This window comes from Bos indicus x Bos taurus, chromosome 17, assembly GCF_003369695.1.
Source record: "Bos indicus x Bos taurus breed Angus x Brahman F1 hybrid chromosome 17, Bos_hybrid_MaternalHap_v2.0, whole genome shotgun sequence".
Taxonomy (NCBI): Eukaryota; Metazoa; Chordata; class Mammalia; order Artiodactyla; family Bovidae; genus Bos; species Bos indicus x Bos taurus.
Genome location: NC_040092.1, coordinates 1585197 through 1718186, shown reverse-complemented (window position 1 = coordinate 1718186; position 132990 = coordinate 1585197). Strand labels below are relative to the sequence as shown.

The following is a 132990-nucleotide window of genomic DNA, read 5'->3' as shown; positions in this document are numbered from 1 at the left end:
AGAAGGCGTGAGGAGTGGAATCACAGTTTATTAAGGGAAAAGGAAGGATGTCTGACCTAAGAGGTGATTGTTTTTGAATGGGCAAATTAAGTGATGTCTGCAGAAAAGTTTTGGAAAGTGGACTCCAAGAGAAGAATTTTGTGCATGGTACAAGTTTTCTTAACATGTTGAACTGCCTTTGATAACAGACTGTAATTTCTTTACTTTTAGGTAATCTGCTCCGTATTTACCTTTGAAATCTTTTATTGTTACTTTGCTTAAGTGAATAACTTGTTTCACAATGGCCTGTGATTATCTCTGAGTGTTTTAAACCCTTTTGATATTCTTTGCAAAGTTTCCTAAGTCTTTTTGACCTCTCGCTGACTTTGAGTGCTTCAAAGAGCCTTCCTGAAATATCCCAAAAGTGAAAGTGAAACATCCCAAAGAGAGATACAGACTGGCTTCATCTGATGCGTGGCATTGCATGGGAAGCATTGTCAAATCCTAAAATCTCATACGTGGCATTGCATGGGAAGCATTGTCAAATCCTAAAATCTCATACGTGGCATTGCATGGGAAGCATTGTCAAATCCTAAAATCTCATACGTGGCATTGCATGGGAAGCATTGTCAAATGAGCAATAGTCTTCTCGGGCTATAGTGTATGGCAAATGTACTAATATACATATTTTAAAATGTATATGGAGTTCCTAAAATTCTGACAGGTGCTGGTCAAATGTCAGTCATAATTCTAGTTATTACCTGCAAGTGAGGTATGTCACAGCAGTAACCCTGTTACTTTATCAACTGTAATCAGAACTTACTGGGTTGAATCTGTTTTACAGGAGTAAGGAAAACATTCCTTTCAAACTAATTATGACTTATAGTAATTTGGTAAATTATACTTTTGCAAGCAGAATTGAAATATTTAGCTTTTTTTTCTCTATTGGCTCCCTCCAGAGTTTGTAAACTCTCAGGTTTCCAGCAGCTTTAACAGACAAATTAGGTAAGCTACTTCACCATCAGGTATAAAAATCTCAAGGTATTTTGGCAACCTTGTAAAGGGAGGAATTCACCTCGATATGTAGGTGAGACATGTGATAAGCTCTTGGCCTGACCTTCCTGGCCCTGAGAGGTCTTTGTTTTTTTAAGAAGTTCAGTCTGACACTCCTTATAAAAAATTTCGGTAAAGCAAAACCCTATGACCAATTATAGTTGTATAAATTTTCAGGCCAAGGTTTTTTTTTTTTAAGATCAGACTTATTTTTGCAAACAAATTAGTTTTAATTTGAATATATTTGGTAGAAATTAGAATAATTTTAGAGAGAAACAGATTACGTTTCAATGAATGTTAAATCCCAGTTTTGTTAACAGAGGTCTGTATTTACTGACTCACTTCCCAGATAAGTTCCTTGCTGTTATGCTATGTTAATGGAAAGTTAATTGAATGATTAAAAGGACATTCTAAATTTTATTTCTGAAGCTTATCTCAGTAATCTCAATTTCCACAACCTCCAAACAGGGGATTGTGTATACCAGAAAGGACTGTCTCCAGCCTGGGTGGAAGGGCTTTCTATCAGTGACTCTTAACTAGCTCATGTGCAGTGAAAGTGAAGGGAAATTGACCCTTGCAGTGATTCCCTCTTCTATTGGCCCTGCACCAGCCTGGTCTACAGACAGCGCTGCCGATGTCAGACTCACCTTAAAAGGATGCTCAGAGGCAATTACACTTAGACCAGGACGAGAGGAAGATGACCTCAGAAGCAGCTCACCCAGGACGCTGCACCTGACGTGTATGATCGTTTATGATGTTGTCTTGACTTCACAGACCTTTGCGTATAAATCAAATGTTTTTCTGTCTTGAACATGATCCTATGCTAGTTTTAAAAAACCGATCCAAGTCCTGGGTTGTGGCCAGTCACCTGTGTCTAGAACGTCTAGGTTCCCTGGTGGGTTTCTCCACCCCAAGGCTCTAACGGGATGACCCTTAGAAATGTTTTCTAGAAGAAAGTCCAGTCCCCTGTGGGCTACTCTTGATATCACTAGGTGGGACCCTCTCAGCTGGCCAATTAAGAATGCCTGCTCTGACCCCAGCCGTAATATGGATCTCCCTCCAAGTCACTCAAGCTCAGTCAGAGTAACAAGCAAATTCAGTCAAGGAATAAAACAACCAGGCTGTGGTCATTTAAGATTTAAGGCCTCCTTTATCTTGGAGGCAGTTAAGTTATACTAAGGATAGACAGCCTAGTAACACTAGGAAACACTAGGCTGGGAGCCTGATGCTAATATCCCTGAAAGATAGAGCTGTACTATGTCAGACGGCCTGAGGATATACTGGGCTACACCTAATGGAAATTCCTGGCTTAATTCTTACTTGTGACTTTAAAATACTGCTAGCTGTGTTAGTTGTACTTTGAATGTTTTATGAGATTATTGTCTCTTGTGTTAGTATTACCAAATGCGCGACTGAACCTCCGACAAAAATGATGACTAGGGGACGTGAAGCAGTTGATCCGCATGCGATCAACGATTGTGATAGTGCAACTCTAGATATGGCAAGACAGAACAGGCGGGGGTTTTCCCGGACCTTCCCACACGGGGTAAGACAGCTGGTCCAGAGTCCTCGGTTACTGTTGACAGACTTAGTCCAGTAACAGCCCACCAAGTGGCCTGTCTGCAAAGTCTTTGCAGACCCAGGAATGAGCCCTTCTAGCAAAGTGGCACAAAATGGTCGCAAACGGCCTGCGAAATGCCTCCCAAAGTACGGTCAAGTTTATCACCGTGAGGGAGTGGCCCCCGCCAAGGGTGCTCGCATCTGCCTCCACAAGGATTAAGTCATGTGCCCCTGCAGCAGTGACCTCCAACCCCCGCTGAAGGAGTTCAGGGTGGAGAGCAGGAACCGGGCCCTCTGTGCTCCAGGACAGAGGTCTTCTGGCAGGACAGGTCTTCTCAGGAGCTGACTTGATAAGCCCAGTTCTTATACCTCCTCATATCTAGAAAAGCTCTAAAATCCTTCATGGTGACAACTCTTCTTGTGACCAGCGAAGGCTTCACAAGACTCTGTAAAAATACGTCCTTGATTGCACGCGCCTCCCCTGCAGCAAAGTCACACGTACAGCGGGCTCCCCGCTGCTGCTTTGGGGCGGTCTCTCGCAGCCGTGTGAGGAGCTGTCTCCTGGCTGCAGGCCTCGGTTGTCGTTCGGTGGCTCCGTCATGTCCGAGTCTTTGCGACCCCGTGGACTGCAGCCCGCCAGGCCTCCCTGCCCCTCAGCATCTCCCAGTGTTGTGCCACGCGTTCCGGGAAACAAGCTCACTCAGAACAAGAACAACGCAGATAGCGGACTGCAGTTTACCGCACCGGCGGGCCCGAGGCAGTCTCCTCTTGGCCGAGGACCCGACCAGCATTTGTGAAATCTTTTACGCCCATGTGTACGTGTCTGAACCCACCACCCCAAAGTCTCCTTGAGACTCACATAAACCAAGGAAAATGCAACCCCAGTCACCCTCAGAGCAGTCACGGGCTCTGAGCTCCTGTGTCAGTCAAACAGTTAGCCGATAATCAATAAGCCTGAGGCTACACTCCGATAGATACAGAAAAATTTATGGCCTGTCTGGAGGAAAGGGTGATCAGTGTATGTTTTCTCTTGGGCTATGAGTCACCTAGAAACGATCTTCAAGGTTCCCCTGTCTGGAGGGGGTCTTATCCTTCTATTGTTGTTTTCATAGGCACTAAACACAGAGGAATATTCTGAAAGAGATGGGAATACCAGACCACCTGATCTGCCTCTTGAGAAATCTGTATGCAGGTCAGGAAGCAACAGTTAGAACTGGACATGGAACAACAGACTGGTTCCAAATAGGAAAAGGAGTACGTCAAGGCTGTATATTGTCACCCTGCTTATTTAACTTCTATGCAGAGTACATCATGAGAAACGCTGGGCTGGAAGAAGCATAAACTGGAATTAAGATTGCCAGGAGAAATATCAATAACCTCAGATATGCAGATGACACCACCCTTATGGCAGAAAGTGAAGAGGAACTCAAAAGCCTCTTGATGAAAGTGAAAGTGGAGAGTGAAAAAGTTGGCTTAAAGTTCAACATTCAGAAAACGAAGATCATGGCATCTGGTCCCATCACTTCATGGCAAATAGATGGGGAAACAGTGGAAACAGTGTCAGACTTTATTTTTCTGGGCTCCAAAATCACTGCATATGGTGAGTGCAGCCATGAAATTAAAAGACGCTTACTCCTTGGAAGGAAAGTTATGACCAACCTAGATAGCATATTCAAAAGCAGAGACATTACTTTGCCAACAAAGGTTCGTCTAGTCGAGGCTATGGTTTTTCCTGTGGTCATGTATGGATGTGAGAGTTGGACTCTGAAGAAGGCTGAGCGCCAAAGAATTGAGGCTTTTGAACTGTGGTGTTGGAGAAGACTCTTGAGAGTCCCTTGGACTGCAAGGAGATCCAACCAGTCCATTCTGAAGGAGATCAGCCCTGGAATTCCTTTGGAAGGACTGATGCTGAAGCTGAAACTCCAGTACTTTGGCCACCTCATGCGAAGAGCTGACTCATTGGAAAAGACTCTGATGCTGGGAGGGATTGGGGGCAGGAGGAGAAGGGGACGACAGAGGATGAGATGGCTGGATGGCATCACTGACTCGATGGATGTGAGTCTGAGTGAACTCCGGGAGTTGGTGATGGACAGGGAGGCCTGGCATGCTGTGATTCATAGGGTCGCAAAGAGTCGGACACGACTGAGCGACTCATCTGATCTGATCTGATCTGAAACACAGAGTTCAGAGTCCATTGGAAAGGTGGCCCAGTATGATCAGCATGAACAGGCCTAAGATGGAGTCCAGGCCCTATGAATTCCTTCTTCACCAGAGCTTGCTCAAACTCACGTCTATCGAGTCGGTGATGCCATCCATCCATCTCATCCTCTGCTGTCCCCTTCTCCTCCAGCCTTCAGTCTTTCCCAGCATCAGAGTCTTTTCTAATGGCTCTTCCCATCAGGTGGCCAAAGTATTGGAGCTTTAGCTCCAGCATGAGTCCTTCCAATGAATATTGAGGACTGATCTCCTTTAGGATGGACTGGTTGGATCTCCTTGCAGTCCAAGGGACTCTCAAGAGTCTTCTCCAGCACCACAGTTCAAAAGCATCAATCCTTCGGCGCTCAGCCTTCTTTATGGTCTAACTCTCACATCCATACGTGACAATTGGAAAAAGTCCTTATTTTGCCCCAAATAAAACTTAACTCTCACGCTGTGCATTTTTTCAAGTCCGTGTTCCCCAAGCCATGGTCAGGGCCCTGGAGCAAGTCCCAGTACCAGCCCCCCCAGGCTGGCTTGGGGACCTGAGGACCACCGGGGCAGCTGGCCCCAGCAGTGCTGTGGGTGCCCAGCATCTGCTTAGCAGTTGTGGCTACACCCCCCTCCCCCACCCCTGCTGGCTCTCTGGATCGCTGCGGGGGGCGGGGGGCAGCAGGGCGGGCAACGACAGGGAACCAGGCTGGCTGACCCCCCAGGGCCCCGAGGCCTCTCACAGCCCAGGGCCCCCCCCCCAACCCCCCACCGCTAGCGTCAATTCCCTAAGGGGTCCAGGGCCCTGTGCCCTTCGGTTGCCTTGAGAAGCCACCACTGTCCAGACCCAGCCCAGGTGGCAGGGCCCGAGTGAGTCTCCGACCTGGTTCCTCCCCGCCTACCCTGGCCTTGGAGGCTCCCGGAAACCACCTCTCCCAGTGACCTCGCCGCCTCTCCCCGTCTGGGCCTCAGTTTCCACACCTGCATAAACAGAACAGAGGTGTGGAACAAGGGAGAGATTATGCAAACGCAGAGTGACAGGGCAGGGGCGGCTCCTGTTTGGCTCCCAGCTTGGGGCAGAGGCGCCGCAGGAGAGCACAGATGACCTCGTTTCTTCCCAGAACCCCGCCAGCAGCCCAGAGAGCCCTGCAGAGAGGAGACCAGGGTCCGGGCCTCAGCCCCCCACCCTGCCCCCAGGGTTCACCTGCAAAGGGCTCCTGGCCCCGCCCCCTCCCCCCTTCTTTCCCCTCCACCCACCGGGGGCATCTCCGCCTTCGCCCAGCCGGGGCCCTCTCCCTAGCGCCTACACAGCAGGCTGCAGGCAGGCACCAGCAGGAAGGTGCCAGCTCCCGCACCCCACCCCGGCTGTGGGGAGGACCTGGGAAGCCCAGCTCCCTGTGGGGCAGCTGAGGTGCGAGGCCTGTGGCCCCAGGACCCCGGGGGGCTGGAATCCCAGGATGGCAGGGACCACCGTACCTTCTCCCCACCGCAGCATCATCCCTTCCCCGGCGAAGAGTGTGGCCCGGTGGAGCAGGCCTAGGGGGTGGGGGGTGGGGACTGGGATCCAGGGTCTGAGCGGCCGCCCCCGGACGTCCGGCTTCAGGATGCCGGTCCCCTCCCCTGGGTCTGGGGCCGGAGGGCCAGGAATGTGCTAACGGGGCAGCTTGAGCCCTGCTGGCGCTTCGGGCACCTGTGGACTTTGAGAGGGGACCGGGAGGGGCGGGGCGGGGCGGGGCGGCAGCGCGGGGCGGGGCCGGGCTTGGGGAATATTTGACCCGCCACCTCCCGGCCCCTGCTGCGCCGTCTGCAGACGCGGGCCGCACCATGAAGCCGACCCTGTTGCCCTGGGCCCTGCTGCTGCTGGCGACTGTCCCCGGCCCGGACCTCTGGCCTGCTGCAGGTATGCCGCTGCCCTGCCCTTCCGTCCCCTGTCTGCCTGCTGCAGTCAGACCCAGCGCAGAACCTCCCCGGGCTCAGACTCTTGTCCATCCGTCTGGCTGTGACCACACTGGGGTTGATGCCGTTCAGTCGCTCAGTCGTGTCTGACTCTTTGCAACCCCATGCGCGGCAGCGTGCCAGGCTTCCCCGTCCTTCAGCATCTCCTGGAGTTTGCTCAGATTCATGTCCATCCTGGGGCGTGCTAAGAAGAAGAAGAAATTCTGGGGAGCCCAGAGCCAAGGAGCTGCTGGTCGGGATTGGGGTGGGGGTGTTCTGGGCTATGCCTACTCTAAGCTAGCTGGGAGCCAGAAGGCGGGTCGCAGGCCGGGAGGGAGGTCGCCAGGGAGGGTGAGCACAGCCAAGCCCTTGGACTGAGTGAGACCCGAGCCCTGAGAGAGGAGCCCTCAGCCCCACTGGGCCCCCTGGCCAGCTGGAGGCAGGACAGTGGGTCCCTCTCAGGGTGGGCTGAGCCCGAGGAAGTCCTGGGAAAGGCCCTGGACTCCGGAGTCAGGCCCCTGACCCCCGCCGGGCCGGGCCAGGCTGGTTTTCACCCGTTCCCCAACCCCCTCCCGGCCAGCTTCCCATCCTAGGAAGCAGCGACATCCCCCTGCCGCTTATCTTACTTGGGGCTTCACTTAGCCTCCTGCCCCACCCTCAGGCCATCACAGCCTCGGTCAATAATATTTATTGACGCTCCTGAGTGCCAGGCCCTGCACTGCGCGAGGCACGACCGCAGTGGTGGCTCAGGCCCAGGCTTGGCCCTTGACCAGCCCCGGGGTGGGGGTGGGGGGAGGCTGGGACGGGCCAGAGGGGACAGGGGCCTGCACCATCCCCCGGGCTCCACCCTCCAAGCCGCGTGGCCAGGCCAGCCCCAGTGGGTCGGCTCCCCACAGCGCCCCCCCACCAAACTGCCCTCTCCCCTCTCCTGGCCAGGCCGAGTCCTCTGCCGGAACTGTCCCCTAAAAGGAGGGGAGTACCCCTTGCCTTCTCCCCCGAGGGTGGGGCAGGCTCCTTCAGGACCTTAACCCGTGGTGGGCAAGCCTGCAATGCCCAGCAGAGAGAGGGACAAGTTCAGCCCGGCACCGGCCCCTAGTGGGCCTCCAAGGGGACTCTTCGCAGCCACATTCCCAGACCCCAGGCCGGCGAGCGGGGGGGGTCCTTCTCCAGGCTGCCGGTCCACTGATGTTTTAGGGAGTGGACGCAGCTCCCGGCCCATGTGGGGGGTGGTCAGGCACTTGTGGCCATCGAACACACCGACTTGGATGCTGAGAGCCAGTCTGCCCGGGGAGGGAGGCGGAGAAGGAAATGGCAACCCACTCCAGTACTCTCACCTGGAAAATACCATGGACGGAGGAGCCTGGTGGGCTATACAGTCCACGCGGTTGCAAAGAGTTGGACACGACTGAGTGATTTCACATGTCCTCAGATCTCCGCCGATTCCAGCCAGTCATTCAGGCCCTCGAACTAAGAATTAACCGCCAGCACCTCCCCCACCCCGCCGCCCCCGACTCTGAGCCCTGCGGGTTTCCGCTGTGTCCCTGTGGTGGTCAGCGCCGTTCCCGGCCAGCTTTCTCCTGGGGCTACTTGTAAGGGGCTCCCGGGGAGAGCGAGGCGGGCACCCTGTGCCACATGGCCCTCCACGCCCTCCACTCCAGGTGCCCAGCTGAGCTGCTCCCAGCGCTGCGGAGACCAGAGCGGGCCATGTTCCTGCCACCCGACCTGCTTTGGCCTGGCCAGCTGCTGCGTGGACATCCGGGATTTCTGCCTGGAGATCTCGCCCTACTCTGGCTCCATGATGGGGGGCAAGGACTTTGTGGTCCGGCATCTCAACTGGCCCAACCCCGCTGACAGCGTGATCTGCAGGTGGGAGGCGCCCGAGGGGCACTCTGGGGCCCACCCCCTGGTGGGCTGGGTGGGGCCCCAGGACCCAGGGCTGGGGCTGCTGGCCTGATGCGTTCCCTGGGAGGAGGCTGGGAGCCTTGGAGAGGCTCGGCCCCCGCAGGCCCAGCCTGTCCACCCCCTCCGCCCCTCCAGCTTCAAGGAGAGCATCCAGACCCACGGCTACGTGGACGCCTCTGGCCGAGTGCACTGCGTGTCGCCCCTGCTCTACGAGTCCGGCCGCATCCCGTTCACGCTCTCCATGAACAACGGCCGCTCCTTCCCGCGCTCGGGCACCTGGCTCTCTGGTGAGCCCTGATGGTGACGCACCCTCCCGGGCCCGGTGCCCTCACAGGGACTCTCCTGGGTGATAATCTGGTCGAACCGGTCGCTCTGGAGGTCTGCCCCGGGTGTGGGCTCCCCAGACTCCTTTCTCCACCCACTGGCATCCACACAGGGGTTCCAGCCCAGAGGGAGGAGGACTGTGGGGGGGTCTGCTCTGGCCAGGGGAGGGGAGGAGCCAGCCCGGGGGCAAAGATCAGGGCCCCTCCTCTCCCAGCCCCTGACCTTTCCTACTACAAGGGCACCATGGCTCCCGAGGGACTGCCTTGGGACGTCCCCACAGCTCAGAGAGCCCCGGACCTCCTCCCCTGGACGCCCTGGGCCCCAGGCCTTCCCTCAGCTCACCTCCCGCCCCCCGCCAGTGCACCCAAGTAAAGTGTCGGACTCCGAGAAGAGCCAGCTGGTGAACGAGACCCGCTGGCAGTACTACGGCACTCCTGGCACGCAGGGCAACCTCACCCTGACCTGGAACACCTCGGCCCTGCCCTCGGACACCGTCACCATCGAGCTGTGGGGCTACGAGGAGACGGGTGAGGCCGGCAGGGGTCATGCCCCGACCCCCACCGGGAGCCTGGAGCTCACGGACATGGGAGAAAGGAAATTCCAGGTGGGGGGAATCCAGCCAGGGATTTCGAGCCGGAAGGTGTTGGCAGGAGAGGGCAGCTGGCTCGAGCGGCACAGGGAAGAGTGGCCGCCTGGGTACCAGGGCTGGAGGGGGGCTGGAGGAGGTGCAGACGTTTGCAGCTCCTGGATACACAGCTTGTCCTGGAAATAGAAAAGACGTGCCCCGCCCCATCCTCAGAGCCCCTGGAGGACTAGCAGGCCTTGGCCTGGCTCCCTCCCCCAGCAGGGCAGGCCCTCGTGTGGGGGCCATCTGTCTGTGGCACCCACCTCCACCTGTGCCCCCGGGGTTCCTGGGTCAGGCCCCGGGGCTGATGAGGCCTTCTCCCCCTGCCAACCCCTCAGGGAAGCCGTATTCCCAGCAGTGGGCAGCAGCGTGGTCATACCTGTATTCCTTGGCTACCAACATCCACAACTCCGGTTCCTTCACCTTCACGCCGAAACCTGCCCCGCAGAACTTCCAGAGATGGGAAGTGGGTTCCCTCCGCATCGTGGACAGCAGACACAGCGCAGGGAAGCCGTAAGGACCGCCCAGGAGGACGAGCCCAGGGCCTGTCTGCTGCCCTACGGGAGAGGGGGTGCGGGGCGGGGCGGGGCCAGGGCTGGGGCAGGGAGGGCAGCCCCCAGCGTGCGTGCGTCCCCCACAGGGATGTGCAAGCGATCTGGAGCAACGAGCACGCACTGGCCTGGCACCTGGGTGAAGACTTCCGGATGGACCCTGTGGCCTGGGCCCGAAACCAGTGCCTGGCCTGGGAGGAGCTGGAGGACCAGCTGCCCACATTCCTGGAGGAGCTGCCCGACTGCCCCTGCACCCTGGCCCAGGCCCGGGCTGACTCCGGCCGCTTCCACGTGAGCCCCCCAGCCCAGACAGGGACCGGGAGTGGGTGAGGGGCAGGCTAGGGCCGGCTGCCCCCACCAGCAAGGGCCACGCTACTGGAGGCATCACAGGGAGGGGAGGGGGAGGCCTGGGAGGTGAGGCTGGGGGTCCGAGGCCCCGGAGGGGTAGGGGATGGCGGAGCCCCGAGCCCGTGCAGGTGACAGCCGCCAGCCCCTCTGCAGACAGACTACGGCTGTGACCTGGAGCAGGGCAGCGTGTGCACCTACCACCCGGGCGCTGTGCACTGCGTGCGCTCGGTGCAAGCCAGGTGAGCCCGAGATGGAGGGGGGGGCGCAGGAGGGGCGGGGCCGGACCCAGGGCCGTCCTGACCCGTCTGTGCCCGCAGCCCCCGGTACTACTCGGGCCAGCAGTGCTGCTACACTGCGGACGGCACGCAGCTCCTGACTGCTGACTCCACCGGGGGCAGCACCCCGGACCGCGGCCACGACTGGGGCTCACCCCCCTACCGCGTGCCACCCCGCGTGCCGGGCCTCTCCCACTGGATCTACGACGTCATCAGCTTCTACCACTGCTGCCTCTGGGCACCTGAGTGCTTCCGCTACATGAACAGACGGCCCTCCAGCGACTGCCGCAGCTACCGGCCCCCGCGCCTGGGTGGGTGCTGGGCTGGGCGGGCGCTGGCCAGGGCAGAGGCAGGACAACCCGCCTCACCTTCCGATCCCCCCAGCCTCCGCTTTCGGGGACCCACACTTCGTCACTTTCGACGGCACCAACTTCACATTCAACGGACGTGGCGAGTACGTGCTGCTGGAGGCAGCGCTGACCGACCTGCGGGTGCAGGCGCGGACCCAGACCAGGGTGACGCCAGAGGGTGAGGCCGGGCCCCGGGGGCTCTGGGGGGCACAGGGTCATCCCTGGGGAGGGGGAGTCTGAGCCCGGTGGACCCCATTTTGCACCCATCATCCCAGGCTCTCAGGACCGAGGCACGGGGCTGACTGCGGTGGCCGTCCAGGAGGCCAACTCAGACGTGGTAGAGGTCCGGCTGGGGGACGGGGCGGGGGTCCTGCAGGTGCTGCTGAACCAGGAGGTGCTCAGCTTTGCGGAGCAGCGTTGGATGGACCTGAAGGGTGAGTGGAACGTTGGGGGCCCCATCTGGGGGTCCTGGCAGGAAGGGAAGGGGGCGCAGGGTGGAGTCAGGGTGTGAGGGCCGACAGCCAGTCCCCCCCTCACAGGACCCTGGTGTGGGAGCTCCCTTCAGGGCCTGGGCACTCAGACCCGCCACCCGGGGTGGGGGAGTGTCAAGGTAGGCTGGGCCCTGGGGACTCCCTCCTGGCCCTGAAGCCCACGGTGCTAGCCCACGCATCCCAAGGCTGTGGGGTCAGAGCCCAGCGCCCACAGGGGCGACCCTGACCCCACCTCCACGTGTGCCCAGGTATGTTCCTGTCGGTAGCCGCTGGGAACAGAGTATCAGTCATGCTGACGTCAGAGGCCGGCCTGGAGATCAGCCTCCAAGGGCCATTCCTGAGTGTGGCGGTCCTGCTGCCTGAAAAGTTCCTGACCCACACGCAGGGCCTCCTAGGGACATTCAACAACGACCCAGCCGATGACTTCACCCTGCGCAGTGGGGAGGTCCTGCCACCCAGCGCCAGTTCTCGAGAACTGTTCCGGTTCGGGGCGGACTGTAAGAGGCCACAGGCAGGAGCACAGAGGGCACGGCCCTGGGAAGGGCTTGGTGGAGGTGCGGGGAGCCCCCAGACCCTCCCACCCGCCAGCCCTGATGCTGTCTTCCCAGGGGCCGTGCAGAATGCCTCCTCCCTGCTCACCTACGACTCCAAGTTCCTGGTGGAAAACTTCAAGGAACGGCCTAAGCATGACCCCACTTTCCTGCCCCTCTTCCCCGAGGAAAGCTCCGCGAGCCCCAGCCAGGCGAGTGCGGCAGCTGACCTGTGTGGGGACGACAGTTTCTGCAAATTCGACGTGGCGGCTACCGGGAGCCTGAGCGTGGGCAACGCCTCGCGAGTGGCCCACATGCAGCACCGGCTTCGCGTGCAGAGCCTGCAGCCCGGTGAGCGGGGCGGGGCGGGGCTGGGGGGAAGGCGCGGGCGAGGGGGAGGGCGCCTGGCGCTGGGACATGGCCCCCCAGGCTGGTGGCAGCAGGCGCGAGCTCAGGTCCGATGTCTGCGCCCCGCCCCTACACTAGTGGTGTCCTGCGGCTGGCTGGCCCCGCCTGCCAACGGACACAAGCAGGGCGAGAGGTACCTGGTGGGCTCCACCGTCCGCTTCCGCTGCAACAACGGCTACAGCCTGGCTGGGGCAGACGCCAGCACCTGCCAGGCTGACGGCACCTGGTCCTGGCCCACCCCCACGTGCCAGCCAGGTGAGAACACCCCGCCCACCAGAAGCCCCGCCCACAAGTCCTTGCCCTACCCACACTGCCTAGCCCCGCCCATCAGCCGGCCTAGCCCCGCCCACCGGCCCCTGGCCTGCCCACGCACACTGCCTCGCCCCGCCCACGCGCCCGCGCGCCCGCGCCCCAAGTCCACCCCACGCGCACGTGTGCGCACGCCTGCGCCTGGTTGCTAGGTGCACTCACAGCCCACCACCTCTCCAGGACGGAGCTACGCGGTGCTGCTGGGCATCATCTTTGGAGGCCTGGGGCTGGTGGCCCTGGTTGGGCTTGGCTACTGGCTCCTACGCCGCAGGAAGAGCAACACGTGAGACCCCTCTCTCCCAGGCCCGGTCCACTCCTCCTCGGTTCTCATGGGCCCGCCCCCGCACCCCCACCCCCACCCCGGGCGCGCGTGGGACCACCGTGCCCGCGCTAGACCGCAACTCTGTTGCAGGGCCGTCTGGGGTTCGCAGCCCTGAGCGAAGCACACTTGGCCAGTGGCGCGAGATGCACGGGGCCTCCCCGAGGCCAAAGCCGAGCCTCCAAACTTCCAGGAGCCTGCACCCCAGTACTTGAATCCTCGGGTTCCTAGCGCCAGACACGTGGAACCCGTACACCCGGTACCTGAGCTTTTCAAGCCGAGTGCCCTGCTCTGTCACCGAAGGCCCGAACCCCGAACTGTAACCGGGAAGCTCCCGTGGCTCTGTTCCCTGCATACCCCAAACCCTAGTTCTCCAGGCCCTGGGCTCTGTACCCTCAAATCCTGAGGCCTGTCTCCCGAACCCTGACATGCCAGCACCTGATGTGCAAAGGCCAGTACCTCAGATCCCGTTCCCCTGACCCCCAGTGTGAGCCTGCTGACCCAGCAGTGAGCCCCAGGGCCGAGCTGCCTTGATTCCCAGGCCCTGAGCCTGGCTGCCCGGGACTGTGGCTGGGTCCAGCCTTGGGCATGGACCTTCTAAGCTCCAGTCTTGTAACTCCAAGTCTTACGGAACGTCTCCTGACAGACTCCTTGCCTGTGGAGGCAGAAAACAAGCTTTGGTGCCCCTCTGTGGTGTCTGTGCTCGTGGCGTGCCTTATCCCCGGGAGTCCAGTGGTCGCCCTGGGCGGTGCACGGCACCGAGAGTGACTGGCCTGTCCCCAGGCTCCGACTGTCCGTTTGTAAAGTGGGATCTAGAACAGTGACTGTGTCATGGGAGCGGAAGCGTGCATGGGGCACTACGCTGGGCACCCAGCTCTAGCCCAGCCCCAGAGGCAGTGTGGGAGCGCCATGCCCAGCTGGTCCAGGCCCCTGGACCCTTTGCCCAGGACTGTCCGGAGGCAAGTGTACAGGACCCAGGCCTCTCGTGAGGGTACTGAACGGGTGCTCTGGGGGGCCTGGGTAGGATGGTGCCGGGTTTCCATCAGAGGTCTCAGACGGGGAAGTGCCAGGGCTTGTGGGTTGGAGGTGGGTGCTTGCTGCCTGCTGCCCAGGGCTGGTGGCTCTGCCTGAGAGGAGCGAGGGTCAGGGAGCAGCCTGGAGACACCTGGCGCCCTGGGTAGGGGGCCCTGAGCAGAGCCTTCTCGCAGCCGTGCTGAGTGGCCACGTGAGGGCAGCAGAGGCTAAGAATTGCGGAGGTGGATGCTACCGGGGACCCAGGCCACCAGGGAAGGCCGGGCAAGTGCCCCAGCAGGCTTGTAGTCACCGCCTCGGCCAAGGTTCATGCAGGCCCACCTGGGTGGGGGACGCCTCGAATCCCCAGTCTTGGAAGTTGTACAGGTTACCCAAGATCCAGCAGGCTCTGACCTCCCTACCTCCTCAGCCCTGCCTTTGGCAGAGGGTCCTGGGCAGAGAGGCCTGGGCTGGGAGGGGGGCGGGCAGCAGGTCCCCCTGCCGGGAGTCTGAGGGTGCTGCGTGTGGCGGGGTGTGTTTCAGGGAACAGGGCAAAGGTGGGAGGGTCCCGGGGGTGGTACCCAGTCAGTGCGTGTCCTTCCAGACCCCACCTGGCACCTCCCCACCCCTGGCTTCCAGCTCAGGACAGGGGGGCTGAGTGCCCACTCCTTGGCCCCTGGGAAGGTACTTTCCTCCCTGGGGATGAGGTCAGGCTGGGCTGGCCCCCATCAGCCGAGCCCCGCACCTCCCTGGCAGGGCCAGGCTGGGCACTTGTGGGTGAGCAACATGAGGGCGGCAGCTGAGGCCTGAGAGGGAAGCCTGGCCTCCTCCTGGCTCCCCACCCACCCCGTCCCTCTGGGCCCTGGAGCCACCCCCCACCCCCACCCTGGGCAGGAGAAGGGATCCATTGTGGCCCTGGCCCCAGACGTCAGGCTTTCCCAGTGCCAGGGGCCAACCAGCCTGGGAAGCCCAACACCTGGCAGAGGTTTTCCCAGGGCCCTGAGAGAGTCGGGGTGCGGCCAGGCCTGTGTGAGGGTGCAGGGTCCCAGGGCTGGGCACAGGGCCCCTGGAAACATCAGTGGTGGGGACCCTAGCCTCAGAGAGGTGTCCTCCCCAAACCGTAGCCCCAGGACATGACAGCCCCAGAGCCCATTGCAGGGGGAGGGGAGGAGGCCACGGAGCCACATGGGGGCCTGGGCCTCAGCAGCAAAGGCCCCTGACACCCCCAGCCTCCCGAGGAAGGAGCATTCACATCCCCTCCAGCTTCCCCCTCGGGTCTCCTGTTGGCTGAAGTCCGGGCAGGGACCCCTCGGGCAGGCTGCTTCCTCCCACAGAGCCCCAGGTGACCCAGTGCCCGCCCCGGGCCAGGCCCTTGCTGGGAGACCCCCGTCCCCGTGGTGTGTCCTGCTCGGGAGGAAGGGGTGACCAGGCCCTGCACTGTGGGGGCGGGCGGCGCTTCCTGGGGGAGTCCGCCTCCGGGCAGAGGACGGAAGCCATTTATCTGAATAGGGGCTCAGCAACCTCCAGCGGCCCGTGCCCCTGGAGCAGTCCCGTTGCTGCCTGCCCGCAGAAGCAGGTGGGGAACTTTCCAGGCTGGCCCTTAACGCCTCCCCAGGCAAACCCCTCCACCCGCCCTTTCCCCTGCTCCCACGGACTAGAAGCCGTGCCAACCTGTGAAGGGGCCCTCGCCCCAGCCTCTTCAACGCATCCAGTCCTGCTTTGGGAACAAAAAATAAACTTGTCTGTGAGTAAGCCGTGGCACGTTCTGGGTCTGTGTGCTGCAGCGTTTGGTCCTGTACACCAGGCCCAGAGGCGAAAAAGACCCTACATCTGTCACCAGCGCTGAGGACACACACTGTGCGCAAGGCTTTAAATCGTTCAGACGGACCCTCCAGTGTTCACAGCAGCAGAGTCAGTCACGACAGCCAGAAGGCGGAGGCAGCTTAAGGGTCCATCAGCAGATAGATGGGTGAACAGGTGCGGCGTGTCTGTGTACAACGGGATACCGCTGGGTCATACACGTGCTTCAGCGTGGATGAACCTTGAGGCTGTTGTGCTGAGTGCAATAGCCAGACACAGGACAACCACTGTCTGAGCGGGACCCTGAGAAGTGGTCAAGACAGTCCGCTTTCTGTTGTGTGTATTTCGCTGCTGCTCTTTAGTTGCTAAGTCACGTCCGACTCTTGGTGACCCCCATGGACTGCAGCCCACCAGGCTCCGCTGTCCATGGGGTTCTCCAGGCAAGAGTACTGAGGTGGGTTGCCATTTCCTCCTCCAGGGGGTCTTCCCCGACCCAGGGATGGAAACCCGTATCTCCTGCACTGGCGGGCAGATTCTTTACCACTGAGCCACCAGGGAAGCCCCACTTGTATTTTACTACAATTAAAAATCTTAAAACCCGAACGGAAGGATTTCCTTACCACTCAGTCCCCAGGCGGTGGACCTTGAGCCACGCCCAGGATCTTGTTTCTTCAGAACACTGCTGTTCTTTTTAAGTTCACTGCTGTTTTCTCTGTTACGCTTGGGGCCTTCTGCGTCCTCTTTGCCCCTCCCAGTCGCCGAGCTGCTCTGTGGGCTCCTATAGAGAAAGGCGTTGTGGCGTCCGATTTTATGATGAGACGTCTGTGCCGTGTGTGAGGCAGGTCAGGACACACCTGTCTCACGTGAATATCTGATGGACTTGGCATTGTCCTTTGAAACACAGTCCCTTCCGCACTGCACCGCTCTGTCTCCTCTGTCAGAGGTCAGGTTTATTACTGTACTGGAGCCTGATCGCCTTAGTCACCGTAGCTGGCTCCCGACCTCTGGTGATGTGCGTCCTCTGTGATGCTCTTCCTTAAGACCGACTGCAGTGTGGGAGACTTGGGTTTGACCCCTGGGTTGGGAAGATCCCCTGGAGAAGGGAAAGGCACCCACTTCAGTATTCTGGCCTGGAGAGCTCGATGGACTGAATAGTGCAGGGGGTCACAAAGAGTCGGACACGACTGAGCGACTTTCACTTTCACTCAGGACTGCCTGGGCTAGTCCTAGCTCTTGGTGTTTCCACATGAATTTCAACATCAGCTTACAATTTACACACACACACAAAACCCACAAACAGACCCCCCGGAAAAAGTGAGGACTTCTGTTAGAATTGCATCGGATTTACGGGTGGACATGGGGAGAATTGGTCTCTTCGCCGTCCTGACTCTCTTAGTCCGTGAACATAGTACAAGCTTCCGTTTATTCAAGTCTTCTTCACATCCTGCAGTTATAGTTCGCAGCCTTGGTCAACGTAGGGGTCTCGAATACCTGTTTCTTTTACTTTCAGGCTTGGATTTTTCAAAATGCTATCATAAGTGATTTCAGTCCAAAAAGAAATGTTTCCGTCTGGGAGGGATCCGTAGAGAGCGGTGATCTTTGCGTGTTTCCCTGGCCCCAGCGGCCTTGCACGAGTCACTGGGGTTTCTCTCGCTTCCCTGTTAAGCGCCTGCACACACGGACGGCCTCTGTCCTCCTTGCCAGCTCTTTCTCCTTCTGTTTGTCTTTCCCACCTGACTGCCTGGGCAAGGACTTCTCTTTCCGTGTGGAAAGAAAACAGTGAAAGCCAGCAAACGCCGTGTGTCCTTCTCAAGAGAAGCTGGCCTCGGTCTCAAAAGGAAGGCGGTCAGGTTTCGCCGTGACGTATGGAGTCCAGTAGGGCTTCGTAGCCGCCATTTACCAGATTGAGGAAGTTTCCTTCCGTTCCTAGTTCCTGCGAGCTTTAGTGCTCAGTGGAGTTGGCAAGTGTTGCCAGACGCTTTTCTGCGTTTGTTGAGAGGGTGGATGTTTTTTCCTCCTGTTCTGTTCGTGCGTTAACACAGGGAATTGCATCGCTTGAATGTTTGCTTTTGTTTGTTTGGCCACGTTGCCGGGTTTGTGGGATCTTAGTTCCCAGGCCAGGGATTGAACTCAGGCCCTTGGCGGTCCTAACCACTAGACTGCCAGGGAGTTCCCAGAATTGCTTGATTTTGTAATGTTCAACCAATCACATATTCCCAGAATAAACCCAAATCGATAGTGGTGAATTCATGTATCATTTAGGAATGTTTCGTCTCTGTGAGCGAATGAAATCACCCTGTACTTTTCCTTCATGAAACGTTCTCGTCAAGTTTTGTTCTCAGGATTCTGCTGGCCTCATTAAAAGTTGGGCAACATTTTCTCTGTTCTGGGGAAGTTTGTGTAAGACTGTATTTTTTCCTGGTATCAGTGTTTGGAAGCATTCAGAGACGAATCCTTTGGGCTGCAGCTGTTTTTTCTTTGTGGGATCTCGTTGTTGTTTGAATTGGCACGTTTACCAGGGAGGTTGAACAACTGTGTGCGCTGAGATCACCATTTGTAGTTCTCTTCCCAGGGCCTCACGGGTCACATCCTTGTGCCTCTTTCTAATGGATTCTTGGTCTTTGCTATTAAATATTTAAGTATTTAAATATTAAAGAAACCAGGCTCAGGCCATGTTATGTATTGAAACTGTCTTTCCCCAAGGTTGTCGTTGATCTTTTAAAATATTTTCCACATCAACATTTTAAATTTCCATGTGTTCAGATCTATTCTCTTTTGAAAACAGTCTTGGCCATGCTGCTCGTCGGGTGGGATCTTAGTTTCCTGACCAGGGATTGGACCCCATCCCCCGCATTAGAAGCGCAGAGTCCTAACCGCTGGACCGACAGCGAAGTCCTAGTTAACCCTTTCTTTCTTTTTTTTTTAAAAACCTTTTTATTTGTGAGTTCCAGGTGACCAGTGCAGGGACTCAGCCACACACACACACACACACACACACACACACACACCCCATCCAGGCGGCCACGTGGCACTGGGCAGGGTTCTGTGTGCTGTGCAGCAGGTGCTTTCCGGTCATCCATTTCAAATATAACAGTGTGTACAAGCCCATCTCAATCTCCCCAGCATCCTTTTAAAAAAAAAAACAACATGGCTTCTTGATTTTATGTCATGCCCAGTAAAGGACTTCCCTACTCAAAGATCATAAATAGAACATTCTCTCATTTTCTTACAATATCTGTATGGTGTTTTCGGGGGGTAGTTTCATTTCTAATGAAAAATTTTAATTTTGGTTTTTCTTTTCAGTTTCATTTTTAAATGGGTTTATTCTTAAATCTTGGTCCGACTGGAGTTTAATTTGGTATAAATAAAAAGAGCAGGGGTCCCGCTTACTGCTTCCCCAGATGGCGGCTACCTGCGTGCTCTCGTGCTGATTGTTAACCATTCCTCTTCTCCCCACTGCTTGACGTGCTCCTCGAGCAGAGGCACAGAGTCCCGTACGTATTTGCGTGTCTCTGTGGACTTCGTGGTTGATGGTTTCTGAGGTTTACTTGAGTTTTTGTTTGTTTGCTTCACAAAAGCACTGATGCAATTTAGTGAGCAGGTGAAGGTCTTTATAATCAGTGACGCTGGACCAGCTGCCGAGGCAGTTATTTTATAACTTTTTCTTTCTCACTGGAGGGTAATTGCCTTACGACTTTGTGTCGGCTTCTGTTACACACAGCACGAATCAGCCATGAGACGGTTCTACATGTATCCCCTTCCTCTTGAGGTCCCTCATCCCCACCCCCGCAATTATTTTAGATTTCCCATTTAGGCCTAGGGTTCATCCCAAATTAATTTCTGTATGTGGTAGGAGGGAGGGAGTCAAGACTCCTTTACTGCACCCGCCTCCCAATTCCACCACTTGGGAACTTACACTTACACTTACACTTACACTCCAGGACCCTAGGAGCTTTGGGACGTCAGTATTCTCAACATGGGCTTCCCCTGTGGCTCGGGTAGAGAATCCGCCTGCCAGTTCCAGGAGATGCAGGAGACCTGGGCTCCATCCCTGTGTCGGGAAGATCTCCCGGAGAAGGTGACGGCAACCCACTCCAGTGTTCTTGCCTGGAGAGCCCCACGGACAGAGGAGCCTGGCAGGCTACAGACCACGGGGTCACAGTCGACGCGACTGAGCGCGCACTTTCTCATTGCGAGACGGGGGTCATCGTGGCTCCCTTCCATTCGGGAGAATTACGTGGATTCGTACGTGGAAAGCAATAGAGCGGCTCCTAACCGCGGCCAGTGCCCAGCAGACGTTGGTGTTGTTTTGAGATATTTATTCACGTGAAGGGAGTACCCGTGGGTCTCTTTCAGCGTTTGAGTGTTAGGTCCATGGGCTGTTTTTTTCTTAATCCAGAATGAGTGTTGGCTTCCGTCAGACGCCTCTCCGTGGAGATGACCCTGGGTTTCTCTGCTGAGAGGGGAGTCCAGGCCCTCACAGACATTCCCAGCCGTCCTGCTGTAGGGCCCGCCGGGGACATGCTGTCCTTTTGAATGTGTTGCTTGGAGTCTCCTTTCGAGTATTGTTTTTTTTGAGGACTTTGTGTTGAGTTTCCCAAACACAATTGGCAGGAGAAGCCTATGGTCCTAATGGCAGGACACTGGGGAACTTTCCAGAAGGGTGTTTGAGGTAGGCCACTGTTCCTGCAATGTTCTCAGCTTTTCTGTGTGATCGCTGACCCACCTAGATCTTTCCTCCTCCTGGGACCTGTAAGCCTGCCCAATTAAATCTGAATTTCTGATAAACAGAGATGTTTTTACTAAGTGTTAAGTACCGTAATCCTATTTATCCTAGAAAGGTTATTTTGTCAAGTTTCCAAATTTATTTTTATTGAAATGAGGCATCTTTTCTAGTACTTTTAACTTCCTCTATAGCTTACGTTATTTCCCCATTCTCATTTCATTCTTTGCGTATTTACACTTCCTTAATTTTTACTGATTGGCTAGCTAACAGCTGTATATTTTTTCCAAGATCTGTTCTGACTTCAAATTCTCAATTTCTGCTTCAGTTGTTCCTAAATTCTTCCTCTTGCTTTCCCTACTATTCTGATTGTTCTTTTACTAACATCTTACACGAGATGCTGTTTTGATTATTTTAATGTAACTAACTAGGACAATGGATTTTCCTCTGAGCCCTGCGTGCATGCGTGCTCAGTCATGTCCGACTCTTGGTGACCCCATGGACCGTGGCCCGCCAGGGTCCTCTGTCCATGGAATTTCCCAGGCAAGAATAATACTTGAGTGGGTTGCCGTTTCCTACTCCAGGGGATCTTCCTAATCAAACCCACTTCTCTTGCACTGGCAGGCAAATTCTTTTCCCTCTCACTATGTTCTGTGGGGACTGATCTGTATACATGTGAATGTTATTTTGAAGATACTGCAGTCTTGGCTTTGATTGCCTCTGTTTAACGAGATGTTTACAGAAGCTGTAAGAGTCACTAACTGGGCTGGGAACGTGCCTCGGTTGGCGTGGCTTGTGGCCCACGAGAGACGTGGGCAGGACCAAGCAAGTCTTGCAGGGTGGGATGAGCAGGGCGTGGGGACTGGGTTTCCTCCAGGGGCCCTGGAGGCCAAGGAGGGCCACGTGTGGCCTCCTCGAAGGATGAGGTATGCATTTGGAGGGTCACGGTTGTCTTGAGTGGGGAGTGGACTGAGGTGGTGGCAGCGGCCAGGAGGCAGAGAGAGGGATAAAGATGGAACCAAGGCCAGGCCACGCAGATGGAGGGGGAGGCCTGGGTGACCGTCTCGGAGCGGGGAAGGGAGACCACTGGAGAGTGTTTGGCTGCCTTAGAGCTGGCTTCTGGTTTGGTGTGTTGAGTCCGAGGTAGGTGCCTGAGGGTCCAGGTGCTCAGGAGGTGGGAGGCAGGTGGGTGGGTGGGTATGTGAGTCTGATGTTCCAGAAAGCTGGGTGAGAGCCTGGGCGGGGAGGGAATGCCGGGAGCCGGCATACTGCATATTGAGTGCATATTGCATATTGAGTGCATATTGCATATTGAGTGCAGCACTTGCCACAGCATCATCTTTCAGGATCTGGAATAGCTCAACTGGAATTCTATCACTGCCGGGAGCCAGCGTGAGGAGCTCCGCCCATGACAAAGGTCATGAGGAAGGAGGCTCGGCAGACGCAAAGGCGGGATCGAGCCTCAGGAGTCCCCCTGGAAATTCTCGAGCATCTACCCCCAAAACCAGAGTCTGCCTACTTTCCGCTTTGTGCTTTCACCTACACCTCTGACTTTACGGGGGGCTGTCCCCCACTACCTCTCTGAAAAAAGAGTTAACTTACAGCTCCAGTTAATAATTCCTGGGTGTGACAGTGTTTAACCTACAAACTCCTTTGGAAATCCTCTAGCCTGCCTGAATAGGTTTTTCCGGCCACATGTGATTGCTCAGAGCCTCCCAACTGTGAGAGGCATGAGATGTTCTAAACTGTCTAAATACAGATTCCTTTGAGCAGTTAAAAGATTGATTAGAAATTGTATTGGTGAAGGGATTTTCACTTGTTGGGCCAATGTTGCTGCTAAGTCTCCATATCCCTTACCTGCTGTGTCCCTGGCAGTGTATTGATTAATATAATTGGTGTAAGTAGTAGCTTTAATGTTTGTAACCTGGGACCCTTGAGTTAATTCTTTTTCTTGTTATAGCCCACCTCACCTTTGCTCTGTAGGAATGCAACTTTATCTAATGCTTTTGGAGGGTGGCTCCTGACCAATCACCTTTAGAGAAAAATAAGTTTTCTGAAGAAAGGGTCTTAAAATGTTAACAGGCCTCCGGGCCAGAAGATGATGCAAATCACCTAAGCTTTTGCATATGATAAGTTTGCAGGAAGAAAGCCTGGCTTGCTGCATGACTCTACCCCTTCCCCCATTATCCTCTATGCACAACTTAAGGTATAAAAACTACTTTGGAAAATAAAGTGCGGGCCTTGTTCACCGAAACTTGGTCTTACCACGTCGTTCTTTCTCTTACCTTCTGGCTGAATTATTCAGCCTCTTTTCTCCACTGAGTTTCCTCACTGAGCTATCCTTATTCCATTACTCTTTATATCCTTAATTAAAGTTTAATTAAGCAGTTGTTTCCTGATCCTCGCCGACGCCGTCCCCGCTTCGAATTCCCTGGATCCACCGGGGCTGGACCCCGGCAAGGGAACCCACCAGCTCACGGGAGGTAACTGAGCTCCCAGTGGGGGCAGGAGCGCATCCACATGCAGGGACACAGTGACGAACGTGGGTGCCACTGGGAGGCCCTGCGGGCAGGCGAGCAGCGTGTCTGAGCCCCTCAGTCTGCTGCGTTCTGTCCCCCTGGGCACAGGAGCCAAAGCCCTCCCCTGGCCCGAGCGGCCGGACTCCAGCCATGCGGAGGTACGCCTCTGGGGGATGTTTGGGCTGAGACCAGAGTCCCCGATGCTCCCAGGAATCAGGGTGTGGGCAGGACCTCCCCCCAGGTCAGCCCACCACGAGCATTCCCTCAGGAAGGCCAGCCCGTCTGGCAGCTGGCAGCGCCGTCCCCAGTGGCCGGGGGCTCCTGGGTCCAGAGCAGCGGTTCTCAATCGGGGGTGACTGCTGACTGGCTGGGGCAGGGGGCTCGTTTAGCTAGGCAAGGCCAGAGACGCTGCTCTGCATCCTACATTGTGGGCACAGCCCCCCAAAACGTCAGCCGTGCTGAGGGTGAGAGCAGGTTGGAGATGCAGGCTGGGGAGTGCTTAGGTCTCTCATCTTCCAGCCTTTGCCCGGGACAGAGGACAAGCTCCAGGACGGGCCTGGGCCAGACTCCCAGGAGCCAGGGCCAGGCGGCCCCAGGCCACACCCCAGCCTTCCCCCCAAGCCAGTAGTCCAGGCGGCCATGTGTGGAGCCTTAGCAAGTGTCCAGGGGCGCCTTGGATGAGCGCCAGCCCGGCTCTGGTTTCCCTGGCCCCGTGGTGGCGTGTGTGCAAGATGGTTAGCTCTGTGCGTGGCCCTCTCCACCTCGACACCGAGTCAGGCATGGTGCAGTCTCTTCTTTAATCTCGGACTGGAGGATACACAGGTGGGGAGCGGGGCTTCCAGGGGGCAGGGGCACAGTCGTGGGTGAGGCCTGGAGCGGCCAGGGCCGGGGATCTGGTGGGGAGACTCGACCCCCACAGTTGCCCATCTGCTGGGCTGTCCACCTCTTTGCAGCTCCAGGCCAACCGTCCGGCCCAGGGGCCCAGATCCTGCCAGAGCGCTTGATCCCCAGGTCAGGCTGGCCTGGCGCACGCGGGGCGGGACCCCAAATCGGGAGGGAGCAGCCTTTCAGTAGCCCGAGGGCTCCCCGCCCTTCCGCGGGTCTGCTGCGGCGTGCACACAGGCCCCATCCTGGGACACAGCCTGGACCACGTTCAGGAAGAAGGGCCTCTTGTTCTGCTCTTGGCCCCGGTCCTGGAGCCCCTTCTGAACCTCCTGGAGGGGAGAGGAGGCCAGCCGGTCACAAAGGGGACGGGGCCCAAGCAGGGAGCTGAGGACCCCAACCTGGACAGGAGTAGGGGCGCAGGTCTGGGTGAGGACAGAGGGGCGCTGGACGCAGCCTCGTCTGCAGGACGCAGAGTCTGTGGCCCCCCACTCCACAGGCCCCAGAGCAGAGGCCTGGCTCCAGAGAGGACAACGGAGTCCGTGGCCCCGTCTGGAAGGACCTGAGACAGAGCCTCACTTCTGCCCTAAGTTGAGGACACCAGGGCCTCAGCGTAACCCCAGAGGAGTCCAGGGCTTCAGTGGAGAAGGTAGGTGGCGGTGGGGGACTCGGTTCTGAGGGTCTGGAAAGCAAAGCCTCTAGAAGGCAGAGCCTGGGCCCTTTGGAGCCCCGAGTCCTCCATGCTTAAGAAGAGCCCAACTCAACATCAGGAGGAATGGCCCTGCTGCCATGTTATTGGTAGCTTGGGATCCGCTCTCTCAACACCCACGAGAAGACGGGGGATCCCGGATGCCAGGGATGTGGCAGGAAGACTCCCCAGGGCCCTGCTGGTGGAGGAATCACTGGAGGCTTCTGAAGACCCACGAGTCCAAGGACACAGGCAGGCCCCAGGCCCCAGTGGTCCTCGCGGGTGAGGTGCTCTGAGCACGGCCCTCATGGCTCAGGTCTGAGACGGTGCGTCAGGGCCCAGGTATTGGTGTCTGAGGGGCCAAGTGCCCTGCCTGGCAGACTGGTCCCCACGCTTGCCCGTCTGTGACTCTTAACAGAGACCCTGGAGACGCATGGAGACCTGGCCCAAGGCATACAGGAGCTGAGGCCCCCGCCCCCAGGCTCTGAAGGCAGGCATGGAGGCATCTGCCTCACCTGGCTGAAGCTGGGCTCGAACTCCACCTGGCCCTTGCTGTCCACGTGAAGGATGGGGGCCTTGATGGCGGCTTGCAGGTCAAAGCCCAGCCACAGCTTGTTCATGATGGCCTGCAAGGAAGAGGACGACGCAGGGAGGAAGGCGGGGGAGTGGGGGTACCAGCCACCCTCCCCAACCCCTCCGGGGACAGCAGGGCCGCCCAGCGAGGGCGCGTTCTAGCCGGGAGTCCCCAGACTCACCTGAGCCACCGCAGAGATAATGAGTTCCCCGCCGGCCCCGCCGATCACGAGCTTCGACCCCCGGGCTGTGCTGACCAAGATGGAGGGGACCATGGACGACGGGGGCCGCTCACCTGGAACTGGGGGCCAGACACGAGTCAGGGCAGATTCGCTTCCCAGCCAGCCCCCCAGGGCCGCCCGCTCCGTCTCCGTCAACCGAGGCACGATCCACCGACGCCAGACCGGCCCGCCTTCCCTCACCCGGGGCTGGGGGCGGGGGGGGCCTGTGCTCACCGGGCGAGGGGGTGGCTCTAGAGCCCTGTGAGTGCCGCCAGCACAGGTCCAGAAGCTCGTTGTTGAGAAGGATGCCCGTGCGTGGTGAGTACACCATGGCTCCAAAGCTGCGGACGGAGGCGGGGCTGGGCGCCGACTGCGGGGTGCTGACTCACACAGCCGTCCAGGAGCCCCTGGCTTCAGGGGCCGCCCCCAGCACGCCGGAACCGCGCTCCCCTCCCCGGCCCCGCCCCAGAGCCCCCTGGCCCCGCCCCCAGAGTAACTCCCTGGCCCCGCCCCGGCCCCGCCCCGGCCCCGCCCCGGCCCCGCCCCAGCCCTCCTCAGCACCATCCTTCTGGTGTGAGGCGCCTTCCCCATCCGCTCTGAGACACCGGGTGAGCACCCGTCAGCCAGAGATGCCCGGGCGCAGGACCCCTTTGACAGGAGGAGAGGTACCGCCCCCCACCTACCCCGCGGACACAGCAAGTGGGGGCGGGGCGCCAGGCCCAGGGAACCCAGTGCGGCCCGCCCGCCCGCCTGCCCCGAGCCCCACGCACGGCGTGTTGATGGTGCTGGTGGCGGCCACGGCGCTGCCGTCCTCGCCCAGCACGGATACGTGGGCCGTGCCCATCCTGTGGGTCCAGGCCCCGGCCAGGCTGTAGTGGTCGAGCGGGTGGTCTCCCCGGTCGTCCATCTGCTGGCGGATGTGCTGGGCCAGGGCCTCCCCCAGCAGGTCCTGGGAGGCGTTCTGGGGACGGCAGACAGGTGAGGGGGTCCGTGAGTGGCCTGGAGGGGCCCACGCGGCCCTCCCAGCTCCCTGCTGTCCCCAGACCGACCACACCTTCCTTGCTCCGGCCACTGCCAGGCCCTCCCGTTCCAGAGCCAACCGTGTTCACCTCCCTCTGGCCTCACCTGCCAGGTGCTCGGGGTCTGCGCAGGGCGCTCACTGGCCTGACTCTGAGCCCTGGGGCGGGGACAGGGCTGCCCACCAGCCCAGGACACCTTACCTGGACCTCTGGGTGGCTTCGAGGGTCCCACAGCCGCCACCTCTGCCCCCCAGCGAACTTGAGCGTCTCCACGAGGTGATGGTACAAGTTCACTCTCCCCTCCAGCCCCGCCACCGACTCGGCGGTAAGTTGAACCCTGGGGGACGGGGTGGGCGAAGGTGGGGGTCATGTCGTGCAGTGGGCTCGGACTCCGCGTCCTAACCCCCAGGACCCGTGAGTACTGCCCCCCACAGAAGAGTGTCCCCTTCTGCAGCAATCGTGTCAGTAGCTGAAGGCTCTTGGGAGGAGCGGGTTATCCCGTGGGCGCTAAATGTAAGACATCCGCGTAAAACAGACACGCAGGACAGGGAAGCCGTGTGGTCGCAGATGCTGACCGGACGCAGCCCCCAGAAACTAGAAGAGGCAGAAAACAAATGCTCCCCCCGCCAACCGGCCCTGGAGGGAAGGTGGCCTTGTGGACACCTTGATTCTGAATTTCTGGCCTCCAGAACTAGCAGAGCATAAATTTCTCGTGGTCTAAGCCAGCAGGTTTTGGTGATGGGTGATCATTTGTTAACGGCAGCCCCAGAGAACGTAGTCAGCATCGGACAGTCCCAGCCCTGGACACGGCTGGGGCCCCCGCCAGGGCCCCTCCCCCCCACCCTGCAGGCTGCTGTAGTCTGGGCCTCAGGCCTAGGTGCACACACTCGACGGGCAGCTCACCACCTGCTCCTCTGCCCCGGGTCGGGGTCCCCCGGGGTGGGGGTGAGGGGCTCCGCAGGAAGATGACGGCAGGCGCCCCTGCAGAGCCCTAGCCGCCCCCAGGTCTGCTCTGGAGCACACCGCTCCCCGGGCCCGACCCTCAGCCCCGGACTCCTGCGGGGCGGGGCCTCACCTTTGAGCACGTTGAGGACGAAGCTGAGAATGGCGCCCCCAGCAGGCGGCGGCGGCGAATACAGGGTATAATCCCCAGGGGCACGGCGAGGGCATCCACCACCTCAGGCCGGAAGGATGCCAAGTCCTGCCGGGTCAGCCGGCTACCTGGGCGAGGCGGGGACGACTCCGTGTACAGACAGGGAAATGGAGGCACAGTGTCAGCCAGGGGCCCAGGGTCACACAGCGGGGCTCCCCTCACCCCCTAGCCTTCCAGACCCCCGGGAGGGGGTTGGGGGGGTGGCAATGCTGGGTCTGTGGGCAGTGGCTCGGGGCTGGGGGATGGGTGGGCAGACCGGAGATGGGCAGGTGGAAAGCAAGCAGGGAAGATGGGGGAGGCGCACTAGCCTCTGAGGGGGGCCAGCTCCAGGCCAGGAGCCCCCATGACCACCGATAGCTCCCGTGTTGAGGCCCGAAACCACGGGGCCCTGCGCCTCAGGGGTGTTGACCGCAGGGTCCCTGGGCCCAGCAGCAGGCAGGATTAAGGAACAGCCTCTTGAAGCCTGGGAGCCGCTGGCCCTCCCTCAGCCCCAGCACCCAGACCCCGCTTTCTCTGGCCGGGCAGGGCAGTGGGACCTCGCACGCTGACCTTCCTTGGCGATGTCCTCCAGCAGCAGCTGGCCCAGCCGCCCTGTGTAGAGGGCCTCCGCGCCTTCTGTGGCCACGGTCTCCAGGGTGGCAGCCAGCATGGGCCACGGCAGTGGGTCCTGAGACCTCAAGGGTTCTGTCCCATTGAAGAAGAGCTGTCTGGGGGGTGGGGGGCGGCCTCAGGGGGGGCCGGGTCCTGGAGGGCGGTCACACTTCCGACCCTACGGGAGGCAGTCCTGGTCTGCGGTCCTGCGGGGCTGCGGTGGACATGGGGGCGGGGGTGGGGGGTGGGGGGGGCAGGTTCTCCAGGACTGGGTGGGGCTGACACCCTTCACGTCTTATCACCGGGTCCCAGGGAGGCCACAACCCCTGCCAGGCCTGCATCCACCCAGGGCCTGAGGTCCTGCCCTCCTGGAGGACTGGTCAGTGGGCAGCCTGGGTGGGCCCAGAGCGTGAGAGGGGGAAGGGCAGAGGGGAAGGAGGGAAGGGAGAGTGCAGGGGTGGGAGAGAGGACAGGACAGTGGGGAGCAGGGCCGAGGGGGTGTGCAGAGCCCAGATCTGTGCCCCCGGAGCCCCATCACGTGGGCAGAAACTCCCTCTGGCCGGAGCCCTCCAATGAGGTGCTACCACGTGGAGGCGGAGGTCTGTGAGCTGAGACCAGGACGCACTCATCATCCACGGCCCCCGCCCCACCCCGCCTCCAGGGTAGACCCTCCAGCTGGAGAAGGGGCTGAGGAGGGGCCCTGGGCCTCCATCAGCGCTCACCTCAGGGACGACTCCGTAAGGGAGGGGCGCAGGAACGGGCTGTGCAGGAAGCTGGAGAGGATGGTGGGCACACGGAAGCCCCCCCGGAGCAGCGCGATGGTGGGCATGAACAGCTGTGCCCAGGGCAGGCGACCGTGGCGGCGGTGGGCCTCAGCATAGCCCCGGAGCTCCCCGGGCACCCCGATCCACTGGGCACCTGCACGGCACAGGGTGTCAAGCCCCTGCCCCCGGGGCGACCTGTGCCCTCGGGCCCAGGGGCTCTCCATCACCCCACTCCTGGCCGCCTAGCCCCCTCCCAGCCATGGCAGCCCGAGTGAGCTTTCTGTAGCTCACATGGAAGCACATTCCTCTCCACTTGAACCCCCTTGACTCCCATGGACTTCTGCACAAAGTCCATGACCAGGTCCCTGGGGCTCAGGAAAACTGGCCCCAACCCCGCCCACCAGCCCAGTCCACCGACCCAGGCCACCGACCCCGCCCACCACCCCAGGCCACAGTCCCCAGTCCACCAGCCCCGCCCACCAGCCCCAGACCACGAACGCATCTCCACCTTAGTCTCCGGGGCCTTTGAAGTGGTCACTGCTTGGATCACCCCTCCCAACTCAGAGAGCCCTCCCCCAGGAAAAGAGCCCCAGCCTGGGGGTTAGAACCTCCACAGGGGCTCCCCATCCCCAGCTGCCGCCCCCCAGTGCCAGGGTGTCTCAGCCAGTCCAAGAGGCGCCCTGTCCCTTCGGGATGTGAGGTTCTAACCCAGTGGCTTGAAACTCCAGTACTTTGGCCACCTCATGCGAAGAGTTGACTCATTGGAAAAGACTCTGATGCTGGGAGGGATTGGAGGCAGGAGGAGAAGGGGACGACAGAGGATGAGGTGGCTGGATGGCATCACTGACTCGATGGACAAGAGTCTGAGTGAACTCTGGGAGTTGGTGATGGACAGGGAGGCCTGGTGTGCTGCGATTCATGGGGTCGCAAAGAGTCGGACACGACTGAGCTGAACTGAACTGAAGCCAGCGGCCTGGTGGGGTGGGGCAGAGGTGGGGGGAGGTGGTTCTCCAGGGTCTCACCTATGCCCAGAGGCTGGGCCTGCTCGCACTGGTCCAGCAGAGCTGGGATGGGGTTGGAGGGCACCGTCTCCCTGGCATTGATGACTTCCACCTTCCCTGGGGTTGGGCAGGGCGTTCGGGGTGTCAGGGGCGCCCCGGAGGCTGCCAGGCGTCGCCGCACACCACGACAGCCCAGGTGGGGCTCTGGGCCTCTGTGCTAACTCCTGGAATGGGCTCAGCAGGGTGGGCGTGGCGAGATCCAGTAAGGGGCGGGGCGAGGCCTTGAAGGGGCGTGGCGGACAGAGCCCATCCTCCCCACGGGGGGTCCCGAGAGGACTCACCTGTGGTGGCGTTGTAGATAGTGAAGATGACCCCTCCACCCAGGCCCATGCTCTGGGGGTTGACGACCCCGGTGCAGACCAGAGCCGCGATGGCAGCGTCCACAGGCGAGCCGCGCTGCTGGAGGATGGCTCTGGGGAGACCGGGCGCTGACTAAGCAGCCAGGCTCCTCGGCCCCTGCCTTCCCCCCACACCCGGGCTTGCTCTGCCAGCCTTCACTGGGGAGTGGGCACAGCTGGGTGGCCTGCCGACTGCCACCACACCCCAGGTTAGTTCAGAGACCACACCAGGCTGCCCCCTCAGGTCCAGCGGCTCGCAGACTCACTGCACTCTACAGGTTGCAAATTGCGATGTCCTTTACACTGCCTCTGGCCACATACAAGGTTCTTCTCAGTTTACAAAGTGCTCCTGCGGCTGTCCTCCCTGGTCCTCCCAGCGGCTGGGCCCGCGCCCTCCACCCCTCTCTGCAGCCCGGGCTCCTGGGTGGAACGTGGGGACCCTGGGAAGACCCCATCCTCCCTAGATTCCTCAGACATGAAGTGGAACAAGGATGCCTCCCCTGGGGACCCTGCATGGCATTTCCAAGTGGTCACAAAGCTAGGAGTTGCCGCCGACCCTCAGGTCTCCCTAGAGGGTCTCCCAGAGAACCCAGTGCTCGCAGGGTGGAAGGAGGGAGACGTGGTGAGTGGAGAAGGGACAGGAGGCAGCCGCAATGGCGGCACAGTGAGGGGAGGGCCCTGGAGGAGTCGCCCCGTCCTTCAGCAGCTGGGGCAGCTCCGGGCTCCCCCCCATCTCTCGGACTTCTGAGAACAGCAGCAGGAAGTGGAGTCACAGCTTGACAAGGACAGAAATCAGTTGGGAAGAAAACCACATCCGCTTCCTGGCCAGTGGGGGCTGCAGAGCACAGACCCTCTGCAAAGGCTTGGGGGCGCAGGGTGAGCCGGGCCTCCCGGCAGGCCCCGCCCCTGGGGGCCGCGTCCTCTCAGTGGTTCTGAGGCTGAAGCCTGACCTCTTTACTCATGTATTCATTTGCTGGGGCTTAACTGCAGCACAGCAGGACGCTGCTCGGTTGTCACATGTGAACTTTTGTTGCGGCCTGTGAGATCTAGTTCCCTGAGCAGGGATCGAACCCTGACCCCTGCCCTGGGAGCACAGAGCCTCAGCCACCGGGCCACCAGGGAAGTCCCCTGACTTGTTTTTGTTTAGTCACTCAGTCATGTGACACTCTTTGTGACCCCATAGACTGTAGCCCGCCAAGCTCCTCCGTCCTTGGGATTTTCCAGGCGTAAATACTGGAGTGGGTTGCCATTTCCTCCTCCAGGGGATCTTCCCAAACCAGGGATCGAACCCGGGTCTTCTGTATTGCAGGCAGATCCTTTACTGCTAAGCCAGCAGGGCCCAACTTGTTTGCATCTTTGCAAATATGGGTTCAGGGTGGGGGGGTGGCACAGCGCTTCTCGGGGGGGTCATTCCCCTCCTGGCCCCTGGGACCCCCCTCCAGAGACCAAGCAGCCTACCCTGCAACTTGTCCCTGTCATCCTTGAGGGAGCCATGAGGGAGGGCCCAGGACAGGAGGGGGCAGGGCCAGATGGCAGACAAAGGGAGGAAAGAATGAATGGAAAGAGGGAGAGAGCTGGGAAGAGGGGTGACCGTGGGACGTAGGGGCACGGACGCCCTCTGCCCAGCAGTGCCTGGCGGCAGCGGCTCAGCCACCATGCCCCTCAGTCCAGCGCTCTCCCTTTCGGATCACAAAGCGCTTCTGATCCTGACCATGGCCCTTGAGGCAGACATTCCGGGAAGCAGATGGAACCAGCAGGGAGGCGGGTGCTAGCCTGGGCTCCCGCAGCCCAGCTGGGTAGCAGGGCAGGGGCCAGGAAGGGTGTCCTCGTGGGAAGCCTCCACGGGCTGGGCTTCCTGGAAGAAGGTCTGGTCAGTCAGAAAACGCCGGCTGGGGCCCCTCTCCACAGCCCCCTTTCCCCGCCCAGCGAGCATCAGTCACTCTGCCAGCCGCTGGCCTGGCTCCGAGCCCTGACATGCAGAGGGGAGGCCGTGGGGGGACACAGTGCCATCGGGGCGGGTTTCCCAGGGCCAGGACGGGGAGCCTGCTCTCAGGCATCACTGAGTGCACCCTGGCGGCCAGTCCTCACATACGGAGCCTGTGCCCTCCTCACCCACGTCCCGGGGAAGACCCAGCCTCAGAAAACGGTCAGGGCCTCCCTGAAGGCGCTGGGCCCATCATCGGGGTCAGTGAGGGCCAGACCAGCAACACTGTGGCAGTGTCCCTCTGGGCCTCCCAGCCTGAGGTTCAGGCCAGTCTCACACGCCACCTCCGCTCTGCCCGGACGGTGGTTACCCTGGGCCCTGTCTGCCCCCATGCACATCTGCTACCAGGTCTGTGCAAGGGCCCTGGGGCCTCTTCCCCCAAACCCACGCAGCCCCCACACGCCGGCACACACACACACACACACACGTGTCTTCTCCACACTCTCGCCGCTGGTCACACAGTCTCTGGGAGGGGCCGGCGCCAAGGCCCACCCAGCTCCCACCCACCTCTTACTCACCGCCCAATGTCCGAGCAGGTTTTGGAGTCCGCAGCGACTGCGGCGTGGGCAAAGGCCTGGGGGCCGCAGTGGACGCGGTGCCGAGAGACGACCACGGTGGGCACGATGATGGCCAGCGCCAGCACCAGCGCCAGCAGGACCAGGCTGACCGCGGCCCCGCGGCCCTGGGCCATGGCTCTGACAGGCCCAGGGGAGAGGGGAGGCAGGTGGGCACGCAGCTGGCGGACAGGGAGGTGCACAGGGAGGCGGGCAGCTGAACGGACAAGGTGAGCAGATGGACTCACGGGTGACAGGACAGGTGGACCACCAGACGGGGGCCACAGACAGACAGATGGGCGGACAGCCAGATGGCGGGACGGAGGAGGATCAGACAGACAGACAGACAGAGTTGGATGGGTGGACAGACAGAGGTTTCCAGATGAGCAGCAGGCAGCCAGGTGGACAGTGGGTGTGTGGACAGACGGCTGGCTGCGGGGCTGCTCCGTCCTCAAGCGTCCGCTGCAGAGGCAGAGCTGGCCACCCTCCGGGACTTCCAGTTTTAGCCTCTATCTTGGCCCTGGCAGGATGCCAGGCAGCAGGGCGTTTGTGGGGAGTTTTTCCTTCCAGAGAGAAGTCAGCGCTGCTGTTAACTCTCTGTCTGCCATTCGACCCGCTGCCCCTCCCGCCAGCTGCCAGTGCCCAGGGGGTACGCCGGCCCGTGTGTGCAAGGACTTGGCGCCAACTTGGCTCCCGGGAGGAGTTGGGGTGCAGGGCTCCCAGGACCCCGTGGCTGATCTCCGGCTCCCAGCAAAGCCAGGACAGTAGAGGACCCTTCCTGGATCAGGCTCAGAGGGCCAGGGCGCCTGGACAGAGCCCCAACCTGCCCCCTATTCGTGCCCCCCGCCCCCCAGCAGCTGCTCACCTCAGCATCTCCAGATCCAGAGGACCCTGGGGCTGCAGGGGACCCAGGCAGGGTCACCCAGGACCCGAGTTCAAGTCCCAGCTCAGTCGAAGCTGAGGAAGGGGGCTGGGGTGACCAGGAGGGGGTTCAGCTTCCCCGTCTATTCAGGGGAGGTGTCTTCACCGGGGAGGCAGACGGGCCTGCGCCCAGCGCCCACCGGACAGTCCACCCTGGGGCCTGCAGTCCTGGAAACGCCACCAGGCCTTGGGGAGGGGCTTCCCTTGCACCTGCGTCTCTACCTACCCCTGGGGGCGGCGTGTCCACCTCCCTCTTCCTGAACTGAGCACACCTCCTCCCCTGGGGACACCAGCCCGCACCCTGCCCCGTCCAAGCCTCAGGGTGCCCAGCTGGGACAGCAGGTACCCTGAGGTGCCCCCTTGACCAGCTTATCAGGACACAGAGGGTGCAGGGCCTGGGGGCTGGACTTCCAGCCCTCCCCACCCCCAAAGTACCCTGGCTTCCTTCCCAGCTGAGCTTTGCTGCCCCCTGGTCTATTTACCCCTCCAGGCACAGCAGAGAAACTGAGGCAGAGAGAGGGATATGTCCACACAGTCACACAGTCTGCCAGGCCCCATCCAGAGCCCCTGCCAGCCTGAGCCAGAGGGACTCCTGGGGCAGCAGGCTGCCTCGTGGGGTGGGAAGGGCTGCGGACTCCTCCCGCTGCCCCCCAGGGACCCCCAAACCGCAGTGACATTGCTCAACCAGGAAGCAAGAGTGCATTCCTGGGCTGCGGCCAGCCCACCCGCGGAGAGGCCAGGGCGGCAGGCACCGAGGGGGTGAGCCAGGGTCAGCGTGGGACCTCTTCTTCCTCTCCAGGAGGTGAGGGGCAGGAGAAAGACGGGAAGCCAGGACCCCAGGGGGCCCTCAGCCAGGCCCCACAGCGCCTGGGGAACTGGGGGTGCCCTGCCCGCCTGCTGGGGCTCAGGGAGCTCCAGTCCAGCTCCCACCTCCGCAGGAACAAGGCCTCAGTTTTCTCCCCTACAAAGGAGCTGTAGCCTCTCCTCTGGGGCTAAAACAAGGGCGGAACAGAGACATGCCACCCCAGCAGCTCAGCCTCCATCCCATTCCCCGAGGACCCCAGGGACGCGCGGTCCAGGGCTCAGACCTGGGAACGGGGGATCTCTCGGATGCAGGGCTCCCAGGACCCCATGGCTGCTCCCTGGTTTCCAGCAAAGCCCCACTTCCCGGAGGGCACTTTGGAACCACTGGGATTTCCCTGCTTCCCTGAGGAGAGCCCAGACCTGGCGCCCCTGGCCGTGTGCTTGCCCAGGGGAGGGGTGCTCACCAGGCTGTCAAACTGGGCCTCCCTCTGCCCTGCCCACCTCCCCAGGTGCTTTCCGAGCACCTCGCCTCCCACCTCACAACTCTGTGTGAAGGACGAGTTAAGAGGCCCGGAGGGCCGGCGGGAGGGGCCGCCCCATGGAGGAGGCTGGGGCCTGGCATCTCCAGGTGCCCCCTCCCCACCCAGAGCCGCCCTAACCCCAGGCGACAGTCTAAGCCCTGACCCTCAGGGACCTGAGGACCTCTTCTAGCTCACTGATCCTGAAGAACCGGGCCTTCTTCTTGGAGCGCATCGCAGCTTGGATCTCACTCTGGGTTTCCACTTGGAAAGCCCCCCCCCCCGGGGCCTGGCCCTGACCAGCATCTTTTTCTCCAGCCTCTTAACCAACCCCACCTCCCCCAGAGCTCGGTTTCCCCTCAGGGCCTGCTGGACGGGCATCGGGGAGCTGAGGAGGTCTCCGGGTTCCCGGAACCAGCGGACAAATCGCCGGGGGCCGCGCGCCCACTGGTGGCCGCCACCGGGACGTGTCCCGGGCGGCCCGACCCCGATGCCGGGACTCGGGGGTGCAGCCCCCCCCTCCCCCCCCGCCCGGGGCCCAGCGCGCGCGCTGCCAAGGCCTCCGAGTCCCGTCTCCATCCTCCCCGCGGCGGCCCCACCTCACACAGCGCGCTGAAGCCCAGGGAGTCGGGAGCCGGCCGGCAGGACAGCCCAGAGCCCGGCGCCGCCGCCGCATTTATTGCCCTGCTGCGCCGCTCCCAGGGGAAGCCAGCCCCCCAAGGCCCACCCCCGGCCCCCCGCCCCGGCGGGCCTCTCCTCCCCGGAGCGCTCAGTAGCCCGCGGGCTCCCCGCCTTTCCTGGAGTCCGAGGCGGCCGCCCAGCCGCCGGCTGTGCGCACGACGGCCTGGACCACGGCGATGTAGGTGGACGTCTCCTCGATGGCGTGGTGCCGGGTCTTCAGGGCCGCGACCACCGCCTGCGGGCGGGAGGGGGCGCGGCCTCAGGGGGGCCCGGGCCGCGGGGCTTCACACACCCCGGGCCGCGGCTGCCGGCTGAGGGGCCAGGAAGGGCAGGCCGGGGGCCGCGGGGCCGACTGGCTCTCATCCGCGCGGGTGGCCCGGGCCTCTCTGGGCCTGGGGGTCGAGGAGACCCGGGCGGTGGGCATGAAGGCCAGCTGCCACGGGCAGCGGGGAGCAGCCACTGCCTGCTCTGCGGTGATCAGGAGACGCAGGCCCGGGGCCCCACCGGGGCTAGGTCCCCCTCCCCCGCCCCCACCCCACCGGGACCCGGCCCTCCCCCACCCCGCCCCGCCCCCACCGGGACTCGGTGCCCCTCCCCCTCCCCACCCCACCCCCACCGCGGCTGGTCTCCCCGCCCCCGCCCCGCCCCCACCGGGACTCCCCCAGCCCCACCTGGTCGATGCCTTTCTCCAGCACCGTGGTGTTGGGCAGAAGCTGATTGTGCAGCCGGGCTCCTCCACCGCCTGTTTGGCATCATAGCCGAACCACAGGCTGTTGATGATGGCCTGAGGGGTGTGGGGATGGGGTCAGCGTGGCCCAGTAGGCAAGGGGCTGGGCGCTCAGGCGAGGGCGGCGGGCGGGGCACGTACCAGCGCCGTGGACGTGGTGATCTGGGTGCCCCCGGAGGCGCCCACCACCATGCGGACCTGGCCGTCGTCGCCCACGATGATCACGGGGCACATGGACGAGAGCGGCTGTTTGCCTGAAGCAGTGGGGGGAAGGGGGCCACAGCACCGGCTCAGCGGCTGCGGGCACACCAGCCCGCTCCCCACCCAGGCCCTGCGCCCCGCACCTGGAGCGATGAAGTTGGCTGGCGAGGGGGGCACCCCGAACTGGTTGATGATGTTGGGGGAGCTGAAGTCATCCATCTCATCGTTGAACAGGATCCCGCTGACCCGTGACCGCACCTTGGAACCGAAGCTGCCGGCCGGCAGGGTCAGAGCAGGGCAGCCCGCCCCGTGCCCACCAACACATGCTCCCTGGAAAGGCACTCTGCCAACGTGGAGCCCCCCATTCCTGAGATACGCGGGCAGCTCCTGGCCCTCCCGGCCGCCCAGCAGCCCTACTAGAGGTTGATGGTGCTGGTGGCCGACACAGCGCTGCCGTCCTCCGAGACCACCGACAGGTGGGCGGTGCCCCCACCGTCTGGCGTGTAGAACTCAGGCTCGTAGTAGGAGGCTGGGTGAGTGGTGCTGTCGGAGATCCGGGCCCAGAGCTGGGCGGCAAAGAACTCGGAGGTCATGTTGCGGACCACCTGCCGAGACCCCAGAGCTGCCCTGAGGAGGTGAAGGAGGCGAGGAGGGGGCACAGGCTTGTGCGAGCGGTTCTCAGGAAGCCCCCGACCGTGGCTCCAACCACAACCCTCTGAGTCTCACGTGGCCCGCCCAAACCCCCTCTCCCCAGGCTCTGTCTCTGTTGCTGCCCAGCAACTCTGAATGCCCTCCAAACCCTGACTCTCGCTGCACCCAACCATTCATGCACTCATTCACAGAGCTTGTAAGTTGTGTCCAGCACTGGGGGACCAGCAGGGAACAGACACGCCCGTCCCCACCCTCACAGCAGGGAAGACAAAGGCAGGCAGGGATGTACTAGAAAGAACAAGTGGAGGGAGGGGGAGGGGCGAGAGGGATGGAAGGGTGAGAGTGGTCAGGGAGGGCTTCTCAGAGGAGGTGACATCTGAAGAAAGCCACCTGACTGGTTATGCAAAGGCCCTGAAGCAGGCTTATGAGTGACGGGCAGACAGGGAGAGGAGTTAGGGAGAGAGGAGGTTGAAGATGCTGGCAGGGGCTGCTCCCACAGGTCCTTGCTTCTGCTGCTGCTAAGTCGCTTCAGTCGTGTCCGACTCTGTGCGACCCCATGGACTGCAGCCCACCAGGCTCTTCTGTCCATGGGATTTTCCAGGCAAGAGTACTGGAGTGGGGTGCCACTGCCTTCTCCCCACAGGTCCGTACAGGCCCTAAAAGGCCTTTAAAGCCTCCTGCACTTGGGGCGGAGAAGTGGCCAGCTGACGGGTGTTAACCCTCTGGCCCTGTGTGCGGGGGCGGAGCACCACTGGGCCGGTGGTGGGAGCCTGACTGGAGACGGAGGCGCGGGTGCAGAAGGGGCGGCCGGGGGGCAGTGGGAGCCTGACTGGAGACACGCGCCTGTTGGATCCTGAAGATCCTGTCCCGGGTGTGTGATGGGCTGCCCTGACCTGTGGAGTTCACAGGCAAGGCAGGGCCCTGGAGGCTGAGCAGAGGGCTCATGCAACACCCACGGATTAAGTGACTAATCCGTTAAGTTCAAATCTACTTCCAAGAGAGCAGCTGGACCAGGGACTGGACATCCTATAATCTGACTGCCCCGGGCCTTAAAATCCAAAGGACAACAGCCCAGGGCGGCGGTCCGTCGAGGCTAAGAGACTGGAGGCGAGAAGGACGGGGCCCTCGGGGAAAGGCTGACCCAGGCGTCCTAACAGGAGAAGAAGCAGGCAGAGCAGAGGGAGCTGGAGGCGGGAGGGGGAGGAAACGCTGCGTGTCCACAGCCTTGCACAGGAAGCAGCTGAGGGGAGGAGGCGCTGGTGAAGGGGGTGGGATGCCGTGGAGGGGCCAGAGTGGAGGGGCCCGAGGGGAGGCATGGTCAGGGCCTGGAGGGGGTGGAGGGAAGGGCTCCAGGCGTAGGGGATGAGCGCCCTGATGGGGTTGGAGGTGGGGTGAGGGTGGGGTGTCCAGCCAGGAGCCCGGGTTGGAGGGGAGGCACCTGGGGAGCGAGCAGGTTGGGTGCTGGGGTCTGGGAAGCTGGTGTGACCGGAAGCGTGTGTGGCCAGGGCCTCTGCCCACCTGGATCGAACCTCGTCATCAGCCCTGTGGGCTGGGACGCCCCTGTGCGCTCGGCCCCCACCTCGGCGCTGACAGCTCCAGGGGCTTCCAGGCCAAGGACACGGCTCGTGCTGAGGCCCCGAAGCCGGAGGGTGGCGGAGGAGGCAGGCATTAAGGACCGCCCCCAGCACCCCCACTCCCCCAGTGAGAGCGCCCTGGCACAGAGGCCAGCACGCGGTCAGCAGTCCACCCAGCACCTGGTGGCCCCGAGCCCAAACTTGGCACTGTAAACCGAGGAATAAGCCAGAGTGGGGCTGAGCCCCCTGCCCCCTTACCTCAGTCACATTGACAAACTTGGGGTCCCCAAGCAGGGTCCTCTTGGCGTAGGCAAAGCGGAAGGCCTCCACGATGCGGTGGTAGGTCAGGCCCTTCTGCTCAGGCATCTCCACGCTCGCCCGGGAGAAGTTGTACCCTGGTCGGGCAGAGCCACAGTGACCCCAGCGTCCTGGGTTCCCTTTGCCAGGACAGTGGGGTCCCTGGGAGGCCTCCCTGAGTCACTCGGCTCACCCTGAGAAGGGGAACATTTACTATCCGATGGCAGTGCCTGCTTGGGAGGCGGGGGAAGGAAGCAAAGGTCCCCGTGTCTGGGCAGCACACGTCAGCCACAGGGTTACCCAGGCCCCAGGGTGGCGGATGACCGCCCAGATCCACCGGGCGTGCCCCCGGCCCGGGCCGCCCAGCCTGCAGCCTGGGACACGGCTGACCTTTGAGGATGTTGATGATGAGGGCCAGCACGGGCCCGCTGAGCGGGGCACTGGGCACGTAGAGCTGGGCGTCCCCGAGGCTGATGCTCAGCGGCTGCTCAACCAGCTCCGCCCGGTAGCTGTTCAGGTCCTCGGCCGTCACGATGCCCCCTGCAGCGGGGGGCCCGGGGATGAGACACACTCCTAGGGGACCATCAAGTGGGGAGCCCCATCCACCGCCCCCCATGCTCCCCGACTGTGCCACCTCCCCGGGGCCAGGCCCAGGCCAGTGTCCTCCACCTGCTGCACCTCTGGCCTCCGGGTCCGACACGTGTCCTCTCAGGGGGCCAGAGGTCCCCCGTCTCCCATCAGCCTCCTCCTCCTCTGACTAGTGGGTGGGTGGAGGGAGGGCCTTAATAATTCTCCAGGGAAACTGGCTCCAGACAGATGAAGTGTTTGAAGTATTTTTAGGCTAATTTCCGGCGTCAGTGGTAAAGGTCGATACGCTAATCGCCCTCCTCCCTGGCACACAGCTTAGGGAGGCAGGGGCGGGAAAGAGAGGCAACCGGGACTCCTAAATCCAGCAGAACCTGCCCACAAGTCCCCTGCATGCAGCACCCCCCACACCCCTCTCAGCAAGCCCACCCTCCTTCCCCGTGATCCTCCTGGAGAATCAAAGCCCCTCTCTCCAAGCCTCAGACTGTTCTCTCTGCCTGCAAAGTCCAACCTCACCTGTGGCTCAGGCGCCACCTCCTCCAGGAAGTCCTCTGGGGTTTGCACCTGCGTGCTTTCCCCAATCCTGGCTCCTGCCTCCAACTGCATTCCTGCCCACCCCTCAGTGCCCCCAAGCCTGCAGCCCCGGGCTTCCTGTCCTAGACTGCAGGAATTCCCTCAGCGTTGCCTTAACCAGGAGCTGTGAATCCATGCTGCAGACACACTTGTGACCCGCCCCCACCAGGCACTCCCCAAGGGCCCAGCGCCCAGACAGGACCCGGGGACCCCAGGCTCAAGGTTCTTGGCGCGGAGCTTCCAGCCACAGGCCTGCGGTGTCGCCCACTCACCGGCCTCCTGGATGTCCTTGACAATCTGGGCCGTGAGGCTCCCGTTGTAGAAGGCCTGGGCGCCCTCCGAGGCCAGCGTCTCCAAGGTGTCGGCCAGCCGCGGCATGGTCACGCGGTCCCCCTCCCGCATCACCTTCCCGTCGCGGCAGAACACCTCGCTGGAGCGGCGGGGGTGCTCTTGTGAGGCAGGCGTGGGGGCGGGCTCAGCCATCCAGCCCCCATCCCCACAGGAGACCAAGGGACGGGCGCCCCTGCCCACGGTGTCCAGCCCAGCTGGGGCCCGGACCCACCCCCGCCCCGGGCTCAGACAGTCAGGGCTCCGGTCCCCGGGTGGCCGCCCACGGCGGGGACACAGGCGTACCACAGCGCGGGGTGCCGCTCCACCGTCTCCCGCTGCCTCTGCAGGGCTCCCGCCAAGGCCTTCCCCACCGGGAAGCCCTGGCGGGCCAGCTCGATGCTGGGCTGGAAGAGGCGCGCCCAGGGCAGCCGCCCGTGCCGCTGATGCGCCAGCTCGTAGCCGCGGAGCTCGCCCGGAACCGCCACCGACAGCCCGCCTGTGAAAGGAGAGGCACCGGCCGGTGGTCCGCACGGGAAGGTCCAGGCACGTCCCGGGTGGGACCCGGAGGCTCAGGAAGGAATGCATGCTTGCGGTTGTGCCTGGTAAAGGGTAAAGAATCCGCCTGCAGGGCAGGAGACCCGGACTCAATCCTGGGTCAGGAAGACCCCCTGAGAAGGAAATGGCAACCCACTCCAGCATTCTTGCCTGGAGAATCCCGAGGACAGAGGAGCCTGGAGGGCTACAGTCCACGGGGTCTTAAACAGTCGGACGCAGCTGAGTGACTGACACACCTGACCTGGCAGGCAGGAAGGTGACTCTGCTCCGGGGGTCTGCTGGGGGCACGTGCGGGGGTCCCGCTGTCCCCCAGGCCTCACGTCTGTCCCGCAGCGGCCCCGTGTCTGAAAACCTGGCCCAGGCGCACGGCTGAGCAGCGAGAGCATACGGAAGCCGTACCTCACCCCCTCTTTGTCTGAGCCTCCGGGGTCACGAGCCCCTTCACCCTGTATGATTCAAGGCTTCCCTTGGAACCCGCCAAGGCCCCCAGTTGAAGCCGCAGACCACCCGCAAGGCTGGTGCCAAAGCAAGAGCCCCTCTTCCTCTGTCCCAGACCCCTGCACCGGGCCCTCTCTGGGCCTGAGTTGCCCCATCTGACCATGAGGGTTTTGGTTCCCAGCTCCGTCCTTTGAGGAGCCAGGATGCCACTGGAGACAGAGCCCCGGACCCCAGCTCTCCGCCAGGCCCCAGCGCCCGCCAGCGTGCCCTAGGGCTCGGCCCTGACACAGAAAGCCTCAGCACTGCCCAGCTCCCAGGCCCCTTCCTGCTTTCACCCGAGATGCGGGGCGGGGGGCGGGGGGGCGCGTTTCGGCCACTCCCAGGCTCTCGAGCGGCCTCTACCACCCTGAAGTGGGGCACGAGGTTCCTAGGGCCGGGTTGTTACCACATCACCTCCCGGAAGGTCTGCCAGCCAGCACACGTCCCTCCCCTTCACGTGTGGGCCTGACCTCAGGCCCGTGAGGCCCTGGGCCGCCCTCTCAGCAGGCAGCCCGGCCCCTTTCCCATCTCACCTGGTCCATCCCCCTCTCCCCGGGTTGCTTCCGCATCTCCCGGCCTCTCCTCTGTCTGCCCTCCTGCACACCAGGCTGCCTGGTCCAGAGTGCGTGTGCACATGAGGTTGTGTCCGACTCCTGGGACCCCATGGACTGCAGCCCGCTGCCAGGCTTCTCTGTCCATGGGACTCTCCAGGCAAGAACACTGGAGTGGGTTGCCATTTTCTCCTCCAAGGGATCTTCCCGACCCCAGGATTGAACCCAGGTCTCTAGCACCTCCGGCCCTGGCAGGCAGATTCTTTACCACTGCGCCCCGTTACGTGCTGACAGCCCCCAGGCTGAACTCTCGAGGCTGCTCCCCTGATGGCCAGATCTGAGGGTATCTGATCTCAAGGGGGACTCACTGGCAGCCTTGCCAGTCTCCGTGAGGGCCACTCTGTCCTCCCCGGGACCCCTGGCTGTGTGTCAGAGCAGACCCATCAGCAGATCCACGGCTCCGCCCTCTGAGTGTGCTGGGCACCAGCCCTCAGCATCCCTGCCCATCGCAGGACTTCCCAATGGGCCACCTGACTGGCAGCCCAAGGGGTCCCGTCACAAAAGAGCCAGATCCCCCCAGTGCCCTCCGACGCAGGGAACACCTGCCCCTCCTTCAGACACAAGGCTGGGTCTTCACGATGACCCACCACAACGTCCAACATGACTTGACCCTGCGTCCTCCTGCTCCCCCCAGACGCCCACCCCCCACCCCAGCCCCAGCCTCCGGGCCTTTGCACCTGGTAAGCCCACGTGCCCTCTCACCCTGCCCGCGTCCGCCTTCCAGGCTGTGTGGTGGCACCGGGCACACCCGTGCCATCTCCCCTCTGCTCCTTCTGGATGGTGCCCTTCACCTGTTCCCTTTGTTTCTACTGGCTGGGGAACAGCCCCAACACCCGACAAGCCCGAGTCAAACGCAGGAGTCTCAAGAATGCAAAACGCCAAGTCTGTAAGATTCTTACCGTCTCACACCCTGAATGATTTCATGGCTACACCTGGTGAGCTTCCCAGCGGGTAAAAATTCAAAGACTGTGTGTTGGAAAGAAAGAGAATTCCCAAAGGGCTGCTCCCAGAGCCCTCTAGGTCCCCCAGGAGCAAGGCCTGCAGGAGGGGTCAGACCCACTCGGGCCTTTAATCTCCATCCTCCTCCCTCCAGCCTTGTCTTACAGTCCACCGGGGTCCCTGCAGGGTGTACTCTGGGGCTGAAGGGCAGGTTAGAAAAGAAACTCCGCCGTAATCTAGACAGCTGACCCCACAACGACGAGGGACTTGGATGCTCTTTAAAAACACAACAGGTGTGTTCAAACTCAGCTTTCCCACCATCCAGCTGGGTGACCGTGTGTGTGTGTGTGTGTGTGTGTGTGCACGCGTGCACTCAGTCGTGTCTGACTCTTTGTGACCTGTGGTCTGTAGCCCACCAGGCTCCTCTGTCCCTGGGATTCTCCAGGCAAGAATACTGAAGTGGGTTGCCATGCCCTTCTCCAGGGGGTCTTCCCAACCCAGGGATTGAACCTGGGTCTCCCACACTGGGGGCGGATTCTTTACCACTGAGCCACCTGGAAAGCTGTGTGTGGCCTTGGTCAGTCTACATGGGCTCTCTGGGTGGGCCTCAGCGTCCCCAGCTATCCGATGGGAATCTGCACCGAGCTCCCCTGCCAAGTGTGCAGGGAGGGTTCAAGGGGCTCGCCGTGGGTGCAGATGACTGAGCAGGGCGCTGGCCCTGATCCATACGCAGTTGCAACAGGGATCATTCTGTTTCTCTAGCTCCCTGTGGCCCTGGAGGGGCCTGAGCAGAGAGGCCCTTTAGTCTGTGATGATGGGCTGGATCCTCCATGGTGGGGATGCTGTGGGCCTGAAGGGACGGGAGGGCCACCCCCAGCTGCAGGTAGCTCATCCTGGCCCCGCATCCGCCCCGAGCCCGCTCTCACCTTCCTCCGACTGCTCCGAGCTGTTGAACATGCCGGCGGAGGCCAGCCGCGGGGCCACCTCGCGGGCGTTGATGACCTCAGCCTTCCCTGGAATGGCAGGGCGGGTGGGCAGGCTGCACGGCCCCCGGCCCCTCCCCGGCCCTGGAGCCCACCCCGCCGGGCACTCACGCATGGTGCTGTTGTAGATGGTGAGGAACAGGCCGCCCCCGATGCCCATGCTGTGGGCATTCAGGAGCCCCATGCACAGCAGAGCTGCGATGGCTGCGTCCACCGCCGAGCCGCCATCCAGCAACGCGTCCCTGCCGGTGGCACGGGCAGGGGTGAGCGGCTCGGAGGGGCCACCCCGCCCCAGGGTGGACCGAGAGGAGCCCACAGGTTTTACTTTTTAACGCAAAAAATTTGTCGTATTTGAAAACCAACGGGCTTTTCACGCCGACAGATGGACATGACTTTGATAATCGGAAAAGAATGAAAACTTGTCACTTTTTTTTATTAATATCATCTTTTTCCCGTGTGAGACCTGACTTTTGTATGCGTGAATTGTGGGCCTACAAGGAGCGTCAAACAGCAGAGTTTCTCTGAAGAGGCAGACAGCCTTGAACTGAGAAAGGGGTCCAGCCGGTCACTAGGAGACCCCCACACTCTACCCTCAGCTCCAGGGTCCCCTTCACCCCTGACCGGAGGCTGCCGGGAAGGTCCACGGATGGGAGGGGCAGCCCCGTGTGCTCGAACACTGCTCGCCCAGGCAGCCTGATGACCAGGGCCGGCGGGGGCAGGGATTGAGCCCCAGAGGGGTGAGGGTGATGCCCCGGGGCACTGACGGGGACGGTCGCCTGGGCCTGGGGCCCCACTCACCTGCCGATCTCTGAGCAGAGCTTGGCGTCCGCGGCCACGGCGGCCCTGGGGTACACGTGGCTCTGCGGCTTGGAGGTCTCGGGCAGCCAGATGCAGAGCCCAATGATGAGGAGGACCAAGACCACAGCCCCCAAGGCCAGCAGTATGGACCGCTTCTTCATGCTCTGCAGGTGCGAGGCGCAGGGGTGGCAGGTCAGGGGGCCGACCGCCGACCGGACCCGGGGACACAGCCTCGCCTCCCGGGGCACGGCACACAGTCCGGCCTCAGAAGGACATGCCAGGCCTCCTTCCCGTCTTTGCTCAGGCCACGCCCTCTCTCAGCAGCTCCTGGCCCATCTCTGCCCCCTAAATCCTCCTGCTCAGACTTAGGGCCCCCTCTGGCAGGGACCCTTCCCGGGAGGGGAGCCCCCCCAGACCTGCCTGGCTCCTTATGGTGGCCGAGCCCTCACGGTGGCCTTCAGGTCACCCTGGGAGGGACAGGCCTGGCCTGACTCCTTCCCAACGCTGTCCTTGGGGCCCCAGGTGACTGGCCGCAGAGTGTGGGGCCAGCCTCCAGTGCGCTCAAAGCCGGAGCGGGGAACCCACGTCTCCTGGCTGCCGTGGGGCCAGAGCCTACCTTCTTCAGCGGGTGGGCGGCCCGAGCCTCCCAGGGAGGGGGCCACAGAGACGGTGTGGGCTGGACCGGCTGCAGAAATAGCTGGGGCCTCCTTCACGCTCCGTGGGAGCCCGTGACCACAGAACCTGCTCCAAGGAGACTTCCAGAGCACGCAGCCTGTTCGTCCTCCTGCAAATGGAGAGGGTGTCTCTGAAGCCTCTGGGTAGCTATGTGAGGAGTTTTTGTGTCTCCAAGAGGAAGCTGTCAGCCACTCCCACGTTGGTGTGAACTCCGCCTCCGAGGGCCTTTCTCCCAGGCATGGGGTGTGTGTGTGTGTCACAGGGAGCTGGCATGTGACCAACGGGTGAGGGCCACTGTGTCGGCCACGTGGGGTCCGAGGCCGGCCTGCCGCGTCTCACCTGCGTGGGGTCTTGGGAAAGTCACTGGCCGTCCGTCCAGTGCAATGAGAGATGAAATGGGTTGAAAGTGTGAATGTGTAAGTTGCATAGCTGTGTCTGACTCTCTGTGACCCCACAGACTGCAGCCCGCCGGGCTCCTCTGTCCACGGGGCTCTCCAGGCAAGGATGCTTTGGAGCGGGTTGCCATTTCCCTGCTTCAGGGGGTCTTCCGCACCCAGGGATGAGCCCTGTGCTCCTGCACCGCAGGCAGATTCTGTGCCCTTGAGCCAGGTGTCAAGCGTCAGCTACGTACTGGCTCCACTTGGGGGAGGCTGGAGGCCTGTGGGCGGGGGGGGGGAGCCCGTCGGCCTCACCGCACCCTGACACCGTGGGCTTCTCTGGTGACTTCCTGCCAGGCTGGACATGGAGGGACAGCCATTGACCATGGGGTCCCAGTGGCAAGGATGACAGGTGAGGGGTGTGTAGCCCAACGGGTGTCAGAGGGGTAAGGCCCTCTCTCCCAAATTCAGTTCCCCCCCGAAGGGCGATGTTCTGCCAGAAAACCCCAGGCCGGGACCCCTCTGCCTCGCCCGGTTCCTACTCAGAGGGGCCCACCCTGGGATGGTTCCGTGCCCTCTGCCCTCCACCCTCCGCCGGGCCGGAGAGCCCTCAGGGCATGTCCTGGGCCCCAGGCCTGTTCACTGGGTCTGGCCACGCTGGGCACCTCGAGGGCATGCTGGGCATTTCTCCTGGGCTTGGGACCCTCAGCTGAGACCCTCGTCCTACTCTGCATCCTCTCCCCACCCGGGCCCCGGGGAGAAGCCAGCCAAGGCCTCCTGAGGTCTGGCCTCCCCTCTGTCCAGCTTTCTGCCAAGGGCCCAAGTGGGCTCCCCGGAGGGCCGGGGGTACCCGCAAGGCTTAGCCTTCCGGAGCATGCGGAAGCGGTGGGCCCTCTCCCTCTTCCTCTCATCCCAGGCCGGGCAGGCGGGAGGCCTGGCCCAGCCCCCACAGGAAGCCCAGAGGAAGACACCCTGCTGGGGGACTGGCTTTGGTCTCCCATCCCTGCCCCCCACATTTTTGGACTGGCCAAAACCACATCCAAGCCCCACCCCCACCCCCGCCCCCCTGCCACCAGGCTGGCTCTCACCCAAATCGGTGTCAGGAGGGGAAACTGAGGCCAGAGAAGGGATGCTGGGCCTCCAGCAGCAGCCGGGCTCCTCCTGACCCTAGCTGGCTTACCCGAGGCCTGGGGGGCCACGATACCCCCACTGCTTCTCAAAAGAAGCTGGGCGACAGGCTGGGGCACTGGCCGGGGAGGCCGACTTGTCTGCCTGGGAAAGTCCCTCTAGGCATGGGCCAGGCCCCCCACCCCAGGAGCCGCCTGGAGCCACGCCCGCGGGCCCTGCAGGGCTCCTCAGGGGGTCCAGAGCTGGGCTGGGAGCTGGGAGCTAGGAGCTGGGGTGGGCTCCCCCCCCAGGAGGAGCAGAGGGGCTGAGGAACCCTCACCTAGTCTCGCGAGGGGCGCAGGGGGCCAGAGGCCCTCCCAAGGGCGTGGAGTCCTATCCCAAGGCCACAGCCCCAGAGCCCAGAATGAAAGTCTTTTCTGGGACAGACTGAGCCCCACTGGGACCATTGTCAAAAGCCTCCCTGATCCTTACCAGCCAGCTTCCTGACCCCCAGTGATGCAAAAATGCCCACCCGGTCCTCACCCTAGAGCGCCCTAACTAATCACCTAATGCCACCCTTCCAGCGGGAATTTTCTTTGTCTCAAGGCTATAAATATTTTCTGCTAACCCATGGAAAGCGTCAGTTCTCCCTAGGCTGTCAGGAGGTCAGATGCTCCCTCCCTGCACCAGGATGAAGCCGGCAGAGATTCACAGTCTTTCAACCGAAACTCCAAGATAAGAACAGCAGGACAATTAAGGGAGGAGACTGGACCCTGCATGGATCACAGATTTCTTCTCCCTGACCACACAGGCACAGAAAAGGCTCCTTGGAGGCCGACGGGGAGTCACGTCAAGGATGCTCTACCCGCAGTAGACTCCCTTTTGGCTGAGATGCGTGCACACACAGGGCAGGGTCCTGAGATATACCAAACCCATGCAGGAGGCAAATCGCAAGGCCTGGCTAGAGGGGAACGGAAAGAAACACCCCATAGAGTGATTTAAACTGCCAGGTGGACGCAGCCTGGGGTCTCTCCCTCCGAGCCCACTGTGTCTTTCCACGCGCACTGTACTCTCTGCCTGGTAACCACTTGACTTGCTTCACTGCTTTCCGTCTTGGTGGAAAACTCTTTCCAGCAAAGCTGAAGGGCCAGGGCTCTTGTCACTGACCGCTGGTCTAGTGGCTGGGATCTGGTGGTCTCAGCACTGCGAACGGGCTCAGCCTCTGTTTGGGAACCCAGGTCCTGCTCCACGCCGCTGTAGGCCAAGCCACCCGTGATCAGGCCTGCTGCAGCAGGAGACCTGAGTTCAACCCCTGTGTCGGGGAGATCCCCTGGAGGAAGGCATGGCAACCCACACCAGTGTTCTTGCCTGGAGAATCCCCGTGGACAGAGGAGCCTGGCGGGCCACAGTCCGTGGGGTCACTAAGAGTTGCGACTAACACTTGCACTATCTCTGCTGTTTATTCTCAAAAAACTCACTCCTTTCCGAAATGCTTTCCCAAGCCGCGCTCAGACTGCCATGACAGGGGGCACTTTGAATCCCTGTGGAGAGTGGGCAATCCCCAAAGACAGAACATGGCAGGGAGGGCGGCCAGAGGCTGTGTCTGGTCCTGTCACGGCAGCCCGGGGACTCCGCCCATCACCAGGAGGCTAAAGTTCATGCAGCCCTGGGAGGGCCCTGGAGGCGGCAGGTGCTGTCAGCAGTGACCCCTGGGTGGTGGCAGCAGGCGAGGGGTGTGGCCCCAACGGGGAAGGAGCATCGCCTGACAGAGGCAAGGCAATCCTTGTCCCACAGGATGGTGTCAGTGGGCCTCTGTGCGAGCCCCAGGGTGGGTCTCCCGCCGCCCCGCCCTGTCCTGGCTCAGGGTGTCTGAACGCCAGGCCCAGAGACGGTTCCTGAGGCCATGCAGCAGGGCTGGGGTGGTACGGGCACCGGGCAGAACCCAGACCGAGAGGCCCACCACACCCCACAGCTGGGCGGAGAGGGCACCACCTCCCTCCTGCTTCATGCCCAGAAGCTTCCACCGTCTATCCCATAATGGTGGCGCCCCAGGCCCGAGGAACCAGCTGCCCAGCCTGGGAAGGCAGGGTCCAGAGAGGGCCAGAGCGGGTCCAAGGCCGCACAGACCAGCAGGGCACACACACCTGGCCACCCTGTACCTGCCCCGAGGGGCTGAGTGTCCCGGACACGCGGGAGTGGAGTCGGGAGCAGCTCCAGACCTGCCCCGGGGATCTTGGACGATGCCCCACCTCGCTTTGGCCTTCATCTGCCAAGGGCAAGGATCAGCCGCTTCCCGAGTCAGGCCTCCCTCTCCTGGCTCCTGGCTCGCTGTATCTAGGCTGCCCCGAAGCCCCCAGCCCCATACCTGCACTATCTAATCTGCAAAAAGCCCACAGGGCTGCGCAGAGGCCTTGTGGAGGAGACAGAGGCCGAGCAGACACTGCCGCCCCCGGGGCCACACAGCCGGAACACACTGCTGCCCTCGGGCGGGCTCCGCGGGGGGGCGGGGGGGGGCTGTGAGCTCTCCACTCCCGTGAGCTGTCCACCACGACCCCAGGCTGGGAATGCCCCGACCGCTCTTTCCCTGGATGTCATCCTGTCCCCTGCAGACCAGGGTGATTGAGAAGATGGGACGAGGCAGGAGCCAGGGACCGAGGCTCAAGACCCGTCCCCAAGGGCTGGCTGCCAGCCAGCAACACCAGGGCACTTGGTCCTGCCTGAGCGGCTGCACAACCGGACCGTCGGCAGGGAGGCTTCTGTGGTAGGAAGCCACAGGCCGCTGCCCCGCCTGCCTGAGCTTGCTCAGTGGCTTCCTCCCTGCCTGGGGTGGCAGGGAGGTCAGAAAAAGGCATGAATGGACAGAGGAGGACCCAGACCCTACAGGTGACCCCAGCAGGAAGACCCTGGGCTGGGACCGGCTGGAGGGCCTGCCATGAGGCCCAGGAGGAGCCGAGCAGCAGCTGCAGGTTCTCGGGGAGGACGGCGTCTCACGGGCGGAGTCAACAGAGGCAAGACGTTCGGAACAATAAAGCCCATCCTCCCACGTCGAGTGTGTCACGCTCCGTCCAGGCTGGCCCCCACCCCCACTGCAGGGGCTCTGAGCTGGAGGTCCCCCCCAGACCCCAGGGCTCCTGTGTTAAGCACAGAAGGTGGTGAGCTCCCTGCCCCCAGGAGTATGCAAGTCTCACGCACCCAGAGATGCTGAGTCTGCCATGCACCACCTGCTCCCAGCGAATGCACGCGCGCACACACACACACACACACACGCACGCACGCACACACTCACGCCCATGAGGAATCTGGGCTGAGCGAGCAGGTTCCAGGACACGCAGTGAGAGCGTGAAGAGATGAGGCACGCCGACAGCCTGGGGTTTCTCCGCTAATCCTCCCGCCCGAATCAGAGGGGTGAAACTGGGCAGAGCCCCAGAGCCGTTCAGAGGCCGGCCGGAAGCCGAGGCTCAGGCAGGGGTGACTCGGGCCCGCAGGCACGTGGACGGGCAGGTAGGCACCCCGCGCCCCACTTACCACCTGGCGGGCAGTGAAGAGTCGCGTCCCCCGGGTCCAAGAGCACAGTCTTGGGCAGGAAGCTCGGCACCACACCCGGACCGCACCTGGGGTCCGTGCCCTGCGCCGCCCACCCTGGTGGAACAGGGTTGAGAATTAGAAACGGCTCCTTCCGCCGAGACCCGATGACCCCTCTCGGCCAGAAGCCTGTCCAGACGGCTGTCGGAGCCTGCGAGGACCACAGGGGGTGGGCACCCCCTGGGGCTGCGCAGTCACCCCCCTGCACCACTGGCCTGCCCCTCCGCCCCCCAGAGCCCAAGGTGGGGGCACGGCGCCCAGCCCCCACCGCTGCCCATCTCTACTCCAGACCCCCCCAGCGACCTCACCATGAGCCCAGACTGCCCCACCCTTCCAGGCCTCAGTTTCTCCACGCTGGGCCACCCTCCCTCTCAATCCGAGAAGCCCATTCCCCTGGCCTCCTCCACCCACCCCACACCCATGGCCAGGTCAGCCGGGAAGCCTGGTCAGGTGGCCTCAGACCACTTACCGGACGACAGACAAGAGGCTCCCAGGCCAGACCCGGTCAGGCCAAGGGCCTCAGGCTCTGCCCCTCTGCGCGACCTCCCTGCGCTATCCCTCTGCGTGACCCGGCGCACCAGCCCCGCCCCCATAACCCTGAAGGGCTGCCCACTCCCATTACACAGGTGCATAAACTGAGGCTCAGAGAGGAAGAGCGACCTGTTCAGAGCACAGCTGGAACAGAACAGAGCTGGGGCTGGGACCCAGCGCTCCGATACCCCCGAAAAGGCCCCAGGTCTGGGCTGCCCTGGGGTCCCATGCCCCAGCCCCGGCAGCTCAGAGAGGGTGAGCGACGGCTTCGGGGTCACACAGCAGCGGGGCACAGCCGGACCCCCGCCCTGCCCCAGCTCACCTGGCTGCAAGGCTGGTCCTCCGGTCTGCTCCAGCACTAGGCAAGGAGCTCAGTCCCGTGCCGGCTCCTCCCCTCTTCTCCCGCCCGCCCCCCGCGGGCCGGAGTGGGGGAGGCTTTAAAGGCACAGGCACCCTTCCAGGTGGGGGGAGGAGCAGCCCTGGGTCCTGCCCCAGGGGGCCGTGTGACCCTGACAGTGGCCAGCCTCTTCCAGCCCGGTGGATCCCCAGCCCGGGATAAAAGGACCTGAGTTCTGAGGGCCTCTGTGGAGCCGAATGAGGCCGGGCTTCCAGCAGGGGCAGGTCAGACAATGGGTCTCTCCTGGCCCCTTAGGATATCCAGGGGGGTGGCCCCCACTTCTGGCCACGGGATGCCCTTTCCCCCAGCCCCGGGGCCGCAGGCATCCACAGGCTGTCACTCGAAGGACCCTGGTCACAGGGACAGAAGGGAGTCACATGACCCGGGGAGCCTTTCCTCAGCCCCCCAACTTTCTGGGGTCGCGAGCAGGCGGGTTGATGGATGACGGGGTGGTCTGCTCACACCCCTGCCCAGCGGGATGGGGTGGGGTGCTTGCCCCCACAAGGCCGGCAGGTGCAAGCCTGCCCAAGCCTCTGAGGGCCACACGCCACCCGCAGCCTGTACATACGCACCCATCATTCATTCGTTCCCTCGCTCTCCCCTCTGGCCCATGCCATTTCTTCTCTCCAGGAGCCCCCAGCTGGACGCAAGATGGGTAGCACGGTCTGCGTGGAGGGGGAGCCCAGGACACCCCAGGCCGTCGCGGCGGGGGGCGATGTCTAGCACCACTGGGATTGGACTGGGGAGGCCAGGCCCTGGGTGGGGGGGCATCTCTGGAGCAGAGAAGGCACAAGAAAGACCTTTGACCCTCCTGACCCTTCCAGAGCCGCGAGGCATCAAAGCTGGAGGGGATGGTGCTGAGCTCAGACCCTGAAGGCCAGGCCAGTGCGTCTGGACTTTGAGAGCCCGGGGAGGCCGATGAATGTGTCACTGGGCTGGGTAACCCATTAACCCTGGCTCACTCATTAAGGGCTTCCCTGATAGCTCAGCTGGTAAAGAAAGAATCCGCCTGCAATGGGGGAGACCTGGGTTCGATCCCGGGGTTGGGAAGATCCCCTGGAGAAGGGAAAGGCTACCCACTCCAGTGTTCTGGCCTGGAGAACTCCATGGACTGTGTAGACCACGACTGAGCGACTTTCAGCTTCACTCATTAAGACCTCGGTGGGTGACCACTAGTCCCGCAGCCACCCCAGGAGCCGGCCAGAGGGCGGGGCCGAGAGCTGGGCTCTGTGTCCTTGCTCCCAGAGGAGCTGCCTGGGTCTGGCCAGCCTCCAGCCAGGGGCAGCTGCCAAGGCAGCCTCGGGCCCCGCCCCACCCTCCCGGAGCCTTTCATCTGCTAATGATCCCGGAGAGCCTGCAGGGCCTGGCCAGACTGGAGACACCGGCGGAGCAGGGGCGGGGGGCAGGCACCCGACCCACCCCAACAACGAACGCCCTGGGAGGGCGCGCGAGCAGGGCACTCCTGGCCCAGGAAACCGCAGCCTAAGAGGACAAAGGACTTGCCCAAAGCTACCTGGCAGGACAGCAACCGAGGAAACAGAGAAGGCCCTGAAAACACTTCCTTCCGCCTGGGGCGCACCCCCCCCCACCCCCTGCTGTCAGGCCTCGGGGAGCGGCTGGGCCTGAACCCCCGGAAGTGCCGGGTAAGCCTGGCCCCAAGTGGGCCCCAGCTGGTAGAGACACAACCTCCTGGGAGTTCCTGGCAGCCCAGTGGTCAGGACCCCGGGCTTTCATGGTTGGGGTTCAACCCCCGGCCAAGGAACTGAGATCCCGCAAGGAGGGTGACGTGCTCAGAAACAAAACAAAAAAGGAGAAACAACATCGCCTAATGCCGTCACAGTGAGAGAGCCGGGCAGGGGGGTCCAGACGCAAGGCGCACCCGACCCACCCTCGGAAGCCGTGGGAGCCAGGAGGCCTGATGTCGTCAGGGGCAAGTTGTGTACCCCTGGTCAGCTGGCTGAACAGAAGTCCGTCTTCACCAGCTTGAGGGTCACACAGTCCCAAGTGTTTGGCCTCTGAGCTTCCATCTCCATCACCCGAGAAAGTCTGGCTTGCATACCTGCCCTGACAGGGAACTCACTACCTTTCAGGACAGAGGACGCGGGTCGCTGCCTGCTCTTCCCAACATCGAGCCCCAGCTGCTGCCTTCCTGGAACGCCTTCTACACCTGCATCAGGTGGGCCTGGCCTAACACCCTGCCCGCTGAGGCCCCCCACCTTATGGCTACTCAGCCACTGCCTCTCAGAGCCATGAAGGCCATACCGAAGGGATGGGAGGAGATCCTGGGCTTGGCGCAGGGGCTGGTGTGGCTCACTGGTGGCGGGAGGGGAGCTCCGGCCAACTGCACACAGGGGCAGGGCCCTGCTGCCCCCAGACACCCGCCAGTGGCCTTGTAGGGGCTTCCCACCTCAGCACCTGCCTTCAGTGTGAGGACAGAGGCTGGCGCTTGGCCAGGTGCGTGGGCCTCCGGGGCGATCGACTCGTTAACAACCGGGAGCTTCGGGCTGCAGAGCCCGCGTGGCACCTGGCGGACTGAGTCCAGCTCCCAAGCTCAGAGGCGGTTTGGCAGGACGACCAAGAGCACGGGCACGTGCAGGGCCTGGGTTCACGTTCAACCCCAGGCCCGACGGCGCGGAGTCTCCTCTCCTAACTTGCCCTCCGTTTTCTGTCTGGAGAGCACGGATCCTTCAAACAGTTGCTGGGCAGATGCGCTGAGATCGGCCGCACCCAGGGCCTGCCGCCGCCCCCTGCCTGCCCACGGCTCCCTGCACAGGTAGCATTTATCGCATCACCTCATAATTATCTGCGAGTCTGGGAGCTCCAGGGGATGGGGAGGAAGGCGGTGTCCCGTCCACACCCCAGCCCCAACCCCCACCCGGGTGCATCTCCAGGTGGGGGGCGGGTGCGACCCTGCACGGGGCTACGTGGATGTGCGGTTTCACCGATGCTGACACCTCTGTGCATGTCTGGCTCAGCCCGCCTGGGCTTCTGGAAGCTCTCCCCGCCGGCCCCTTCCTCAGCTTCTCTTTGACCCCCTTTACGTCTCAGCCCTAGACGCAGTTCCTCTCTCTAGCTGCATCCTGCTGAAACACCCTGTTGGCTGATGCTTCAACCAACAAGCCCGAACCTGAGCTAAGTGGCGACCCTCCCCAGACCTCCACTGGCCATGGTAGGCAGAGCCCTGCCCTAGGGAGGGGGCCTGGGCATCTTCGCTGCCCTGTCCAGTGGCCCCAAGCCCTCCCCCTCTCCGCTGCCCCCAGCCACACCTGACCCCAGCCACCCCTCCCACCGCGGCCTCCCCTTCTCACATGGCAGGAAACCCAGAGATCCCCAGGCGCCCCTCTCCTCACCCCCTGCAGCCCCGGTGCTCAGATCACATCCCTCCCCGACTAGGACACCCTTCAGAGGTGCACGCTACCCTCCAGGTCAGCGCCTGTGGCTGGGCTGGACCCTCCTCCGAGCGGTTCACCCGCAGCCTGGACTCTTCTTCCCTCAGGCCCAACCTCAACACTGCTGCCTCCTCTTGGAAGCCTACCCTGCCTCCTGGTTGGGGGCTGCCCCGGCTCCCGCAGGGCCCCGGGACCCCCGTCACAGCTCCCCACCTCTGCTCTCCTGTTGGCCTCCTGCATCTGTCTCGGGGGTGCCCATGGCGGCCAGTGACCATGGCTAAATGGACGTGATGGCTGTCGGGTGGCTGGGAGGCTTGGGCACGGGGCCACAGAAGCGTGATAGAGCCACAGGTGCTCAACGCTGACCCGTGAGTGTGTGCTGGATGCCTTCCTTGCTGCATCTAAGCCTCCGCCTTTCCCAGGCGGGTATCTTATTTTCCCCCATTTTCCAGAAGAGGAAATGGTTTCGCAGAAGCTGCTACAGTGGGTTGAACAGTCTCCCCCCAGATCCTCATCCACCTGGGGGCTCTGAACGGGACCCCATCTGGAAAGGAGCTCTTTGCAGAAGTCATCAGTAATGGTGAGGTCATCCTGGGTGGGGGCGGGCTCCTAAGTCAGTGAGCAGCGTCCCGTAAGAAGGGAGTCATGTGGCTTCCCCGCTGGCTCAGCGGGTAAAGAATCTGCCTGCGATGCAGGAGACACAGAAGATGCGGGTTCGATCCCTGGTCGGGAAGATCCCCTGGAGGAGGGCGTGGCAACCCACTTCAGTATTCTTCCCAGAAGCATCCCGTGGACTGAGGAGCCTGGCGCATTACAGTCCACGGGTTGCAGAGTCAGACATGACTGAGCGACTAAGGAGACGCCAACACAGGACACAGGGGTTCCGGTCCCGACCGGGAGGGTCCCACACACCAGGAAGCAGCCCACCCTGTGCTCTCGAGCCAGTGCTCTGCAACAAGAGAAGTCACCGCAGTGAGGAGCCTGCGCACCACAGCTCGAGAGTAGCCCCTGCTCTCTGCACCTGGAGAAAGCCCACGCACAGCAACAGAGACCAGCACAGCGAAAGACGCCTAACTGAAAAGCCAGGAGACACAGACGCAGGGAAGGAGCCCCGGGACCAGGGAGGCAGAGACCGGCGGGAAGCCGCTGCAAGGCAAGGCAGGTGAGGACGCTGGCCACCGCCAGAAGCTGGCGACAGGCAGAGAAAGAGGCTTCTGAAGCACCTTGGAGGGCACAGCCCTGCCAGTGCTTCGGTCGGTTTCCGACTGCTGTCGTTTTAAACTATCACCAAGTTTGTAGTTCCCGTGTCATGAGAGCCGTAGAAAACTCACAGCACTACATGTTTCTGTTCCCCCACAGGGGCAGGTCCAGGGGTTTGGAGCCGGGGCCTGAGGCCACCCCGACCCTGCAGGAAGCTCCCAACCCACCCCTTGGAGCCAGCTCCAGGGGAAACGGTCTCCGCAATGTCCGTCTGCTTCCTCCCTCCTGTGAGTGCTCCCTCGTCCCTCTTTGTGGTGGCTGCCGGGAGGCTCCATGGTGCCAGGCTGCTTGCTGAGGTACCCGGGCTGGCCTTCCTCCTCCTGGGCTTGGACATACACGCTGGGTGGGCAGGGAAGGGGCCCGAAGGTGGGACACATCCAGCGCAGGGCTGCCCCAGCCCTCCCCCCACACCTGCTGGGTCATCCAGACCCTGGTTTCCTGTCATAGCAGCTGGGCCACCAGCTGTCGGGGCTCCTGGTCTCCTGGCAGGTCCCACTCGGGGCCCAGGATGTCCTCAGCATCACCCGCCCGCCTGACTCTCCAGCTCCTCAACCTCCCAGCTCACTGGCTCCCGGGGGCGGCAGGGCCGCCCCGCGAGGCTGGGTGCTGTGCTCAGTCCTGTCTGACGCCTGTGACCCCGTGGACTGGAGCCCTCCAGGCTCCCCTGTCCATGGGATTTCCCAGGCCAGAAGACAGGGGTGGGGTGCCATTTCCTTCTCCAGGGGAGCTTCCCAACCCAGGGATTGAGCCCGAGTCTCCCAATCTTCTGCGTTGGCAGGCAGGTTCTTTACCACTAGCGCCAGCTGGGGAACCGGAGACACTGGGTACAAGTTTCTGAACCTTGACCTCAGCCCTGGGGGCTCAGAGGGCAACACCACAGCTCCCACCCCATCCCACGGGGTCTCCCCAAACACAGCTCAGCTGCCCAGGGCAACTCCACGCATAGGGAGCAGCAGGCTTTAGTTAAGCACATACGAGAGCCAGCCTGTGGGGGACAGTGCCCCACCCCTGAGGGCACAGCTCTGCCTCTGGAGCCTCTGTCCAACGCAGATTGGGACAGTCCACCTGGCCACCCCCACGGGAGGCCGGGGGAGGCCCGTCCAGGGATCTGAGCCCAGATGCCACCCTCCCCCCTTTCCTAGAAAACGCCCTCCAGGAATCTCTCAGCCAAGGACACAGAGGGTGGGGCGGGGATGAGACTCAGGGCTGGGGAGCAGTTCTCCACTTCCCATGGGACTCCAAGCTCTGGCCGTAACCCCCTACCCCACCGCTGTCTGGCTGCCCCTTCACGACATCCAGGCTTGGCCCTCCCCTGCCCACCCCACGCCCCCTCCTCGGCCTTCTCACTCTCGGGGGGGACGGGGTCCAGGCCTGGCTCAGCCTCTGGAAGGATACGGTCAGGACCTGGGAGGCAGCCCAGCTCTGGCTCCGGTCCTGGGATGGGGTGCGGCGTGAAGTGTGTGGCTGACCGGGCCTCCGGCTCTGGGAAGGGGTCTGCGAGGCCCCCGGGGCCGCGGGGCCGCTGCTGAAGGCCCTGGCCCGGGCCCCCACCACGTCACTTCAGTGTGCCGTCGACTTGGCCCCGGAGGAGGGCAGGCCGGCCGTCCTGCTGGTTTGCCAAGGAGGAACCCTGTGGTGCCAAGGTGGCCCAGGGACAAAGCCGGCTACAGAGCCAGGGGGAGGGCGTCTGGGTCCAGCCGTCTGACGGCAGGAAAGAAGGGGCCAGGATAGGAACAAGCCCAGCGCGGGGGGAGGGACGGCGGCTGTGGCGGAACTGCGGCTGGGGGGGCGGGGGCCGGCCCCTGCCTCCTCTCCGGGGCTCAGCCCTCAGGACCACGAGCCCAGCACGGTCCTCTCAGACCTTCTCCTGCGGGGGGCGGAGCGGTGCTTAGCCCTGCAGAAGGAGCTGAAGTCTGCCTCCCCCCCCCACCCCCCCGTGGGCCGGTTCTCCCCCATCACGGGCCCTGGGCACCCTTCCCAAGCTGGACACACACCCTCCCTGCTGTGGGAGTCGGGGCTCTGGAGCCAAATTCCCCTGCGCTGGGATGCGAAGGGGCTGGGGGGAGGAGCTATAAGGGGCAGCGGGCCCCCAGGGAAGACCCCTCCAGCGAGCGGCCCCCACCACGCACACAGACGCTTCCCCCACTTCTGCCTGGGAGGGAGCCTGAAGGCAGGCAGGTGCTGCCAGCCTGCCCAGAGCTGGGGTGAGATCAACCAGCACCCCCAAGGCCCCTGGCTCGCCCAGCTCTGCCGCCAGCCAAGGAGGGAGGGAGGGTAAATATTTGTCAAGGCAGGAGAGTCTGCGAAGGGTGAAAAAGTCAGGTACTATAGCGGCGCTGCGGCGGAGGGCTGGGGGGAGGTTCTGAGAACCGGTACCGGCACCGCCTGAAGCCGCCCCCCACCCCGCCCTGACCCCCAGTCCAGTCTCCTTCCTTTCGTCGCCAAAACGACCGACCCACGGTCAGCCCCGGATGCCCGAGGCTTTGGAGGCGCCGAGCGCCACCCCCCTCCGGTGACCCCAGTCCCTGGCGACACAGCTCGAGCCAGGACGAGCGCGGGCCGACGGCCTCCTCCAGCGACACCCCTAAACCGAGCGTGGGATCTCCGGGAACCCCGCAGGGGCCCTCCTCTTTCCCCCGCCCCGCTCCGGCCCGGCCAGGGCGCGCAGCCTCGGATCGCGCGCCCCGCACGCGGCGCATCCCTGGGCAGGAGCAGGGCCGGGGCGGGGCCGGGGCGGGGCGCCGGGCCGCCGGGCCTCCCGCCCGCTCTACGCCCGCCGCGCGGCGGCCATGGGGGCGCGGCTGGGCCGGCGGGCCGGGCCCGACGCGGGCTTGGAGGCCGGGGCGGCGGCGGGGTGCGGGCCCGCGCCTTGGGAGCGCTGGGTGCGCGGGCTCCGCGAGATCCAGTCCACGCTCCGCGAGTGGCGGCCCGAGCGCGCCCGGCAGCTGCGGCGCCTTCTGCGCCAGGCGAGAGAAGGAGCGGGCCGGCCGGGGCTGGAGGCCGGGGAGGGGCCGGGAGGCAGTGCCGAGCGGGGGCGCGCGCGCCGGGCGGTTCCCAGGGGAGGGGACGATGGGGGTCTTGTCTAGGCCGCAGGGCGAGGCAAGGACGGAGGGCAGTGGGCTACAGCTGGGGAGGGGCTCCCTGGACCGTCCGCTCATCTCAGGGGTTTGAGGTCGGCTGTGGCTCCTAGCCTGGAGCTAGGTGCCTGCCTTCAGACCCTGCCAAGAAAGGAGGCCAGCTGGGGGCCAGTGGTCTTGTCCTGGGGGGCAATGGGGAGACGGGAGGCCGGGCCCTGGATCCTGCAGCCAGGACCTGGGGGAGCTGAGCTGCCGCCCGGCTGGTCAGCGGGTGCAGCAGCCTCACCCTAGCAGCCCAGACAAGGCCCAGCCTCCTCGCGGGCAGTGCCCCAGGCCACTGAGGACACACGGCTGGCACCCCCTGTGCCTTCCCAGCATTGGGTCGGGGTGGGCGGGGCCCTGGCTCCACAGACGCCAGCCCCCAGCCCTGGGCTCCCAGGAGTCACCACCGAGCAAGCCGCTGCCCTCTCTGCCGAGGCCGCGTGCCCTGCGGCCGCCACCGCCCGCCCCGCCCCGTGCGCTGAGATCGGCCTGGTGCACAGGTGGACATGCTCGGGAAGACGGAGGCTTGGAGAAGAGCTGCGAGCCTAGGGCCGCAGAGCAAATTGGGGGCCAGCTGAGGCCGCAGCCCACCCCTCTGGGCTCCGCAGGCTAGAGGCTGGCCCTTTCGGGGGAGCTGTCCGCACCTGCAGAAGGCAGGCTGGGGTCCCTGGGACCCGGTCTGGGTCAGCCCTGGCTTCTTCTGGACCCTCCCTAGCTGGCATCTCCCACTTGAACCGTGTGTGAAGTGCAAGCAGAGCAGCATGCATCAGCCAGGGCCCCGGATCTCCGTCTGGCAAAGAGCCCAAGGCGCACTGGCTGGGTATTTTAGCTGGGTGTCCCAGAGTTGGTGCCCTGCCCTGTCCCATGGCCAACAGGGCCTCTGCAGTTTCGGCCCTCGGGCACTGGGGCCTGGCTTCCTGTGCCCTCCTGGGCTTTACGCACAGAGCACGCTACTTTCTGGCTTGGGGTGGGCAGAGGCGCCTGAGGTCTGGAGGCCCATCCTGGTTGTGCCTGTCGCATCCTGTAAACGGACCCCCTAAAAGACAGCACGCCGGGTGCAAGGGGATAACAGGAGGAAGCCAGGGGGTGGGGGGCGGGAAGGACAGGGCAGGCCAGGGACCTGAAGGGGGATGTGCATGAGGCTGGGAGGCTGGACGGGGGCTGGACAGGGGGGCTGGTGGGTGGGGGAGGCCGTGGAGGCCAGAGTCTGAGGCTTGCAGACTGTCTCTGCCACCCCATGGCTGTGAGGACATTTGATCTCCACCGAGGGGGTCAAGCCCAGGGGTGTCGTGGAGCTGGCTCTGGCTGGGAGGGGCGGGAGGCCAGGGCCCCTGGGAGGAGGCTGTCGGGCCGAGGCCTGAGGCTGCTTGAGCGGTGCGCGGGCTGGGCAGGGGGTGGAGGGTGCAAGCGGGGTGGTCCCTGTGCTCTGCAGCGAGCCTGGGAAGACGGGGCTGGCAGCGTTCTCTACTGAGTGAGGGAACAGGAGCGGAGTGCCACCCCGACAGGAAGGGTGTGGACGGCAGCCATTGCGCAGGACTGCGGCCTAGGTGGGTAGAGGCGGGGGGACCCGAAGGGAATGCTGGAGGGCGGGGGCACTGGGGGGGTCATCAGAGCAGCCCCCCAAAGACAAGCCCAATCCCAGGGAAGGGCGTCCTGCAAGCCTGGGGCGGGGGCAGCAGTTGGGAGGGCGTCCAGGGCAGGGAGGCCGCGGCCCTGGTTCCCTCTACTCTCAGCGGCCTGCAGGATTTGGGCCCAGAAGGGGCCCTGCTCACTGGCCTGCTTTGCAGGAACGCCGCCTTCCTCAGCCTGCCCACGGCCTGCTTGGGCCCCTGGCCCGGGACCTGCAGTGCCCCGAGGCGGTGAGGCCCACGCCCCAGGCCGGGCAGCGTGGTGGACGGGGGCCTGGAGTTGCCCTCGGGGGCCCCCCCTGGCCTGCTGCATGCGTGGCCTCAGAAGGAGGGTCAGCGTCCCTCTCTGGGACCCCGTGCCGGCGTCGTGTGTGAGGCTGGCCTGCAGCTGCAGCCCATGGGAACCCTGCTGACCCCGCCCCGGGGTGTCACCTGTCATTTGGACCCGTTTCCTGAGCCGTGGGCCCGGCCCTGGGACCCAGGCAGGGGGTCGCGTGGGGAACCCTCGGGATCCAGAACACCCTGACAGACCCACTGAGTCCCAGCGCTGGGAGAGCCGGTCCACATGTACCCCTGTGGACAGGAGCCCACCGCCTCCCTGGGCAGTGCACTACGGGAGCAGATCTCTCCTCCTGCTGGGCTGGCCCCTGCCACCTGCCGTCCACCCCGCGGGCCCATCGGACGTCCCGCCGTGAGGCTGGCAGGGGCCTTGCTCCTGACAACCTGAGGCTGCCGCAGCCCCTGTCACAGTGAGCCCCGGCGTGAGACAGGGGCGCCCTCCCCCGGGCCCGGCCGGCTGTGAGCCGGCCCTGTCCAGGTGCAGCGGTCGCCGCAGGCGCCCTGAGGCTGGCCTGGAGCCGTTGCGGGGACCCCGGGCTTGCTGCCACTGTGCACGCACGCTGCTCGCAGAGCCTGGATGAAAGAATGTGCTGGGTGGCGGAGTGGGCTGGGTGCCGGCTCTGCGGAAAGCAGGCCGCCCCACATCCTGCCCAGCTGGGCCTCTGCGAGGGCCGGCTTAGGAGCGAGAGAGAGAGGGGGCCAGGATGGGGGCGGGGGGCGCCGTCAAACAGCCACCCTCCCCCGGCAGCCCAGACCCAGTCCACGGGCGCCGGCCCGCTGGACGGGGAGAGGGGGGAGGGCGTGCTGACCTGGCTGGCTCCTGTTTCCTGGGGCGGCGTGGGGGCAGCGGGGCTCCCTGGAGGGGCCTGGTCCCGGGGGGCGCTGAGGGCGCGCGGGGAGCCGGCGGGTCGCCCGAGGCTCTGGCCCGGGGCCTGAGGACCGGGAACAAGGGCCCATTGTCTGGGCCTCCTCCCGCCGGGCCCCGCGGGCCTCGGACCAGCCTGTCCAGCTCCCAGCGGGCAGCCTCTCCTGGCTGCGAGCCAGGCTGCGGCGGGGGGTGGGGGGGGTCAGCCAGTGGGCGGCCCGAGGTCGGCCGGCCGGCTGTGCGCATGCCCACGCTCGGGCCCCCGAGGCCAGCCTCCCTGACCACACTGCCCCCCGCAGCACCTGGAGCTCGGAGTCCTCCGGGCAGGACCTGCCAGCAGCTGTCTACGGCCTCGGCCCTCATGACAGGTGGCCGCGGGGGGCCCACCCGCCCTGGAGGGAGGCTCAGGGCTGGAGAAGGGGCAGGCATGCGGCCCCCCAGCCCAAGGCACCCCCCCGGCCCGGCTCCTCTCCGTGGGAGCTGCCGTCCCCACGCCTGGCCCAGGGCCCGGCCCCCTGGACCAACATGACCTCAGTGGCGGTCAGCTGAGTCCCCGCGGCAGCCTGGGAGGCAGGCGGCACCCAGGTCCTGTCACCAGGAAGGAAACTGAGGCTGGGGCAGGCGTGTCGTGCCCAGGGCCACACCGTCCTCTGGGAACCCCCGGCCTGAGCGGGGGCTCCACGGCCAGCCCAGCGGCCCGCGCTGCTGCGGGGTCCCCCTCAGTCAGCCCACCGCGGCCTCGTGCGCAGACTCATTCTGGCAACAGGCCACTGGCCCCCAGGCCCTGGAGCGCCTCCTTGGCCTCAGGCCTGAGGGCCCACGCTCGGTCTGGGGCCTGTGGGGGCTGTTCCTTGCCTTGGCAGGCGGGGGCCCTGGAGGTGCTCCCACCACTCTAGGCCCCCAGGCAGCCAGCCCCGGGCTCAAATGACAGAACCACAGGGTTCTGCGGGGTGGGGGACCCTCCTCCGTCTCGAGTTCCAGCTTATGACGCAGGGAGCCTCCCACAGGGCAGGTCCCAGCCCACGTTCCCCAACACGGCCCTCTTGCTTAGCCTGGGTCTGTTCCCTCTCTGGCCTCCAAGCCTCGGGGTGGGGGACACCAGTCACCCTCATAGGAGCATCCATCCTTCCAAAACGGTCAGTGACCTTTGAGGAGGCACGTGGAAACACTGACGGGTGGGCTCGGGTCCAGCACCCTGATTTGGAGACCTGGCTGTCCCTTAGTGCCATGTGGCCGTGGAGGAGTCGGGTCACCCCCGCCCCCAGCACCACGGGATAAGCAATGCCACCCCACTGGGTTGGCGTAAAAATCAAGAGACAACCATCGTGACAGGTGTGGGGAGGCTGCAAACAGCGGGTTTTTAGAACGGCCTTGATGAGCACAGGTGCATCGAATCCTCACAACCAGGCTGCCTCTTAACCAAGGGGGAAACTGAGGCTCAGAGCTCTTGCCAGCATTGCCCGTGGCCACTCGCTCAGGAAGTGGCCGTGCGCAGGGGCCTGGGCCGCCCTGACTGGGGGTCGCCGCCTGTGGCCAGGGTGGTGGTGGCGGCGGGGCCCTTGTCAGTCCCTCCCCACCCGTGACTCTCCCGCAGCCTCCGGACGACTCTGCCGGCAGGTGAGGCCGTGGACCTGTCGGGAACCCCCGTTGGCCCGGGACCCGCAGCCCGTCACGCGCTACTTGGGCTGGCAGGGCTGGCCCTAAGCTTCACAGGGTTCAGCGACAGGCTGCTGTGCCCGCTGCTGCCCAGCCTATGAGCCAGCACCCCTTGCCGCCCACCATCCACGAGGGCCCGGACCCGGGGTCCCGGCCCTGGCATCCCCCTGGGGCTCTGTGGCTGTGGGGCCCACGCCCCAGGCCTGCTGCACCGGGTGACCCGCCGGCCGCCTGGCTCCTGCCTCCAGAGCTCGTGGGCGGATGGGATGATGGGGGCGGAGGTCCCCCGGGAGCCAGTGTGCGGAGGAGGAGGGGGGCCGGCACGTATAAAGGGCCACGTCCTCTCCACCTCAGCCTTTCTGCACCGTGGGCCTCGGGGGCCACTGGGCACCAGCCTGGCCCCTGGGGTGAGGAGAAGTGGGGGCCTGCAAAAGGGAGGGACCAGACTCACTCTGACCTCCCCTGGGTGCTCCCTGGACAGCGTCCCCTGGGAGGCCGGAGAAGCGGGAGGTCCGTCTGTGGGCGGGGACTTGGAGGGGACCTCCGGGGACTGGCCCTCAGGTCCGGGCAGGGCCTGGGCACCTGGAGGACGGGACCCAGAGCGGGGCAGAGCTCCTGCCTGAGCCCAGGCTGCTGAACACCCCCTCAACCGGGATTCCCTGGGCCAGGCACACGACTGTGCCGATGGGGCGAGGCCTGTCTCCCGTGGGGCGAACTGCTGCCCACCAGCTCTGGTGCCCACCCTCCAGGCCTCCTGCACTTGGTGAGTGGGCGGCTCCACAGGGCAGGGGAGGAGAGACAGCAGTCAGAGACAAAGAGCCCTGTGTTCTCTGCAGGCCCTGGGGGCCCGCATGCGGAGTCCTCCCCCGTGGGGAAACCCAAGGGCGCATGCGGGGGTGGGGGGTGGGCACAGCTGGCAGCAGGAGGCCCGGGGGAAGCAGGACCCACGGGCGGGCTGCAGACCAGGCGCCTCCCTGCCCGCCCAGGCCTGCGTGGGGGGCTGGGCAGGGACGCCAAGCTAGTCGAACGGTGTCCCTGTGCCTGGCCCAGGGCGCCCCTGCAGGCCAGCGCCAGGGGCGGCGGGATCCCCCGCCTCGCGGAGCGCCCCAGTGAACCCTCCCTAGAGCTCCGGCCCTCAACGGACCGCGAGCTGGCACCGTGACACTCGTCTGTAGGCCGCCAGATGCCCGGCAGCATCTTGGGCCAGAAGGGCGGCGTCAGGCCTGGGAGGGTAGGAGGGGGTGAGGTTAGGCCCCTGCCTCCCTGCGCCTGGGGGAGCCCTACCCAGAGGGGCTGGAAGGCGTGAGCGGACCCGTTCAGCCCAGCTCTGCTCCCCTCTGTGCAGCTCTATGCTCTCTGCTGTGGGGTCCTCGCCCTTCCCCAGCCTCCTTGCTTTAACGACGTGGACCTGCCCAGTGACCCCCACTCTGGGACAGTGGGCTCGGGCCCCAGGGAACTGGAGGATGAACAGGCCGGCCCGGGCCGAGCGAGCTGCTGAGCTGCATCCTGCGACTCCAGGCTGTGAGTCTGCGGCCTCCCCCCACCCCTCCTCCCTGCCCACCCCAGGCCCGCGTCTGCCAGACCTGGGCCTGACGACTGCGACCGCGTGCAGGGCGTCTCACCGGGATGCTGTGAGGACCGTGGCCGGTGTTGCTGGCTGAGCTCTGGCTGGATGCAGGCGGTGGCAGCTGGTCTCAATCTCCCGGCCTCTCAGATGGATGCCTGCGATGCCCCTGGCCAGGCAGGGGTGTGAAGCGGCTCTGAGCCAGTCTGCCCTGTTCCCATGCAGGTGTCCAGAGCCCCTTTGAGGGGCCCTTGCGAACCCCAGAGAGGCTTCCTCTGTGGGCAGGGACACCCAGGAAGCCGGCTGCAGGCGGAGGAGACACCAGGGGGGCCTGGCTGGGGCCGGTCCGCTCCTAGGCCCAGTCTCGGAGGCGGACAGACCTGGCCTGGTCCCGCCCGTCACCCGTGGACGGTGCGGTCCTCTCAGGGCCCGGCCCCTCATCTTGGGAACAAGGCTCACCGAGCCGCCCCTTGTCCCACTGGCGCGAGGCTGACAAGGCTTGGAAAGGGCCTGCCGCATGGGGGGCACCGGGCAGAGGCTCTGCAGCGTCAGCGGGCCTCCACCCAGGGCTCTCTGGGTGGGAATGGCAAGAGCCCAGGCCCCAGGACAAGGCAGGGCTGACGCCATCTATTTATTTAAGAGCGCTCTGCAGCCTCGGCTGGGGCCAAGCACTGTTCCGATGGCTTTACACCACTTCAGTTCTCTCTGCATCTGCAGGAGGTGAGCGAACTGAGTCAGCAAGAGGTTGAGAGACCTGTCTGAGGTCAAAGGGCTAGGAACGGGGAGGAGCCAGGAGGTGAGCCAGGCAGCTGGCTTCAGTCTGGGGTGCTGCCCGTCTCCCAGCCATCGGGGGCCGAGTCACCCAAATTCCCGCCAGGGGCGCCCCAGCAAGCCAGAGGCCATTCGGCCATCATGACGGCCCTGCTGCCGCAAGGCCAGCTGGGATCTCCCTGGGCCTCTGTCTCCTCGAGTGCAAGACGGGGCGGTGGGGGGAGCACTAAGGAGCCAGGCTCTTCCTCTTCTGGGATGGAGGGACTAGTCAAGAGTGGGCTGGAAGTACTGATGATACTTCTCAGACTGAGCCCCGCTCAGGCGTGTGGGATCCGTGCCCGCTTCTGGCAAGCTGGCAGACAGCTGCAGAAGCCTTCGTCCCTCCGGCCTCCGCTTCTTGGGTCGTGCCAGCGTGTTGAGAGCATCAAGAGGAAAGAACGAAAACACGCCTGTCCTCTGCAGGACGGAGGTGACCAACGCGCGGGAACTTCTGTCCTGGAAGGAAGGACGTGTGAGCCCAGACAGAATGTTTTAATTAAAAACCCTTCCTCCTTGGAAGAAAAGCTGCGACAAACCTAGAGAGCGTATTTAAAAAGCAGAGACGTCGCTTTGCTGACCATGGTCTGTAGAGTCAAAGTTAGGGTTTTCCCAGTGGTCGTGTACAGATGTGAGAGTTGGACCATAGAGCAGGCTGAGCGCCGAAGAATTGATGCTTTTGAACTGTGGTGTTGGAGAAGACTCTTGAGAGTCCCTTGGATAGCAAAGAGATCAAACCAGTCAATTCTAAAGGAAATCAACCCTGACTATTCATTGGAAGGACTGATGTTGAAGCTGAAACTCCAATACTTTGGCCACCTGATGCGAAGAGCCAATTCACTGGAAAAGACCCGATGCTGGGAAAGACTGAGTGCGGGACAGTCTGTGTGGAATTGATATCGCGCTTGTGCGTGCTCAGCGGCTCAGCTGTGTCCAGCTCTTTGTGACCCCATGGACTGTAGCCCGCCAGGCTTCTGTGCACGGGATTCTCTAGGCAAGAATGCTGGAGTGGGATGCTATTTTCTCCTCCAGGGGATCTTCCTGACCCAGGGATTGACTCTTGCATCGCAGGCGGATTCTTTACCATTGAGCCACCTGGGAAGCATTCCCAAAGAATTGATCATTGATATTATCTCTTCCTTAAATATTTGGCACATTTCCTCAGGGAAGGCTCACAAGCCTGACGTTTTCTTTGTGGGAAGGTTTTCAACTACAATTCCAATTTAAGAGAAGTAGGGATATTCGGGTTAGCTGTTACTTCTCAGAGGGAGTTTTTGCATTTTCGATCTTCCAAGGAATTAGTCCATTTCATCTGAGCTGTGGAATTTGACATGAAGGTGTTCATAACTTTCTCTTTTATTCTGGCTGTACCGAGAGGCTTGCAAGATCTTGTCCCCTGACCAGGGATTGAACCCTGGCTCACAGCAGTCAAAGTGCTGAGTCCTAACCACTGGACCGCCAGGGGATTCTTCTAGATTCTTCAGTGATATCTTCTTGTCCAAGATTGATATAGCTGAGACCATTGACCCAAGACCTTTCTTTTTTCCTAATATAGGTGTTAAGTGCTGTCTATTTTTAAAAAAAATCACTAACCTGCTTTGTTCCTGTGAACTTGCCTGCTGGACATTTCATATGCACGGAATCATATTTTGTGTCCTCTTTCACTTACCTTGCCTTCAAAATTCATCCATGGTATAGCATGTGTCAGTAATTCATTTTTTTTTAAGGCTAAATGATACTCTGTTGTATGGATAGGCCACTTTTGCTTATCCATACACACATCAGCAGGTTAGTGATTTTTTTTTAAATAGACAGCAAGCCTCTCGGTACAGCCAGAATAAAAGAGAAAGTTATGAACACCTTCATGTCAAATTCCACAGCTCAGATGAAATGGACTAATTCCTTGGAAGATCGAAAATGCAAAAACTCCCTCTGAGAAGTAACAGCTAACCCGAATATCCCTACTTCTCTTAAATTGGAATTGTAGTTGAAAACCTTCCCACAAAGAAAACGTCAGGCTTGTGAGCCTTCCCTGAGGAAATGTGCCAAATATTTAAGGAAGAGATAATATCAATGATCAATTCTTTGGGAATGCTTCCCAGGTGGCTCAATGGTAAAGAATCCGCCTGCGATGCAAGAGTCAATCCCTGGGTCAGGAAGATCCCCTGGAGGAGAAAATAGCATCCCACTCCAGCATTCTTGCCTAGAGAATCCCGTGCACAGAAGCCTGGCGGGCTACAGTCCATGGGGTCACAAAGAGCTGGACACAGCTGAGCCGCTGAGCACGCACAAGCGCGATATCAATTCCACACAGACTGTCCCGCACTCAGTCTTTCCCAGCATCGGGTCTTTTCCAGTGAATTGGCTCTTCGCATCAGGTGGCCAAAGTATTGGAGTTTCAGCTTCAACATCAGTCCTTCCAATGAATAGTCAGGGTTGATTTCCTTTAGAATTGACTGGTTTGATCTCTTTGCTATCCAAGGGACTCTCAAGAGTCTTCTCCAACACCACAGTTCAAAAGCATCAATTCTTCGGCGCTCAGCCTGCGCTATGGTCCAACTCTCACATCTGTACACGACCACTGGGAAAACCCTAACTTTGACTCTACAGACCTTGGTCAGCAAAGCGACGTCTCTGCTTTTTAAATACGCTCTCTAGGTTTGTTGCAGCTTTTCTTCCAAGGAGGAAGGGTTTTTAATTAAAACATTCTGTCTGGGCTCACACGTCCTTCCTTCCAGGACAGAAGTTCCCGCGCGTTGGTCACCTCCGTCCTGCAGAGGACAGGCGTGTTTTCGTTCTTTCCTCTTGATGCTCTCAACACGCTGGCACGACCCAAGAAGCGGAGGCTGGAGGGACGAAGGCTCCTCCAGCTGTCTGCCAGCCTGCCAGAAGCGGGCACGGATCCCACACGCCTGAGCGGGGCTCAGTCTGAGAAGTATCGTCAGTACTTCCAGCCCACTCTTGACCAGTCCCTCCATCCCAGAAGAGGAAGAGCCTGGCTCCTCACTGCTCCCCGCCCCGGCCCCATCTTGCACTCGAGGAGACAGAGGCATGTATTGTAATTCAAAGCCAGTGCTGAAGAGAAAATTCTAAAAAAAACTGCTAGAGAAAAAAAGTATTGCCTTAATTCTGTTTTGTTAGTGTTGCTTTGCGGTTTGTATTATACATTTTTAAAATGATCACAGACTTCAAGTAGTACGCCGTTTCTGGTGTAAGTATAATAGTATGTAATATTCTCCTCTCAGCCTTTATGGTAATGTCATGCGTTTTACATTCACACGTCAAGAGGATGATGGTTGGATGGCATCACTGACTCCATGGACATGAGTTTGAGCAAACTCAGGGAGACAGTGAAGGACAGAGGTCTTCACTTCTTTGTGTATATTCAGATTTCCATGTGCTCTGATTTCCCTTTTGCTAGATGAGTATCGTTTAATGCTTCTTGTACAGCAGGTCTCCTGGTGATTTCTTTCAGCCTTCGAATGTCTGAAAATGATGTATTTTGCCTTCGTCTTAAAAAGCTGCTCCTCTAACTACTGGATCCTAGATTGACAGCTTTCTGTCAACACTCTGAGGATACCGTTTCATGGTTTTTGTGTCTGCATGGTCCCCAGTGAGAAATGTCATCTTGTTTTTCTTCTTCTGATTATAACATTTCTTTTTTTCTCTAGCAGTTTTTTGAGAACTTTCTCTTCAGCACTGGCTTTGAATTACGATATACGCCTGGATCTCATTTTCTTGTGCTTGGAGTTCACTTGGCTTTTGGGATCTGTGGGTTTATAGTTTTCATCCAGTGTGGGAAGTTTGGGGCCATTATTTCTTCAAACACTTTTTCTGTCTCTCTCATCACCTCTCCTTCGGAGACTCCAACCACCCATATATTAGGAAACTTGAAATTTCCCCATAGTTCTTTTTTTTTTTCCAAATTTATTTCTGGCTGTGCTGTCTTTGAAGCGCTCCGTTACTGAGTGTGGGCTCTCTCCAGTTGCAGAGCATGGGGCTCGCGGGCGTGGAGGCTTCAGCAGCTGTGGTGCAGGGGCTCAGCTGCCCCTCGGGAAGCGGGACTGAGCCTGTGTCCCCTGCACTGGCAGGCAGGATTCGGAACCAGTGGGCCACCACAGAAATGCCCTTCCCATCCTTTTCTCTGTGTGTCTCATCTCGTATAGTTTCTATAATGTGTGCTGTGTGTAGCCGCTCAGGTGTGTCTGACTCTTTTCGACCCCATGGACTGTAGCCCACTAGGCTCCTCTGTCCATGGAATTTCCCAGGCAAGAATACTGGAGTGGGTTGCCACGCCCTTCTCCAGGGGATCTTCCCAACCCAGGGATCGAACCAGGTCTCCTGCATTGCAGGCGGATTCTTTACAGCTGAGCTTCTATGCTGTGACATTCCCTGACCTTCTCTTCTGCACCGTCTCATCTACTATGATAGCTTAAGTTCAATGAGAAATTGCTTCTCTTCCTTCTTTCTCCTCCCACTACACCCTTGTCCTTCTTTACAGACCTTCCATGTCTTTTAACTTTTTGAATGTTTGAAAGAGCTCAACCAACCATCTTAACTGCCTTCCCTGCTCCTTCTAACCCGTGAGTCAGTTTTAACCTGTTTTGATGATTCTCACTACGGGCTGTGCTTTCCTGGCTCTTTGCATGGCTGGTAATCCTTGAATGGATGCCAGACACTGCGAATTTTACTTTGTAAGGTGCTAGATATTTTTATGTTCCTATAAATCTTTTGGGGCTTTGTTGGAGAATACAGTTAATTGACTAGACACAGCGTGATCCTTTCAAGTCCTGTTTTTATGATTTGTTAGCTGGGTCCACAGCCATGCTCAATCTAGGGCTCAAAGTTCATTTTTGAGGCAAAACTTTCCTGGATACTTGTCTTAAAAATACATCATATTTTTGTATTATTCATGTTTAAATGTCATTTACTGAGTATTTCAAAAATTTTAAAACCTTGGAGCCTTGCTACAGACTGCTCTTCCTAGAGCCAGTTAACTCCCAAATAGTAAACAGCTTGCTTGCACAGCATGCCTTTCACATACAAATTAACCAAAGTCTAAACCAACCACCTTTATTTAACTCACCCATCAAAGCCATCACCTGCCGTGCCAGATACCACGCAACTGGAGACCACCCCTATAGCCCGGAGCCCTCTGCTCTGTTCAATCATCCAATTTCAGATGTCCTCAAACCGGCCTGCCTTGCCTCACCCCTGCTTCCCCTGTGGAGTCCACACTCAGGCCCTGGGTCGTGCCTCCCCGCCCCTCCTGCCCTTGACCCACCTGGGGCTTCCTCGGGTGACCCCGTGCGGCGTGGCACGCCCCTTGCGCTTGGGAAGTGTCGTCTCCACGTCTGTCACCTGTTACACCTAAAATAACATTCTTGGTCTAACAGTGTGCCCACTGCTGTGAGTCAGGGCTTCCTCTGGCCGGGGGGAGCGGGAACCGTCCCCACGTCTGTGTGGCGCCGCGTCTTCCCCACGGCTTCCTTCCTGGCCCGTCTCCTGGGTATTTAAGAGGAGCCTCTGCAGCCCCCGGGGTCCCTGTGCGGCTTGCTTCTTCCTGCTGTCTGTCCTCTGAACTTGAGCTGCCTGGGGGTCTCTGGACTCTCAGCTGGCTCCTCAACCTGGGTAGGCTGCAGCTCCCCTCACTGCCGCAGCCTGGAAGCCCTCACCAGGCGGTAAGGCCACCTCGTGTGTTTCCCAGCTCTCAGGGGTTACTCTCCTTCAATGCCCCGAGTTTTTTTTTTTTAAGGCATGAGGGTAAGTTTCCATCTTGGCCAGAAGCAGGGGAAAAAAAAAATCCTGTGTGCTTTATTATTTTTTTAAGCTTATGAAACACTCAGCAGGTGTGTCTAGAAGCAGGGATGGTATCAGTGCATCCGCCGAGTCTGCACCCCCTGGTGCGGGTAAGAGGCTGGCATCCCTCTCAGGCTGTGCATCCGCCGAGTCCGCCGCCCCCCCCCCACCCCCCCACCCCCCACCCCCCCCCCGGTGCAGGTAAGAGGCTGGCAGCCCCTCAGGCTGTGGCCCAGCTGTCCCTGCGACACCGCCCTTGGATCCATGTCTTCTTTAACAGGCCACGTTGCTTCCAACCTTATTGTTTTTCTTAAACTGCAATTTTCTATTTAAAAATTTTTAAATATATTTTAACTTTTGAGGGTTGTGCAGGGTGTGGGATCTTAGTTCTTTGACCAGGGATCGAACTCAAATTCCCCTGCAGTGGGACTATGCAGTCTTAACTACCGGAGCCCCAGGGAAGGCTGGAGGCCCTATTAACAACAACAACAAAAAAAACACAAAACAAAAAAAAGGGACTTTCAGAGAATCACCTAGGAGAAATCTACAAAGGAGACCAAAAAACAATGGGGGGTTAGGGGAGGCAGGGATAGGAAGAAGTAAAACAGGCAAAGCCCTGGAGATCCGACAGCCGAACAACACAGATTCCAGAGAGAAAACCAAAGGAAGGAAATCATTAACAAGCAATTCAAGAAAGCTTCCCAGAAACGAAGGATTAAAGTCCGTTCTGAAAAGGTTCACTGACCCACAGACCTTGGCTGGGGCACGCTGGTGTGAATCCCGGAGCCGGGAGAGACAGTTACGTACAAAGGTCCGTGCTCAGGTCAGCCCCGGACTTCTCCACTGCAGCACGGGGTGCCTGATGGAAAGGTAACACTGCCTTCAATATTCTAATGGAAGCAAACTCCCGCCTGGAGTCTCATCCTCCACGGAGTGAGAGAGGAGAAGCAGCTTTCCAACACATACCCCTTCTACAGCAGAGGTGGGAGGAAGAAGTTACACAAACCACAGGAGACCTCAAGAGAAAAGCCCGCAGGCAAGGCCTTAAGCACAGAGGAAAGCCGGCCCAGCCTGGGGCCAGCCGAGGAGAGACGGACCGGACAGGGGGGATGGATGTCTTTACACAAGTCTGGGCGGGCCAACCGAGGAGAGACTGACCGGACAGCGGGGATGGATGTCTTTAGACAAGTCTGGGCAGGCCAGCCGAGGAGAGACTGACCAGACAAGGGGGACGGATGTCTTTAGACAAGTCTGGGCTGGGACTAGCACCAAGCAGGCAGGAAGCGAAGCAGGAAGAATGTCCCGGGCGGGCCAGAAGTTCACTCATCATGGAAAAACCCGAACAAACCTTCTGGCCCACCCAATAAGAGGATTACTAATTCTAGGAAAGAGAACGTTCTGCATGAAAGCGATCCCATCTGCCACCTGGCTCAGCTGTAATCAAACACCCGGGCCTAATCCCTAATAACAGAAACACCGAATATGATCAAGTCAGAATTACAGTATCGGGGAGATGGGCCACAGGGAGCCCACGTCGGTAGGCAGGACGGAAAAGCTAAAAGATAAATGCCCGAAACGAAACACCAAGGAGGAGCCACACAAACAGGTTTAAATGGAGACACGGAAGCAAATACGGACAAGCAGCCCCGAGCTGAGAGGGCTGGGCGGAGGACTGAAGAGACGGCATAACAACAAACCCCCCAGAACCACCTGCTCTTTCAGTACAAGTAACGAATCTTTTTTTTCCTAAAATGCGGGACACAAAGCTGTTTATAAAGCTGTTTTAGGGTAACTTTATTGTTTTATAAAACTTCCAGGGAATTCCCCGGCAGTCCAGTGGTTGGGCCTCAGCTGCCGAGGGCCCAGGTTCGATCCCTGGTCAGGGAACCAAGGTCCCACAAACCATGAGGTGCGGCCAAAAAAAGTTAACGCTCACATAAAACAAGGCACTCTAGGCCAGGGTCAGAATGTGGACGTGGATATGCTGAGCCGGAATCGCTGAGTGGGGACAGCAAGGGCACAGCTCAAAACAGGTTCCCGAGCCCCCATCTCCAGGGGAGGCGCTGCGGGGGCTTCAGTCGTCTCTGCGTGCATCTCAGCAGACCTGTTCCTTTTCAGAAACAGATGAACTCTTGGTCGCATCGAAAGCAAATTACCTCCTTCCACAGGGAGTTCACTGGAAGCTGCCCCCAGCCACCCTTCATTGAACCTGTGGGAGGAGCTCCGGGGGGACGGTCCTGGGAACTGACCGGAGGGCCGCGACCTTGTGGCCGTGCTGCGACCTCGGGACGGAAGCTCGCTAGGGGACCTCCCGCTCCCCCAGCACCGGGACATCTGTCCAACAAGCACCATCTAGGGCCGACGACCGAGTCCCTCGCCTCCAGTTTCTGCCGCAGCTCATCCTACACAGGAGCCCTGCTGGCCCCTCTCCGGTGTCCGACTTCTCCATGCTGCTTTTCCAGTTCGGGGCTGCCGTCAGCTACCGGTGTCACACACCCCGTCTCTGCGTTAGCAGCCGCCGCTGTGCCCGTCCACGCCAAGCGCTGTGATAAACACACAGAACCTGTCCCCCGGGTCAGCGCAAAACTGCTTATGAAGCCAGTACCCCAGGAGCCACGGACTCTCTGAATGACCTTCTCATATCAGATCACCTCTGCTAGACACTGACTCACTGGGGTTTGTAGGTGGCAAGGTCTGGGTCTCGGTTTTTTCCCCACAGGCATGACCCGGGTGTCCTGTTGTTCAAGCTGAGCTGACACTGCTCCCGAAGAGGCTGCCGCGTGCGTGACCGCGTGCCAGCAAGGGAACCCGTGCGCCCTCGGAGCCCCTCCAAGCACTTAGCCAGTGCTGGCTGGGACGGCGGCCTCTGCGCTAATCAGTAACTGCGCTACTTCAAACTGGCGCTTCCCCAGCACATCTCCCAGGGTGTCAAAGCCTAAGCTGCGGCCAAAGCAAACACAACAAAAAGCTACAAAAGGAACACAGAGTCCTCAGATTCTCAAAAAGAAAAAAACCACCATATTTATTTAGTTCAACATTTTATCCACATCTAAAGAAAACGATGCCTACAAATAACCTAGAACATAGGCACGCATCCCGACCCTGATAATCTAAAAGAAAAAAAAGGAGCAAAGTTCTGTCCAACAGATAAAATTTATCTTCGCTTCTGGAAGATGTTTCCACGTCCCATTCCGCGTCCTCTCCCTCTTGCGGCCACTGAAACGGGAGAGAAAAGATGAGGCAGGTTGGTGAGGACCCTCACCACAGAGGAGCCAAAGCCCAGGACGCTGGCCACGAGGGGCCTGAAGGCCCCCAGTCTGGCAGCAGGCCCGCCCGCCGCACCTCACAGGGAAAGAGCCCCGGGAAGGGCGGGTGCCCGGGCAGAGCTGGAGCGGACACCGTGAACCGTCTCCTGGCCCAGCACTGCCCACCAGAAGCTGGGGGCAAGGCCCTGCGGTGACAGTGGTTGGGGAGCCCGTCCGGGAAGCAGAGAAAAGACGAATTCTCAGAGCTGCCCCAGGATGAGCAGACAGAACACTGCAGGTGCGTTTACTTCACACGTAAAACTCTGAAACAGACGTGAAGTGTTAACGTCTATTCAATGTGGGTGAGGGATCTTGTTCTCTGAGCTGTTCTGCATGTGTGAAATGTTTCTGAACAGGGGAGGGGGAAGACCACCCCTCGATGAAGACCGCTGTTCTCTGAGACTCAGGTCGGAAGAGGGGACCCGTGGCTTTGAAGAAGAGAAGATGCCCTGCCGACCTCTGGACTCTCCTCTCAAGAGCCTGGAGCTGACCCAGGAGGGAGGGCAGGCCGTGAGAACCCGGCTGCCGGCTGGGGGCGCCGCCTCCTAGAGCCCCGACAGAGACGCACAGCAGCCGCTGCAGCTCAGCCTTCGCACCTTCCCAGGACGGGCCAGGGCGAGGAGGAGGCCGCCCCTCGGAGCCCCAAGGCCACCTGAGTGGGACAGGCCTGGCGCAGTTACAGGCCTGAGGAGCATCAAGGGGCCTTCTGGCTCTTCATCGACAGACAGGCCACTCCTAACAACTCACCGGTTTCCTAGCGGATCACCGTGCAGAACCCTCCAGGACCCTGACACACAACACTGGGTGGGCTAACCCAGGGGAAAAGGCCGGGCCAGTCACGGGGAAGACCCCGTCCCACTTCTGGAACGCAGTAAAGGAAAACTTCGTTTGGCTTCCTCTAACGGGTAAAAGACGGCTCCAGACGGCTGACTTCTGATCCAAGAGCGCCCCTCCCCACACCACCTCCCTCGCTCAGGCTGGGTGTCAGGAGACACCCCAGCCGCACAGGGACCCAACCCCAGCCCTTCAGGGCCCGCGCCTCTGCTCGGCAAGCAGAGCAGGGCAAGCTCCCTGCAGTCACCGCAGCAGACTCATCCACTCTCATCTGAGCCCCCCTTTCTTCTAAGGAGCCGCTGTGGATCTCACATACGTCCTGAGTGGGGTCGAGTGAGGCAAGACAGAGAAGACGGGGCCTGGGGATCCCCAAGACTGCGGGGGCAGCGGTGTGGAGCCAGCTGCCCCGGTCACAGGGCCTTCCTAAAAGGCCACGACATGCCCGTCCACCACAGCCCTGCGCCCGCGGCACCTACCCTGGGCCTTCAGGATGGCCGCCTTTCCCCGGCCGGCGCCCGAGCCCTGGTTTTTGTTCTTCATGCTCTTCAACATGGGCGCGTTTTTCAGCATGTCGGGCAGAATCAGGAAGCGGATCTTGCTGCCCCGGATGTACACCTGCTCCAGCTGGGCCACGCGGCCGTCTCTGTACGTGACCGTGATGTTGGACATCTGCAAGGAAACCGCCCTTGTCAGTAAGGTCAGGGGCACCGGCAGAGAGCAGGGGCGTGAAGGCGAGCCCTGGCTGGAGGGAGGGAGACCACAAATGCAGATGCGCACGTCACAAGAAAAAGCCGGGGACCCCAGAGCGCCTGCGGTGTGTGCCAGGGTGGGGCTGCGCCGAGCACCTCGCAGTACGCCAGTTCCCACTTGAACGGACTGAAAACCCAAGGCTGAACGGCCAGCACGCAGAGACTCCTAACTGGAACCTGGGCCTGGCCCCCAAGCCCCGATTCTGCCATCCGCAGGCCCCCCGTCAGCGTGTGCCACGGGTCAGCTGCTGTGAACGGGCCGCAGTGGCTCAGCACCGCCTGGCCGAGCCTCGCGCACCCCCGCATTGGGCTGCAAAGGTGCCCCCAGGGTCGCGAGTGCCCCAGATGCGGTGCCGCCCACAACTGGACCACACAGGACTCAGGAGCAGGGCCGTCGCCGCGACTACGCAGCCCCTCCAGCCTGTGGGCAGATGTGTATGCCGGCAGCGGGGCAGTGGGGGTAGCCAGAGGAGAATCCAACCAGGAGACTGGCCGGTCGTGGGAAGGCAACACAAACCTGCCCGTGCCAATCTCAACAGGCACCACGTTTAACAGCGAGGGCAGCTCACTCCACCAGCCTTCTGGGCGGAAGAGGGTCACAGTCTATTCACAGCGGGTCAAGCCCACGTCGCACAGCGGAGCGCTGGTCCCTGCTTCCTGACGCGTGTCCTCACCTTACCCCGACCTGCTCTCTCCTTCAAGTGCTAGCTGCCCCCTGCCCCGGCCTGTGCTGGAGCCCCTGGCCTGCAGAAGGGGCAAATGCACTCCCAGCTGGCCTGCGGTCTGCTCGGGGGCTCTCTGCCCCAGGCCGCCTCTCCTCCAGCCCACCCTGAGCACCCGGACAGGCCGTTCTGAAAGATCAACGACAGTCAGACTGCGTGCTCTCACGACCGGCACGTGTCCGCCCAGGCTGGAGCTGCTCACGTCAGGGCCAACAATGATGGCAACGATCGTAACCCCTTCACAAACACACGGACAGTGTGAGCCCACATGGAAAACAAGCGCATGAATAAACGGAGAGGCACGCAAAGCAGACCCAACAAACACAGAGTACCACGAGGAAAGACATCACTCTTGCAAGGGTTATAATAACACCGAGATTCAGGCAGGAATCTTCACTGGAAGCAAAGCAGGGCTGACCACTGGGAGACCGCTGAGAAACAGTGTGTTACAAGGCATTCACTTAAAGAACCTCCCCAGGAAGCGCTCATCAGTTACAAAAGAAAAAGGAGCCCACGGTGGAGAGAACACACACTGCCTTAACCAGAAGATCAAGGTTCACGTCGCACAAGGGGCACACAGGGGTCAAGGGGCACACAGGGCTTTCGGGCCTCAGTGACGCCCCGAGGAAACAAAAAATCACAACACCCCAAAAAACATAACCCAAATCTAATGAGAAAACATCAGAGAAGCCCTAATCAAAGGACAGCCTAACAAAACAACTGGCCTCTAGTCTTCACCAAGTCATCAGTGGTGTGAAAAATCAAGCCCGGAGCAACTGCTGCGGGATCTGCTAAGCGCACTGAGGGGTCCGGGCTGGGCGCGAGGGGCAGCCTGCAGACCCGAGAAACTGGAGGCGCTGCAGGGGACAGAACGGAGCCCACGCCGGGACGCCGGGCTCAACAGCGCAGCAGGAGGAGGCACACGCATGGGCGCACAGGCACACGGGCACACAGTGAGGGGCTGCTGGGACCGCAGCCCGCTGCCCAGCAGCTCAGAGAACACCGCGGGAGGCTCCCACAGACCACCGTGCCACGGCAAGAAAGCGCCCGCACCAACCTGGCCCAGAAGGGGTGAGCATGCCAACGCCCGCAAAGCATCACTTCCACGGGAGCCGTGAACCATCACCTTCCCCGCAAAACGTCTGGGAATTGTGCTGCTTTAAGTATAGTCAGATTTTGGACTTGGCCCGTACTTTTTTTTTTAAAGATAACATTTACTGTGCTTTGATGATCACAAACTTAACACACGATTTGTCATTTCAAAATGAGAAAAATATTTTTAAAAATTGTGGAGAAGGAAAATGGCGACCCACTCCAGTACTCCTGCCTGGAGAATGGAGGGAGGAGCCTGGTAGGCTACAGTCCATAGGGTCGCAAACAGTCGGACACGACTGAGCGACCTCACTTTCAATAACATATCATGCCTCACCGAAAAGCAACTACTCACATGAGTCTTCCTCAAAATCTTTTTTAAGCATTCCATTTATCATTTATAGCCTGGCTCTCATTTTCATAAAACCGGGAGCACTGTGGAGCTCTGTGTCTCCCCACTATGTCCGTGGCATTTTACCACGTTAAATACTCTTCCGCACCACCTTACTGGGTGAGTAATATTCTTCACAATGTGCACCAGTTTGGGTGATCATAACTTTTTTACCTTATCAGCAACGTTGGCTGAGCTGAGCATCCTCAGGGCAGTGCCGCCATCTGAGGCTCTCCTAGTCACCACCCGCTTCTCTGGGTCAGACCCGCGCCCTAGATTGAAAGCTCTCCTGCTCCTGCCCTTGGCCCTCTGCAGCTCCCCCAGTCAATCTCTTGCCAAGTTAACTCTGTCCGCCTTTTACAGATGAGCAAACAGGTAATTAACGTTAATTAATAAAGCCAGCTGAAATTCAAACCCACACCAGACTCCAAAGCCCAAGCTCTTAAACAGAAACTGCATCCCACACTCTGTGAAGTGATGCTACACGAATCCACGCGCCGTGGGAAGGGAGCCACACCAAGCAGTGGGTCCAACACGTCTCAGCAGAGCCCTGTGCAGCGGGGAGTCCTGTAACCTCGTTCCTTCCATTTTATGGGTAGAACTATCACCCAAACCTGCTTGCCCGGCCAAGTATTTGCTCTAAGTGCGCTCACACGAGGCGCTTCTGCTACAAAAATGGCTGATACACGCAGTGTGTGAGGGAAGAGTCGGCTAACTGCAAAGCATCACGCAAGCACGCTTGGAGGGCGGGGGAGCTGAACCTGACGGCTCCACTGAAGGCTGTGCTGCTTCTCTTAAACGGGCCCAAAACGTGTGAGAAGACGGCCACGGGACTGGGAGAAACGGAGGATGAGCGGTCCAAACAGCCCAATTCTAGGAGGTTACACATTCTCAACCTCCAAGTGCCCCTCACCGAAGCCCGCCTCTCTGGTATCTCCAACAGGGCCTGGCACAGCCTGGGCACTCGGCGAGCAACCGCTGACCAAGAACTCCAAGGAGCGCCCAGCCGCCCGCATCCCGCCCTCCAGGCCTGCGCCCGCCCCGGGCCCGCCCCAGCCCCGCGCAGAGCAGGGCACCTGGCAGTTCATGTTGTCCTCCGCCTCGATGAGCTTGCCCCGGTACACCTCGCCCGTGTTCGTCTCACACGTCACGATGTGACCCTCGGCCTCGTGGAGCACTTTGATCGGCACGCCAATGGACATCTCGGCAGGAAGAGAGCTCTATGGTGAGAAAGAGACAGCAGTCACTTCATCTTTCGAAGCCCGAGAAGGCATGCGGCAAACACAAGCCCTCAAAGCTGACACTCTGGAAAACTTAGCAAAGTTGCCAGAGGTGCACTATTTTGTTTTAGCTGAATTCTGAGCTTGAAGCACCTATCTGGCAAACACATGCAAGATGTGGGTGGGGAGGAATGGGGGGCTAAACAGGGGGAAAGCTAACGGGAATGAAACTGCCTCCCATTTTCCTTCCACCACAGGTCCCTTGAGTGCGCGTGTTAAGTCACTTCTCTGACTCATTGCAACCCCATGCACTGTAGCCCATGAGGTTCCTCTGTCCATGGGATTCTCCAGGCAACAATACTGGAGTGGGTTGCCAAGCCCTTCTCCAGGGGATCTTCCCGACCCAGGGATGGAACCCGCATCTCTTACACCTCCTGCATTGGCAGGAGGTCTTTTTAACCGTGCCGTTTGGGAAGCTCAGAAAGGGCTGTGCGTTTAATTCAACCCATTAAGCGCTCTCTGACCGTCTACTTACTTCTCCATTAAGCTAAAGAAAAAATATCCAAGTGTTCACAAAGTGATGGTGTGCTACAAGTAGGAAATGCTCATCCTGGAGGGAAAATATAACCAGGGAAAACCCTGACTTGATCTAATTAAGAGAGAAAAAAAGCAAGTGGATTTTTTTTTTAATCCCAAGATGGGTGTATAAAACAAAAACTTCTATAAAATGAAATATTTTCTGCTCTCCAGTAAACAAGCCACATCGCAGCCATTTGGTATTCCAGCCTTCCAAATGCAAATTTTTAAGCCCAAGTAAAAACCATAATGGCTTTTTGGCAGCCGGCTGAGGAGCTAGGGGATGTGAGAAGCACAAGAGGCAGTCCCTCGAACCTTAGCCTTAGGGTAAAGGAGGAATTAGGATGTGAATGACCAAAGAGCAGGATTTGGCTCCAGATAGCTGATATGCATATGAAAGAAAAGATTTCAGAAAGCCCGGACTCTTGCATCTTCCCAAATAACAGAAAAGTGTTAAATCTCTTCAGGCAGGAGACCTGGTCTCCGTTACTCAACGGTCATCTTTTAATATTCAGATTACCTGCCCCTTGCTGCAAACTTCTTCGCAGCCTGACTACACCCCACCCAACATTTCTCTCTCCCGAGGGTCGCCTGAAATCCTGTCTTCCGGGCTCGGAGTCCTCATGATTCCCACCGAAGAAACCTAATTCTCAGCTTTTAGGTGGCGGTATTTTTTTCGGTTGACAGGCAGCAGGAGGTTGGAACACAACCATGTGTGGTCAAGAGAAGAAAAGGACTGGGAGAGGTTAGGAAAAAACAGGTTCCGTTCGTGAGGACAACGCTGAACCGCAGCTGGGGGAGCCGGGGCAGCACAGAGACCAGGCCATGGAAGGGCAGCCGGAGTTACAAAATGCACGCAGCACGATTCAGAAGCAAGGAAATGTGGTAACTTGTGTTTTAAGCGTGAGTGGATCAGGCCCTGGAAGGGGGAGGGGGGCAGAGATGACAAGGGCTTTGAAAAGCATCAGCCGGGTAGGGATCTGGGGGAAAGGTGGCCACCAGCCAGGAACGATCTCAAGACCACTGCCTGGATAGTTCGAGAAACACCGGCCTGGAGAGCTTCGGAAACCGAGGAGCAAGTACTTCGGGGGAAAAGCTAGCGAACGCAGCTCCAGGCGCCTGTGAGGCGCCGCTGAGGGTCTGGGTGGCCGGGCTTCCCACGTCTCTCCCTCCCCGAGCCCCGCGGAGCTCCCCGGCGGCGCGTCTTCCTCCAGCCCCCCGGCCGCTCGCGGGACCTCGGCCCAGCCCTCGCCCGCCCCCGCGCCCCCGCGCCCCCGGCCCTGTCCTCACCGGCTCCGGTCTCCTCTTTCAGAGGCTGCAGGGTAGACGGAACTCAGGCGACCGCGAAGGCGTGAGGTGCGCGAATGGCGGGCCGCGCGCTCCCAGAACACCACGCGTTCCCAAAATGCCTCGCGCAGTGCCCGCCCCCTTCCTTTTCCCGAGTGGCGGCGGGCGGGGTCTCTCGCCTTCGCGTTCATCCTTCTCGCGCCGGCTGGGGAACCCGAGCTCGGGTACAATAGTTCCGGGCCCGGGGAAGAGCGGGGCGGATGACTGGACCCAGGTGCCGCCGGAAACAGCGACCCTCGGGCCGGCCCGGGCCGAGGGGGACTCGCGCTCCCCAGCACCCGACGCCAGACGCGGGCTGGACGGCGAGGCGGGCGGCGGGGGCGGCGGGCGCGGAGGCCCGGGGCCGGGACCTGCCCCCACAGCGGAAGCCTGCGAAGCCGACGGCGCCAGGGAAGGGGCGCCCTGAGCGAGGCGAGTGCCCCCGGCGTGCGGACAGGGGAGGCGGGGACCCGGAGGAGCGGGCCGGGGGGCGGCCGGCGTGGGGGCCGGGGGCGGGCCGGGGCGGGGCTTGGGGCCGCAGCCGCCTCCCGCCCCTTCTCCCCCCGGGGCGCTGGTGCTGGCGGCCCGGGAAGCCGGCGCGCGCGGGCCGCGCGCTCTCGTCCCCAGTCGACGCCAGAGCTGCAGCCGGCGCCGGGCCGGGGCCATGGGAGCCCCGCGCCGCCCGGGTCATGAGGACGGAGGTGGACGCGGAGGCAGCGGGGCCGCCGCTCGAGCCCGGTCAGTGTGGTCCCTCCGTCACCCCGGGGATCGCGGTGGGCGCGGGGCAGGACCCCGGGGATCGGGGGGCGGCCCTCACCCCGGGGATCGCGGTGGGCCCGGGGCAAGACCTCGGGGATCGGGGATCAGCGGTGGGGGGCAGCCCTCACCCCGGGGATCGGGTATGGGGGAGAACCCAGCCCGAGCGCCGGGCAGGGTCCAGCCGCGCGACCTTGGGCCGACCGCCGCCGCGGCCCCTGCTGTTGAGCTCTGAGCGAAACGTGGCCAGGTGTGCGCTCCGGCTGGTCCCGCCGGGCCGGCCACGGTCAGTTGGGGTTTGTTTGTTTTCCTGATAACTCCCGGAGCAGGGACACCCCTGGGCATCTCTCGCTTGCGGTCATGGAGGGAAGGAGGGTCCTGGTTGAGCGGCCGGGGCGGGGGGAGGGGTCACCTTTCCCAGGAGGGAAAAGTCCTCTTTAGAGCTGCTTTGAGGAGACCCTGTCCCCACTCCGGGAACTGAGGCCTTAGAAGGGGCAGGCAACTGGGAGGGATCGCAGAGCAGTGAGGGACCGCCGCCTGCCCCTGGCCTCCCAGACTCCTGCGTGGTGTCTTGCTACAGGGTCTTCCTTCTCTAGTTCCTCCTTCCAGGCGCCTGAGTTCCTTTGCTGCGGCGGGGGGAGGCGGGAGGGCACAGACTGATAATCAGTGGCCAGCCTCGGTGTGCTCTTCTGAGTGGGGGGGGGGGCAGTGGTTCCCCATCCCCTGTGCGGCATACAGTTGACGAGTGAGGGGCCCACACGGGGAAGACCCCAGCCCTGAGGCATCCGTGGGACACGACTGTAGTTGCAGCAAGGAGTTGGGTCCAGGGCTGTCCCCGGGCTTTGCTGTCTCGTCCTCCAGTTGTCTCACTTTGTGATCTTAGACCAGACACTTGCCTTTCTGGAAGAGCCTGAGTGGAGTAATGACTCATTTCCAGGGCGCTTTCTCTGAGCAGGCACTCTGCCCGAGTTGTTTGCATGCAGGGCCTCGTCAATCCTCATAACGACTTGGGTGAAGCTGGTTCCAGTTGTCACCTGCACTTTTGCAGATGAACCGACCCAGAGCTTAAGTATTCAGGACCAGGAAACTGCCTTCCTTCTTGAGGACAGCTGCCAGCTGAAGCCGGGTCAGCCCCTTCCAGGCAGACCCTGGCCCTCAGGTGGGATGGGCTGTGGCTCCAGGTGCCTGGCAGCAGCTTGGGGCTTGGAAGGCCTGCCCTTATTGGGTTGGCCGACTTGCTTGTGCCTGGATTGGGGGTGGCCCCAGGCGGGTGGTCAGGCACCTCAGGGGTGTGGGCAGGATCAAAGGGTAAGAGATAAGGGCGAGAAGAGGTGGGGCAGAGTTCCCGAGGGCCCCAGCCAGCAGCAGGCGGTGCCACGTTTTACAGCGAGGGGGGGGAGGCACAGACAAGAGTCGGAGCCTGGCCACAGGTGGCCCAGCCAGCCAGTGCCAAAGCCCCGGCCGCAGAGTCAGGAGGAGCCGTGGACAGAGGACCATAGTCTGGAAGCCTGGGGGAAGGGGAGTCCTGCGGTGACCCGGAGGCTCAGGCCGCTCAAGGGAAAGAAAAAAAAAAACAAAAATGCCTTCCATTCACCGCCGAAGCCTGTCTGCCGAGGTCTCCAGGCTGGGAGGAGGCAAACGCTCCGTGCCTGCCACTGAGGAGTTCCCCACGGGTCCAGCGGGCAGACAGATACCAGCTCCGGTCCTCCAGATGGAGGGGAAGGGACTGATGCGTTTACATGTTCAGAGATGGGAGACAGCCTTCTGGACGGAGGGATATGCAGGAGCCAAGGCTGGGGAGTAAACAGCCCGTGGAGAGAAAAACGAGAAGGCAGTGTGTAGCTTTGGGAGGGGCTCTGGAAGGGCGGGACACAGGCCGCAGAGGCCAGCAGCCTGCGGAGGCCTCTGCCTCTGCTCAGCCTTCGGGGGCGGGGCATTGCTTTGGGACGTGAGCACCTGGATGGCAGGGCTCGTCCGTGACCTAGTGTGCCCAGGGCACACCGTAGTGGGCGCTCGGGAGTTCCTTTCTTTCCAGCAGCAGTTTCTGGAGTCACTGCTGCATCAGACAGCAGGCACTGGAACCACGGCGAGTACGGCGAGCCGATTCTCTGCCCTGGGGCCGCTTACAGTCCAGCGGGGCGACAGGCAGGCTTTTTGTGTGTTTTTGTCATTTTTGCCCAGTACTGTGAAGGAGACACTGTGGAGCAGCCCCTGCCCCCAAAAGCACAGTCAGTAAACACCTCTCACAGGCGGGGGGACTTGGAGCCAGGACCTGAGTGACAAAAAGGGGCAGGCTTGAGTCCCGAGGGTGAGAGAGCTCCCCCGGGGCGAGGGGGGCAGGTCCGGGAAGGCTTTGTAAGGGGTAAGAACTGGCTCCTGAGGGCCATGGAAGACTGTGGAGGGACCCCTGCGGCTGCTGTGGACCAAAGCCGGAGAGGGACTGGGGGGGCGGGGGACAGGCAGAAGTCGGACAGGTTGGGGCCCACGGGGCCAAGTCCGTGGCAGTGGGCGGAGGCGGATGTTGAAAGGCCCAGAGAGGTGGCCTGGGTTCCTTTTGGGGCCTCCTGGGGCCAGGGGAAGGAGAGAGCGAAGCCTGAACCCCGACTGGTCTCAGCGCCCCAGGCCCCAGCCAGATGGAAGACGGGGCTCCCGGCAGCACCCATGCAGGGGCCCCGGGGACAATCTTGCCAGGGGCCAGGCGGCTGGCCAGCAAGCGGCTCGCACTCAGCCGTGCCTCCCTGCTTTCTGCGGGCCTTGTGGGTGAGGCGGGAGAGGAGAGAGGCCACGGCGGTGCAGCCAAGGCACAGTCCTGAGCCCTGCTCCGGAGAGGGCGTGGACAGTCCAGCAGGGAAGGGGTCCACATGGGGGCCCGGGCCAGCGGAGTGCCAATGAACGAGGGGGCACGGCCAGCCTGCCGTCCCGGGAGGCCTGGGAGGTGCTGGCCTCTGAGCCAGGCCTTGAGGGCAGGGGAGGGTGTGGATGGGAGAGCAGGAGCTTGGGACCCCTGCAGGCTACAGGAGGTCACAGGTCACAAGGCCAGGATGGACCACAGGGCTCCCGGGCGCCCTGCAGGTTGGTGCACGTGGGGGTGGGGTGGGGAAGGGTGCTGGGGGTCAGCTTTGCGCGGGCCGGTTGTGAGTTCTGGAGCGTTGCCTGGAGACCTCAGAGGTGGGGAGACCACGGCAGTGGGAAGGGTGTCCTGAACGAGGAGAGTGTCACGGCCGGTTCTTTAGCTCTGAGCTCCATGCAGATTCCCGGGACCCCCAGGGCAGGAGGGCCCCCCAGGCCACGGGACAGGGGCCTGCCATGGCCCCGCTCTCCGGTCTTAAGGCGCGTCCTGCACGGTCCCCGGCCTGGCCCCTAGTTTTCCTCCGCCGCCCGTGTGTGCTGTCCGCCCAGGCACTCGCCACCGAGTTGCCAGTCCGCAGGCTGGGCACTCATGGGTCTCTGGGGCAATGTTTGTTGACCAAAAGGGAAATCAGACCAAAGTCCCCACTTGAGGGATGGCCAGACCCAGCCCACAAGTGAAAGTCAGAGGCCCAAGCCAGTGGGAGAGCCCAAACTGGAACGCCCAGGCCAGGCCCTTGCTGCTCCGCCCCAGGTAGCCGGCCCTGGCTGATGTGTGACCGCCCCCTCCTTGAAACCCTGGGGGCTGTGGAGTCAGTGGCCTTGGGAATTGAGACAGGAGCGTCTGCCGAATGCCTCTGGGAGCCCCCTGCCACAGAGGGGCTCCAGAGAGGGGCCACAGGGGGGGCATGGTGCCCGGGGTGGAGGCGCCGTGCACCATGGGGGCAGCGTTGTGGAGAAGTGACGTCTGCAGACAGGACTTGACTCCGTGGCCTGGGAGGCTGAGCCAGTCTAGGCAGGAGGGAGCGGGTATGTAAAGGCCCAGGGGCCTGTGAAGGCTCCAGCCTGGGGAGGGCGAGGGGAGGCTGGGCAGCAGTGGGCCCCAGGGCGGTAGCCACGCAGGCCTTGTCCTAGGGGGTGTGGGAGCCACCCCACCGGAGGCCTGTGCATAGGGCTGACCTGCTCAGACCGGCGTTTTGGGGGGACCGCCGCTGTGGTGAGGAGAATGGGTTGAGGGGCCTGGTAAGGCCGTAGACCGTCCTCGAGTGGCCCCTTGGGACCTCAGCAGGCGCTGGTGACGGCGGCTCCAGTGGGAGTGGGGTGGCGGGCAGGCACTGCGCTGAGGGTCCGTGACCCCCCCATGCCCCTGCCACCCGTGACCTGCCCGTGCTCCTCCCACCCGTGACCCCTGTGCTCCTGCCTGTGACCCCCCCACCGCGCTCCTCCTGCCCGTGACCCCCCCCTACTCCTCCTGCCCATGACCCCCCGCTCCACCCACCCGTGATCCCCCCTGTTCCTCCCGCTCGTGACCCCCCCACCGTGCTCCACCCGCCCGTGACCCCCCTGCTCCTCCCACCCGTGACCCCCCTGCTCCTCCCGCCCGTGACCCCCGCGCTCCTCCCACCCGTGATCCCCCTGCTTCTCCCGCCCGTGACCCCCCTGCTCCTCCTGCCCGTGACCCCCCCCACCGTGCTCCTCCCGCCCGTGACCCCCGCGCTCCTCCCATGCAGGGGACTTCGTGCAGCTGCCGGTGCCCATCATCCAGCAGCTCTACCACTGGGACTGCGGCCTGGCCTGCTCCAGAATGGTGCTCCGGTGAGTGCGCCGGGCCAGCCCTGATGGAGGGGTGGGGGTGCACGGGGAGAGCCCCGGGCGGGATTCGTTGTCCAGGCGGCTGTCTCCAGCTGGGGCTTGGGGGAGGCCCAGCATCTACCCAGGCTCCACCCCACCTGTGGAAGCCCGCGGCGGTGGACCAGGCCCCAGCTCTGCCTCCGGAGGATGCCCAGAGTCTGGAACGGCCAGGAAGTCACAAGTGCCCAGGCCTGCCCCACAGACTGACCCCCACGGCCGAGATGCAGGGCCCTCCTGCAGCCCCCTGACCTCGGACTCTCGGCAGACGGGGTCACTGGGCAGGGCAGCCTCCTGCTCCCCTTCCTGGAAGTCCAGGCAAGATAGGTGTTTGTGCCTAACGCTCAGGGGACTAGGGATGAGGTGTGCTCCCAGCACTTAGATGGTCCTGAGACGAGGCTGGAGAGGCTGGCGACTGGCCCAGAGTCACACGGCCCGTGAGAGACGCCAGGTGCAGAGTCCAGGCCCCGGACGGGGACCTGCGTGGTACCCGGGAGGCCCCAGGCAGTGTGCGGTCAGGACCTAGGAGTTCACGACGCAGGGCGGAGCCTCCCGGGGGCACAGGCTCACACGGCGGGCCCTCAGGGGGAGGCTGCCCCGAGGCTCAGCAGGCACTGTGCCTGCAGGTACCTGGGCCAGCTGGACGACGCTGAGTTCGAGCAGGCCCTGCAGGAGCTGCGGCTCACCAGGAGCATCTGGACCATCGACCTGGCCTACCTGATGCGCCGCTTCGGCGTGCGACACCGCTTCTGCACCCAGACCCTGGGCGTGGACAAGGGCTACAGGAGCCAGGTGCGCGCCGGCCGCGGCCTTCCCGGTGTGGGGCCAGGCCCCGGCGCCCAGCAGCTCAGGCGCCCCACCCCCACCTGTCGTGGACGCACCTGCCGACTTGCGGAGGTGCCCTCGCGACTCATGCTCCTTCCCTTTGTCGCGGCTCCAGCCGGCCCGGCCTCCGCACCTGTCTTCCTCCGGCCGTCACGGGCCAGTTTTCTTCCTTCGTACAGGGACAGCCAGCTCCAAGTTGGGTCTCTGGTGTTCTAGAAGGAAAAAAAGTCTACCGTCTTTCACTTTTATAAAAAAGGAAGGCTCAGACACGGTGCTTCCAACGCAGAGGGCGCGGGTTCCATCCCTGGCCGGAGACTAAGACCCCACAAGCCATGTGGGACGGTCAAGAAAATAACTCGAAAAATAAAAACAAAAAGCACACAAACAACAACAAAAAAAACAGAATGCCGGCAAAGCCTCACTGAGACCCCAGTGCACCCTGCCGCCCTTAGAGCCAGGCCTGCCTCCCACCTGGGCCGAGCAGACAGTGCCTGCCGGCCTCGTGGGCGACAGGACCACTACCCCGTGGCCAGTGCCCGTCTACCTAGCTCTCCTTTGAGCCGTCCAGGCCAGGGGGAGAGGCTGGTGGATCTGGTGTGGTCAGCGTGGCCTTGAGGTGGAGGAAAGGCCCAGAGCAGGGTCTCTTCTGCCTCCCCCATGGGGCCCCTGGCCCCCCGAAGGCCCCTGCGCCAAACAGACCATGTCCTTTGCTAACACGAGCCGGCTGAGCCAAGTGGGTGGTGTCCAGACTCCCGCCCACCCCCAGGGTACCGGCCCGAGCCTGCCGCCCGCCCGTCTCCCGAGCACCCTCGCCAGCCTCGGGTGGTTCTGCCGCCCACGGGCCGGGCCCATGTCCACTCCCGACCCCCGTGCTGTTTACATCCTCCCTGGGGGGCGGGTGTGCAGACAGCCAGGGTGGGCAGCCTCTGCAGCTGCTCTGCCTTCGCAGTCCTTTTACAGGAAGCACTTTGACACAGAGGAGACCCGGGTGAACCAGCTCTTTGCACAAGCCAAGACCTGCAAGGTGCTGGTGGAGAAGTGGTGAGTGCGTGCGTCTCCCCCACCCCCTTCCTCGTGCACCTGCTGCCCCGGGGCTGGCAGGGGGCGGCCTCCCTTGGGAAGGGGCAGACCTGAGCTTTCCCGCCCTGCCGGCTGTGGGCACTGACTTGTCCCTGCCCCCGACCCCTGAGCCTTAGTGTTTCCATCCATAAAATGGGAACAGGTTGGGGGCTACGTGACCTAGTCTACACAAAACTCTGACCTGGGGTGGCTCCTGAGCCGGGGGAAAGAGGGACAGGTGAGCAGGACAGATCTGAGCCATCCCTTGGGCTGCTCGGGGAGTGCTGGCCTTGGGGCAGAGCACAGGGACCCTAGTGGCGGGTGACGGCCTGGGGAGCACGCTGGCACGGTGAGAGGCTGGCAGGGACGGCCTGGGTGTCAGCTGTCAGGGAGGCCTGGCCAGACCTCCTCCCGGCTGCCTGACCTTAATAGGTCTCCCTCTTCTCCACACGGGGCGGGGGAGACTTGCCCAGACGCAAGCAGCTTCCTCCCCAGCCTGCTGTGGGCACTGTGCCCAGCAGGCGTCCGGCTCTCAGACCTGGGCTGGTCTCTCCCTGGGTCTCCCGTCCTCCCGGATTTCTGTCTTCACGATCACCTGACCCAGGCACACAGCCCTCTGGGCACAGGGAAAAGTTCTCCACGTGTCCCCAGGCCACGTGAGCGCGTGTTGGAGGGTGAAGTAGCCGGTGTTAGCTCCATGGCACCTGACCAGCTGCGTGGCCATTCCCGTCCCCCCCCAGCGGTGAGTGCCACGGTCACCCCAGTGGCCCAGCCATGCACTGACCCGCACCCGGAACCCCCACCCCGGGCTTCCTGGTGGCTGAAGTGCCCCTCAGGGTCATACCTTCTGCTGGGAGTTGAGCCAGCTGCTTCCTCTCAGAGACCCAGTGGAAAAATGGCACACTTCCTGGGCCACAGCATCAGACCAGGCTGCTCTGTGACTCGGTGGGGCTGGAGCTGGGCCCGGCCACCAGGTGCCCACACGCACCCCCGAGGGGCCTGGAAGGAAGGAGGGCTCAGTGTGGCTGGGCGTTGGCCCCTACCCACCGGTGAAGACGGTGGGGCCCGGGCCCTGGGGAATCCCCCCAGCCCTCCCGCCTCGGGTCTGTCTTGGACTTTCCTCCTCCCGGGGGCCTCAGAGGGGCCGGGGCCTAGGAGTCTGGAACAGCCGGCTGACCTGGGGTTCCCCTGCAGGTGCTGCCAACTAGTCCTTCCCAGCAGCCCCTTCTGCCACAAGGAGCCTCAAACAGAAAGAGAAATAACCCCTTGCTTGGTTCCAATTCGGGGAAGTAAATTAAACCACCCGTTTATGTTACTAATGCAGCCTTTAGGGTAAAAGACCAGGGCAGTGGGGGGCAGGTCTGGAGTTGTACGGTCACCCTGTGAAGGGCCTGTGGGCCCAGCGTGTCCTGGGCACCCCCCGTCCATGCTTGGTCCCCCGCTGAGCCCCGGCCACCATGACGAAGCAGGTGGGCACCCCCCGCATGGAGCTCAGGGCGGACGCTAGGCGCGGCCCGGGCTCTGGGACAAGGGGCAGGCCGGAGCCCGGCGGGGGTTAGGGTTAGGGTTAGGAAGGGGCTGGGGCCCGGTGGGGGGCCCAGCGGCGCCGCTGACCCCGTGCGCCCTGCAGCAGGGTGAGCGTGCAGGACATCCAGGCCCACCTGGAACACGGGGCAGGCCGGGGCCCGGCGGGGGTCCGGGGAGGGCCTGGGGCCCGGCGGCGCGCTAACCGCGTGCACCCTGCAGCAGGGTGAGGGCCCGGGCCCAGCGGCGCGCTGACCCCATCCGCCCTGCAGCAGGGTGAGCGTGCAGGACATCCAGGCCCACCTGGCGCAGGGCCACGTGGCCATCGTGCTGGTGAACTCGGGCGTGCTGCGCTGCGACCTCTGCTCCAGCCCCCCCAAGTACTGCTGCTTCACGCCCAGCGGGCCCCGCTGCTTCTGCCGCTCCCCCGACTACCAGGGCCACTTCATTGTGCTGCGCGGCTACAGCCGGGCTGCCGGCTGCGTCTTCTACAACAACCCGGCCTACGCCGACCGTGAGTGGGGCAGGCGGGCCCCACCGCCTTCTCCCTGGGGCCCCTACCCCCCAGCCCCGGGCCATCACCAAGCCCGCCCTCTGCCCCCACCCAGGGCCCAGCCCAGGGCTGCAGTTCCCACCACCCCCAGCCCCCAGGCCAGCCCTCCGTGCTAGAAAGGGAGGTCGGGGGACCTTGGTCAGGGGACTAAGAGGCCACACGCTGCGCAGAGTGGCCGAAAGAAAAAAGTAAAGTCTGCCCGGCCCTGGCCCTGGTCGCCGCCCACCCCCTGCCCAGACTCCCCACGGCCCCGGGGACAGGGAGGGACCACCTGCCTGGCGCAGACAGCCCTGCGGCCCCCAGCGAGTCCCCTCCCCTCTAACCCTTTCTCCTGCTGAGTCACAGAAAGCGCAGAGGACAGGCTCACAGGGGCCACAGCGGCTGCAGGGAGGGCGTCCCACGTGGTGGGGGGCAGCTGGGACGCCCCTTGCTGACCGCCCCGTCTTCCTGCCGCAGCAGGAATGTGCAGCGCCAGCATCAGCAACTTCGAGGAGGCCAGGACCAGCTACGGCACAGACGAGGATATCCTCTTTGTCTACGCGGACAGCTGACGGCGGGCCCGCTGTGCGCTGCCCTGCCCCCAGAGGCCACTCCAGAGGCGCTGGCCCAGGCCCGGGGTCGGGCGAGGCGCCGCGTCCCTGCTGGCTGTTGACGTCGTCCTCCGGGCCCGAGGCCGAGGCCGGCTCCCACTGCGCTCAGGGCACGTCTGCCCCTCGGGCTCCCTGGTGCCTGCAAGCCAGACTCAGGGCAGGCAGGGGCGCAAGAGCCCACCTCCCTGCAGACCCGGGACCCAGCCCCGAGAGCCGCGGGGCTGTGTGTGGAGTAGCCACCCTGGGCCCTGGGGCTGTGTCAGCTCCAGCCTCCCCAGGGTCTGGTCGGAAGGCAGGCACTCTGGGCCCGCTGCCCCCTTCCCCCACCCCCGCCCGGGGGGCCCAGTCCCCGCAGCTGGTGGCCAGGCCCCTGGGGAGGGCTGGACCTCAGGCAGAAAGGCCTCAGGCCCCTGCGGCCTTCCTTGGAGCGGACCCCTGGGCTGTGGGCGGGACCCTGGCTCCCGGTGGCAACCCGAGGGCCAGGGCCAGCAGCCTGGGCCCCAAACATGCTCCCTGCCCCCGCCACAGCGCCTCCTGCCTCAGTGCGGGCAGCCCCATGTCTCAGGGTTGGGTGCTGGGGCCCTGGGCCTGCACACCCGATCGCGGCCGGGGGCAGCCTGTCGCCTCCCCCCAGCCCAGTGCTCACACCTGGCGCTCTGCACAGAAGGCCAGGTGGTCTCTGTCGGCAGAGGGAGTAACCCTAACCCAGGATTGCACAGCGCGGACCCCCGCATGGACTAGAGCAGCTTCCTGCTCCTTCCTTTTTTAGCCAGAGGTGTGTGTGTGTGTGTGTGATTTAAGTCTTTTTTTTTTTCGCCGGGGGAGGGTGTTTTTTTGAGATTGAAGTTTTCACTTTTGGTGGGGTGAGACTCAACCTCAAGCAAGACAATAATAGTGGGGTCACAGGTACTTTGGAACCACGGACACCTCTCTTCACGGGCAGATAAGCCAGGCCAGGGTCTCTTCCAAAGCCAAGGGGACCCGGGGCCGCAGGCAGGCTGGCCTCGCGCCACAGCCAGAACCTGACTCAGGACAGAGGTGGGGCTGCGTCTTGAACTTGGGTCTGCGCCCCTGGAGAAAAAAGGGAAATGGGCCATTCCCAAAAGGGGCTGGGACACCTCCTGCCCCTGCCCCGGGTTACCTCTGGCCAGGGGGGCCGGGACGCCCCCGTCAGCCACAGCACCTAAGTCTTGGTCGTCGCTGCTGGACGCCTGATGCTGGGGCGGTGGTTGCTGCCACTTCCCCAGGCTACAGACCACCCAGGACCACCCAGCCGTACAGCTCCTCGACCCAACAGCCTTGACCGAGAGGCAGGCGCTTCTGGCCAGGCAGCCGCCCTGGGTTCAAAGGCTAGTGCTGCCTGCGGGCCCGTCTGGTCCCGTTGCCTTAACCCTGGGTGGCCTGAGACCCCCGAGCCCTGGTTCCCATGCCCGGAGGGCCACACGGGGCAGCTGCGGGCTGGGTGCCCCGGGAGGCCCGGGTGACCCCAGCGAGCGTGGCGGCGTCCAGGGAGACAGCAACAGGAAGGGGCAGCCGCCCTCTGGTGAGGCCCAGTACTTGGGCTGGTAGGGGCTGCCCAGGGAGCAGCCTCCACAGACAGTGTCCACGGTGCCTTCGTCCATCAGAGACACTGTCCCCAGGTCGGAGGAGCGAGCCTCTCGGGGCAAGCTGCAGGTTAGAAGGCACCCGTCTGGAAGGTTCACAGGAGCTGCCTGGTCGCGGGGCCGCTGCCACCCGCCTAGAGCGGGTCTCGGAGGCAAACCTCACCCTGTTGTGTCCTGTTCACACACAAATCATTAAAACGGGGCTGGAGACAGCAGGACTCGTCACGCGGCGCCGTGACCCCTTGGCTGCACGTGGAGGGGGTGCCCTGGGCCGCTGGTTGTCTCCCCGGCCACCTAGGGGCAAAAGGGATCTTACGCATCACAGGGATTTTTATACGTGTTCTCTTGTTTGTAATGAGCCATTCTCAATAAACATGATCCTCACTGCAAGACACTGGCAGCCCCCGGCCCGCCTCTGTGATCCTGGTCTCCTTGGGACGGCCGCTCCCAAGCGCACGTGTAGGTGTGCTGGCCACCAGCCACCCGGGCGTTCTCAGGACGTGACTGGAGGTGCCAAGCGGGGGAGAGCTCGAAACCGAGCATGAAGGATCACTAGGGATCTGGGAGACCAGAGCGGGGAACCTTCCAGAAACCGTCATCTCTAAAGCCCTGTGCTGAGAGCCAAAGGTGCGAAGCTCTATCTGTATGACGGTGCTGTGACCAGGCCAGCTCGGCTAGCAAGGCGTGTGTGAACCCCGCCCAGGCAGTTAGGAGGTGCAGAAAAGGCTCTGATCCTATAGCGTGGGGACCCCATTCACTCAGGGGCTCCCCAAACTGCTTTGCCACACAGTTTGTTTCTGTGGAACCCTGGTCTTCCCTGAATGATGCTGACCTTTGGGTAAGCCCTGATCCAGTATCCTGAGGTCATCACTCAGGACTTGCCTGGTGGCCCAGTGGTTGAGAACCCACCTTCCGATGCGGGGCCCGCAGGTTTGGTCAGGAAACTTTTAAGATCCCAAGTGCCGTGGGGCAACTGAGAAAGCAAGCAGACGGGTCAACACACAGGCTGTTGATCCTCTGGGGACTTAGATCACTGGTCCTCCCACCAAAGCAAAACCACTGGCCCCACGGTGACCTCCACCTCCACCAAACGCCGGGGTCTTGTTCGCTGGTGGGACGACTGAGCTGAAATCTGACAGGTCCACTTGCGGCCAAGCTGTTCACCCAAAGCCACACAGCCCCGAACTGGAAGTGGGCGTGGGCCCTCCGCTCAGGGGCTAGAAGCCCAGGCCAGTCCTCCACCTGGTAAGCTTTGCTGTGCTTTTACCCGCTCTGCCACCCAGACTGTCCCGGTCACTCACATTGAGGCACAAGGCGAGAGCCTGTCCACCCTGATGGGCCCACTGGGACAAGGCTGGTGACCGCACCTCAGCACCACCTGACGGCCTCCTGGGCCCGTCCCTGGGCTGGGCAGAGCAGTGCCCCCACCACAATGGACCCCGCACGAAGGACACAGCGCTTTCTGATGCGGAGGCTGCCACTGCACGCAGACAGGTGATTCTGGCCAAGGGCTGGCCCGTTTCTCCTGCAGGGAAGGAGGGCACTGTGTCCAGGGCTTGGCCCTGTGCAGCATGCCCCCAATTCCATCACACCTCCCACCGCCTCTCGGGGCTATCTGCGGTGGACACTTATTAGGGTCACGGAGGTGCTGCTCTCATCCAATCAGGCAACTTTGAGCTCACCGCTGTGACCCTTGAAACTCATCCGTGTGGTGTTATTGGCTTTCAGGGCCGCCTTCAGCCTGACGAGGGTTCGCCTTTCATCACAAAAGCTCATCAACGAGGAGCGGGAGTCAAGGCGCTCGGTGGGCCCTCCGCACGCCCTGCCGTCTGTCCGTGGGCACCTGGAGCCCTTCAGCACGGGAGAGCCTCCTCATGGGCCGGCCTCCCTCTCGGCCTCCTGGTCCACTCACCCTTGGGAAGCAGTGTGCTCACTGCACGCACCTGTCCCTAGAAAAGCCACTTCCCAGGGACATCTGGACGGAGGTAGTAAGAAGGTCGGCAGGACTTATTTCAAACTTTGGGGCTGAGCGGAGGCTGAGGTCCACGCCAGAATTCCCTCCTGGTCCGGGAGTCCCAGCTCTGCTCTCGGGGCCTTCGGCCGGATTAAATCAGGCCTACCCAGATGATCTAGGATAATCTCACTTGCTTGGTTAACTGCCTACAGGCTTAAATCACGTTGGCTAAATACCTTCACAGATTAGCGTCTGATTGGGTAAACGGAGACAGCAGCCTGGCCAAGGTGACGGCTTCCAATGACCGTCCCCCTGTCCGCAGAAGTCGCTGCCAATCTAAATGGAAGGCTCTCTGGCTGCAGAGCATGGGCTTCAACGGTCGCGGGTCCCAGGCCCTAGAGCCCAGGCTCAGCAGTTGTGGCCCGCAGGCTTTGTTCCTCCACGACATGTGGGATCTCCCTGGTTCAGGGATGGAACTACATCTCCTGCATTGGCAGGTGGATTCTTTACCACTGAGCCACCAGGGAAGCCCCTCACTTCTTTCCTTTTTAGAAGATACTTATTTGGCTGTGCTGGCCTTCCAGCGAGATTTTCCATCTCTGTTGTAGCACGTGCACTGTCCAGTGGCAGCACGTGGGATCTTAGTGCCCCGAGCAGGGGTTGAACCCGGCCTCGGCCTACAGTGGAAGCGTGGAGTCTCAGCCACTGGACCACCGGGCAAGTCCCCCATCTGTCTCGCTTCAAACCACCCTGCACGATCAGTGCCTGGGATCATCTTTTAATTGAATTTCTATAACTCACCCAACAAAGTTTAACCACCTCAAAGTGACCAGAGTGACCAAATTCATCTCCACCCCGCTCCCAAACATTTTCATCCCCAGAAGGAAACCCGGCGCTCGTGTGCCAGCCCGCCTCACCTGACCAACCTCCCCGCCCGCCAGGGGCAGTCTTAAAACCAGCCTGGACAGCAGCGCCATCGGGGAGTCAGCAGGGAGAAGCCAGGCACTGCAGAGCCTGGCGCCCTGGCGCATCTGCTGCGGGCAGAGCGGCGGGCGGGGGCTGAGGGCCGGCCGCTACTCTTTCACAATCTTGGGGGTGTAGTCGGGTTTGACAGCTTCGGCAAGTTCCCGAGCGTACATCTCGTATCTGCCGGTCATCTGAAAGCGAAAACGGCAGGACTTTGCGCGGTTCCCGTTTGGTTCTCAACGCCCTCATTCGCGCACCGCCGCCTGCTGCCACTAGAGGGCAGCTGTGGGACAGAAACGCGGCCGAAGGCGGGCCGGAGGCCAGGACGGCCTCAGGCTGGGGTTCGGAGACGCCCCGCGCCCCGCGTGTGACCCTCCGACCCCGGTTCCGGGGCGGAGGCCGACGTGACTCACGCCCCAGCGCCTCCTGCTGGAACACCTTTGGGATCTTCCCCTAGAAGGTGTGGCGGGCTCCCAGGCAGCGGGGAGGAGGGCCGTCCTGCCCCCCTGCGCCCCCCAACCCGAGAGGGGCTTGACCTGCCGCCGATCCCTGGCAGGAGTGGGCCCCCCGGATCCACACCCCGGCGGCCTGGCTCTGGAGGGCCATCCGCTGCACGCGGCGTCTCATCCCGGCCGCGGCGGCTGGGGAGAGGCCTGGAGGGGGCCGTAAAACCCACCCAGGGCGACCACACCGCCCCCTCGCTCCCAAGGCTCTGACAGGACCTGGTGCCCATCATCACAGCCTGGGACGGCTTCCGCTTTCAGAAAGTTACTAATGAGAAGTCATTCGGATTACTGGCTCCGGCTTCCCATCCGTGCGGAATCGGCATCAATCTAAGCTTCCCAGGAGGACGAGAGACAGGAGACCTTCACGTGGGCAGCGCCCTGTCGGTCTGGCTGGCCCCGGGCACCACCCCCCAGCCCGCCCCCACCCCCGCCCAGGAGCGCTGGGCAGTCCTCCCATCGTGACAATGTGACGTGTATTTGTGTGTATGATCTGCTGAGAAGTGGGCGCGGAGTTGGTGGAAACAGCCTGGGAGGCTGACACGGCGACACTCCATCTGTGTGCCTGACGCGCTGTTTTCCGGGGCGAGGGGTCCCAGGCCGCAAGCACCCCGTTCTAGGAGGCGGGCACTTACAATCCTTGGAGACCCGCCACCTTCCTTACAGGGTGTCAGGTCCCCAAGGCCTCCTGTTTTACAAGCGGGTGCATAAGGCAGGGAGCCGAAGTGGCTTGCAAGGCAGCGGCACCGCCTAGGCCCACTTCCCTCCTCGACCCACTTCCCTCCATTGTCCGGGCCCAGACTTGGGGCCTGGCCACAGGCAGAGCCAGACACACACATTCATCTTGTGCTAAGTACAAGTGCCTGGGAAGGAAAAGAGGATTAGCGAGGCCAAGCCACTCTACTCTCTGGACAAATGAAATTGAGACGAATCTGCTCGGAGGCGCCCAGAATCTAATAAATCAGATGAGTGGAGAATTTATCGAGGCCTGCTGCCCTGGGCAGCGTTTGACCCCGTGGTTCCCCTCCTAGGCCCCAGCCCCCGGCCTTCTGCGCGGCTCGGGGAGGGGGGCCCACACGGCTGGCCCTCAGGCCGCCCGGAGCCACGCAGTTCTGGTGCTGGGAGCAGGCCAGCTGCGCGGAGGAGCAGGGGCCTGGACACCCACCTTGAAGCCCCAGATGTCGTTCACCTGCCGGCAGAGGTTGAGGTCCAGCTCGGCGACCAGGAGCCCGTCCCGGGTGCGGGAGAGCCCGGGGGTGCGGCTGCCGTCCGGGGCCGCCACGTAGCTCGAGCCGTAAAAGTAGCCGAAGTCCCGGTGAGCTGCGGGGCAGCAACCGCAAGGCCCGTGAGCGCATGCAGACACGGGTGGTCTCCGCACCCATGTAGGGGAGATGCCCAGGACGAGGGCCCCCACACCCTGCCCAGTAGCTGCTGCGGCCCCGAGGACCTGCCTTCCTTGTCAGGCCTGGACGCCCCGCCGCCGGCTGCAAGTCGCCCTCAACACCCTCACCTCTGCCCCCGGAACCTTTCTTTTTATTATTTTTAATTAATTTATTTCTATTATGTATTTGGCTGTGCTGGGTCTTAGGTGCAGCACATGGGATGTGTTAGCTGCGGCATGCGGGATCTTTAAAACTGAAATGAAAATGCTGTTTTATTGATATACATACATATATGTATATAGTTTGTTTGCTTATTTTTCTAGTTGTGGCATACCGGATCCTGTTCCCTGACCAGGGGTTGAACGCAGTTCCCCCGCACCAGGAATGCAGAGTCTCAGCCCCTGGATCACCGGGAGTCCCGCGCCTGGGAACCGTTCTGCAGGCCTCCCTGGCAGAGCTGTTGGTTCCCGGCTCCAGCATCAGCCACCGTGGCAAGGGAGTCATGGGGCCCCGACCGTGAGCTCGGCCCTGCCCAGCCGTGTCGCCCTCACCCCGCTCCGGGCCTTGGGCTCCTCACCAGGAAAGCGGGGTGCCCACCGCCCCGAAGGTGTGCGGGGAGTGTGCGGGTGCCGCCCAGCGCCGGCAGGACCCCGGTCCTGTGACAGGAAGCCCCGTGGGGCCGGAGGCTCCGGTCTCCCAGGCCTCAAGTCGGGGGATCTGAGCTCTTTCAGGAGATCCTGCTGTGGGACGCACGGCTGCTCAGCCCCGCTCTGCTTCCCAGACACCTCCTTGGAGATGGGGGTGGCCCCCTCCCACATTCCAGGCCAGAGAGGAGAGGCCGGGCGTGGCGGATTCCAGCCCTGCCCGCAGAGCCAAACAAGCTGTGGGTTCTAGGAACCCAAGGCAGCCATGCTGGGCTCTGGGGGCACCTGGACAGCTAGGGGTTGAGGGGTGTGGTCTGCAGGGTGGAATATGCACCCCTATTTCAGGGAGCTCACAGGGGGTGCCCCAACAGCTTGGCTCATCTCCACCCCAGTCCCCACTCCATAATCTGGGGTGCCAGGGGGTCACAGGCCCAGGGTCCACACGAGGCGGGTAGGGGGGCAGGTGTGCAGACACGGTCTGTGGGGTGGGTCCTGCTGGGAGACAGCAGATGGAGAAGGGACAGCCAGGTTCTCCCCCACCCCCCTCCAAATCAGCCCCACGGAAAGTCAGCTGGACGCACCTTTCTTGCCATCCCCAGAGGTGAACTCGTTTGGGAAGTGCTCCTGGGAAATAAAACCAAGGTAAGAGACACTTGGCACGAGGAGTGAAGACCCCTCCTGCCGACGCTGGGAGACGTGAGAGATGTGGGTTCGATTCCTGGGCCGGGAAGATCCCCGGGAGGAGGAAACGGCAGCCCACTCCAGTGTTCTTGCCTGGAGAATCCCATGGATGGCGGAGACTGGCGGGCTGCGGTCCATGGGGTCACAGAGAAGCGACTTAGCGTGCATGCACAAGACGCACCTCTAGGGGGCGCTGGCGGGACGCTCACCAATGTTAGACGGGGCAGGCCTTAGGACACAGTCCCAGCCGTGCCCCCCGGGTCCCAGCCCCAGGGGGAAGAACCCCGATTTTGCCTTTGGGAGCTTATCGTTTGCCGGGAGAAGAGAAAGCCGTGGTGGAGACTGGTTCCCCGGGGCCGTGGAGGGCATCTGGGGCTTCACAATGCCCAGCCTGGGGGCAGCGCAGGCCCCAGGGGGTACCCGCTCTCGATACCTTCCCCAGGACCGTGCATCCAGCCGGGAGGGGGCGCCGCGTGCGGGCTGGTTAAAACACCAAGTTTCTTTCCTGTAGATCCACTTAGGGTTATCTCGGGCTGATCAGATGCTCTGATTAGAGCCTGACATCTGATTAGCAAGAATGCGGAAGAGGATTTGTTACGTGGTAAATACCCGGTGTTTGTAGTCAAATCTTTCAGTGCCTGAGGTCAAGGTTGGGGGGAGGACGGGAAGAAAGCAGGTACTGGGTGGTGGTCATGGGCCGAGAGCCTTTGAAAATGGTTTCAGCTGCAAGCACAGCAGGGCTCGAGCAGCGCCAGCTTTCCCGGCGACAGGCCCAGCCAGGGTCCCCATGCCGGGACCCCGGGGTGTGGGGCGTGTGTGCCCAGAGGGGGTGCGACCCCGGGGTCCCCACCAGGGCCCCCGCAACTGCCGCTCCTCCCGCCTGGCTTCTGCTGGGGCAGTGGCTGGGCCTGCTGTCCTCATCCCTCTGTCCGCTCCCCTGCTGGGGGTCCCCCGGAGGCCGAGCCTCGGGACTCACCCGGCCCACGCGGTTGATGGCGCAGGTGAAGCAGTGGTTGGCGATGGCTGCGTTCCTGGCCTCGATGGGCCACAGGGACTCACTGTGCGAGAGGAAGGAGAGGGACCAGCTTGCCGACCGCCCAGCCTTTGACTCACGGATGCTCGGCTGTGAGCTGCGGCCGGGGTGCCAGTCTTGCTCACGGCGCCCACAGGTGACCCCACACCCACCACCAACAGGCCCGCTCGTCTCGGGCTCGGGCCGAAGCAGCCGTGTGGAGGGCACCTGACGCATCAGCCGCAGCCCTGGATCAAAGCCTTGCCTGGGACTCCCCGGGCGGTGCAGTGGTTAAGACTCTGCTCTCCCACTGCAGAGGGCACAGGTTCAATCCCCGGTTGGAGAACTAAGATCCCACAGGCCATGCAGTGCCATCAAAAAAAAAAAAAAAAGTTTCCTCTTCTGAAGCTTCCCCAAAGAGAGGCCGTGCAGACAAGCATCGGCTCACAGCTTTGGGAAACATCCATCCCCTTCTCCGGCAGCTGAAGCGTCTGGCAGAGTAGAGGGTGCTGCCTGGCGGGACCCCCTTAACTGCTGCTTCTGCCTCATTCCCTCCTGCCAGGTGGGGTCAGGAACTCAACCGCCGCCCCCCAGGCTAGTAGACGTCAGAAGGGAGCTGGGGGCCTGGGGGCCTGGGGGCCTGTGTGCCCCCCAGACCCTACCCTTGTGGTACAAGTCATATCCGACTCTGCGACCCCGTGGACTGTAGCCCACCGGGCTCCTCTGTCCATGGGATTTCCCAGGCAAGAATACTAGGGTGGGTTGCCATTTCCTCCTCCAGGGGAATTTTTCAGACCCGGGGTGGGGGGCATTGAACCCTCAGCTGGCGGGTTCTTTACCACTGGAGCTACCAGGGGAGCCCTGCCATGCCGCCTTGCAAAGCCGTCTGTCTCTGCAGGGGAAGATTTCAGGCCCGGCAAACAGTAAACCCGAGAGGAATTCAGGCTGAAGGCAGGCATCACCTCCCCTGAGCTGCCCCCCGCTTCCCTCTTCTGAACCCCGAGCCTCGAAGCAGAGCCCCCATCCCGGTTCTCCTACGGGCACAGGACAGGGACATCCCCACGTGGGCACAGCTGAGCTCCCCAGGTCCAGCGCCTGTTGGGGGTGGGGGACCCGGTGGGAAACTCTGCTCTGGCGGACACGTGTCCGTCCACAGCCCACCAGCAAAATGTGCCACGGAATTCAGCGGGCCTGCTGGCCACTGACGGTCTGAGGAACAGCGCCATCGGGGTTCTGGATGCAGAGCTGCGATCCCACTCAGAAACGGGCTGCCTGGGAGCGGAGGGCCCCGGAGCCTTCCTGTCAGCATGCACCTGGCTGAAACTGGGGAGTAGGTGGAGGGGTGGGTGGGTGCTTGTCACAAGCCTAATTCTCAGCAGCGTTCACGAGTCTGGAGGGGGAAAAAAAAAATCCCACCCTTGACGGAGGGACTCATTTTCCTGTTTTTCTCCCCCTGCTGCTCGGCTGAACTGACAAAACTTTTAAGAAAGGATTTTTACAGAAACACGCCCGTCGCTGACATTTTCGGGAATTAAATAGACAGGTGCGGAGCGGGCGCCACAAAACACGTGTCTTGCGGTTCTCCAGGGAGGATGAGGGGGCCAGGACCCAACCCCCAGCCGGCAGGACACCGAGACTCTCAGATGAGGCCGGAGGTTCCTGAGAGCTGGCCCCTGAAATCCATCACAGTGGGGAAGGGGAAGGGTGGCCCGAGAGGGTGGGAGGGCGGAAATCTCTGACCACTCGGGCTGCAGGGCTCGCAGGGTGACTCGGTTCATCAAACCGCACTGTGCCTCTACTGGGTGCTCGGAACTGGGGGACCCTACGTGCGGACACCCTGCCCACTCCCGCGACGTGCCCATGTGTTTGCACGCGCCCGTGTGTGTGTGGAGGGGTAGGGGTGCTGATACAGGAGGCGGGAGACGTCAGAGAAGGGGATGGGTGCTTCTAGAAGCTGTGAGCCGAGGCTGCTGTGCAGCTGGTGGGTCCTGCCGGGCCTCATGCTTGTAAACCCTCAGCGTCGATTCCACAAACAACCCTTCAGGATTTTAAGAAATTCACCCTGTGGCCCCTCGACCTAGCGAACCACCTGTTGTACCGTTTTCCACACTCTACCGCCATCCTCAGCAAGGAGAGTCTTGGCAGGGTTCTGACCCCAGCCTGGAAACGTCCTTTCTGCTCACAGGCGGGGGTCACGGAGCTGTGTTAGCCCCGGGACGGCTGGGTGATAACCGCTGGGGGAGAGGAGCTGACCGTGACCACTCTCTCCCCTCCGGCTTTTCCCTGTTGTCCATCACATGGCCCTGAGCAACGTCAGGCAGGAAGCCCTCCTCTGCTCTCGCCACCGTGCCCTCAAGCCAAGGTTTTCAGGCTGTAATTATCTGGTCAAGGGTGTAAGGGCTTCCCCGATGGCTCAGCGGGAAGGAATCTGCCTGCAATGCAGGAGATACAGGAGACACGGCTTCGTTGGGAAGATGCCCTGGAGGAGGAAATGGCAACCCACTGCGGTCTTCTTGCCTGGAGAATCCCATGGACAGAGGGGCCTGGTGGGCTACAGTCCACAGGGCCGCACAGAGTCGGACACGACTGAGCGACTGAGCACATAACAGGGTGAACGCTGTGGGAGCTGCTCAGACCTGGGGCTTCCAAAAGCCCCAGCTCCCAGCAGAAACGCATCCTCCTTGGAGGGCACAGGTGGGTGGGATCATGCTGTCCAAGGAAGGAAGACGGACAGCGTTTAATAAGCAAGGACATGAGCCATCACCTGTGCACCACGTTGAGCAGCTTCTGTTTGCTTAATTGGGGCTGATAAAAGCCCGGAAGTGCTCCGTTGGAGAGGTGACATCTGAGTCCAGGCTACGGCTGTGTCCCTCCCAGCCTGAGTGCGGCTGTGCATGGGGGGGTGGCACTGGCTTCAGGGACCCCTCTGGGGTGATGCAGCTCGCTGGGTGTGTAACACGTGGCTGGCAGGAGGGGCTGCTCCGGGGCGTCTGTCCAGGCTTGCTGACTGGACAGCCAGGAGCCACTCTTCCTCACGACTGTCAGGGGACGTTGTCACAGTGGCCACGCTGCCCGCTGCCTCTCTGGGGGTGGGGAGGAGACCCCAGACGTGACTGCCCCCTTGCGCCCGAGAGCGCCCCCCCCCCCCGATACAGACAGGACGGGGTCGTTCTGTAAGGGACAGCCGTGCAGATCAGCGAGCTGAGGGAGGGGGCCCCACTTTCAGCAGCAAGTTCGAGGTGAAGTGACGGCCACATCCCCACATTTAAATTTCGGAAATCTTGTGGTGAGCGAGGGCAGGAGTGAAAGGGTGGGCCCCCAGGGGACTGCAGGCTGTCCCTGAGCTGCCCCCCTCCACTGGGGACAGAGACTCCCCTTCCCCGTCCCCGCCACCCCCCCGATGACACAGCAGATCCCGGAATGCTCTGGGGGAAGTGAGCTGGGGAGAGAGGCATTCACACAGATGCCCCGAGCTCTCCTGCTCCTTGATGAGGCAAAGCTGGAAACCACCCGCTGCTGGGGAGGGCAAAGCTACGAAAGGGCTCTGGTGCCGGTCACTGCAGCCCCGCTGCAGCCCAGCGAGTGCCCCGGGGAGGCCCCGGAGCCCGCCACCCCCTTCCCCCCACCGGCCTGTGACAGCAGCTTTGTCTGCTCAGGGATAAGGCTAACACCACATGGCTGGGTAAACACAGATGCCAGAGACCCTTGACTGATCTCTCAAGGACCCCCTCAGCTCGGACCCCTCCGTCGTCACCCGCCCGTGTGGGACGGGAGGGGAGCCAAAGCTGCTCAGGCAACCCCCGATGCTCCGGCCCTAAGAAGGGGAGCTTTCCCGAATCCTGCTGGCGTCCCTGCCCGAGACCTCGCCACAGCCAAGGACGGTGCTTCGTAGCATGGCACTGCTGTTCAGTGTGGGTGTCCGAGTCTGCGCGACCCCCGGGGACTGCAGCCCGCCGGCCTCCTCTGTCCATGGGGATTCTCCAGGCAAGAATACTGGGGTGGGTTCCTCTGCCCTCCTCCAGGGGGATGATCTTCCCGACCCCGGGATCGAACCCGCATCTCCTGCGTCTCCTGCATCGGCAGGTGGGTTCATGACTCCGTAGCACCACCTGGGGAAACCCCTTGGCTTCGAGGGGGGACTGTAACGGACGCTTAAGCTGGCTGACCCTACCACTCACCGTCCCGGGGCTCAGGGGCGTTGCACATCCCGGCGGTCACCTGTCTGCTGTTCACCCACCCCGCCTCTGCGCCCCGAAACCCGGCCCCCAGGCCCCCGCCAAGCCCCCTGGGCCCAGTGACCTGAGCGCTCCGATGGTGGCGGAGGGGTTGAAGATGATCTCGGCCCCGTTGATGCTGTACATCAGCCAGTTGAGAGGGTGGTGCCGCCCGTAGCAGATGTTGACGGCGATCCGCCCGAACTGGGTCTGGAACACGGGGTGGCCCAGGTTCCCCTCCATGTAGTATGTGGACTGGAAGACAGAGGGCCGCGGGCGGGTGCTCTGAGCCGCCAAGCTTCCCTTTTCTTAGGCTTGGCAGAAAAATGAAAACATCACCCGTCCTCCCTAAGGGACACTCCTGGCATGACTCTAAACTCCAAAATTTCAGACCACTTATAAACTAAAAAAAAAACACCAAACCTGAAAACCAGACACATCACGAACAAGCTTACCCGAGGGAGGATCACCGTGGCTGGAGCACTTGCCCACAGATCTGCGGTGACACGTTAGAAAGTCCCCAGAGCTTCTCCCCGCGGTATGCCAAGGATAAACTGGGCTGAGGTTTCATCCCAGCACCACTAGAGGCTGAGGCGTGTGGCCGACGTCCACACCACCCATCTGGTAGGACAGCTAACCGCTTAGGCCCTGAGCACCGGCCGAAGCCCCAGCCTGCACACCTGCGCTCAGACGTGCAGCCCTCACGGCCACCTGACCCCACGGGGCCACAGACAAGGACCCCTCCCCCGAACAAGGACCAGACGTTGACGGACGAGGCGCTCGGGCCTGCGGGGCCCAGCAATCACTCCACGCTTGTGACTACCGCTTCTGGTTTTAACTTATGTGCTACTTTTTTTTTCTCTTTATTTTTTAAATTATGGAAGTGTGATAAGACACTTACAGGAGATTTGGAAAATAGAGAACAAAGTTACTTACGGTTCCCCTATATATTACAATTATTTTTTTTTAAAGTAAACTAAGATTTTTAGCTGGAGTTTCAATATCAAACTCACAAAAAACTGAACAGAATGAATATCCAGAAAAGCAGAAGGTCATAGTAGACCTGAAAACATGCTCCTTACTTTCAAGAAGAATTCCACGCGGCCAACTCAGGTTATATTTTTAAAAATATTAATATATGCAAGAACATAGCCCTCTGTGCTAAAGACATGTGGGGACCCGCCCGGGACTCCCACCGCACCCCAGCCGCCCGCGTGACGCAGGGCGACGCGGGGAAGTCACACCGCACGGCGGCCGGGGTGCTCACGGGCCCGGGCGGGCGGCTCACCTCGTTGAAGTCGCCCACTCTGGGGATGTGGTTCTTCCTCGTCTTGCCCAGGACCGCTCCGGAGCTGGCAACGACCACAGCCGTGTTCCACAGGACGTCCCCGTGGTCCGAGTCTCGCTCCAGGACAGGAGACACCACCACCATGCCGTGCTTCCTCGCCAGCTGGAAAAACAGACGTGGCATCGCCCTCCTTTCAAAGCACTCGTCGGACGATTTTACGGACGGACTCGAGGGTCCTCCTAGATCGTGTCTGGGTTTCGAGCTCTCTCTGTGCTTGTCCTTTTAAAGACCAAATGCCAGCGCTGTTCTGATGCCCAAGCTTAGCTGCATAGGAACCGGCATCGTCCTCGGGCACTCCTTCTGGGAGTGGAAGGATGATGCAGCTGCTGTGGAGAACAGTAGGGCCACGCCTCCAAAGTCAAACCCAGGACGACCACAGGACCCCCTAATCCCACTTCTGCTGCTGCTGCTAAGTCGCTTCAGTCGTGTCCGACTCTGTGCGACCCAATGGACAGCAGCCCACCAGGCTCCCCGTCCCTGGGATTCTCCAGGCAAGAACAGTGGAGTGGGTTGCCATTTCCTTCTCCAATGCATGAGAATGAAAAGTGAAAGTGAAGTCGCTCAGTCCTGTCCGACTCCTAGCGATCCCTTGGACTGCAGCCTACCAGGCTCCTCCGTCCATGGGATTTTCCAGGCAAGAGTACTGGAGTGGGGTGCCATTGCCTTCTCTGAATCCCACTTCTGGATCTCCCCAAAGACCTGAAATGCGTCCTTTTTCTCTTTCCGCTACAAGTGAGAAGAACCGTCTCTTCCTTCACTTCATTTACTACGTGCCATGTCACAAACAGCGGGACACGACTTAGTGACCGAACAACAGCAACGTCTGTGCTAACAGGCGAAATGCGCTTCCTCTATTCTTTTTTTAGATGTTTTTTTCATATGGCACAATTCCATGCCATCAGTTTGCATTGCTTGAATATGACATGATCGTATAATCTTTTTCTCCCAGACATGCTATAATTCCATCTTTGATTTCTCCTTGAGCCACGATCTAGGAGAGAGAGTTTCAGTCTTCCAGTGGCCACATTTTCACATTGCTCTGCGTTGTTGTGGTTTATACTTTGACGGGTGGTTGCTGGTTGTGTGTAATATCGGCCTGGGATCGGCTGGTGTGCAGGATATGAGCTCCCCAAGCAGGGGCTGAGCCCTGCCCCCGGCAGGGAGAGTGCAGAGTCTGGACCCCTGGACCGTCATGGAAGTCCCACTCTCCTGATCCTTAAGCAGTCTACACTTCAACAGTTCTAGTCAGAATCAAATGACTTGACATTTCCATGAGCCCGGGGTTATATCAGCAGTATGCGGGTTATATCAGGATTTCTAAAATACTGAACATAGCCCTGGGGACCTTTCTAGTGTGGCTAAGGCAGATTTCCTAATTCTAAAGGGTGCAGAGAGCAAAGTCTTACGTTTTCCAACCCTGGGACCCCTCAACAAAGATCACAGACCCTGCAGTACAAATGAAATAAAAGCAAGCCTTAACGCCACTTCCCACAGACCTTCAGACCCAGAGGCAATAACGAGACAAAACGAGAAAAGCAGAGAAGGAGCATTGACAAGGGTGTGGAGACGGGAACCTTCATAAAATGCCAGCAGGAATATAAATGATGTTGGGTTCCCCACGGAGTTAAACGGAGCTGCCACAGGGCTGGCAACTGAGCGGGAGAGTGTGAGCGCACACCGCATCCCCAGCAGCGCTGCTCACACCAGCCAAGGGTGGAAGCAACCCCACCAGATAAAGCGTGGCGTGCACATGCAGTCGGAGAAGGCAATGGCACCCCTCTGCAGTGCTCTTGCCTGGAAAATCCCACGGACGGAGGAGCCTGGCGGGCCGCAGTGCCTGGGGTCACAGAGTCGGACACGACTGAGCGACTTCACACATACACGCAGCGGAGTAGTTTGTCATTTTGTTCAGTTTCTGAGTCACGTCCAACTCTTTGTGACCCCATGGACTGTAGCCTACTAGGCTCCCCTGTCCTTCACTATCTCCCGGAGCTTGCTCAAACTCATGTCCATCGAGTCGGTGACGCCATCCAACCAGCTCATCCTCTGCTGCCCCCTTCTTTTCCTGCCTTCGATCTTTCCCAGCATCAGGGTCCTTTCTGATGAGTTGGCTTTTTGCATCCGGTCGACAGAGTATTAGAGCTTCAGCATCAGTCCTTGCGACAGATGTTCAGGGCTGATTTCCTTTAGGATGGACTGAACGGAGTATTATCCAGCCCTGAGAAGGAAGGCAGTCCTGACCCACGGGTAGAGTGGCTGTGGTCTCTGACGTGGATGAAACTGAGCGCGTCGTGCCGAGCGAAACCAGCCGGGTGCAGAAGGACCAGCAGGCAGATGTGCCCTCCGGTGGGACATCGCACGTGGTCGAATTCACAGAAACCGAGCGGGACGTCAGCTACGGGCAGCTGCAGGCGGAGGGGAGCTGATACGCGGCTGGAGGGTTTCAGGGCTACAAGACGACAAGTTCTGGAGGCCTGTCTCGTCGCGCTGGGAAGGCGCTCAGCACGACGGAGCTGTTTGCTTAAAAGTGCTGAAGGCGCCCAATGACGTGTTCTCCACCAGCGTGCACGCTCAGCCACGTCACAGTCACCGCGTGGACTGCAGCCCGCCAGGCTCCTCGTCCCTGAAAGCACCTAGGCGAGCATACTGGAGTGGGTTGCCACTTCCTCCTCAGGGGATCTTCCCAACCCAGGGATCCAACCCTCCTCTCCTGCATTGGCAGGCGGATTATTAAGCACCAAGCCACCTGGGAAGCCCTTTTAGTGCAATAAAGAGAAGAAAACAAGGGATTTCTGTGGCAGTACAGTGGTTAAGACTGCACTTCCTCTGCAGGGGCACAGGTTCAACCTCTGGTTGAGGAACTAAGATTCTACATGCCTCTTGGTGCAGCCAAAAAAAAAAAAAAGATTAAAAAAAAAAGGAAAAAAAATCGTCATATGTCTCATCTACCCAAAAAAACTCAGAAACCCAGAACCCAACCAAACACAACTCTTGGACAGCAAATTCCTTTTGTCTCAAATAAGAACTACAGGATCTGGGGGCCAGGAGGAGCAGCCGCAGCTGGTCATCTGTCCTCAGCTCTCACCAGCCCGTCGCCACCCCCGACCCCAGTGACAGGACAGTGACGGCACAGCAGGATGCCAGCAGCCACGAGGGGGCGGCCGTGGGTCCTGGGGCCCTCGATGCAGACACGGGTGCCTGGAACCAGCGCGTTCCCACCCTCCTTCTGCCCTTTCTTCCTCCCGTCCTGGTTCAGGCACGCCGTCTGCAACCACTTCCCGCCCCGTCCTTGTCATCTTCTTGTCCAAGGCACAGAACCAACCGCCTAGTGGCTGGGAGATGTCCCCCTACAGCCTGGGAAGAGGGCTGCTTGGAATCACGGCTCCGTACTGACAGGATCACTGTGGTCACAGCGCTGCTCCAAAAGCCCCGGAGTTTCCGCAGGAATGAAGGGAGTTTTCCGAGGTGAGAATGAGCATAAGCCACCATGTGGGACGTCATGGGGGTTTTTGGGGTGACTGCTCCATGAAGACGCATTTCAAGGAGCATAAAGTCCATCGCTTCAAAGGGCAGCATTCCGTGGGTTTCAGTACACTCAGAGTTGTGCAACCGACACCACAACCTAATTTTAGAAATTTGTCAACACCCCAAGTGGAAACCCCGTCCCCGTGAGCATCCCTGCTCATCCCTTCTCCCCGCTTAGCCCCTGGCAGCCACGGACCTGTACTCTGCCCCAGCACAGCTGCCCTTCCTGGACAATGCATGTAAACAGAATCTCGGAACACACATTATGAGGTTTAAATAAAGAAAAATGAGGCCCAGTTTCTACACTGATGAGACGGGCCACACCCGTCAAGCCCCGGCAAGTGGGGTAACAGGGCTCTGGCCAGGGACGCGGCCTTGACCCTTGTCCCCAGGTGCCAGGGCCGCCTCTTGCCGGCTGCAGACCCTGCTCTGGGCGGGTCACCCCCACGCCCCCTCTGTGGGCTGCAGCTCCCTCAGTTAAAAAGCCACGAAGGGGAACTTCTCTGGGGGGTCCAGTGGGGAAGAATCGGCCTGCCAAGGCGGGGAACACGGGATCGAGCCCTGGTCGGGGAAGATCCCACCCGCCGCGGAGCGACTGAACCCGTGCACCCCGACTACCGAGACCGCGCTCCAGGCAGCAGCGGGAGCCGCCACCGCCGAAGCCGGCACCCCGGGAGCCCGGGGCCCAGCTAGAGAGGAGCCCCCGCTCGCCTCGACGCAGCAACGGAGGCCTCGCCAGCCATGAATAACACCGGCTCATTAGTGTCGTTTTTAAAGAGGCATGCGGGGCCCCTCTGGCTCTGAAGCTGATTTCAAGTGAAAGGGCACTTAAGGGAAAAAAAAGGGCAATAAACAGTCGCATCTACTCTTATCTGGCAAAAACAGGGCCAGGCGGGCGCACGCGCCCTGGGGCAGGGCCACCCGGCCGCGGCGGCTGTGCTCTGACCCGCACGTGTCCGGCCGCCCCAGGCTGGCTTGCCGGCTGAAGGCCGGTTAACGTCCTACCTCCTGACAGAACTTGATGGTCGGCCCGTCCTCTGCTGACTCGGCAAATTCCGTCCAGGGAAGCTTCTCTCTCGTACAGAAGGCAAAGGGCATCGCTGTGGAGAGGAGAAAGGCCAGAGTCACACCCAGCCTCAGGGCCTCCGAGAGGGCCCCTCGGCCTGGTGTGGGCCTCTCTGGGCCTTCCGGGCCCACACCCGGCTGTGGACGACGGGCAGACCCTCCCCTTTCCCGGCTTCTAGGGGTGAGGCCAGCCATCCCGCCTACGATCTTAGACACACTTGCAGCAGAAGGCTGAACAAACGCTTGCACACCCAGGCTCACAGCGGCCGCAAGATGGAAACCCGTGTCCCCCCGAGGATGAATGGCTGACGGTGGTCCACCCACTCGATGGGACACCGTGCTGTGTGCTCAGGCACGTCCGACTCTCTGTGACCCTGTGGACTATAGCCCGCTAGCCTTTTTCATCCATGGGGATTCTCCTGGCCAAGAATACTGCGACGGCCAGCCACTTCCTTCTCCAGGGGATCTTCCTGACCCAGGGGTCGAACGCACGTATCCTGCATTGGTGGGCGGATTCCTTACCGCTGAGCCACCTTATTCAGCCTTAAAAAGGCAGGAAATTCTGACTCTTGCTCCAACATGGGTGAGCCCTGAAGACATTACATGCGGTGAAATAAGGCAGACGGAGGACAAGCGCTGTACAGGTCCACGCACACGGGGCGCCCAGGACAGGCGGGTTCAGAGAGACAGTGCGGAAGGACAGGCGCCGGGCCTGGGGCCGCGGAGAACGACAGGCTGCTGTTCAAGGGCTGGAGCATCAGTGTGGGCGGATGAGAAAGCTCTGCATGTGGACGGTGGCGATGGTCACACGACAATGTGAATGCACTGAGTGTTACAGAACTGAACCCACAAAAAAATGGTTAAAATGGTAAACTTTATGCTATGTCTATGCTACCGTAATTTCAACCACACACACACACATATAGGGATCCCCTGGTGGCTCAGCGGTAAAGAATCCGCCTGCCAATGCAGGAGATGCGGGTTCGATCCCTGGTTGGGAAGATCCCCTTGGAGAAGGAAATGGAAATCCACTCCAGTACTCTTGCCTGGAGAATCCCATGGACAGAGGAGCCTGGGGGGCTACAGTCCATGCGGTTGCGAGAGTCAGACACAATTTAGTGACTAAACCATATGTGAAACAATTCTGTACAAGGTACAGCCAGAAACTGCTGGCTGACCTGCAGGCTGCTACAAGCAAGGCCGAGGCTTCTTGGAGATGGTGTCCGAGGGTCCCCGAGGACGGTGCCGGGACCCTCCCACGTCAATAGGAATGCTCCTTCTCCCGGGGGCCGAGGCCTCTTCAGGAATGAGGAAAGCCGTTCGTGTAATGACCCCAGCAGAAGTCTGGGACACGCTGGATGGGCTGAGTGCTCCCCGGGGATAAAAGCATGATTTCTGTCCTCTCTGGATAGATGATGCCCCACCATCGAGAGGGCTAACTCAACAGGAAGGTTCATAACTCGCTGAGGTACATACACGTGCAGTAACAATTCAAAGAATGCCAGGGCACCAGATTCTCGATGGAGGTTTCCTCTGTAGGGCGGGGGGCTGGCAGGGGGTAGGCACCGGGGAGAACGCACTCCGGCTGAGCGGGCTCCGCCCCCCTCGCGCACACGCTTGCACATCCGCCGGTCTGACGGCACTCTCCTGCGTCCCCAGCGAGCTGGAGCCCCGGCCGCGTGGTCACTGGCTCTTCTGGATTCATCCTCCAGGTGATCTCTTCCGTACCCTTTGCCCGCTTCCTGCTGAGCTGTTAAGTCTTTTCCTTCGTGACTTGGAACACGGAATTCCTTCTTCGGACCAATTCCGTGCAGAGTTGGCCCTCTGTACCTGTGGGTTCCCCCACCGGCTGAGGGTGGAAAATGTTTGGGAAAAAAAAAAATTCCACAACATTCCGAAAAAGCAGAACTTGAGGTTGCCACACAGAGGCAACTATTTACTTGGCATTTACACAGTGTTAATGCCGCTGGACGGCTCTGAAACCGACCGGCCTGCAGGGAAGGTTTGTGGGAAAGCTGTGGGACGTGGCCGAGGAGGAATCTACCTGGTTGCAGCACGGGCCGTGTGTGGCCTCTTTGTGGGTGAAGATTGTCAACTGGCGACCACAAATTGGCACCTGCCTGGGGGGCTTGCCATCTACCTCTGCAAGGAGATGATTGTGCTGTGGTAGCTGCTGACCCTCAGCACCCCCTGCAGGAGTTCACTGTCAGAGCAGAAACGGGGCACTGTGCCCTGGGAAACTGGCAGGACAGGTTTTCAGGGAGTTAGGTGTTCTCAGGGGCTGATGTTACGAGCCACCTCCTGTGTGCCCTCGTGTCTAGAAAAGCTCGAAAATCCTTCAGTGACGACTGTTCCCCTGAACTGAAGCTTCACGGGACCAGCAGAAACTTTCTACCAGAAAACACACGCATGCACTGCCCCGTGACCAAAATCACACAGAGACTGCCCCCCCCCACCCCTTCGGAGCAGCTGCTCAGAGCTGAGGTGCTGTCTCCTGGGCTGCAGCCCTCATATTGCCCCCAATAAAACTTAACTCTCACGTGGTGCTTTTTTTTTTTAAAGTCATCACAGCCTTTCCCAAACCCAGGCCGTGTGCCCAGCACGGTGCCAGGCCTGGTGAGAGGCAGCCTGTCCCGATACCCCTGTGAAGTGAGTGACTCCTCATCCCACAGAGGAGGAAGCGGGGCACCAGGCTCCCCGGTCCCTTCCAGTCCCTGGCAGCCTGGGCGACGGTGGCACCTCAGTCACCTCGGCCGCCCGGGACGTGGCCCACGGAGGCAGCGGAGGGGCAGCAGACTCTGGCAGCAGCCCCAGGGGCCTTGGCACCCGGCTCGACTCCCCAGGCTCCTGGGGTGAAGACGGATGAGCTATTTTAAGGAGGCCAACAAGGACGCTGTTGATAACAAAGAAAGATCCTTAGTGACCGCTCACTCGCAGCTTTCAGAGCATTAGGAGAGACTCAAGTGCCCCAAGAGGATAAAACCTCCCTTTCCGATTTCATTTCAGGTTGCTAAGCTCTCCACATTTCTCCATTTCCATTTTAATGGTTTCTTTTCCTGTTTTCACAACCCCTGTAATATAAACAAACGTTCAAAAGCAGCATGTGGAAGGCAGGTTGGGGGAGGCTGGCTGCAAAGTTCTAACCACATTTTCCAAATCAGAGGGAAAAGGGGGGTCCCCCATTCATTGAACCAGTGCTCCTCAAGGCAGGTTCTGGACTTAGACCCCGTCCTGCCCTCAGGAGATGCCAGCCGAGATGCGGTGCTCAATGGGAACCTGGTGGGGCGCTCAGTTCTGTGCAGGGGAGTCCCCAGGGCCCCCAAAAGGAGGGGGTGTCCACATTAAACCTTGATGGATGAGTGGGAGTTTTCCAAGAAAGAGAAGTTGGTTAAACGATCCAATAAATATTTTTAGCATCTGTCATGTACCAAGGATTATTCAAGCCACTAAAGACAAAATGGGGGTAGGAGAAAGAATGGACAGAATGTGATCCATGCAAACCACGGGATATTATGCGGCCATGAAAAGGAAGGCCAGTCTGATGCTCGCAACAACACAGATGGATCTTGAAAACACAATGCTCAGTGGGACAGCCAGACACCAAAGGTCAGATACTGAGGTTCCATTTACACGAGGCCCCTAGAGCAGTCGAATTCATAGAGACAAGAAGTAGAATAGAGATTTTCAGGGATGGGAGCGTTACTGATGAGTTAGTGCAGAGTTTTGGCTGGAGATGACGAAAAAGTCTGGGTCGAGACGGTGATGACAGTTAAAACAACTTTGCGACTGTGTTTAACACCGCTGACTTATACATGTACCGATAGGAGCAACATGCATGCTTTACGATCAAAATTTTTTGAATGTTAAAAAAAATGGGGGTGGGGTGGGGATTGGGATGGGAAAAATTACCACCACCCAGGCGCTGACCACATGGAGTGTACAGTCTAACGGAAGACACAGACATATCAAAAGTGTCAGCCGAGAGTGCAAACACACACGTGCCGGGAAATGTGAAGAGCGGGATGACCTGCCAGGCACCGGAGGCAGAAGGGATGCACACCTTTGCTCTCTGCTGTGTGTGTGTGTGGGTGTGTGTGTGTGCACGCGCGCGTGTTCAGTCGCTCAGTCCTGTCCGACTCCTGAGACCCCATGGACTGCAGCTGTGCACAGCCTCCTCTGTGCAGGGATTCTCCCGGCAGGATGTTTTGCGAGGAAGAATTAAAAGGCTCAGAGGGGAGCCTGAGGCACATGAGGAGTGGGTTCCGGGGTTGCTTGTGCTGTTGACAAAGAACCTCTCGAGGGATGAGAAACAAAAGGAGATTTTTAAGAAATCACGTAGCAGATGCTCTCGGCGACGTGGAGATAAGACAGTGAGGTTTTGCAAGCAGCAGAGAAAGTGTGGGGAGAGGGACTTACTCCACGCCTCCTGGAAGCAGATGATGTTGACTCCACACATGGCAGCCACCTCCACGACGGCCTCCATGCGTCTGTGTAGAGCGGTGACCTGGCGAGTCAAACAACGAGCGTGAGAGCCCATCGGGTTCTACTGCTGCTGCTAAGTCGCTTCAGTCGTGTCCGACTCTGTGCGACCCCATAGACCGCAGCCCACCAGGCTCCCCCGTCCCTGGGATTCTCCAGGCAAGATCACTGCAGTGGGTTGCTATTTCCTTCTCCAATGCATGAAAATGAAAAGTGAAAGTGAAGTCGCTCAGTCGTGTCCGACTCTTAGCAACCCCATGGACTGCGGCCACCAGGCTCCTCCGCCCGTGGGATTTTCCAGGCAAGAGTACTGGAGTGGGTGCCACTGCCTTCTCCTCAGGTTCTACTGGTTGAGGCCAACTTTAACGCTCATCCTCCACCGGGCCTGCTGCAGGAAGACGCACGGGGTGGGAGGTTCTGGGATGGGGGACAGTCTTCCGGCTCGAAGCCGTGGGCAAAGGCGGAGGGGCAGAGGCCCTGGGGTCCCCCAGGCGCTGGACGCCGCCTCGCTGAGCTTCGGTTTTCCCTGTCTGGAGAATGGGGAGAAGGCTGCCCGCCTCGTGGCATTGCTGAGATGTGAGCTGCTTGCTGAGAGAGGGGCCCACCACCCTCCAGAGCCCTCCCCCGGGTCACCTGCCCCTTGGCCCCAGCGCTGGGACCCGGTCACTCAGGACACCCTGTGTCTGCGGCTGTGGGGAGGCCCAGTCCTGCCAGGTCTGTCCCTGCGTGTTCCTGATCTTCCCAGGACGCCCAGCGGCGCCCTCTAACAGCACGAGCCCCCTCCCCCGACCTGACCTGCCTCTCGTGTGTTCTCATGTGTCGTCCACGGCGGGGCCGAGAGTCGGGGTGCGCGCGCCCGCGGCGGGGCCGAGAGTCGGGGTGCACGCCCACGGCGGGGCCGAGAACCGGGGTACGCGCGCCCCGACAGCGGCACCGCTCCCCGCCGGGCCTTCCCATCCCAGGACCCCACGAGCTCCTTGGGACTGGCATCCTCAAATTCTCCGTGTCCTCAGCCCGCGGTCTGGCTCCCAGGAGACATTTGGAAGTTTTTTTGTTTAGAGACAGACCAGTGGAACCCGGTGGGGCCAGGCTGAAACCCAGAGACACTGGGTCTCCCCACTACAGGGCCCCGCAGATGCTGGGCTGGGAGCAAAGTTCTAGGTGCTGGAGGCGGGGTGGGGAGGCAAGGACCACATCCCTGACCCCCCACGACCTCCTGACAACCCGGACTGGCCAAGGAGACAGATTTGCAACCCGATGGAGGCTGGGCGGATGACTCCCGCACCAAGGAGCGAGGCAGAGGCACACGGGCTGGACAGACGTGTGCTGGCCGGAGCCCAGGAGGCAGGGCTCCAACAGAGAGCGCAGGAGCCCGGGGGCGGCCTCCTCCCTGGCAACTTAAGTTCCACCCCAGGAGAGGGAGGCAGAGAAAGGGGTGGGAGCCAAAGAAAAAGAAAAGAAACATGGCTGGAGGGTGGGGGGGGGCACACCAGGGCAGAGCAGCCGGTCGACCACCCGGGGACCATGGTCAAGTCTCTACAGGTGGGAGAGGCCTAACCTGTTTCACCACGGGGGTGTCCGCGGGGAGCGGGGTCCTGTTCTGAACGAGCCCCACACGCACAGTCCGGGGCCTCCTCTGCTGCTCCGCGGCGGCCTCGAACGCATAGCCCTGCAGCTCGAAGTCCCCTCTGGAGGCGGCCTCGAGAGCAGCGCCGGGCAGGTCGAGCTTCCTAGACGCAGGAAGGCAGAGGGCAGGTGAGCTGAGCCGGTCCGCGGCACGTGATGACACTCACAGTCGCTCCTCCGGCTGAGAAGGGGCGCGTGCGGCGTCCTGGTAGGAAGGCACAGGAGCTGGCCAGGGCCGCGGCCACGTGTGGGGAGCTGGCGCGGAGCAGCAGGACGGGGGGGCCACCCACCCCCAAGGGCCCCGGCGGGCAGAGCGGTGAGGCCCCACAGAGGAGGGCCGGGAACCTAGTCAAGAGGTTGATGTTCAAGCTGCTGAAATCGGGGGCGGGGATTAAAGTCTCAGCATAGGCGGGAGGGGACAGAGTCCCCCAAACGTCTGTGGACTGGAGTCAGAGGGCTCTGTGAGCTGGGGGGGGGGGGTGCGGTCACAGCAGGTTGTAAGGAGACAGGCGAGCAGGAGGCCAGGACTGATGGCAGGACGGAGGGTCACGAGCATCTGGGGACCCCTGCCCTGCTGGGACCACCAGCAGAGAGGGCGGCTCCCAGCCCGGTGCCGGACGGGCGAGGTGGGGCCCAGGCGTCCAGACCGAAGGCTGAAGGGCTCATCCCGGTGTGTGGTTCATTAACAGAGGTAAGTGGATTATTGACAAAACCTCCCACCAAAGTGACCATGGGCCGAACGGCAAACACTGATGCCCGTTCCATGCCCCCGCCCGGGGTGGAACCTGCAGGAGAGGGCCCAGGAAGTGCTGACCATCTAGGGGGCGAGAGGGTTACGAAATACCCCGAGAATGCCTCAGAAAATCGCCTGACAGCCGTTATCTAATAATACTCCTCTCCCACTTTGAATCCCTTTCTTAACGACTTTTCTTTCAAAATCACAGCCCTGTCAGCCCAAGCCCCCGGTCACCGCCCCCCTGCCAGGCGCTTTCCATGACGGCTCCCTGACAGCTTGGAGCTGGGTTCCGCCCCTGACAGTCAGCCTGCTTTTCAAACTCGTCAGGGCTCCGTGCGCTGCGGCGGGTTAGAAATAGCTGCAGAGCACACACCTTGCCTCCTGTTGCTGTGGGGGCCTCAGAGACGGTGCCCCGCCCCCCAGGACAAGTCACCGCTGCAGCTGGGGGGCCGGGCAGGCGGCCCGTCCTCAGCCAGGAGGAAGACGTCGGCTGGGAAAGCTCGCCCAAGGTCCACAAGCCCCCCAGCTGTAAGCTGGTCCTGCAGCCTCTGGCCGGCCCGCCCCACCCCAGCTCCCTGGGGACACCCAGCCCTGAGGCCGGGTGCCTGGAGGCTTTCCCTGCCCTCCTGTTATCCTGGCCTGCCATCACCTGGCCCTGCCCCACGTCCTCCTGGAGAACCCACCTGGCCCTCAAGCTGCAGCCCCCAACCGTGTCCCATGTCCACCAAGGGGCTCGGCTCAGGAGGTGGTGGGGCGCCAGACAGCTGCGGCGGACGGAGCCCAGCCAACAGGCCAGGACCTCACACGCGGGCTCTCTGCGGCCCTCAGCCCTCCCTCGGTGCCTGCAGCGGGCTCTCTGCCCCTCACCCTGGTGGCTGAGGCCCCACCCTGAGGGCCTCACTTGCGACTCCAAGAAGGAAAGCCCGTCACTTCCTGTCCTGGCCCCACAGACCCCTTTCCAGTGGGGTCAAGGCAGGCCTTGCCCAAGGGAGCCCAGCCCCTGCCTCCTTGGCAACCTCTGGCTTCTGGAACTTCTCCTTCCCTTCTAATGGATCTGCATTTTAAATAATTAAACCAGAGCTTTGTTACAAAAGAAACACAGGCTCGTGGGGAGAGAAAGAAATGAAAAATCAAACAGTGGAGAATGTCAAGTGAGTTCCCCTCCGTCCCGGATCTGGAGACAGCCCCCTCCACAACGTCTCCCGCTTCTTTCCCACATTTTTCCGTGTGTGCCACACGCACAGAGGTGCCCTTCTGTGCACTCCACTCTTCCGTCTGCACTCTTTCGCTGGGCACGACACACGTTGGGCGCCACTCCCTCTCTCCTGCAGACCGGCCACAGTTCCCCGTGACAGCTGTTTGAGGCTCTCCTCTCCTGTTTAGGAAGCACCAGCCTTCTGACTGCTCAAGCCACCTGGACTCCCTGAGGTCCCCATCCTTCCAGACCTCCTTGAGCCGCCCGACAGCCTGTGCCCAGTCTGAGCTGCCTCCTCGATACTGGCCCTCGGGTCCTGCAACCTCTCATCCTTGCCTCTGGAGTCTCCCACAAAATCTCCGCTTCCTCTGCCCCCTGGACTTCTCCTCCACACCCACCCCTTCACCTGCAATGGCCGTCCCTAGGACAACCCCAAGCCAGCGCCCCCACCACCTCTCTGGAGTCTCTAACGGGCCGTGGCTGACCTGTGCGCCCCTTCCCCCAGAAAAGATAGCCCAACGTCCTAACACCCAGAACCCGTGACTGAGGACTTTTGGGGAAAAACAGGGTCTTTGCAGACGCCATTAAGGATCTCAAGATAAGATCACTTGGTATTACCTGGGGGAGCCCTAAAAGGCAGTGCTGGGTTTTAAAAGGAAGGCGCAGAGGTGAGACATGGGGAGAAAAGAAGACTGTGTGAAATCAGAGGCAGAGGCTGGCGTGATGCCGCCACGGGCCAAGGAACGCCAGAAGCCGCCAGAAACCAGAAAAGCCTCGGGAGGGCGCTGCCCGGAACCTTTGGAACCGTGCCCCTGCCAACACCTTGGCTTCTGTACTTCTGGTCTTCAGAACCACGAGGGTACATTCCCCTGGTTGAAGCCATGCGGTGTACGGTCATTTGTCACAGCACCCCACCGCGTCGGCCTGCCCCCCAGCTGCACCTCATCAGGTGAACCCACACGGGCCACCCAAGGGCCCAAGCCCCCTCTGCCAGGCTGGCTGTATGCACCGCCTCTTGAGACTTCCGGAACCCTTCCTCCTCTCTGCCCCCAGGCACTCTACCCGCTTTAGGCCTCTCCACCATCCACCTGCTCTTTGCAAATGCTCTGAAGGCTCCCAGCCCCATCAGGACAATCCTGCCTCCTCTGCAGAGGAGGAGCCCCCAGGATCCACCCCGACTACTCCTGCCTCCTCTCCTAGGCGAGCCCCCACAGTATTCTACACCCACAGCCCCCAAACGGGCCTGTCCCCTGCTGTCTGCACCTTGGCCCGGAGCAGCTGAGCCCCTTCCTGTCTCCAGACCAACTCCGCAGTCTCTTTCAGGACGCAGCTGAAGCCTGGCGCCCCAGAAGCCTTCCCCACTTGCCCCAACCCCGTCCATATAAAACCCCCCAGCTCTCCCTGCACACTTTCTTGCAGGGCGGGACAACCATCAAAAGACGGAAAGCCCCTCGAGGGCAGGAACCGTGGCTAACTCATCCTAGGACCTCTAGTGCTTGAGACAAAAATAGACGCTCAATTAATGTTTGTTGAATGAATAAATGCTTCTTGGTTCTGGCTGTCTTAAACTGTGCCTTGACGTTCTTCGGGGATTTCATCTGCCTGGCACAAGCAAAGGCCCATTTAGCTCACTCACTCAGTAAACACTTGCTAAGCGTCACCTTTGTCTCGGGGGCAGTAAGCACTCAGAGAGAAGCCCGTCTTGTGTGGAGTGAAGGAGGAGTCTAGGGGAGGACTCCATCAGGCCCCCACAGAGGCAGCCATACCCAAGTCAGGCCATGAGAAATGAACAAAAGACTTGGTTGAATATATTTTTTATGTGGATAATTTCTTTAAAGTCTTGATTGAATGTGTTACAATATTGCTTCTGTTTTGTGTTTTGGGTTTTTGGCCCCTAGGCAAGTGGGGTCTTGGGGTCTCCCTAGTGGCTCAGACAGTAAATAATCTGCCCGTAATGCAGGAGACCTGGCTCGGATCCCTGGGTCGGGAAGATCCCCTGGAGAAGTGAATGGCTGCCCACTCCAGGATTTTTGCCTGGGGAATTCCATGGACAGAGTTTACAGTCCATGGGGTCGCAAAGAGTCAGACACAACTCAGTGACTAACTCTTTCACTTTTCGTGCAGGATCTTAGGTCCCCAACCAAAAAACCGAACCCATACCCTCTGCACTGGAGGTGGATTCTTAACCATGGGGCCTCCAGGAAAGTTCCATGAACAGATGAACTTTTAAATGAGTAAGTTTCTATCTTCACTTTGCAATCTGTTCATAGCCAAATCCCACCCAATCATAAGTACAAATGGTTAAAACCCCAGAGTGAAGCTTGGAAGGGCTTAGCACAGAGTGGAACAGAATCAAGAAGAGGGAAAAGTAGAAAGAGTGGAAAAGGGGGGACCACTGACTCAGTTACTGTGAGCCGAGCCCCAGGAAGAGGCCTGGTGGTCACTGATACATGCAGTGTGGCTTCCACCCAATCCTTCCCTACTCTGGAGTGATCCAGATGTGCACACAGAGTCCTTCCCACAAGGCAGCCTTTACCCTGAGCTCTCGAACGGGTCCTGGCCTGTCACCTACGTGGGAAACTTACTTCTCTTTTCCCAGCACTCTCTCTGACACCCACAGGCTCTGTCTTTTCCCAGGGGAACGTGCCTACCTCACCTTTAAACACTCCCTGCTTCAGGGCACCTTCCTTAGGAGCCCCAGTTCTCAGAGGTTTCCCCCATCGTGGGCCTTCACAGGTGCCACGGAAGGCAGTAATCCAGCATCAGCCCACTGGAGGGGCCAGGGGGGTCGGCAGTCCCGGGCACCCCTCTCTGGGTATGAAGAGCCCTTTTGGACACAGTTCTGTACCACGCTAACCCCAAAAACAGCTGCTCTGCCTTCACCATCCACTAGCTGTGGAAACACCTGGGGCTCTGAGGTCCGGTCCCCACCCCTGCCAGAACGCCACACGAGCTGCTGGCTGGGACCCTCTGATCCAAGTAACCCCCTCCAGTTTCAGGGGAGCTGCCCAGGAGCCTCAAGGCCACTGCCACAAGGTCAGGGAGTGTGTGGTGTGGCTGGATGGGGGGAGCCCACAAACGGGCAGGAAAGTGGAAGGATGTCTGGTCAGGAGTTGCATAGGGTCAGAGTTCATTTCTAAGGGCCGTGGGAACCCCTTATAGAGTTTTAAGCAGGATCTGAGTTACATCTTCCGGTTGCTTTGAGAAAAGTGGACCGAAGAGAAACCGGAGCAGAAGGGCAAGTGTCTTCCAGCCCTGCACTCCCGGCGTGCAGGAGTACACTGCCCTTGGAAAGTCCCAGAGATGCCCACAGCAGGCTGGGCGTTAGCTCCGAGCGTGGGAGCCAACTCCCGGGACCTGCCCGTGGGAAAGGTCCCTTCGCCAACCAGATTCAGGGGCCTCTCCGTCCCAGGACCCGCCAGAGGCCGGTCACTGCGGGAAGGAGGAGCTGGGGGCAGGACCTCCAGTGGGCCTGGGGTGGGATGGGGGCTCTGGCTGGAGGTACCGACCTAGACAGCCAGCCAGAGGACAGGCCTGGTGCCGGGGGAGAAGCGGGCCACTGGAAGCTGGAAAGAAAGCTGGGTGCTCACAGGGAAAGCACAAGAGAGTAAAACTGTCCCTTCCCTCCAGGCTTGTAAGGGTCACGCTGGGTTGCACACCTGAGGTCCCATCTATAGAACTCAGGGTCTCAGCTCCAATCCAGGATTCACCACCGCCCCTGCAGAGCCCTTCAGACCCTGAAGCCCCCTGTCTGGTCCCCCAGACCAACACCCGCTGGCCCCAAGGGCCTCCCAACCCCCACCCCAAGCTCCCTGCCTGGCCAGTTGGGCTCCACGCACCTGGTCTCTTTGCCATAGAGAAGGCGTTTGACCTCCTGCAGTTCTGCGAGTGGCAGATGTTTTTCCAAGCACTGCTCCAGCGACTCAAACCCGGACCCGGCCATGGCTGAAGTCCGCACGTTTGTCCAGATCTAGACTGCCTGCTGCCCTTCGCCCCCGGGGGGAGGAGGAGGAGGTGGCAGTGGCCAGGCCAGCACATGCGCTCTGCCTTCTACCCCCGTGCCCTCGCCCCGGAGGACTCCTGCGGGACCCCGCTCCCTCTGCTCACGCCCCTGCGGGGCGCAGCCAATCAGTGCCCGGGGCGGTGTGCAAGGTGACCGGGAAGGTGAATGGACCCTCCCGCCGCGCCTCGGACTCCGGCCCAGCGCCCTGGACACGGACTGAGGGCACCGGAGGAGGGGAGCCTGGGCTGGAGGCCGCGCCGCCGCCCTCCGAGGCCTGGTTTCTAGAGTTAAGGGAGGAAGGCCGCGCTCCCCTACACAGGGACCCTTGCACCATCGGGTGGCCAATAACCATGGAGCGGATGCGGTCGGCGAGGGGGGACGGGTGGGTGTCCCCACGGGCTCCCTGGGTGAGATGGGGAGGGGATCTGGACTGCCTCCCAGAGGCCAGGGTGAGTTCCCCAGGACGTGAGGAGCCCCGGAGTCCGGCCCACCCGAGAGCCGGGCAGTGCGGCCGGATGGGGCAGGCGCCTGCAGGGACGGGCTGGTCAGCCACTTGCAGGCCCGGCCACCCCGGACGCGGAAAGAATCGTCGCGGAGTTGTTCGCCCGTCAAAGGAGATGGGGAGAACGGGATGGGGGGCCCAGAGCGGGTGCCGTGGGGCGGGGCTGGACAGACGCTGCAGAAGAGCCTCGCGCAGGTCTGGGGCGTTGATTTGATGCCTGCTCACGGGCAGTTTCCAGTATCTGATGGAGGTGCCTTTCACGAATGCAGCCTTTGAGGGCTGGCAGTGCCTAAGGCTCCTAGATAAGGGCCTCGGGCAGATCAGTAAGACCTGGCACCTTTCCCCATGGTTTCAGGTAGGCCCCAATTCTGCAAATACAGCAGATTAAAAACCAAACAAGCCACGACTCATTTATTTGGCTGCCCCGGGTCTTGGGTGGCAGCTCGGGCTGTCTCTAGTTGCAGCGCCTGAGCTCTTGGCTGCGGCTTCTGGCCAGCAGGACCCAGTTCCCTGTGCTGGTTGCGGTTTGGTCGACAGATGATGCCGGACTCTGTGGTACTCCATGGACTGTAGCCGGCCAGGCTCCTCTGTCCATGGGATTCTCCAGGCAAGGATACTGGAGTGGGTTACCATTTCCTCCTCCAGAGGATCTTCCCGACCCAGGGATTGATTCCCTACCGAGCGTTTTCTGTCTCCTGCCCTGGCAGGTGGGTTCTTTACCAGCACTGTCTGGGAAGCCGTGGATCAAACTGGAGCACCCTGTGTCGGAAGCACAGTCTTAGCCAGTGGACCACCAGGGAGGTCCCAATGCAGCAGATTTGAATAATTTGGTTCGAAAAACACACGATGCCTTGGAGCTCACAGGAAAGGGTGATTTCTGGCATAGAAAGGGAGATAATTCAAGACCTCAAAGTAGAGGCCTTATTGCCAACTCAGAATGCCTCAGAGGGAATTTGAGCCTCCCTTCTTCCGCCTGCTCTTATCTTCTATTGTGGTATTTCCTAGTTTAGTTAATGGCCTCACTGCCCACTCATTTGCCAAGCCTTTGAGAGTCATCCCCGGCTCCTCCATGTTCTTGCTCCCATACAATCAAGTTCTGCTAAATTTATCTCCTGCCTTTTGTTAAACTCTTTCCCTCTCCCACCTCGTGCCTGCAATCATGTCATGTTTTGCTTGAATCACTGCCAGTCTTCTAACTTAACTCCTTACCCCTGATGTCTATCCTGGGTTGTCCTTCTAAAACGAACATCGTAACATCCTTCATACGCTCTCTTTTATTATCTTCCTGCTTAGAACGACCTGCCATCTTCTGTTTTGTGACCTCTTACGCATTCTCCAAGACAAAGCTTACATATCCCTTCCTGTTAAGTCTCCTCCAGTTGCTCCAGGAGAAGTTAGACTCCACTAACCCTTTATGGATACCTCTATTAGAGCATTTATCAAACACTGTTATGTAATTATTTCTGAGCTCTAGGCAGGAACTGGATCTGATCTACTTTTGTATCTTCAGGGCTTTGGCACTGAATAAATGACTGCTGAGGAATTAATGCTGAAGGGATCAAGGACAGATTCATTAAAGTGACGACATTTGAGCTGGACCTTGAAGCAGAAGGAGAAACTCTTATTACAGTTAAATTGCTTAATCCATCTCGCCCTGTTGTTCGGTGACAGGTCACTCACCCTAGGCCATTATAAACCAGAGCTTCACAAATATGAAACATGTATTTGAGAAGGATTAAGAAAATTATGTTAAATTTTTTTTTATTTACCCAATTAATTTTCATTCTAAATGATAAGACGCTTGACTAGATTCTCCTGTGGTAGTGAGTAAAGCAGATAATGGGCTCTGCCCTGGTTCTCTTTGCAAATCCAGCCAAATCCTGAAGGTTCTAACTGCATGCAAACACTACAGGGAGGGGCTCTTGTTATGAAGACCAGCGCTCTCTGTGGCGACACGGTTTGGTTTATGGATGTGTGATAATTCAGTAGTTGTATACAGCATGAACAGGAAGGATGCAATAGGGGTCATTTGCTGATGTATAGTTCTTCGAAGATTCGAAGCATGTGATACTAACATTTTAAAAATCTGGGTTTTGTTATATTTTTTGTTTGAAGTGTCACTTTATAGAGGAAAAAGGAGCCTTATACCAGGAGTCAGGAAGTTTGTAGTTTAGTCTGGCTTCTACCATGACCTCAGTCTTCCTGTTGTAAGAAAGATGGGGAAGGGAAGAAATCTGGGAATACAGTGTGTAGAAACTAAGCCTTTTCTAATTCTAATAAAATATGAGTCTAACAATCTAGTCACATATAAATTTATCTATTTACATGCATGTTTATGACAGAGTTTCATTCTAGAGGCTGGTTTTATAGAAAGAGCTGATTTGTTAAAGATGTATCTCCTTGTTTTAGGTGTTACTTTTAAATTCATAGAGTACATTACTTTTAATTCTTAGGGGAGGCCCTTAAGGTGCTGTGGACTCTGCTCATCAGCATTTGAAAGATTTGAATGATTTTATGATCATCGCTGGTGAGCAGTCCTTGCACAAGCCGTGACATGGAGACCCCATCTACCTCTTTTCTCCTGTGAGCCACAGGGGCTGCTTGTGACCTTGTTTAGCACTTTACAGCACACAAAAGCTTTTGCCTCTTTTTCTCCCATTTGATTCTCTCAGTATTACTGTGAACTGTGGGGCAGCAGAAGATATTAAGAAGAGGTGGCAAGAATACACAGAAGAACTATACAAAAAAGATCTTCACGACCAAGATAATCACGATGGTGTGATCATTCACCTAGAGCCAGACATCCTGGAATGTGAAGTCAAGTGGGCCTTAGAAAGCATCACTACAAACAAAGCTGGGGGAGGTGATGGAATTCCAGTGGAGCTATTTCAAATCCTGAAAAATGATGCTGTGAAAGTGCTGCACTCAATATGCCAGCACATTTGGAAAACTCAGCAGTGGCCACAGGACTGGAAAAGGTCAGTTTTCATTCCAATCCAAAAGAAAGGCAATGCCAAAGAATGCTCAAACTGCCGCACAATTGCACTCATCTCACACGCTAGTAAAGTAATGCTCCAAATTCTCCAAGCCAGGCTTCAGCAATACGTGAACAGTGAACTTCCAGATGTTCAAGCTGGTTTTAGAAAAGGCAGAGGAATCAGAGATCAAATTGCCAACATCCACTAGATCATCGAAAAAGCAAGAGAGTACCAAAAAACATCTATTTCTGCTTTACTGACTATGCCAAAGCCTTTGACTGTGTGGATCACAATAAACTGTGGAAAATTCTGAAAGAGATGGGAATACCAGACCATCTGACCTGCCTCTTGAGAAACCGATATGCAGGTCAGCAAGCAACAGTTAGAACTGGACATGGAACAACAGACTGGTTCCAAATAGGAAAAGGAGTACGTCAAGGCTGTATATTATCACCCTGCTTATTTAACTTCTATGCAGAGCACATTATGAGAAACGCCGGGCTGGAAGAAGCACAAGCTGGAATCAAGATTGCTGGGAGAAATTTCAATAACCTCAGATATGCAGATGACACCACCCTTATGGCAGAAAGTGAAGAGGAACTCAAAAGCCTCTTGATGAAAGTGAAAGTGGAGGGTGAAAAAGCTGGCTTAACGCTCAACATTCAGAAAACGAAGATCATGGCATCCGGTCCCATCACTTCATGGGAAATAGATGGGGAAACAGTGGAAACAGTGTCAGACTTTATTTTTTTGAGCTCAAAAATCACTGCAGATGGTGACTGCAGCCATGAAATTAAAAGATGCTTACTCCTTGGAAGAAAAGTTATGACCAACCTAGATAGCATATTCAAAAGCAGAAACATTACTTTGCCAACAAAGGTTCATCCAGTCAAGGCTATGGTTTTTCCTGCGGTCATGTATGGATGTGAGAGTTGGACTGTGAAGAAGGCTGAGCACCAAAGAATTGATGCTTTTGAACTGTGGTGTTGGAAAAGACTCTTGAGAGTCCCTTGGACTGCAAGGAGATCCAACCAGTCCATTCTGAAGGAGATCAGCCCTGGGATTTCTTTGGAAGGAAAGAAAGCTGAAACTCCAGTACTTTGGCCACCGCATGCGAAGAGTTGACTCATTGGAAAAGACTCTGATGCTGGGAGGGATTGGGGGCAGGAGGAGAAGGGGACGACCAAGGATGAGATGGCTGGATGGCATCACTGACTCGATGGGCGTGAGTCTGAGTGAACTCCGGGAGTTGGTGATGGACAGGGAGGCCTGGCGTGCTGCGATTCATGGGGTCACAAAGAGTCAGACACGACTGAGCGAGTGAACTGAACTGAACTGTGGGGCAGGAGCTCTTGGTATTTGTCAGATTTCCAAATTAAACATGATACTTACTGGAAGTAAAAATACAGGCGCCAATGTTTCACTTGTAGTCAGTCAAGAGGGAAAGGCCTTAAGGGACACGATTTCGAAAGACCCAGTGTCTGGGTTAGCTTGTCCCTGTATGGTGCTCCTCAGCTCAGAAATTACAGTTCTTCTTTGCTAGGGTGTATTTTATTGTTAATATTACTATCCTTGTGTAGACTTAAGTGACTCACACGGAAGAGTTTTGGCATAGTGCACCCAAGTTGCCTGAAAATGGATTTTGTAGCAGAGCAGGGCCAGCCCAGGCAATACAGTGACATATGGAGTTTTCATGGTTTTTCCTGTCACGTATGGATGTGAGGGTTGGACCATAAAGAAGGCTGAGTGCCGAAGAATTGATGCTTTTGAACTGTGGTGTTGGAGAAGACTCTTGAGAGTCCCTTGGACTGCAAGGAGATCCAACCAGTGACTCCTAAAGGAAATCAGTCCTGAATATTCATTGGAAGGACTGATGCTGAAGCTCCAATACTTTGGCCACCTGATGCAAAGAACTGACTCATTGGAAAAGACCCTGACGCTGGGGAAGATTGAGGGCAGGAGGAGAAGGGGACGACAGAGGATGAGATGGTTGGATGGCATCACCGACTCAATGGACATGAGTTTGAGCAAGCTCCGGGAGTTGGTGATGGACAGGGAGGCCTGGTGTGCCGCAGTCCATGGGGTCGCGAAGAGTCAGACACGACTGAGCAACTGAGCTGAACTGATGGAGTTTCATTGTCTCTTTTTGAGGAGCTTAAACTTTTGTTCCTTGTTTTTGCTTCGAATCCATTGCTTCAGCCTTCATGACTAGCCCTGCCCATCCCTGCAAGGCCTTCTTTACCCTCAGTAAACTTTCATAGTCCATGTTAATGTTAGCTGACCAACACTAAAATGCAGTGATCACCTCCATTTTGTGGGAGATCCGACAGAAGGGAGCTCTGATGACAGAAGTGTCAGGTATGAGAAAAAACCCTAAGATGAATATTTAAATCAGGAGACCTCACCCCTCAGGAAACGTCATTCAGTAGCCTCATTTTTTTCTGGAATATGACCTATCTGATACATCTTATACATTCCTATTGCTACGTATACATCCATGCACAGGCTCTCATCATCTGAATTACTTGAACCAATGCACAGTCAGTCTTCCTGCCTCCCAACTTCAAATTCCTCCTTCTCCTTCGTTCCCAGAGTGATCTGTTCTTGAGCGGCACGTCATTAGTTTAGGCCAAAGCCCAGGATGCTCGGCGTCAGGCCCTCTGCCTCGGCCTCGTTCTGGGCTGTAACCCTTCCCTGCCCGCACGTTGGGCTGCAGCCCCGTCCACTGCTTCTAGCTGCTCAGATGCTGCACTGTTCCATGCCTCTGTCTTTGCTCAGCTTTTTCTTCAGCTGGAAAATTCCCACCCAGACCTTAAGATTCAATTTGGGTGTCTCCTCTTCAACAAATCCTTTCCTGGCTCCTCAGGGTTGCTGAAGTTCCCACTTGTGTTTCCATATTATTGAAGCTATTAAGTTTCTTGAGGATAGCAGTATGACATGCCTTTGGAAATAAAGCGCTTTGTGTATAATTGGTGCTCAACAAATGATTGTTGAAGTGAATTAAACACCATATAAATATTTATACGTGTTTATATAGTCACAGGGTCCTTTTGTAGCTAAATATTTAGCCTGCTTTGTAAAAAGACCACCCGTAGCTGTGGCAGCCTCATAATTGTCTCCTTTTCCGCTGTCTTTACACCTCTTTACATCTCTGACCCAAGTCCTGGATGGATGCACACATCCTTCCAAGTCCTGGGGCAGCTTCTGTAACAGTATTGTTGAGGGGAAGAAGTCTGCCTTCATGGGCTACCTCACGTAACTCTGTTTACTGGGAGGTTGCAAGTTCAACCTGTCATCGTCTGTCCCTCTTTGATTATCTCCTCACCCACAGTCCCTTGAATTAGGAGTTTGGCAGGATCTCTAGCCATCACTTGCCTGAGTTGTAGATAACACACAGCAGGCCCCATCTTCAGAAGTGTCCTAGCTATAGGTAAGACACAGATCCCTGTGGCTTCCAGGTGGTGCTAGAGGTAAAGAACCCGCCTGCCAGCGCGGGAGACGTAAGAGACGCGGCTGCTATCCCTGGGTCGGGAAGATCCCCCGGAGGAGGGCATGGAAACCCACTCCAGTATTCTTGGCTGGAGAATCCCATGGACACAGGAGCCTGTCTGGCTCCGGTCCATAGGATTGCGAAGAGTCAAACAGGATTGAGACGACTTAGCATGCAAGGTAACAGACAGCTGCCTACGTGCGTCTTGAGAAACAATGTGGTATAAAGAAAGCGCGTTGAATCGGGTGTATAAATAGGCTCTAATCCTGGTTTTGCTATTAAGCGACTGCAGCTTTAGACAAATTACTTGATATCTCTTCCTGATCTCCAAAGTTAAAGGGACTAATTCTCATACATTTTATGATGGCTAGAGTTTGGGCTCTCTTAAGTGTTGTGACAGCTTTTCACTGAGCCCCCCCACCTTTTTTTTTAATCTAGATGGCAGGGGCAAGTGGAGCACGTGTGGCTGGCAGCTAGAGGAGCGCTCCTTGGCTAGTAGTGCTCTGAGGCCAGGAGCAGGACACTCTTGTGTTAGAGCGCCATGGCCTAGGGGGAACTGCACCAGACTAGAAATCCCAGGGCTTGGGGTTCCATCCTGGTTCTCCCCCAGGACAGGTCATGACCTTTCTAGCTCTGTTTCTGCATCTGTAAATGAGTATGACAATACCCACTCTACTTTCTTTGAATTGAAATAATCAAATAAGCGAAGTGGAAATATCTTTGAAAATCTACACAGGAGTATTTTTTCAAGATATTTGTAATCAAGGAAAAAGTGTTCAGGTATAATATTCCCATGGAAAATCATAAATATACCATCCTTAATGTACTGGATGCTTATCTTTGGGGTATTTTTCCGTGGTTAGTATCTTTGTATTGAATCACTTATACTCTTTCTGCCAGTTCTTCTGGTAATCAAAAGCATACATGTAAAAGACGAGTAACTTTGAAGAAGGCGGCATTCCGAGGGAAGCTGAAATAAATCAAAGTTGACTTGCCTAAGCTGAAATCTAGTCCATGACCCATCATTAGTGTGTCTAATCATTTGGGCCAGCAACCTAAGCACAGGTTGATGCATTATTAGAAATGCAAAATCCTAGGTTGAATTTTTGGGACCCAAGTTTCATGAAGTTTCAGTGTGGTAAAATGAACCTTCTTAAATGAACCTTCCTTCCAACTTCCTACTCTCCCTAAAACAATGACATGAATATGCAGTGAGCTTAGCAGCCATATGTGTGGCATTTAGGGGTGTTTAGCTGTTCATAAACTCAGTGTGAGTCGACTGAGTGTTGTAGCTGCAGAAAAGCTGATTTAGTCTTCAGGCTGCATTATGAGAGGGTTAGTGTCCAGAATACACCTGTAATCTGTCTGGCTCTGGGCTATATGTGTGGCATATAGATCATTTTGAGTACAGCCAGAAAAGAGAGAGATGACGCTGGTGAGACCATCTCATAGCAGCAAATGGTTGAAGGCACTGGGAACATTTATCCAGCAAGACAAACACAGGAATGATATTGTCACTTGGTTCAGATCTCTGAAGGGGGCCGTGTGTAAGAGGTTTATATTTGTTCCATATGGCCCTAAGTATGGAGTCAACGGGTAGAAACACAGGGAGGTGCATTTCAGCCCCAGTTCTTCCGGCAGGGGATTCAAAGATGAAATTGACTGCCTCTGTAGGCAGTGAGTTCTCAGTCATTCTGAGTGTTCAAGCATGGTCCCCATGGCCACTTGGTGGGAGTGTTGTAGAAGAAAGTCAGCCATCAGATGGGCAGTTGGACCAGATAGTCTGTGATTTGAACATATTGCTTTAACGTGAACCAAAAAACAAACAAACAAAAAAACCCTTAGGGATATCAAATCCAAAGAGCCACAAACAGACCGTAGACCAGTAAGACAGTTTGGTTTCTGAAGAAGTGAAATTCAAGGTGAATTTGTTACTGAAGAACCAGGTGATGGGAAGAGTTTAGCAATGCTCGCAGCAGCAGTGGAAGTCATGTTTGTCAGAGTGTATTTGTTTGGCTTGGTTGGTTTTAATCGAAAAGGAGCACTTTAACTGCTAGCAGTGTGGACCTAGATTCCGGGACCTAACAGTGCCTGGATAGGATTTTGGTCCCGGAATCAGGATGAAACATCTAACCTGTGGTTGTGAAGAGTGATGTCACCTTGAAAGTGGTTGTGTCTGCCGATCAGTTAGGGCAGAAACACCACGTAGGGATTGAGAGACCCTGCATGCAGCTGCACGCAGCCCGAGGGCAAAGCGAGTGAACATGGGTGGGAAGGTATTTGTTAATCCAGACCAATCAGGTTTGTGTTCCATCCACAGACAACCGGTATCTAAAGGTCCTCAGCGCTGAAGCCAGGTAGACTGTGCTGGAGAGGCGGTGCCGTGTGCTTCTTATCCACTGCAAAGGGCTTGCAGGATCGCAGTAGGCGCCAGATTCTCGGCTTCCCCAACGGCTTTCCCGGTGGCAAATTCTGTCCTTAGTCCTGGGATCTGAGTCCCACTTTAGATTTCAACCTTG

General features: G+C 60.4%; 6 protein-coding genes across 22 annotated transcripts; 2 read left to right on the top strand and 4 right to left on the bottom strand.

Moving 5' to 3' along the window:
- Positions 1–6569: 6569 nt before the first annotated feature.
- Positions 6570–13837, top strand: SUSD2 (sushi domain containing 2). Its single transcript, XM_027566173.1, has 15 exons — positions 6570–6679; positions 8373–8580; positions 8752–8903; positions 9300–9467; positions 9904–10078; positions 10206–10407; positions 10618–10703; positions 10782–11050; positions 11124–11267; positions 11365–11523; positions 11829–12077; positions 12189–12461; positions 12597–12773; positions 13008–13110; positions 13240–13837. The coding sequence occupies exons 1-15, from the start codon at positions 6604–6606 to the stop codon at positions 13262–13264; spliced, it is 2466 nt and encodes an 821-aa protein (XP_027421974.1). The 5' UTR covers positions 6570–6603; the 3' UTR covers positions 13265–13837.
- A 10140-nt stretch (positions 13838–23977) lies between these two features.
- Positions 23978–33864, bottom strand: GGT5 (gamma-glutamyltransferase 5). The gene is given in 14 exon segments (XM_027566172.1): positions 23978–24413; positions 25285–25395; positions 25525–25643; positions 25798–25904; positions 26334–26524; positions 26784–26911; positions 26914–26919; positions 27658–27735; positions 27738–27803; positions 28285–28442; positions 29049–29244; positions 30113–30208; positions 30433–30563; positions 32992–33864. Coding segments are annotated over 14 exon segments (1707 nt in total). The 5' UTR covers positions 33165–33864; the 3' UTR covers positions 23978–24266.
- A 2032-nt stretch (positions 33865–35896) lies between these two features.
- Positions 35897–52459, bottom strand: LOC113907250 (glutathione hydrolase 1 proenzyme-like). The gene is given in 17 exon segments (XM_027566171.1): positions 35897–36186; positions 36623–36678; positions 36681–36735; positions 36820–36932; positions 37023–37150; positions 37297–37506; positions 39049–39158; positions 39363–39499; positions 39792–39941; positions 40832–40989; positions 41193–41385; positions 44398–44484; positions 44566–44696; positions 45253–45416; positions 45869–46036; positions 50937–51050; positions 51847–52459. Coding segments are annotated over 14 exon segments (1836 nt in total). The 5' UTR covers positions 45414–45416; positions 45869–46036; positions 50937–51050; positions 51847–52459; the 3' UTR covers positions 35897–36039.
- A 22883-nt stretch (positions 52460–75342) lies between these two features.
- Positions 75343–82646, bottom strand: SNRPD3 (small nuclear ribonucleoprotein D3 polypeptide). Its single transcript, XM_027566170.1, has 4 exons — positions 82527–82646; positions 80517–80660; positions 76963–77155; positions 75343–75563 (listed from the first exon to the last, which is right to left on the bottom strand). Exons 2-4 carry the CDS (start codon positions 80640–80642, stop codon positions 75502–75504), a joined length of 381 nt encoding a protein of 126 aa, XP_027421971.1. The 5' UTR covers positions 80643–80660; positions 82527–82646; the 3' UTR covers positions 75343–75501.
- A 20-nt stretch (positions 82647–82666) lies between these two features.
- Positions 82667–94562, top strand: GUCD1 (guanylyl cyclase domain containing 1). Of its 16 annotated transcripts, none has more exons than XR_003515138.1 (7): positions 82669–82994; positions 87896–87980; positions 88640–88805; positions 89788–89879; positions 90502–90639; positions 91694–91935; positions 92434–94562. XR_003515138.1 is itself a non-coding variant. In XM_027566155.1 (7 exons), the coding sequence occupies exons 1-7, from the start codon at positions 82784–82786 to the stop codon at positions 92624–92626; spliced, it is 1083 nt and encodes a 360-aa protein (XP_027421956.1). In that variant the 5' UTR covers positions 82672–82783; the 3' UTR covers positions 92627–94562. The 16 variants fall into 16 exon arrangements, 13 of the variants coding, with proteins under 13 accessions (XP_027421964.1, XP_027421965.1, XP_027421968.1 ...); XM_027566155.1 differs by having other exon boundaries at positions 82672–82994; positions 90549–90639; positions 92431–94562; XM_027566156.1 differs by having other exon boundaries at positions 82678–82994; positions 90549–90639.
- A 2318-nt stretch (positions 94563–96880) lies between these two features.
- On the bottom strand, positions 96881–123533 carry UPB1 (beta-ureidopropionase 1). 2 transcript variants are annotated; one of them, XM_027566153.1, is made up of 10 exons: positions 123338–123525; positions 117500–117671; positions 115879–115966; positions 111403–111497; positions 106813–106974; positions 105610–105779; positions 101275–101356; positions 100199–100241; positions 98757–98911; positions 96881–97279 (listed from the first exon to the last, which is right to left on the bottom strand). In XM_027566153.1, the coding sequence occupies exons 1-10, from the start codon at positions 123439–123441 to the stop codon at positions 97196–97198; spliced, it is 1155 nt and encodes a 384-aa protein (XP_027421954.1). In that variant the 5' UTR covers positions 123442–123525; the 3' UTR covers positions 96881–97195. The 2 variants fall into 2 exon arrangements, with proteins under 2 accessions (XP_027421954.1, XP_027421955.1); XM_027566154.1 differs by lacking the exons at positions 96881–97279; positions 98757–98911 and adding an exon at positions 99234–99713 and having other exon boundaries at positions 123338–123533.
- Positions 123534–132990: the final 9457 nt, after the last annotated feature.

Excerpts from the sequence above, each read along its gene's own strand:
- SUSD2 (XM_027566173.1), top strand. The coding sequence starts at position 6,604 with ATGAAGCCGACCCTGTTGCCCTGGGCCCTGCTGCTGCTGGCGACTGTC. Across the intron at positions 10,704-10,781 it reads GTGCGCTCGGTGCAAGCCAG|CCCCCGGTACTACTCGGGCC; the intron begins GTGAGCCCGAGA and ends CTGTGCCCGCAG. Across the intron at positions 12,462-12,596 it reads CGTGCAGAGCCTGCAGCCCG|TGGTGTCCTGCGGCTGGCTG; the intron begins GTGAGCGGGGCG and ends CCCCTACACTAG.
- GUCD1 (XM_027566155.1), top strand. The coding sequence starts at position 82,784 with ATGACTGGACCCAGGTGCCGCCGGAAACAGCGACCCTCGGGCCGGCCC. Across the intron at positions 87,981-88,639 it reads TGCTCCAGAATGGTGCTCCG|GTACCTGGGCCAGCTGGACG; the intron begins GTGAGTGCGCCG and ends CTGTGCCTGCAG. Across the intron at positions 89,880-90,548 it reads AAGGTGCTGGTGGAGAAGTG|GCCACGTGAGCGCGTGTTGG; the intron begins GTGAGTGCGTGC and ends ACGTGTCCCCAG.
- UPB1 (XM_027566153.1), bottom strand. The coding sequence starts at position 123,441 with ATGGCCGGGTCCGGGTTTGAGTCGCTGGAGCAGTGCTTGGAAAAACAT. Across the intron at positions 115,967-117,499 it reads ACACCCCCGTGGTGAAACAG|GTCACCGCTCTACACAGACG; the intron begins GTTAGGCCTCTC and ends TTGACTCGCCAG. Across the intron at positions 100,242-101,274 it reads CCATCAACCGCGTGGGCCGG|GAGCACTTCCCAAACGAGTT; the intron begins GTGAGTCCCGAG and ends TTTATTTCCCAG.
- SNRPD3 (XM_027566170.1), bottom strand. The coding sequence starts at position 80,642 with ATGTCCATTGGCGTGCCGATCAAAGTGCTCCACGAGGCCGAGGGTCAC. Across the intron at positions 77,156-80,516 it reads AGGACAACATGAACTGCCAG|ATGTCCAACATCACGGTCAC; the intron begins GTGCCCTGCTCT and ends GTTTCCTTGCAG. Across the intron at positions 75,564-76,962 it reads GGCCATCCTGAAGGCCCAGG|TGGCCGCAAGAGGGAGAGGA; the intron begins GTAGGTGCCGCG and ends CTCCCGTTTCAG.